General features: G+C 41.9%; 1 protein-coding gene across 1 annotated transcript; it reads left to right on the top strand.

The window, feature by feature from the left end:
* Positions 1-8485: 8485 nt before the first annotated feature.
* On the top strand, positions 8486-100969 carry arhgef10la (Rho guanine nucleotide exchange factor (GEF) 10-like a). The gene is made up of 26 exons (XM_084542579.1): positions 8486-9072; positions 11320-11347; positions 17454-17665; positions 19622-19717; positions 19808-19935; positions 21036-21131; positions 21865-21973; positions 23023-23123; positions 23564-23641; positions 24775-24954; positions 26077-26193; positions 30479-30571; positions 31412-31582; positions 33474-33619; positions 34476-34648; positions 37367-37482; positions 38735-38862; positions 49748-49848; positions 61166-61287; positions 77119-77205; positions 82007-82221; positions 83079-83236; positions 85234-85376; positions 91404-91575; positions 96794-96916; positions 97492-100969. Exons 1-26 carry the CDS (start codon positions 8790-8792, stop codon positions 98043-98045), a joined length of 3930 nt encoding a protein of 1309 aa, XP_084398705.1. The 5' UTR covers positions 8486-8789; the 3' UTR covers positions 98046-100969.
* The last annotated feature ends 28699 nt before the right edge of the window (positions 100970-129668 follow it).

Below are 129668 nucleotides of genomic sequence, written 5' to 3'. Positions count from 1 at the left end.
TTATGCAAGGGAAAATCAGTGCAAATGACATATATAGTTTCAAATTGATTTGAAGTTTTACTTCAAATGTCTTAAAAAGAAAATCTCAGCTGTCACTGAAAAATCTCAACAACTGACTCAAGCACTGACACCTTCCTTCCATACGGAAGTGCTGTGACATATTTTCCCCCCTAATTCCCTTTGTCCAGCCCACTTGATCCGAATGTGTCCTCTGATTGGTTAAAATGCCAACCCCCTAGGCTTCGCATTGGCTGCAAGCTTGGGTTTGTCCCTCTGCCATTGGCCGGTTGTGTCTGAGAGCCCTCAGCCTGCTTTGTGCTGCTGTCTGGGCAGCAGCAGGGGTCTGCAGAGTGGGTGGAGGGAGAAAACCAAAGAAAGGATAGCAAGAGGCTGGATGGGCCGAGGGGTTGGGGGGGCATCTAAAAAAGAGAGGGACAGCTAGGGGAGATAGAGGGAGGAACAGAACCAGACGGGAGGGAGGCATAGAGAAAGGGGCGGGAGTAAAGAGGGTTACCTCATAGAGCTGCTAGTGTGCGGTGCAGGGAAGAAGTTGTGGGAAAGTAAACAGCACAGGAGAATTCCAGTCTGTGTTCAGCCCTCGCAGGACACTATAAAGATGAGTGTGCTGGAACCGGTAGTCTCATAAAAGAGTTTATGGGAGGTTACCAGGATTAAAGGGTCACCGGGGAGTGCCTGAAGCTTCACGGAGGACATACTACTGAGGACAAGGAGGTGAGAGGCATATATATTTGTTGTCATCCAAACAGTTTCCCTCTGTGCTCCCTTTATTCTGTCTCTCCTCTTTCTCCCTCCCCACTCTCAGCACGGTTAGCATGTTGCAGAGGCAGCAGCTTTGTCCAAGGGGGCCATTGATGGAGTCAGGGGGGTGGGTGTGCTAGTTTGTGTCTCTGTGTCTCAGTCCGGGCAGCTGTAAGGGCAGCTGAGAAGACAAGGAAAGGTGGAGGAGGTGGAGAGCAGAGGATGGGAATGGCAAATACCAGTGTGGCCCTTTGACAGAGCACACACCATCATGGACGATTAAACCTGAGCCGGCTTCAGAGAGCCGGCAGGGATACAGAGCGTGAGGCCTTGTTATGATAGCAGCAGTTCCTGAGACCCAGGCAGGAAGAATGAGTGAGGGATCGGTGGCTCATCCTCAACCCACACCTATGGCAGGCTGTTTTTCAGCTGCACTGCACAGCTCGTCCAGTGCCTGAGGCTATAAAAAGAGATTCCCTGGCCCGGGACCGGCCTAAACCATTCCAGTTTGACGGTTGCTTCCTCGAGTACAATAGCCCCTCCCAGGATGGATTTCACGCTGCCTATACTCTCAGCAGAATAGAGAGGGGGGCACTGGGAGGAGAGGCGTGAGAGAGGGGGGAGCTAAGGGACCTCTGACCAAGTCATTTGCATTTTGAGCTAGGGCACTCTTTCTGCCTCCCTTGCCGGATGTCCAAGAGTCTTTTTTTTAAGAAACTCCATGGACTGACTGTATGGGATGTTTTTCTCCTTAGTCACAGTCCAGCCCTCCCAACAGACATTAACAAGCAGTGCATGGATGGCTTGAGACCACCACAAAGACTCCACTATCATTGAGAACCCTAGTCCTTTTACCACACATTACTTGCACTCATGCAATCATATGTACACATGTAAGGCCTTGGCTGCTCAGCTACACAATCAATCATTTGATGGTGGTGACACGCCAGCCAAATGTTTGCCGGTGTACCCTATGACACGTTGACTACATTCTTCCTGGAATGTTAGATAATTAACCCGTAGAAGGAATGTTTGCGAGTGGAGGCTTATCTCCAGTATTTTGTCACAGTCACATCACGTCTCCCAAACACGACTTTTCTAATTTCATGGGAGCTCATCTGATAACAGACTCGAGGACTGAGTCAGGCTCAACCTCACCGGTAACCCGTCATCGTCTACTGATATCCGGGGCCTGAGCTCACATTGTAGGAAAGGTTCGATTACACTAATATTAAAAGCGGTGCATGAAATTTCAAACGTCGAACACTTTCATTTAGGAGCATGTGCTCGTATGCGATATCTGATTTGACTAGAACATCAAAGAGGCAGCCGCCCCCCAGTTGTGCTCTGGTATTGAGAGATTGCCTCGTTACCGTAAGCTACACAATGGCAAACCTCAAACACAGTGCCAAAGCTGATGCCAAAGGCAACAGCAGCAGACGGTGGGAGTCAAAGAACTTGTTCAGTACACCTTGCAGAATGTGAATTGTTAGAGTCTGTTTACGTCTGACACTTTATTTAACTACTGTTGTTCTCTACTTTTGGTCCCAGTTCAAGTTCTTGTTGTGATTTTGTGGTCTGGGTGAATTAGTTAGACAAGGCTGACATCTGCTCAAAGGAAAGTTCATCCAAAAGCTATGATTGGGAATAGGGAATAATTTCCACTCTGTTTGGATGCTCTGGTCTTAGTTTTTACTACTTTTTTTTTGTGGACAAAGGTCAAATCAATAAAACACAACATGCGATTTCATAATATAAACTCAAAGATTACTTCACGCAGTGATATTTGATCTTATTGGTGCGCTCACATTTCCTGGGACATGAGCACACACTGAACTTCTCTCAGAGAGAAGAATTTATTAAACAAAAGTAACACATATTTTTTGATAAATAGCTGAAAAACTATATCGGGGAATTTTGCTGATATAATATATGAATTGACGTCATGGGGATTACTCAGCTTGTGAAATCTGTTGTTTAAAGTCTTGGCTGTAGAAAAGCGAACTATGATGACATCCCTGCTTGGGCTTGGAACGTGTTGAACGTCTTGGAAAGTGTTTTGCCTGTAGAAGGCAGCTTTTTTTTTTAAGGTCTAAGACTTTAGGACCCCCTCAGACAAAGTGAAACAATGGCACCCTGTTCCCCAACAACCTCTGTTATTTGTCTATTTTATCGCTTATATTTGATTATACTGTCAAACATTGCCACCAGTGTGTATGGTGAGTTAGTTATTTAAAGTTTCTATGTGTGATGCTCCCATATATCTACAGGTAATTACTCAGGTGCTGTCGAAAACTTGACAATGGAAAGGGGTTTGAATGTGATAATTCTCAGGCAGGTCCTGGTGTTATAAGGAGGATTACTTTTTTGTGTGTGTGTTTTCAAAGTTGCGAGTCATTTCTGGAGGTTTGTTTGTGATGGACAGTGGAGGTGAAAATCACACCAAATCTAAAAATATATGTAACATCACAAACAAACCTCCAGTGACTGTTGAGTGGATTCTGAGGGACCTTAATGACCTCTGTGAGCTGTGTGTCACAGTCGCTGCTGTAGCTACAGCTGCTCAGTGCATTGACAAGCCAGTCACCATAACTAACTTCCGGTTGTTTTTAGAAGAATAACATGAACCTGTCCCCTTCACCCCACACAGTACCTTCACCCCTGGGTGGCCTCCCTTCAGCTCTCCCATGTCATCCCTTGGGAGGTGCTCCCTGGAGTTTAAAAGTCTCTGAATTATGGCAATGCTTGGAGTGTGGCCAAGACAGAGAACTAAAAGTCGTCTCAGGTTATTGCCTCGACTTTGACCATAAGTTTTAGTCTCTTTCTTGTGAGTTTGCCAGCGCTTTGGGAGTGTTATTCTAAACTGGAAGAACCTCTGACAGCATGTAGACAGGACAGAGATATCTAGCAGGGATACAAAAGATGACTTTGCTGGCCATACTTTTCAAGAGCAAGGTGACTAATAGGCATTGATTAAAAAGTCCCCGTTGTCCTTTGACTAACTAATTACTTCCATTCATTTCCACTGGCTTTCCTCCTGCAGCACTTATTGTACTTCTCCTTGCCTACATATGTTTCTGTCAAGGACTCCACCTTGTGATGTATTATTAAGCTCTAGCTGATAAAGCCGAGAAAACTGAGATTAGGATTTGAAACCCAGAAACTCTTGAAACTAGCCTCTGCAGATACAGAGGTCACATTGTGTCACATATTTTTGTAATCATTTGCTTAAAAACTGTGAGCCTGAATTATTAAAAAAGTTTTTCTTGGATAAACAAAAACACATTCAGGACATTTGTTTGTCTGTTCCCAGAACAATACAACACACACATGTGTTTATCACAGTATTGTGTTCTGAGCACAGATGGGAAGTAGAGGTTACACCCACTGTGTCCTTGATTAATTTGACATCACCAACGTATCACTGCTGGTGTGGACTTGCATTAGTGGAGCAACTCTCTATTCTCCAGAGGGCATATGAAGGCCAAACTGGTTCCTGAATGAATAATTCATCCCTGCATGTCTTAACAGCGGCGGCATGACAGCGGAGCTGGGGAAAAGTAGGAATAAACTGTTTCCAAAGTGCATAGACAAACCTGTTATCATGTTGTGATTACAGACGTGATTTTCCAAGTGGCTGATGGTGTACACATACTGAAATTCCTTTAAAATAAAATTTAATATAAATGCAATATTCATCGCATTCACAATATATAATTCAGTAGGCTTATCATATTCTGTGTTCAAACATCTTGGGTAGGGAAGCGTTGTGTATAAGCCAATCCGTGAAATGACTGTGAACTGCCTCCTTCTCAGATTGCTATGCCTTTTGTCATCCAAACAAAGTAAGACATATTCTGTCTGTTCCCAAGGAGCAGTTTGCAGTTACTAAATTGGCCAACTCCCACTCGGAGCTCTTGATAGGAAGTCAACAGAAAAGCTGTAGAAAGAAGGAGTGCAAGAGGCAGAATCATCTGTGCCTGGCACTGTTTGTTGTCATCAATGGTCTGCTAGTCTTTCATTGTCTGCCGAGTGTTTGTGCACCACTTTCTGAAAAGAAAAACCTTAAAGTCGCGGTGCTCTCAGTGACTTTCTGTTAGATTTTCCAATGCTGTCTATTCAGCCATCACCAGCTGCTGTTCTCCTCCATTGTATATTGAGATGCCCGACTGCCACTGACCAGTGGCTGCGAGGTTTGTTTACACTTGGTCAAACATAGCTCTCTGTGAATCACTGGCTACAACTAAATATGCCTTTCGCAAAATGCCAAATGAAAGCTTTGAATCCAGTTTGGAAACTCTTTTTTTTCTTCCTTCTGTTTTCTGTTAAACCCTGTCATTTAGTTTAATTTTTTACATCCTAACTGCTTTGTGACATAAAGTACTGTACAACAAGGACCAGAGAGGGAATCGTGCTTAATCAATGCCAAGATGTGAAATAGAACAAAACATAACTAAATATGGTAATCCAAGAAGTGCTATATTTAAAACAAGACAATACACCATTTGAAGTTGTCAGGCACACACTGCAAATTTGTGAATGTGTGACACGCCTTAGATCCACGGAAGTGTGCACATTCAACATCCCTCCACTTATTACCACATTTGGTACACAGTGAGGGATTTTTTCAGAGCTTTATGTAGGTCAGGGACAGGGTGTGTAGGAGTTGGTTTCATCTCTATTCTATGATGTATCTTATTTTTCCCTCAAGAATAGCTTTCACACAGCACCACCCCTGGGACTCTTTACTTGCCTAAGCTGGATTCTGTTTAATGGCTTGTCCAAATGCTTCCTCTCAAAGGATGTCACTCAAGATACCCAATTTAAACTGGACGTGGGTATTTTAAGTGTGACAGCTAGTTCCACTTTAGGTGTAGAATTAGCAAGCAGAACTTTGATTCAAAGCTATTCTGTTAAATGTGAAAATATCAGATGCATCTCTGTCATTCTGATGCAATGCAGCTTTTCAGAGCATTCGTTCAAAAAAAGCGCCACTTGCGTCCTACGAAATCCTCCTTTTCCAGTTTTATAAAAGCCATACCATGGACTGCACGGCCATGGCCCAAATGACCTGTGAGCTAATCAGTTCTGCAATGACGAATGCAGAAACAATGCTCTCTGAGGACAGAAGTTTACCCTCCACAAAAGAGTCATTGTTGGTTTGACCAATGAGTGGGCCGAGTGGAGAAACTGTATTTGTGGTACAGAGGAGGAGAACGGGTCCAAAGGCTAGAGTGGCAATCTGGAGTTGTAAACAGGCAGAGAAGTCTGGAGACACGACTTTGTTAAGAAATCAGTCTTTTATACATATAGCATATATAGTGTATATATATATATATATATATTCATAGTGCATATGTAACCATTTCTCCTGTTTATACTGTTCAGTTAAACTTCAGGGGCAGTTCTCAGACTGTAAAAATACATTCAGACTTCAATCCAAAACTGTCATGAGGATTCAGTTAGACAAATCAAGAAGATACCTTCAAAGTTAATACCTTTTTAGTAAGGAATTCCCTCCGCATTTCCTTGTTAAGTAGTGCGCAGAACGTCCCTACGTGATTTGTCTGACTCACTCTGTCATATGCAGTAAAACTTGAATGCATTTTTGCACAGAACAAAGACTGTACCATATGTCCCTATCCAGAGCGAGAAGGATAGAACAAACAAAGCTTGATTCAGTGTTTGTGTCGGTGTCTTATGGTTATTGTTGTTGAAGAAATCGTAAAGCTAAACCCTTTAAACACATCTGGTGACACTTCGAGATTCAAAGCCATAAGTGTTTCTGAACATGAGGGCAATCAAATAACATGTCCAGACTGAGGTGTCAGCAAGTAGTAAAAGGTAATGAGCGCTGTAACAGACGTTATGACAGCTCTTGCTCGTGCAGGTTAGACAAAAAGTGCCAGGAATCTTTTTTACAGTCCACAAATAACCTGTTCAAGGGCTGTTTTCCTGAGCAGCCATCACGTGTTCAGCTGCCTCTGCTTCATCCTGTCATTTTCCCAAAGAAGCCTGACAAACTGCCCCATCCGGCCATGCAGGGCTCCAGCACTGGAAACAATCAGGAGTGGTAAACTAACGTGTAGCAACAGAATGTGCATGTCATAGAAAATCCTCGCTCAGTGAAATAATTGTGGGCAGCGTTTAACGACCTTGAGGTAATGTGTGTCATGAAATTTCCATTTTATTTTGAAAACAAATCTGATTTCCATGACTACAAATGACAATTTAAATACCAAGCTGTTTGCTGAGGAAGCAGCATGGGTGCAAAGTCACAGTACATCACATTATATGTGCATGTTTGCCTTTACTGATAAATTATAATTTCTTTTATAAAAATCTAAAATATCAGTGTGCCTAACGAGGTCTGTGATTTAGGGAACATGTTTTCAATCTGGGGATATCTCAATTAATCCTGCACTAAGCCTCCTCAGACTTAATGTAACTTACAGTCTTGGCCATATGTTATGTAGAGGGTGCTGGGATTACACTGTGTTTATGTTACTGTTGGTGCACCTAAAGATAGCGCTAATGTGTCTGTTCATTTAATGTCAGTTTGGTCAATATATAAACTTTTTATACACTGCATAACATCAACAAGTTTGTTTCCATAGACTGAGGGATCTTTTCTGAGGTTCATTTCAGTTCAGTTCAGTGTTGTTTTGTACAACATTGATTTATATCTCAGCTGTATTTTATGTGTTGCTGTTTTGTTAAGCTGGCTTGGTATGTTTACAAGGGTAAGGGAAGATTTCAGTCTCCCAGTCCATTTATCTTTTTGCCTTTTTCTAAAGAATTTCTCTAAAAGGGTAGGGAGTTAAAACAACATGGCTAATGTCTGCACAAAAGTCGTTCAGCTGCAGAAACGTGGTAACAGCAAAAGCTGTTCAATATCACAGGTCACAGAAATCTGGGCAATGATAAAAAGAAAACCTGTCATTTTAATAAGGAAGTCAGGCAATAATTGGCCTGTGACCTGATTTTATGCTGCACATAGCATGAGTCAGCCAAACAGCTTGGCACAGTGGAAGGAGTTACCTTTCTGAGGTGTGCAGCTTGTTGCCTGCAGCTCTTTATCTAACAGTTCTCTGTGGCTGCCCCTCCTTGATCTCTTACTGTTACTGCAACATTTCAAACTGATCTGATGTTAGAAATTGTCAAAAATGACCATTGCCTTCATCTGATGATCAATAGTGAGATACACTGATCAGGCATAACATTATGACCACCTTCCTAATATTGTGTAGGTCTCCCTTGTGCCTCCAAAACAGTTGTGACTCAGCAGAGACTGGACAAGGGCCTTCTGAGGGTGTCCTGTGGTGTCTGGCAACAGAATGTTGTTAGTGGGGGCCTTAGGGTCCTATTGGTCAAGGGGAAGGGCCTCTGTGGATCAGGCTTGTTCCAGTACATCCCAGAGATACTTGATCATTTTGGGATCTAGTGAATTTGGAGGCCAGGTCAACACCTTGTGTTGCTTTTCATGTTTTTTTAGTTGTTCCTAAACTGTTTTTTTGTGTGTGTGTCTGTGTCAGGCTGCATCCTGCTGGGGATGGCTGCTGCTATCAAGGAGTGTCATAGCTATGAGGTGGGGGTGGTCTGGTCTAGGTGGGTGGTACATGTCTAAGTAACATCCACACGAATGCCAGTTCCAAAAGTTTCCCAGCAGAACATTGAATTGTCACAAGATGGTCAATGTTATTTATTTCATCTGTCAGTGGTTTTAATGTTGTGGCTGATCGGTGTAAACTCACTAACAAAACACATTGCGTTTGCCACAGATATTCATAATAAAGGTCAGCTTGGGTTTTGCCAGTTAAATGCATTTAATGTGAAGCAGCAGCAGTAGGAAATGTTTATCTCAGAGCCCACTCAGTATGAACTCCAGATATATATTCATTCCTAGACATTACATTAGCAGTAACTGAATACAGCATACATCCAGTTTAATAATGCAAATATATTATTACTGCAACACTTAATCAGTGAGCCATTACTTAACCTTGAATTTGTAATCTTTTCCAGCAATTATGTCCACCATGATGTCTCAGCCACCACCAAAAGAGGATGAAGAGGACGATGATGAGGAGCAAGGGGAAGAGTTTCAGTTTGAGGACAGCACAGATGACGAGAAACTTAAAGAGGATGGTAAAGGGATCAGCTCAGACTGTGCCCAGGTATCAAAAAAAGAGGACATTGAGACATCAGGCGGTGGATCACAGACAGTCACAGACATTCCACAACTTTCCAAAACTTCACCTCCTGCTGGTCCGGAGGAGATTGCCAAGGATGTAGCTCCAACTTCTTCCACAGGTAACAACCTTTTCAGGAATTATATATTTTTTAAACTAATGCTGTATCTGTCTTGGTGGTTCAATGGTAGGAGCTCTGAGTCTGTTGTAAGGCACAAAGGTTTGAACTTATATAACTTATATATACCACTATGTGTGATGTAATTCAGAAGTTCCTTTGAGCAACTGTCCATAGTTTTTATGCTAGTTTTTAGATTACTTTTGATCACAAAAATGTGACTATAACTACTTTTCCAGATCGATAAACCTTTTGCCAATAACCTTGAAGCTAGACCAACTTCCCTGCCCACACATTTTTTGTGACGGATAGTTGGTGTGTAGTCTCTGCATTAGGAACTGGTAACTCTCCAGCAAAGATCTGTTGTGTGGTCAGACCATTATGCTCTATAATGCTAAATTAATATATTTACTTGTCATACACCTATGTCATGTCTAAAAATGTCAGCAAAACACATTTCGTGAAATCAGACCTTGTCAAAAATGTCCAATTATTAACCCCTTAAGACCCCTTTTGAAGGCAGTAGCTATCACTCAGTTAGCTAACGTTAGCTACTTCTGTGGCTAGCTTATCTCAATGCTGGATGTGTTCCGAAGAGAAGCTAACTTAGTGGTACTAACTTAACTGCTGCCTTTATATGGGGTAGTGTTTTCCTTATTCACAAGAAAAGTCCATATTCATTACCGCCTAACACTGCTAAATCACTATTAATTCATTCAATGCCATATATTATTATTATTTTTTGTCAATATTGGACCACAATTACTTCTGTATTCCCATCTTTTTATCGCATATTAACATTAGAGATGGAAATATAGGTACAGTTTGGGTGACATTAGCAATATAATTTTTTTAGTTGTTAATGATATGCTTTGGATTCAAAGCCTTAGTTGAAAAGTAACTGTTACTGCCAAATAACTGTTACTTAAGCAAATAAATGCAGTTTAAATTTAGTGAAGTATAAAGTTGTATGAAACCCAAACCCTAAGACCTCATCAGTGCAGTAAGTGAAAACATCTGTGTGGACAGTGGGTGGCGGTGCAGGGGTTTCACGTAATCAGAAATTCCCTCCACTCTTCTTGGCTAAAATAGACTATTAAAAACACATGTAAAGTAACATGAAATGGAAAATAACAAGATGAAATTTTTTAAACACAAAGTTGGAAAGTAGATTACTGTGTTATTTTCCATTCCTGCAATTGGGTGTGAATTTACACAGTTGATTGGGCACTGTCTGGATTATATTAGATAATTTTATTATGAGGTAGTTGAAGTCGCTGTACTGTACTGTACCGTGTAGAACCCACATAATCCATCCTGTAAACATATATCCTGTCATGAAACTGCTTAACTGGGGTTAACAATGAACTACTACCTACTTCGCCACCATACAATAACTTTGATAAGCTGGCTATAAGTAAAACTGATCTGTCTCAAGGCAGTCTGATCAGTTTTCTGTAACCACGCACTGTTAGTAACTTCAGCCAGTTGTGTGTTGTTTTAATCTCTATTTAATTTTCAGCTCAGGCAAACAGGCGTAAGAGAGCAAAGTTAACTGGATGAAATTATTTAGATATAAGTATGATATATTTACTACCTGGCTAATGTTGCCAGACGTTGATAATTACACGCCCAGATAAAGAGGAAGATTTAGGTCTTGGAGAAGTTCTGTTGGACAAAGTGAAGCGATTAGCACTTAATTAAAAAGGCTTTTTACCAAGTGTATGTGTGGTAATCCGTTAAGTGGGCTGTGAAGATGCGTAGGGGAATTCATGGGGTTGATAATAGTGTGTAGTGGAGGTCTATTATGTAACTGAGGGCCGAGAGCAACAGAGATTCAGAACCCTCCCTCACCAGATGACATGAGTTAAAGTGATGGGATTTAAAGGAAATCGATTATACCATTTGTTTAATAGCACCTTCAGTTTACATACCTCTGCTGTGAAAATACTAGCATGCAAAATCTATTTTAGTTGTACAATCTGCATGTTTGTCTCAGACGTAAATCCTTGCTCACCGGTTGTGTGTATTGTCTGAACACATAGGTGTCCTTCATGTGTACTTCAGTTTTTGATTGTTTTTAGTTTTTAAAATGACCCGCTGAATACAAGAAGTAAGACAGAATAAGTGATTACAACACAGACTCCATGATGACTTATTAAAATTCTGAAAAGTTGTCATTTTTTAAACATGTGCTTCCTTTGCTTTGGAATATTTTGTCTCATGTGTTGCTGTTCCTCATTTTGACAGATGTCCCAGTTACTGAGTCACCCAGCTGGTAAGTGTTGCCTCTGATTTCTATCACAGTATGGGGAAAATTACTAAAGGGGTGGTGGAGAAAGTATAAAGTCAACATCACATCACATCAGCGTTGTGTCATTATGCCATTAGATCATGTCATGTTTACACTCCATCCAAACACCACACAACCACAGCAGGTATATGATGCTGTGATGTTATGCTACATCTATTTGCACAACATTTAGATGCCAGATGGCGTGTCTCACCCACAGTGACAAGTTGTAATGTCAATTATAAAGTGATGCTGCTCATACCGTTCTGCAGGGAAATCACAGGATTTCCTGTCACGATGCTGCAGCATTACAACATTGTACCATTACAACATAATACAGTATGCCTTGTTCATATTCTGTAATTCAGTAAGGTGAATTTAATAGCTTCTACGTCAATACCATGGAGGTAAACTTGTGGTGAAAGTATTAAATTCCAACTAAATTAAATTCAGTTTTATTTACATAGTATTAAATCATAACCTCATCAAATATGTCATGTTATGGCACCTAATTTATATATAATTCAATTTACAATTTAGCTGTCAAGTTCCGCGACGACGCGTCGACGTCATCGATTACGCAAAGACGTTGTTTTACATGGAGTACGTCAAGTCGCAATGTTTACGTTCTGCTCCGATTATGGCGGCTCACGCTGCCGGCAGTGACGAAAATGACCGAAGACGCCCGAACCCGACCGTCAAAAGTGTGGGAATTTTCTGAACGGAGACGCGACAAGTTGCGGGCTTTGTAAAAATGAAACAACCAACCACAGCAACACAAACCCAGTCTGCGAGCAACTCTCCAGAGGAGTTCCGCCGACTTTACGACCTCAAAACAACGAGACAGCAGCGTCGGTATTTGGACTTTTACAGGGGGTTTTGTCTGATTCTGGATTAGTGGTCAGTGCCTGGGAGTCGCCCTTGCTTCCTCATCTCTCCATCTGCTGTGTTTCAAAAAACAACTCAAACAAAGACCCCACAGAGCAGAGGATACTGGTTAGTATGGCAACGCTGCTTTGGAGTGCATTCGCAAGTTGTTGCGCATGTTGACCGATACAACGAAACGACACAGATTTCCATTTAACGTTACTACTCTTTTAAGTGGATGCAAGCAGCCATCGCAGATAAATAATGCATGTTTATTCTATTAAAAATCAGCAAAAGTCAATGGAAGTTAAATCTTACTCAGCAATCTCTTTGCTATTCAATAAAATGATATAATACACAACACATTTCCTAATTAAGTTAACACTTAATAAACATTAATTTATGCTAAATATTGTCATCGGGTCAAAGTTCAAGTTTGAATTTGATTCTTCATTCATAGATCCCATCTTACAATTTGTTAGTATTAGAAAATGTTTAAAATTTTAATAGTGAAAGCTTTGTTTAGGTGTGATAAGAAAATAATTATAATGATAGATAAATCATTTAAAAAACAATAGCTTGCAGCAACCCTAGTTATTAACATTGACACTGCTAACTTTTTAACTTTTCATAGCAAGAAAATAAGAAGTGTCCGAACAAACCATCCCTCTGAGCCAGCCTTCACAATACCAGCGATTGTTCAAGTTCAACTTCATTCAGTTGTCATGCTAAGAATATTCATCTGACATAACGAGCTGTTGTTCCTTGTGGGGCTGGTTGTAAGAAACATGAATCAAATGCTGAATTAATGTTGTTTAATGCATTTCCCCTGCTGCGATGTCTCTGCCTCTGAAAACGCAGATGGAACTGTTTTCTGCAGGCGACGTCGTGCAAATGTAAAGTGTTGACAGTGTTGTGCTTGCGGATTATAAACAGGGACTTGTTTCTGTGAAGACCTCTTTCCCTTGAGGTTTTAAATTTCATTTGTCAGTGTTTTGAGCAGAGCACATTAAATTCCACTCAGCCTATCTGTGTTCGGGTGGCTTCACATGCTAAAGCTCTGCAATCCTATGGAACACCCACAGGTTCAGTACAGATATTTTGCTTCTTTGGACTCTGTGGGTGTGTAGGACTGTTCCCTAGCTCTCCTTTCAGCGTTGCGTCTTCCTATTACTGTCCTGACATAATTCCAATCACAGGTCTGCCTCCCTCCAACCTGAGCATTGGTCCTAATCAGCCAGAATGGCTGAAAACACCTGTGTGGGTGTACAAGACTGTTTTCTCAAAGCCATGACACATTAAGCAGAAACTAGCTGCATGTTCTGTGCGCTCAGTGGCAAATCGTATTTGGTTTTGTTGTGATTTAAGTGGCATGCAATACTTGTGCAGTTCAGGGATGAGAGCTCCTACGTCCATGTACTTTATTATTGGAATTGTAAAATAGTCACAGTATACATTTCTGGCTGAATAGGTGGAAAATGACCCAAATACTGATGCAGTGAGACGTCATCTTTCATACGACCAAAGAGACAGTTTGCTCCAAGGCTAATAGGATAATGTGATAGTTTATTGATTTCTATGAGGCGACTGTCTTTTTGCGGGGAGGTCAGCAGTCAAAGTCACCTACAGACCGCCAGCCCAGGAGCTGAGCGAGCAAATTAGAAAAAGGATATTTTAACTGGCTGAGCTTAAACTGAGGCTCTGCATTTGAAGGGCAGCTCTCCTATTTAATGCCCAAAGCAATCTGACTCACACAAGTCAATATCGAACTATACCTGTATATCATTCTTTTATTAATTATATAATTCTCCTTTGTTTGTTCTCACTTGCAGTGACAACATTGCCTGGTTCAGACCTTAAATAAATGACTTAGTTATCAGTTATCCCTAAGCTGCATGATGAAGCCATGTAAAGGCCCTGATTGTGTGGAGGCTGCCCATCTGTGATTCTAGGAAGTGTGCTCAGAAACCTCTACTGACAGCTGACTTTGGGGTTTCAATTCCTGTGGGCTTTCCTGTGCTGAAATGAGAGTCTCTCTATTTATATGCATTTCTGATCGTGTCTGTCTGTCTGTGTGTGTGTGTGTGTGTGTGCGCGCGCGCGGGTGCGTGCGTGTGTGTGTGTGTATGTTTCTGCTGTGTGCATAGTGCAGGAATGACTGCGTGTGGCACAGCGAGGTCCTGACAATTTCTCATGCAGAGAGATTTTTGCTGAGTGCCCGTTTCCTCTTTAGTCAATAGTCTGCCTTTTAAAGAAGAGCTATCAATAGCACTTTCCACAATAAAGGTGCTAGGACTGTCAGCACATCCACCAGATCTGTCAGCAGTTTTAGAATAATATTGCCAAAATTGCTTCGCGATTGTTGTCGCAGAAATATGGGTTTCTCTTAGCAGTGCCATGACAGCACATCGGCTCGTTATAGCTATTAGGCTCAAGGCAGCTCTCCTGTGGCTTATATGTGCACACCAGTGTTAGATACCAGCCTTTACTTCTGCCTTCACTTTCTTACCCCTTGACAGATAGTTTTCATTACACGCGAAGAACCTCAGTCAGCAATGAAAAGATTAGCACAAAAGATACCATGACAACGGGCCGTGTATGCTTCTCTTTTATGCACCAAGACTTCTGACCTTGGCGTATGACTTTACTTCTTTCCTTTCTACTTTTTTCTGTGAGTTTTTTTTATTTGCCTTCACCTTTTTACTCTTTCACAGCCTTGCAGAACTTTACTCTTTTGCCCTTGTGAAGAAGCTGATCTAATGCGCCTTACTGAGACCATTTATTTTTCACAGCCTCTTTGTTTGAAGACCCCTCACCTTGTTGTGCTTGCCTCAGTTGGGTGCGCTGTGAAAGCCAAAGAAAAATGGGATACTGTGAAAGCCTTAAAACAAACCTGTATACAAATATAATGAGAAGCCATGAACCAAATACCTTGGACGTTGTCTAATTGGATTCAGTCATGTGCAGAACAACTGAGGCAGTAACACTGTGTACATTGAGGGAATGGCTCAATTTAGGGCAGCTGTTTATGGAGGAGATTTATGACCTGAGGTACAAACACAGCTCCAACAGTTTGGTCAGCACAATGCATGTGAAAGTTATAAAGAACAGCCATGCCCAGGAGAGATCGGAGGGCAAAACAGGTAGAGATCTGGCACGCAGTACTACCATGGCACAGTTGCTGAAGGGAATAGAAACAGATGGAAGTGTGAGATTTGCATTCAGGCAGCTTCGACTTTAGGCCGTGCTCTGCCTCAGGCTGTGTCATTTGCATTGAAAAATGATTCCCGTTCCTCTCCTTGAGCTATATGACTCACTAGGGCTTATAGGAACAGATAAGTTGTGAAGGCGTGCACAAAGATACGCTTGGATCGATAGCTGCACTGCTCAAATCACTCATACCTGACACGAATGCATCCAGTCAGGCAGGCACAGGGCTGCATATCGCTATTGTTCTGGCTCCGCGCTTTTTCCTCGCAAGCAGTTTTAATGACAAGAGATCGGTTTATCTCAAGAAACGTGTTGACAAATAGCTCTGTTTTTTTTTTTTTTTTTGTTTTCATGTGGGTGGAGATCATTTTTGTCCTTTAGATTGAGATGAACGATTCCGAACAATAGAGAATGCATCAGAGAAATACTGTGCAATCTTTTGCAGCTTGACAACGCTGCAGAACCAAATGGCTCCTATCAGTAGCGCTGATATGACATGTTGGCAGGGCATTATGCTTCCAGATATGTGGGGGGCATTTACAGTGCAACAGGGAGAATGTGACACTAACAGAAATGGAACTGGGACTATATTTATGTGTAGCTGTTTGGTGTTTTTAACGTGCTATTTTTGCTACATTATTTAAATCAAGTCAGAGTATCATTGTTTTTTTTTTTTGGGGGGGGGGGTGCTGAAATAGCAACATTTTAAAGGCAGCGTTTGTGAAAGTCACCCCCTTATTTATTCTCATATAGTGAATCTTACATGTCAATATTCTTTGTAATGTACAGTAGATGCAACACATTGTTATTTTTGATCCTTGGATTGATTGTTGAGTTCAGATAGTTTACTTCTACATTCAAGTTGTAAGTTAACCAAAAAAAATGCGCACATTATTTTCTTGGCATGTCTTGTTTTCCTACAAGCTGCCCGTCACTCTGAGGGGCTGCTGCTGGCATTGCGTGTGCGCTGAGGTGTTTAGCAAAGGAACAGATTTAATTAGTGTAGATGGGACTCTCCTACATGCCGCATCCTGTCATATTATCAGTCATATGGGGGAGGACAGTCCCACTCTGGCAGCATCAGCACAGACTTTGTGATAGCTGTGTCAACAAGATTTTCCCCTGTGAAGTGAGAGTCTGGTTTTAATAGCTGGTTCAGGGTATGTTTTCGTTCAGAAAGCCAGCAGTGATTATAGTAAGCCGCAGGCATGACAGATAATGATTTGACAGCGCTCGGGGACAAGTTAAGTAACTCAAATAACAAGTGCTCGGGATGATGATTTTTTATTTCCTCGTATGTGGCTTTGCAAAAGTTCTTTGGAATATTTTAACTAGCGTATCCCACACACTGCCGACGTTATTAACTTAATTGGAAAAAAATGGCAAAACTTGTCACAGGTAATTGCTTTAAAGAATTAAGTGTGTAATTCGGAAGCTTTTATTATTCTGAGTTTTTAAAGGTTCTGCATGACTGGACACATTTTACAAAGGGCCTGAACGTAGAATTACGATTAAATGAAAAATAAAGAAAGCAGTCAGGGCTGAACAATCCTGCAAAATTTCTTTTAAATGGATATCCTCAAAATAAACACAGAGATAGAGAATTTGCGATACTGCACATGGCCGGGTAATTTTTGTTAATTAAAGTGAAGTTTGTAATATGGAAAATAATAAACCCTATATCACAGTGATGATCTTTGATCCGCACTGTGAATTAACATAGAAAACACAAGCTCCTTGGATGTAAAAATGCACGGTTGCACATATGAAGGAAAAAAATAAATAGTATTCCTGCTTGTGCTGCTTGAGAAACATCCTGACAATTTGACAGTGGCAATATGTGTTCTGTCAGACTTTAGGGAGTGTGCATGTGTATGCTTCGATAGCAAAGAACTATTTTCGACCCCCACCTCCAGCCACTCTGCCTCCCCTTCCTCTCACTGAAATTAACTTGTAATGAGGCGCACAGCACTCAGTGTTAGTTTAACTGTGCTAATGTTTGGGTACCTTCCAGGGCCGCATCACCAGAAGCAGCAGCAGCAGCAGCAACAGCAACAGCAGCAGCAGCAGCAGCAGCAGCCGAGCCCAGTGCTCCAGCTCCTTGTGAGGGAGAGGAGCTCCAGGGGCTTCCTGTGGCGCCGTCAGCTGTGGAAACATTGGCAGATTCAGGAGACCACAGCAAAGAAACTATCAAGGAAAGCTCCGGCTCGAGGGACATCTCTGAAGGTACAAAACTAAATTATATTGACAGTGAACTGATGTACCTTATATTGCAGATCAAGGGTTCAATTTCAGACCAAAAAGATTAAACCGAAGCTTGCCTTGGGATTCAAGCTCATTCCAACTATGTATTATAGTGTTCACATTGCAGACAGATCTGATGGAAAACCAATTGGGCCTCCAGAGTTGCGTAAACACTACTTTGGACCACACATAATGACACCAGCAGTGTAAGTTGTGCACCAGTGTGTTTGTTAGCACTACACATTACGTCTTTTGACCTTGATCGAAGGTGGCCAGAGCACCGTATTACAAATCTGTGGCCATCCTGTGTCTCATTGCCTCACACACGCACACACACACACACACACACACACACATTCTCCTCCGTGATTTGATTTCTACACAGACATGACATGAATCCAATTAATTCAGGATGAGGATCAATAGAGAACCATTTCCATGAGGGAAAATTGCTTTTGGATTTCGACTCAGTCAGCAGTGCTGCTGTTATTTGAAGGTGGCTCAGAAATGAGAGATGTAAAGGAGGAATACTGCTTAACATTTTTATTTTTTTTGTAATGTCCCGCTTCCCTGATGCATTTTCACACACAGGCCGTGTGTAGTTTAACTGATGAAGGAATAAAAATATATGAAACCTCTCTTCCTAAAATAATACTGAGGGACTAAAATGACTAATGTGCTACTGAGACTTTGAATCTGTCAAAGTCTCCAGGATATGTTTTGCACATGTATTTACCTGCTATGGAGGGCACAATAGTTCATTATATTGGCACACTGTATTTTGAATAATTAAGTTTCCTGTTTGAAAAAAATACTATGTTCCTTCAGTCCCTGATTGTGGTCGTGACACTTGCTGTTGAGATTATCTGACATTGATCTGCCAGTGCTTTACCGTGCTTTTTCTTCCCATGTTCCATAAAAGGGCACGTGTTTAATATGACTCCATTTTTTTTCCAAGACCGCCTGTTGTCACTGCGACCCATAAACATGTTCCGCGGGACTGTCACTGTGTTGCTGTAGAAAGTTAAAAGCAAGAAAACACAATGAAGAACTTTTGGTTTTCTGTGTTTTGAATTAACAAGCCATGTTCCCAAAGAGAAGCAGCCTCCTTGAGGATATGCTCATAGTTAGACTGATCAAAAATCAGTCTTTCTTCTGCTGCGAAATCCCTTCTGAGTGCACCAATACAGGAATGTAAGTGAAACAGAAACGACATGTGTGAGGCTAATCCTCTTTTGTTGTAGAAAAAAAAAAAAGCGGATCTTTGTGCATCTACTGGCTTGTGTCCGAGGTTATTTCGAATTTTTGACTGAATAATCCATGACACAATACACATCTTCAGCCAGATTAATTGAAAACAGTGATTGTTGCTGTTCAAGGCTTAGGAGAAGGTGTTGCAGACAAATCACAGTTTAAAACCAAATCAATAAAGCTCACCGAGCTAAATTAGGCTGAAACACTCTCAAAGCAGTTAATGACAAACCCTGCCAAGCGTGGCGATAGAATGGGTCAATAGCTCAAACAAGCTGGATACAGTCGTGTTACGTCACATGGACAAAGCCATTATGGCAACATGCTCTGCAGACGTGCCGGATCTCCCTGGGGAAGAAGACCTTAAAATGCAAATGATACGATAAGTATGTAAATACAGAATATAAAGGCTGTGTAAATTCCTAACCAGAGGCTGAAAGATCCTGAATCTTTTATCTATTCCGCTTGCCCAAAAAGATTCAGGCAATTTAAAGCTGTGTGTGCGTGTGTGTGTGTGATTACGCGTGCTGTGTTTGGAGAATGTAAAAGAATTATCTAACAACAGGAAGTGCAACTATCAAACTGAAAGGGAGATAACGGATAGAACACAAACACTGTGCTTTTTTTTCTCCATTTAAAAACGGTGTTTGTTTGCTGCTGTTTAATGCTCCTGGTTTTCTTTGCCAGCTTTTTACGTGGGTGAGGCTGAATCACAGGCGGCAGATGCTTCAGAGGTGATCTATGATGATGTTCCAAGCGAGGAGCCCTTTTCTCCCAACGAAGGTTAGCAGCCGCAGAATTACACTTGTTTGCGGTGTTTGTCCACTTGCGTATGCTGGTGTGCGCGGCCTCTGATGTTTAATATTTTTACAGACATGATCTATGAGGATGTTCAAAGAGACAGTGGTCCTCGGGGGGCAGACAACGGATGGAGCTCCAGTGAGTTTGAGAGCTATGATGAGCAGTCAGATAACGAGGCCAAACAACCAACAAAGAGCAAGGTAGAGCTTGTGTGAATACCTCTTTATCTCTCAAAAAGGTCTTTCTCCGTGTGTTTTAAATGGCATCATGACCGAGCAGGTTGTTTTTGCTTGGTTTCCAGCATTTAAAAATAATCAAGGGGAATAATTCAGCTGCCGCTCCTCTGTGCGCAGTCGTCTTTATTAATATACAGAAGTGGAAGGAAACTATAAAGTACATGAAGAATGTATAACTGGCTGTCTCGACTTTATACTTTCATTGTGGGATGAAAGTAAACACAAGGCATTTCGGGTTGAAAAGCTTTAGATCTCCTTGCCTCGTTTCTGCCAAGGGTGCTGTTAATCAGTGCTCCGCTCCAGAGTGTCTTTCTTCCACATGATGGCACTGTGTGCACATTCACATTGTGCTGCATTTCCTTCATGCTTCACCATCTTTGTATGTGCATGCACCATTGCAGGCATAAGGAAAATTTGTACATACACTAATAACAAGTATTTGAGTCCTTATTGATTTATAGATTTATTCCTGCCTTTGCATATTTTTACATATTGGAGATGTTTATGTATGGACATAACTCCACTGTAAACCAAGAATATTCAGTTAAATGAATGCTTTAAGGAACCACCACCACCACCACAGTTTTCTTGACGTGCTTGTTCCAGGCCACTGAACAAAAGGATGGATTCTGCTGCACTAATTTCACAATTAATGAAAAAAACGTGACTATTAGGGCCCGGCCACACTTCTCAGCCTTTATCAAAAAACACATTGTTTTTAATTAGTTTCGCCTAATTAATTTTTCGCCAAGAGCCCCTGAAGTTCTTGTCTTGTTCGAGGAACCTGGGAGAGCTACAGTGGACTTTACTTATTTAATATTTGCCTGCAGCTCCCTTCCCCATCCTTCTCTGAATCAGCTGCCACGCAGCGTAACCCTTTGACCGAAGCAGTGCTCCCAGCTTTCGCTCTCTGTGCTTGTGATTAATTCCCACTGTGCGTTGCTTGTTTTGCCTTGATCACTTTGCCTCCATTTCCCTTTTCTACTATTTCCTCCTGCGTTTGCCTCTCATGGCTAAACACAACCTGCATCCATGCTCCGCCCACCCCCGCCCAACCACTGTAGCTCTCTCCTGAAGTACATCGGCTGAGGGAGCGGTGTGCCAGGACCAAACGTGAACTGGTCGTGAGGCTGTCTGGAAGGCACAACTATGACGTCAAGGTATATTTCCAGCAGCGAGTGAACGCCGCTTCGTACTGTTTGTCATACTGCAGAATTCAGATCACTCTGGTAGATTTTTTGCCAATAGGACTGATGATCACCCAGAGCTGAAATATTCTGTCTTGTATGCTCAGTTGAAACAAAGGCTTAACTGACGCTCTCTGTCATCCCTTCCAACTTTCCTTTGGACTGTGACTTTGCTTTGAGACTCTCGGTCAGTCTGCTGGTCTCTCTCTTTCCTTGCCTGTTTTAATATCAAGACACACTTGTGGGACACATGAATTATTAAATAATCTTCTGCGTATTTACTTCCACAAACACCCGTGCAACTTGCTCTCAATTAATGACCTACTTTCCAGAAGTAGCATCGTTTAAAAATACTACCACTCTGGGTATATTCTAGGTCTGTGGAGTCTGGTTGCTTGGCCTCTGTGATGCTCAGGGTGGAGTTTGTGGTCAGCTGAATTCTCCCACAGTGAGCAATGCAGTGCGCTTACTCAGATGTGGAGCTGATTCTGTCACCATAATCTTCCCATGATATGCTCATGGACTCTCTGATTAGAGGCTGTACTGCGACCCACAGGGAGTCGCAGATGGTGAGATTCATGATGAGCGCCACTTCTCTCCATCTCTCTCGGGAGAGGCACCCTAGGTTATCAAGTTGCCACACAGCACGGCACTTTCCTCCCGCTCTAACGCTCCTTTGTTGTTTCTGTCTGCTCCAACCCACCAGGTTCAGCAGCTCATGAAGGCGGCAAGAAGCGGAACGAAGGATGGGCTTGAAAGGACCAAAATAGCCGTCATGCGTAAAGTTTCCTTCCTGCAGAGAAAAGATCAATTGGGTAATGCAGGAGAGCCTGAAAACTTTCTAAATCTTGGTCAGCTGGGTTTTGTGGATGAAAGTTATCCTTTTTTTGATATCGAGTACTGGTTATGAAGTTTGGGTTTTGTAGCATATTACGTTTGACACTTTGAATTATAGGCAGTTGCTTGTGTTTAAAGCTAGCCAAGCCAAAGTAGTGGAGATAGAGTAGAAAGTCTTACTTTTTCTTGATACAGTTCTCTTCAGGGAGAAATGAAAGCACTGTGGAAAATAGATCTGACTGATTATGATAAATAAAACAGACGAGCTTTTCTCTCAGTTTTTGATGTATGAGTAAGAGAAGGATGAAGCACCTCACGTGGTATCATATAGGTTGTGTAGGAACCCTCGCCTAACAATAGAGAGAGATTAGCATCCATTAATGGAGAATGGAGCAGCCCCATAAACCACAGATAGAAAAGCCTCGTCTCAAACAAATCTCCAAGCCATCACAAGGAGGTAAAGAGACCAGTGCTGCTATTTTTAGGTATTGATTGAGGGAAATCTGCATGGCATTATATCTCTTTTCCTCCAATCCTCTGTTATCATTCCAAAGTCTTTAATTGGAACGGTGGAAGCTTCTGGTATCTGTGTCTTATGGTTATGGGGATATTTATTTATTTTTTCCTGAAACTGTCGAACGTCTTAGTGCCAATGCAGAGACGAGAGTGTGTTGGATCGTGTCTTTGCAGACACACTTCTTCGCGCCTTCCTACAGAGATACAGTATTGTTTTGATATTTTTTTTCTCCAAAGGTGTCTTTTTCTCTGTCTTATTTCTCCTCCCGTTGTGTTTTTTTTCCCTGTTATTCCGAGAGTACAGAAGCGCCTTCATATTTTAGAGGTAATAAACTTAGTGTGTCGCAGTGTGTCTCCAGCTGCAGTGAGATCTGAAGGCTGCCTTTCTGTTGTTCTCTCTCCTTGTCTTATTCTGTGCCTCACACACACACACACACATTCACACACACACACACAAACAGTTTTTAACCATTCTGCATCCTTTCTCCTTTCTCATTCTGAACGTGCACAGAAGAGGAGGATGACGCAGGATACCTGGATGTGGCTGTGTCAGAATTGAAGCATCCTCCCCCGGAGCTGAGCCCAATGCCAGAGGGACTGACCAGCCACCAGGTGCAACTGACAGATTTTATTTGATGCAACAGTGTAGGCTGTATACATACTGCACACAAGACCTTAATGTGGACATAATCTCTACTCACTGGCATTAAGGCAATAAAGCTTTTAAAGAAGGCTATTAAAAATATTCATTGTTATTTCGATATTTTTATGTGCCTATACAGCCTAAACTCCTTTTCTTGTGTGGTAAAGCAAGACTGTACACGCTAAAAGAGCTGCTTTCATGTCACAGGAAATCCAATATCCTGCACTCCAATAGAGGCCTTGTTCAAGCACACCCTACTTGTCTTTGAGGCTTTTCCTCCTGTGACAAACACACGATTATAGTGCAATCCATCAACCTGTAGCGTGTTTAACTGCCAGCCTACCACATACCACAGCCCAATCATGTCCTTTTAGCGCTTGATTACTTGACTGGTCTGTTCCCTGCGCAGGTTGTCAGGCGCCATATCCTCAGCTCCATCATTCAGAGCGAACGGAGCTACCTGGAGTCTCTCCGGAGAATCTTGCAGGTGAGCTGTTTAGTCCACTTGTCCTCTTCTGCCACATGCAATATCGTCACAATTTAGCCATTAGGAATTACACCGAAAAGAGAAGCGGTGATATCCATCAAATTACCGAGGTGTCTCGGCATAAATAATCCTGATAAAACAGCCGTCCTCATTCTGGCGGCGTCGTGCTGGCGCTGAGAGGGTGACTGTGAGGCTTGCGCGGGATGTGGTGCAGCCTCTCCTCTTTAATCTCTCTGTTTAGAGGGGAAAAGGAGACTTGTTATCTCATCATCGCAGAAAAATAAGAGGAGCACCTACTGAAACCTAATCATCGGCGATCAGTGTCTGCCTTATGCGCAGCAAAATATTTCACTGTCAGGACACAATGTGCTACCTTTGTTGTCAAGTGACATTATATCATGTGATACTCAGTGAGGTTTCCTTATTCAAAGAGTCCAGCTGAGTAGTAAATGCAGTGTCTCCAGGCATCCAGACATAGATTAGAGGCACAATTAGACACTGACGGTTGTGATTTTGATTATTACCATAGAACGCAGTTGTTTATGTTTTTGCTGAATACCTATTCTCTTTCTGTTAATAATTATTTGCAGAGTAAAGCCTTGCTAACAAATACACTGTTGCTCACATAGATTAACCTTCGGTGTTGAACACTCTTTTTATCTTTCATCTTTGGCTCGTATTATCTTCACTTCAGGAAGTCATGTTTACTGGATTGCCATCCACAAAGAGCCTGTCAACTCATTTCTTTAGGCTCCTTGAGCGCTAACCGGAGAATCAATCAATGCCCCTTTTACCATTTTTCTTGTGCATCTGTAACTCTGCTGGGAGGTGTTTTTTTTTGTCACTATTATTCTGGCTTTTATGATTTCTGAACATGTTTGCCCGTGGCAAATGCTATTTTACTGGTGGCTCCTTTGGATTGCAATGTCTTTCAGACTACATTTCTTCACTTTCCTCGATTCACAGAATATTTGTCGGTTACCCCTCAGTTGTTTATTACCCCTGCTGCAAAGGAAGAGATGCTAAAGGAATGTGGATTGCTGATTCATCTTAAGCACTCTCCCACCCACACACATACATGTCAACATCTCAACAACAATAAAATTCCAAATTTTCTTTCACAATCTCACCAGGAGTACCACAGACCGTTGATGGAAGCTGATCCACGCATCCTGAGTCCCCGAAAGATCCGGCCCATATTTTACCGAATCAGGGAGATCACACAGTGCCACTCCATGTTTCAGATTGCACTGGCTTCACGTGTGGCTGAGTGGGACAGCAGTGAGAAGATTGGAGACTTGTTTGTCGCCTCGGTTAGTTTTTGTGGCATGTGCATGTGTTTATAGTATATATCTTGTGTGTGGAATAGAAATGCAACTGGAGGCTGATTAGCTCTCCTGTATACAGTGTGTGTATGTGTGTGTGTGTGTGTTATATGCATTGTTTGTTTCCCTCTAAAATGCAATCAAAGACTTTCATTCTGGGTAGAAGCACTCATATTTTTCTTGCCATTTCTGTCAAACTTTATAACTCCATCTCTGCGAGCAGATTTATAATGAGCCACAGGTTTTAGATTGAGCAAACAGGGATAGTTTACCCCAAACATCGAATCAATTACATTTGTGATGAATGTCTCCACTGCATCCAGTGCCCTCTGGAATATATGTTTACAATTTTTGGGGCTGGAATAGTAGTGTTCAGTGTAAGTTTTCTTTTGTGAGCCTTGATGGTATGCTCATCCATAAGCTCTGCTCATTATTTCCCTATTAGAGGGGCTGATCTGACTCTCCACTGTGGGCCATTATAGTGCTGTTCTATCGATATTCTAAGACCTACCACCAAATGAGGCCACATCGGAAAAGCAAAGGACTAGGACTGTGTACTCGTCATAGCGCAGGCTGTTTTTCATGTGGTAATGTATCTGTACCTGCAGGGCTTGTGGTAATATCTGAGAGGCAGTGTCCTGAGGGAGGGTTAATTCCTTCATGCGATTTGCCAATTCCCCACAACTCCTCAAACTGCCATTATCAGCTGCCTGGTGTGGGTTTAATTGAGGAGAAAGAATAAATGTCTACCACACACCAGACACACCCCCACACACACACACAAACTCTCACACTCTGCCACCTAATTTCTCTTTGCACAACTTCTTAAATGGTTCGTGAAGGGTGTTTTGCAGTAACTGGAATGGTAAACAAACCATTTTTAAGCACTATACTTAAACGTCCATTTTCTAGCCTCTCTTTACATCGAAATTACCTAAGGTTGCCCTGCTATCACAATGTGGCTAGAAATTCAAGATGCCAGATGAAATTACTTGACTGCGCTCTGTATGCTGTTGTAACATCAAAACATGGCAAAGGACTAGAGCCTTTTAACGTGATTCTGTTATCACAGATTCAGATAATTATGCCTCCTGCTTTCTGTTTCTACAGTTTTCCAAGTCCATGGTGCTGGATGTGTACAGCGATTACGTGAACAACTTTACCAATGCCATGGCTCTCATTAAAAAGGCGTGCATGTCCAAACCAGCTTTCCTGGAATTCTTGAAGGTAAGCTTCAGCCTATGAGCAAAATATAGGATTATTAATTGTAATAATAATTCTTTTAAGTTTGTTATTATTAAGTGTTTTTCTCAGTTGTTTTCTTTCTAGTGTCAGGCAGATTTTGTATCCAACAAAGCCACATAGTAAAGGATTAATATGATACTAGAATCTCAGACTTGCAGGTCGACAGACAAATAGTTCAGTGTGTGTATGTACACATTTACGGATGGTATTAAAATATGTCGAGATTTTTGTGAAGAAAAACACATCCAAACCCGGTAAATATATCATCATATGGCACAGGAAATCCCAAAACCATGTGAAATATTAAAGCAAAAGCTCAAGCACCATACCCACAATGATACGTTGCGGCCACAGCATCATGCTTTGTAACATTATATTTTACTATCCCCAAGGTAATATTTGTGACAAGCTGCATCTTATCCAAAAAGACTGCTGTAATAAAGTTTAGTTGTGGTTTTGATATAAAGGTATAAAAGTTTATCCTGGTTTAATTTTTTTTTGACAGAAACCTACTGTTTGAGAAAATGTGATCATTTTGTACTATTACAATCAAATACAATTTTGTACTTAGTTTTACCATTTTCAATCAAGCATTAATTAGCATTAATTAACAGTCCTCTGTGCGCCCAGCGTTTATGCATGAGTGTGACCCAGATCACTGAGCTGCACTGCTGATTTACAGAACTAGATGACACAACTGACAGCCTTGCATGTTACTCCAGATGACATGCATCACGTCCTTTCTGTTGAAAGGATCCTCTGTCTCTCTCTCTCACTGCATGTTGCAGCTCTCACTGGCAATGTGAACACAAACCAAATAATAAATTGGATAGGCACGGACTGGAAAAACCACTGAATCAATAACAGACTTTATTATGTTCTTTTTAATATACTGTGCAGGCGCTGAATGCATGAACATGTGCAAAACGTGTGAGGAAAATTTACAGGCCTTATTCGTTTCAGAGTTTGCCAACATTACACTATAATAAAAGCATTGCATTCGTTGGAAAGTGTCTAGGTGAGCTGAGTACAGGCCAGGTTGAAGAATATAATTTTACAGTATTATCAGTAGGTAGCTTTTTCTTGGAAGGCAGGACTTATTATTGAACCTGGTGGAGATGTTATGGACCTAATCTAGTTCACTTCAGCTATGGAGCAGAGTGTCTACTTGACAAGCCCCAACGACATATCCACTCTTGCCTATTGGCTCTTTTCCCCTCCCACCTCCCTCTTCCCCTTTTTCTTGACATCAGAAGTAGTTGTCAAGTGTTTTTTTACCTAAAATTAACATAAGGGACAGTTCCATCGGCTCCGGTAAATGTCGAAGCTTCTTACTATGAGGTTGCCAGGCAACAAATGGAATTCTGCTCAGGAATATTGGTGATACTGGCCTGATATATATCTTACAGAATAAAGGAAAATGTTCCTGAGTGGGTTACGAGCTCAAAAGTAGCAGCTCCCAAATCTACTGTGTTCTATGTTATGAGGGGCAAATATACAAGAAGACTGTTTTGCCCATTAGTACGATCTAAAACCTGACCACTTTTGTCAGCTTCACTGAAATTTGCAGCCATTAGTTTGTCTGTGGTGGGAGAATCCACTGGACTGTTTGGTTTCTTCAAGACATTTGACCAAGAGGCTCATTTAACCTCTAATTCTTCTTAGGAGGCAACAGCTGCCTTTGTTTAGGCTTTGTTTTAGATATTCTTTTTACCTGTATTACTGACAACCTGTACAGAGATATGAATCCACAAATCTAATCCAGTTTGTAATTTGGATGAAATCAAATACCTGTTTGAGGGAGTGAGACTTCATTGCTTCTTCCACGGACAGACTGTGTTCAAAAATTTGGACATGACTTGAAATGTGGAAAACCTCCCCTGCATTAAATTAATTTTAAGCAAAAATGATGCCCAGTCCAAAAACATATCATAATAAATCCAAAAACCATCAGCATGAACAGACCCACACTGAGAGAGAACACCCATACTGGCAGCAAAGTAATTTGCTGACAATTAACAAGCAGCTGCACTTCATTTTTCCCTGCGCAGTTGCATCTTTCCTCCGTGTCTCGTCTTGAGATATGCAATACTCTTCTTCTTCTAGCAATCTATATTAGCAAGCTTGATTGTTAGTCTGCTTCAATCTTTTCGGGCAACAAACACATTGTAATATAAATCCAAGATCTGTGGCAATACAAGAGAGTCCTACATAATCCAATTAGATTCAATATGATTTGGACACAGCCCAACTCAAGTGGACCCCTGAAGTCATTGATTTTGAAATTTTTCAGTTTTCCCTCAGTTTTTATCTGGTTACATAACCCACTATCGCTAGATTCCTTCATGGAGAAATGTTGACAGCCTGTAGTTCCTAGTACATTAAGTAAAGACACCTGACTTCACTCCCTGGTTACTCTGGCCTGCTGTGCCACATTGGTGATTATTACAGGCAACACCTCTGTTCAGAGAGCAGTCTGATCGCATCTTATACGAGAGGTCAGGTGAACTGCAGCTACATCCATATCATCTGAGACAGTGTTACGGATTCAGACGCTGTCTGTGTTAGACAAGTTAGACGGTACATGGCTGCCCTCCAAAAGGAGGCAGAGAGGTTCTCCTTACCTCTCACTCACAACTGTGTCTACCTGACACTGCTCAAGTATTTTTTACTGCATGGAGCAGTAAAGAGCCCATCTCCAGTGACATCTTAACCCTGTCAGGTGTGGTGGAAAAGATTTCACTCTGTGCTCTTCAAACATTTTAAGGAACCCACTCAGGGGTCACCTTCGGTTTACAAGGTTACTTGCGAAAAGCTACCCAGTCACTGAACGTCTGGTCAGGCAGATAAAGCCTTTGAGATCACTGAGCACTGACATCTTTGTCAAGTGATTGTGTAAAACATGTTAGTGATTGTTTTACAGTTAAAAAGGGACTTCCTCTTAAGGCCCATTTGCACCGTTAAATCTTTGGCTGCCATAGACTGAAGATAAACGCAGTAAAGTGTTTGATCTTTGTCATTAAAGAAACAGTGGTCTTTGATCGTACTGTGAGATAAATCCCCAAATTGCTGATTAGAGCTTTGGTGACCAAAGAGGCTGTATTAGAATTGCAATATAACATGAAATGATGTAGAATATGCTGATTACATTTGAATACATATCGGACCAGTACAATGGGAGAAATCATACAAATTGCTGGTTAAATAACTGTACATTTCAATTCATAGAACTAGGGTTACAACCACAAACCTTCCTTTATGAATCTCTTGAGTTACCCTATTTACATACACCTTCAGCCTATCCCATGTGTATTTGTAAACTGGGGACTCCGATACTGAAATGCTACTTCCTTCCTACATACTATGACCTTTAATTGGTGTGATGTTTATTAGGATATGAAATATGTTATGACTGCACAGAACATAGACTGTACAAAGATGGCCAGTGGAACTGCTCCTCAAAAGCGAAAGCTATACTTTCTATAAAAGAAAGTATAGCTCCCCCTGGTGTCTGGCTGCAGTATAGGTCATAAGCTCCACCTCCTCCATGTTAGTGGGTGGGAGTTGTGGCAAACTAAAACACTCAAATACACTTTATTAAATGGTTTCTGTCATTTTAGGTAGTTAATATAATGTTGATGCATGTTCAAGCGGCACTTCAAGTGTCACTCACCCTGAAACATAAAATAAACTAAATTTAATCGACTGCAATATTAAGGGCAAGGAAAACACAGATTAAGGAGAATAATAATACAATTACCCGCTTATCTATTCTCATTTCAGAATATACTGTAAATATCTGTCCGGTGTATGTTACATTATAAAATCGATATCAACCAGTTCTAACCTTTTCTGCTTCATCAGCCAGTATTCTTATGGATATATTATCTTCCCTCTCATAATTGATCTTATTCAGCCTTTTCTACCCTACCATCTATTAAATGTGCCCAGCAATTTTTCTTATAATACTGATGGTGTTATCATGGCACAGACTTAACACTGCACGGAATCAATACCTTTCCTTGACCTGCGCCTACAGTAATGTATTAGACATAACACATTCAGAAACTCTGCTCTTTTATTCTCTGATATGACTAACTGATTCTGATTTTCATACCTTATTCACCCACTCACACGCCTACAAGTGGTCTGTAGAGAATTCTGTCAAGCTCCTCTTAAAGTAGTAATCATAGTTTTCCTTTTAATGGCCTTTCAGTGAGAGACCGTTTCTCTAACCACATCATCTGATTGTCGTTTTTGGTTTCAGAAGAAGCAGGCCTCCAGTGTTGACCGGATCACTCTGTATGGCCTGATGGTCAAGCCGATTCAACGATTTCCTCAGTTCATATTGCTCCTGCAGGTATAACATGTTTTTACATCTCTAGTCATGTACTTTCCTTTAATTTAATTCAATCCCTTTTAGTCTAAAAGACTAAAGTATTTTCAAAGTGAGAATTAGGATTCTGCAGCGCATACACTTAAAAAGACGCAAAGCTGCAAGGCCGCAGAATTAATTATGGATTTTAACTTATCCGAACTACATGAAGTCACATTTTTCCACCAGAGTTAACTATGGTACAGCATGAAAACTAGCATGCCACATCAGTTCTTCATGTTGCTGGCTTTATATCCTGACTTCCACTGCTTATTTTGCGCGAAGATTTGGATTTGAGCTTGACTTGCTGGATCTGCAGCTCATTTCATCCCTCAGTAGGCATTGATTATCCATGAATTCAAAAGATAAGTTATGAATGTGAATCAGGCATTTTCTCCTACCCTAAACTCAGTGCTCCAAAGAGGAAGTGTATGTATTAAATCATATATTACAGGGAAGTGGAGCTGAAGGCACAGACGTATATCTGAGATGCATATCAAGACAACAGCAAGCTTTTTACTAGGTTGTAGATGCAGGATATGCAAGCCACACAAAATGATAGACGCTACTCATTTGGAAGTTTTAAATTAGTTTTTCTTTTTATTGTTTTTGAATTTGCTGCAAAATGTGGTGTACACAGTTACCCAAATCCTGTGACACTCATACACCCACATTCTGAACATTGGACCAGGATTTAAACACGTTAAGGTGAAGACAATGCTTCCAACCTGAACAGATTGCTTTGTTAAATTCAGCATCAGCATAAACAGAAAGAGTTTTATATATTTTTCAGCTTCTTCTTTACTTTCTTTATGACCTTTTTAGGACATGCTTAAGAATACGCCAAAGGGCCATGTGGATCGTTTGCCCCTGCAGCTCGCTCTGACAGAGCTGGAGATGCTGGCTGAGAAGCTGAATGAACAGAAACGAGTTGCTGACCAGATTGCAGAGACTCAACAACTAGCCCGCAGCGTCAGTGATCGCTTGCTCAGTAAGGTGACTGGATACACATGCACACGTACGAGCACACGCACATTCAAATCCGCTGTGAGTCAGCCTCTGAGCACTGCCGCACCTCTGGGTTGTTATCACGGGGAGCCAAACACCTAGAAATTAAACTAGTATATAGCAATCACTTATATCACTTTCCAAAACATTAATCTAGGGAGGCATTTTTATTTAGAAAAATTATCCCATAGAAATGATGCCCATTATCATCCCTAAACAGTACCAAAAGCAATGGCAGAGGCATGCTACTCCATTACCACACTGAAATTACAGTCCTGCCACTGCAAATCTGAACAAATGCTGCTCTGAATAAGAAGAATTAGGGGGTAAATGAGACATTAATTGGAAACTGTAAGAGAGCTATCTCTTTCACCCTGTCGGTCTCCCTCTTCCTCTCTCTCTCTCTTTCTCTCTCTCTCTCTCTCTCTCTCTCTCTCTCTCTCTCTCTCTATCCAGTTTACCTCGCCTCTATTCCCCCCCCCCCTGCTTACCTCCTTACTCCACTTACTCCACACACTCTTCTTCTATTTTCCTAGTGCGACTGCATCTTCCTCGCTCATGCATCCTCCCCCTTTTTATTTCTCTCTATCAGCCCCTGCTTTCCAGGACTCTGAGATGAGCTGATTCGGCCAATCTCCTCCACTCACACAGAATTCCATTTGCGGCGGTGACACTGCAGAATTCCAATAGGAAACGGGCTCCTCTATTGGCCCCATAACCATCCAATGAAATATTCATTCTTTGTCTCAAAGTATCTAAGTCACCAGAATAGGACAGATAACAACGTGAGTGAGAATGGGTTTCTTACACTCTCACTCCCACTTGCAGAAGTACGCATGCATGGTGCAAAGCCCTCTGTGCCTATTGATGCTTGAAGACTTTAAGGGTGTATTCTCATAGCAGCTCGCCGTTCGACGGAGCTTTGTGATATTGCAGCCATCAAACAGCAGTCCAAGTCGGACTAATGACGTATTTTGTGAGCTATCAAGCCAAAATCAGCTTACAGATAGGACATCCTGTTTAGTGTAAAGTGTTCAGCTGTATTACTGCACTGCAGGCTACAGAATGAACACAGCAGAGTGATTCATATTTGTGAAAGATTTGTGCCTATGGAACAAACATAAACATCAAAATACCAGAATGTAGAATTCCTTTTTTGGGCTTAACCTGCTGCTTGCAGTGCGGTGTCGTCACTCATGTTGCGATGAGCCTGGCTTAGTTCGGTGCTGTATGCATAAAATAAAAGTATTGATTTAGACAGACATAAAAGAATCTGGACCAATGTGATAAAAAGCTTTCTGTGCCTATTTCCCTTTGCCAAACATATGGATGACTAGAAAGCACAGCATGTGCCAACGTACTGTAGCATAAATTGCATCTGTTATTGGATTCTTTTCCTGTGTGTGAGCATGTGTGTGTATAAAGGTGTACCACAACCAACTGTTTATGTATATTTGTATCCCTGTGTAGTTCACCCCGTTGTGGTAGAAAGGACTGTGTGTCCCAGTTCTCATAAAACGGCTTGGACTCTGTTATTGGTAAGGTGGGTAGCATGTTATGGGCAAATAGACAAAGAATGATCTGATACATGTTCTTCTTTACAAATATTAATATGTATTGCAGCCCTATTGAAATGAAGGTTACCCTTCAGTTCCCCTCTCATCGCTGTAAACAAGGCAAGGCAAAGCTAGGAACAGGGCGTATATAAAAATGTGTATACGTACGCACACATTAAATGACCTTCAGCAGAATGAATGTGTTGCTAATCCCCGATGAGACACATTTTCCTCCCGTGTCCTCCAGGCAGTGAACTCCAGAGGACCGTCCCTTTGTGATACTGTCCCCTCTGCCTCTGATCTGATTGCTGTGTCCCTTTTAGCAACTGAACTCGGAGCAGGGGTCACTGGTCCTTTGTGAGACGCTCATTGAGACGGTGTACGGCGAGCGGGGACAAATCCTGAAGTCGAAGGAGAGAAAGGTCTTCCTCTTTGATGATGTACTCATCTGTGCCAACATAAATGTCAAGTAAGTCCCTCTCGTAGAGCAAGTTGAGCTAGATGCCCTTACATTCAGGAATACTTTGCTAATGCGTTCATAATGTGTAGCTCTAGCGTGAAGTTGTGCTTAAGTTTTGAAAGGAGAGGATGGCAGACTGCGCTGTTTGGAGAAATCGCTATTAGGTGGCACCAGGCTCTAATGTGTTGCCCTGGGTTTTGCAAGAATATTTTGGAAAACTGCATAGAAAAGAGAAATAGCTCCTAGGGGTTTGGAGCACTATCTGGCATTGCAGGAGCTTTATCAGCGTTAAACAAATGGTAGAATACCTAACTACAGCTTCAGGAGTTTTAGATTACTGACATAAAACATTTTTTGGTTACTTTCCAATTTATCTTCTGTGACAGCGCCAATGATCACATCTCGCTCTCTCTTGCGTTCCGCCACTCCCTCTCTCAAGAGAGAAGTAAACAGGAAAGGGATTTTGTATATTTTGCAAAGCCCCTGTTAAAGATGTCGCTTAAAGCCCTCTCGCTCAGCCTTCAGAGTAATTATCACTCCACGTCTCATTCAACTCAAGTGTCCTGAAGTTGACTTTGTCTGCCCTCCAGGATCTTGACAAACCGATCACAATGTTGATTGTCTGTGTGATTACAGGAATACATGAATAGCAATGAACTCCTCCTCCCAGCCAGGGGTACAATTTTGGTGGGGAACATACAAATTCTAATTCCCTCTCCCAACTCATCTTTGTGACAGGTCCACGAGCATGTCCTATGAAGTGCTAGGTGTAGGGCTCAAGCAGGGTCATGGTAGGGAAGGAATGTCTCAGGCTGTTTTCTTTTAAAATCATTCATCTGTATTCTTCTCTTCTTGTCTCCACCAGGGGGCCTCCGGATATCAGCAGCCTCGTCCCTGTTGGCCCCAAGTACACCATGAAGTGGAGTGCCCCCTTACAGCAGGTGCAAGTAGTAGAGGTTGGGCAGGAGGGCTCTCAAAGCAAAGACACCTTGTTCCATCAGAGTGGGACTAAGAGGCCAGGTGTTGCCTGCATTTCAGGTAAAAACAACAAAACACACGAACCTGTCCTGCCATGACTTTCACACATGTGATCCTCCGGTTAATCTCATCGCTTGGACTGTCTGTTAGTCTCAGCCCCTTCCTCTGACTCAGCAAGGCTAATCTCTTTCTCAAGTGTCGCAAAGAGGGGAGGAAATGCATCCGTGCTGCTTGTCACTCTGATTGAGGATGTGTTTGTGAGGAGGATAGTGATGATGGTCACTTGTTCCCATCTGCCTGGGGTGTTTTATCTTGGAGAGCGATGTGGGGGAAGTGAGCCCCCTGCCGCATCATCCTCACAGTCTCATTTCACTCTCTGATAGACCACAAACACATCTAGAGTGGAGTCATCAATCTGCAGAGATTATTCCCTCCCTTTCCAGGCCCAATTAGAGAGCCAGTAGCAGTAGATAGGAATCTGTGGTTGAAACATTAGTTCTTCCACAACCCCCTTACAAAACTCTGGTGTATACAGAGCTTGACGAGATCCCTGATAAATGTGCCATGGGAAAAGGGAGATACAAAGCCTTATCAGGATGTAGTGCTACACACGTTTTAAAGTTGCAGCTCCATGACTTAAATATTAATGGCGCCTTCTTCAGAGCTCCCGGTGTCATGCTCAAGCAAGCAACTACTGGTTTGTTTTGAGAGCTGGTTTAGATTCTCTCTGGATTTAGTTTTTGCTGTTGCTCAGGTAGGGTGTACGCTCACAACTTTGCAGCAAGGTTTGGGTTCATTTAAGGTTAGCTCCCCATGCAGCTGTCTTCCTTCCGTTGCCTGTGTATAACACTGCAAATATTTTGCCTCACGGAGGTGCTGGAGACAAATTCTGACATCCTCTCTTCTTTTTTTTCTTTTTTTTTTTCTTTCACCATTTTGACATGGTGTGGTCACCTTAATCATGCCTATCCAGGAACCTCCCTGAACACATGTGGGGTCGTTCTCCGAAATTTTCATTCACAATGGCAGTCTCATCTATTTATAGTCCCCTGTGATGTCATTCAGCGGGGTATCTAGTCTAAATCCTGCGCTCCCTCAGCATGGCTCAAAATGGAGTCATTTTTCATCTTCTGCAGGATGTGGTACCCTTCTTTATTGAAGAAATCTGGCCTTTAGGGAAATGCACTTCTGTCTTTTTTGCTCTAGCCTTTATCTCTGCCTGTGTCTCTATCATGCTGTCGCTCTCTTTGTCTGTTCCTACCAACGCACAGAAGACCCAACAATGGTTATACTCTTTCCTGAAAGCCAGTTGAGCCATTTATTTACTCTCATGCTGTCTTACCTTATTTCGCTCCAATTTTCCCTCCTTTATTGCTGGTTCCCTTTTGACCAGTTGTCAGAAATGCTTTTTTGTCAGTAGTGCTCCAGTGGGCTTTGGCTGGGACTCAGACAAAGGTTTTTCGTGCAGGTGTGGACTCTGCATTGTCTTTAAAGCCACTAGCTAGCATCACTGGCACAGCAGCTGAGTGGAAGGATGGAGCCCTCTGGGCCTTCCACAACAGTGAGTTATGTGACTGGCGGCCAGTGTGGATAGCCATGTCCGAGTGTGTAAACCATGTCCTGCCTCACCAACGGGATTACGCTGGATTACAACTCAGCACATTCACCTCTCGGGCCGTAGCCAACAGCAGGCTCGAGAAGACTCAGCGAACCTGTACGGGGGTCCATGCAATCCCTTTCGGAGAGGTCTGGAAAACAATGTTCCTGCAGCTTTCAGCGCACCCATTCATATTCAGATGTCTCACCTATTGATTTCCTTGCACAGATGACAGATGTCACTGTCTGTCTGTGTCAAAGATCCCATTAAACCGCAAAAGCCACAATGGAGCTCTTTAGACGAACAATGCCAGCCCACCCTTCTCTTTTTCTCTTGCCCTTTTCCTCTTGTGGCTTTACTCACTCTGTTTATGCACGTGAATAGACAAAATGCAGAAGGTCCCCGTGGAGGAGTGTACCTCACTAAGCCTGCCCACTGGTTCACCTCTTCTGCTACTTTATTATGTTCTAGCGGTGACAGTGCAGGACAGCTCTGGAGTAAAATCTACCTGCAGAATTTAATTAGGTACTTCTCATAGAGCCTGCTGCTGGGGAGATGTGGGCCGGGGGAGCTAGGACGGAGGATGGCAGACAGGAGGAGACACAGCTATCGATTCTCGGCAGTAGGAGAGAGAGACTTTGAAGGCAGCGCACCTCAAATCGATGCTGAATTTTGCGTCTAATGAGACACCTGCATTCCTTTTGGCCAGCAAAAGGGCATCATAGCTCCAAATAACAGTTTCTCCATCTAGTTTTTTTTGCTCATAAATTCACTCTCTCTAGTGCAACAAATAATGAAGATCGATCCGTCCGCACATCAGATCGCTTTTATTAGCGCCACTGGAGTTTCAGCAAAAGCAACTTTCCTTTCTGAATTTCCACTAGTTCTCAGACACAGTGACATTGTTTGCTCTCAGACTGTGCAACACTTTCTTATGCTGTAGATCACATCAATTGGTTAAAGCACTGAATGACTAAAAAGTGTTTTGTCAAGTGTCGAACACTTGCTAGCTTCAGCTTCTCAAAACTTAAAAGTCTCGTATACCTGTGCTGTTTCTTATAAAGAAGAATAATTATTGCCTCAGTAAAAGTTATGATCTGTTTTTTTTTTTTTTTAGCTGTGCATATTGTTCAGCCATGGTTATTAGTACATCAAATAAACTGACTACTTCCACCTCTTAGGCAAAGCGATCCTTGGCCCACCGCGGCTCTACCAGGAGCTGCAGGAACTACAACATGACCTTTCTGTCGTCGAAGAGGTCACTCTGCTTGTGGGCACACTGCAGGGAACGTACCAGGTACGTGTCATATTATGTTATACTTTTGCTGTTGCTGGAGCGTCTCACAGGGAAAGCGTGTATCACAGGACACATGTAGTGCAGCGAAATCAGCCGAAAGGCAAGGCTTAGTCGTTCCGGCTGTGTCTAAAGGCCCGAACACAGAAATCGGTTTGCTACGTTTATCATATCACGACACAGGCTGCTGCTCTTAGGATTTTGTTTAAAATCTTCACTGAAAAACCACTGAAAAAATGCACACATACTGACTGACCTCCCGGTGTGTGGCTCTGTCCTACACAACTGCCTTCAGCATCACAAATGAATATATCTCAAGATATTGATTGAATTGTTTGAAATATGGAAGGTATTCTGTAAACCAAAGCGTACCTTACAACACATTCAAACCCCTGAAAGCACAGCAAAGAATCACTGAGGTAGCAAGGACAACTCTGGAGTATGCACAGCTAAATTAAATCTCAGAGCAAACTGAGCGATCAAGTTGGAATAGTACAACCATTTGATGAAGTCTGTTTTTGTTGTTCTGTCTCTTCTTCTTGAATCATCGCTTCCTAAAAGCACAGAGTCTTCCCTGTATCTCCTCATCAATAGTGCCACAATGGCAGGAATGAGATGTTCCCTCTGATGTGCTACAGAAGTGTCAGATTTGTTATGGTGTAAGGGAAACCGTCGGCGTCCCTCCTGTAGTGTTCAAATCAGGACACTTCCCTGTAGCCTGCCACTATCACATTAACTCTACCATACGGTGCATAGAGTAACTCATCCAGGGAGGTAAACTCCAGCAATTACAAAGGAGCCTCTCAGGCTAATAGTGGCACCTTTGTCTCCCTGCACTTAATAAGCACAGTGTCCTCAGCAGGAGTGGTATTGGCCTGGCACTAAATAACTGATATTCACTTTCCACCCGGCTATAATGTACGCTGAACAAATAGACAAAATACTTCTGCACAGCTCATTGACTTCAGAAAATTGATTTGATTCGGTTTGACTGGAGGATCTAGGTTTTACTGTAAAATGGGTGCCAGCACTGAGGCAAATCCAGTGTCACATTCGAGAGGATACAAATCCCTGTGTAGTGCATTATTTGAAGAATAAAGCGAGTGGATGGGTGGCAATTTCTCAGTTTGGGCGTGAGAATATGAAGCAAATCTACTGGATACACCTGTGTGCACGTAATGTTCCTGGGTGTGATGACCTAGCGCATGCCACAGCTGAGGAACAAGTCTTAACTGTGTGTGTTTTTCCATCAAAGAACCTGAACACCACTGTGGCCCAGGACTGGTGTCTCGCTCTGCAGAGGCTTATTCGCATCAAAGAAGAACAGATCCAGAGTGCTAACAAGTGTCGCTTACGCCTGCAGGTGCCTGGCAGGCCAGACAAGTGAGTAGCATTTCACATACAGATGTGGCTCTAAGTGAAGGCTATTCTGTGTTTGGGAATAAAAGCACGGTGGCTGCGAGAGCAAAGACAACAAATAAGGCTATAACAATAACAACACCTAAGGGATCTCCTATGCAGGTACACAAACTTATTAAAAGTTTCAAAAGATGAAGTGCAGATTGTGCAGCAGAAAAGTACTTTCCTGAACCGTATTATATTCGTAATATTTTTTATATATAATGTTACACCACTCTGGCATAACATTAAAACCACCTTCCTAATATTGTGTAGGTCTCTCTTGTTCCTCCAAAACAGTTGTGACTCATCAGAGAATGGACATGGGCCTTCTGAGGGTGTCCTATTGGGTCCTATGGGTTGAGGGGAGGGGCCTCTGTGGATCATCCCACAGATACTTGATCAGTTTTGGGATCTAGTGAATTTGGAGGCCAGGTCAACACCTTGTGCTGTTTCTCATGTTTTTTGAGTTGTTCCTAAACCGTTTTTGTGTGTGTGCCTGTATCAGGCTGCATTATGCCGGGGATGGCTGCTGCCATCAAGGAGTGTCATTGCTATGGGGTGGGGGTGCCTGATCTGGTCTAGGTGGGTGCTACATGTCTAAGCAACATCCACATGAATGAATGCCAGGTCCAAACATTTCCCAGCAGAACACTGAATTGTCACAAGATGGTCAATGCTATTTACTTCTCCTCTCAGTGGTCATAATGTTATGCCTGACTGGTGTATATTGCCTCTTTTAGGTAGCCGACAAAATGATAATGGCACATGTATAGAATAAAAACACAGTACATTGTGGTAATATATACTATGCACTTAGATCACTGGGCTAAGAGGACACGCTGACTTTATGAAAATTAGAACAGTTTGTTCTGGATAATTACGTGACTCAAACAAGTCAGTTCCTTCAGTGCAAAATATTCCTTTTGGAGATTTTTTATATTTCTTTTGCTTTAGCCTTCACCTAACATTGAAACTGCACGACTCTTAGCCCATACTATTATTTTCTGTTTATAATTGCCATAATTGATCTCCGGGCTGTGGAGTGCCCGAGTCTAAATTAATATTTTTGTTAAATATTTTTTATATTGCATGTTATTAATCCACCCGAGTAAATTGTAAGTTAATAACTTTTGCAGTTTAGAGGAAGGAATTATTTTTTAATATATATTTATGGCCTCCAAATTGATTGCTTAACCAAAAATGAGCTCTAGTAATTTTGCTTATTTCGTCAGTCCTCTCACAAAATATTAGCGCTTGCTTTTTTTTCTTTGGCTTAAAGTATACAGCTACATTCAACTTTTAGGAGGTTATCTTATTTTAATTGACATGTCATGGTGGACCTTAGTGTGTGGAGTGAATGCTGAATGAGTGAACACCTACTTAGAGAATAATAAAGATGGCAAAGGAGAGAGAGCATATGAGTATCTTAGAGGACTGCACATGAACTGGGAATAGCAAATAATGGCAGATTATAATGGATCCCATTTCATGGCTTCTGGTGGGGATAGGATAAGAAAAAAGCTGTTGCAGCACATAAAGAGAAAGATTGCGATAGAGAAGCCCGAGAAGCCCTGCTGAGACACACTAAGCAGGAGAAGGAGAGGAAGAAAGAAAGAGGGAGAGTGATGAGCGACCTCCCCCATGAAAGACTTGGCTTGGTGCCGGCAGGGCAGCGGCAGTCAGAAGAGTGGGCCTAATGCTTCAGAGCCAGGGAGAATCTGACTGTGCCAAGCCAAGCTAAAGTGACAGCTTGAGCAGCAGAGCTGTGCAGATCGCTTCTCCCACATCTCTCAGCTTCCTCGTCGGCTGTCACTCCGGGCCTGCAGGGCCAATCTGCTTACTCAGATGTTTGGTGCAGCCAGATGTCATGCTTACAAGAGAGTCCTCGAATTCCCCTTAAAGGGGTACCCTATTTGCTGAGTTCCTGTGATAATTTCATTAGTAACTACACTGACATGGAGATTTCCCACCTTTACACATGTCCAAGCTGTAGATTTAAATTTTAAATAATGCAGAACAAAACCTGTTCTGAAATCATACTCGGAAAAGGCCACAGAGTTCTTGTTGTGACATAACAATGTCAGCTAAAAGACAGAAATCCCCTGTAGGGAAAATAGCTAATTCTGGTTGTGTGATAGCAGTCTAATTGAGGCATGGCCTCAGTGTTGGGTGGCTGGACTTGCACAGAGCCTCGGGCTGGGGGTGACAGGTGGCACAGTGGGTGCCCAAACCATTCTGACACTACCCAGGGTGCTGTAGTGGCAGATTGCAGGGGAGAGCAGTGGGCAGACTGACTCTCTCACAAACACACACAGACTCGCACAGTACACACTCTCACATACGTTGGTCCTCCCTTCCTGTCCTTCTGTGTTTTGTTACTAATCTGACTTACAATCTACAGGGCACAATAGTGCTTCCAGAATCTCCAGGCACATATTACATATTATACACACGTGCTTCTTGATGACAAATGCAACTGTACACAAGCAAGCATGCATCTCAGACAAATAGGCACAGACATAAAGGGGCAGTAACATAACTACATACAGTACACTAGCATGCAGAGTTGAGCCTTTGCTCTGCTGGCGAGAGAGTCGGACCGCAGCAGGGACCCCCTGTACTGAGTTGGTCCCCTCCTGTCTGGCCGCAAGCGACTCTCTGCAGTCAGGCAGCACATCACAGCCTCCACACTGCAAACAGATGAGTACGTGGAGAGAATCCTGACTGCTGCCTCAAAGACACCAGCCTACGTGTGACAGCAGTTCATTAACATCCTCTTTTACTGCATCTGCAGGAGCAACCACAGGCACATGGCCCACAGAGGCAAGCGATAGATACAGAGTTCAAATTTCATAGTTAAACCAGATGTGTTTGTTGCTTTTTCCACTTTCAACCCCAGCGAAAGAATACACGAAGGGACAGGATTGTAAGCCTGAAGACAGTTTTTTTTTTTTTTTACCTCATGGAAGCCTTTGTGTGTAAACGACCAGCCAAGATTTCACACACAGCCAGGCGGCCGATTCGGGCTCCATTTTTTTGTCATTCTGACTGACAGTCTTATCCAAATAGACATACACCCAGAGAGATTCTTTAGAGCCCTTAGGACCTTATCTCAACATCTGGACAGCAGAGGCGTTTCTCTGATTATTCCACGGGTCTAAAGAGAGATGTGCTGTGGATAGGTGCATGGCTGGATCACACTTGAAGAACTGGAACAACCAAATTACTTTCGTAGAGGCATATAGTCTTGTAAATATGTTTTTATGTAGGTTTACTTACCAGATTTTTGCTTCCTGCCCAACACAATGAGAGTGAATAGAATTTTGTTGAGGCGCGGGAAAATGACAAACAGACAAAGAACCAACAATGTCTTTTTAGAATTGATGTCCTTGTATTCCCGGCTGTTAAAAGGGAATAATCCTGTTATGGTTCTTATTAGGGCCCCAGTGTAGAGAACACAACATAAATGTAATTATGGTTTAATGTACTTTAGATTTTTGTAATTGACAATTACTGACAAGCAAATCTACTGCCTGAACGAGCAGTGATCTAACTAAATTGGCCACAGACAAGGGCAGTGAACTAACTAAATAAGTGATGACTCTTTTAATTAAGAGCAGGACTGAGGAGAAGCTTGTGTTGGTGCTTTGTGATTCAGTAACCATGATCTGCAACAACAAGATGCTTTTATTGAGGTTGGCAGATGAGACAGATTATCGGGCTGATGAATAAAATCACACTATCGGTCCGTCAGACCGTGCCAGCTGGGAATCCTGACTGCTTTTGTGAATGCAGTGCTAGTTTCAGCACCGTGGACAGCAGGAAACGCTAGTCTCACGTCTCAGGAAGGCAGGGCGTCCTATAACATCTGTAACTTCCATATGAAATGGCGTTGAACCTCTGCATCCATCCCACCCCTGCTCTGCTATTTTCCGCCTTATTTGTCTGGGGACAGCTGGATGTCTTTTTTTTTTTTTTTTTTTTTTCTCCTTTTCTTTACATTCACACCTGGAGTCAAGCAAAAACAACACCAGACTGCCATATCTGCTTCTAGCCAGATATCTGGTGTGGTGCGGTTAAAGCTGTGGGCCACCTAGGATACATTTTCTTTGCTCAGCTCGAGGAGAAAAAATTGTGTCACTACTGGAGCAGTCAAAACTAACTGTTCATTTACACACTATCTTCACATATTGTCATGTTTTGTTTGATAATGATTTATTCATTGTTATATAGTATAAAGGCGTATATCTTCTATAATCTTTTCCTAATACAGTATTTCAAGCCACACAATTTCTCTTTTTTCACATAGCTGCGCAAATGAATTAAAAACGCTCCTCTGTGTATCTTCAGTTCCCGACTCGGCCGTCTCAGCTATCAGTTCTACTCGTCTCACTTCCAAAGATTATTGTGACTTTACGAGTTAACTTTTCCAACTGTGAGCATATTAAGAAATTCAATCCCAGTCATGACAATGACATTAAGCTCACAGAGAGTTTGTTATTTATTGCCATAATGCGTGACATTATAGTGGAAATAGAAGAGAATCAGCTAGCTGGACTGCAAATCGCTCAAATGAATCATTCTGTACAAATGTAGACATAAACAGCTACAACTGTAGTTGTTTGAGAAATGAGAGTAAAGCCGCTTTACAAAATATTCCACCGGATCACTCGATGTGTAACTATTATTTTACAGTGTATCACACCCCAATATTAGCTCCCACCAATAACTCTCAACAGTCACTGTCTTCTTAATGTTTATTTTAATTTAATGTAAATTATACTAACACCTGGTAAAGCTGTAGCCACATCCTGATAACAGTCCAAATTAACACTTATTAACACTGCAGCAGTCGCCTACATTGGTTTAATTTTCGCCTTGTGGTGTACATATAATACATATAATTCTCTGGCTTAGCAGACAGCAGGCAGTTACTCTACAAAATGTGTAGATCTGCCTCCTGTGTGAACATCCCATCCGGTTATTTGATCTTGATCAACAGTATGAACGCTCAAATCAGATTTGTCCATTGTCTTGCGTTATGTGCAGGAATAGTTTGTTAAAGTGACATTAGTGACTCAGTCAGTTGCAGCCCAAGGGAAAGCTGACTGGATACAAGTGTTTAGTGGTGCAATTTGAGTCAAGTGCCTTTAAGTCCCCAGACGACTACTCAGGAAGTGGTATTTTTAACATTCAGATTTTTGCCTCACTTTATTCATGTGATTTTTTTTCAGACATGCCTCCAACACCCAAACACAATTTTATATATAATCATGCCACCTACAAATCATATTCATTGGGAAACCTTCTTTTTTATTTATTTTTTTTCTATCAAGTTCTCCAGAGGTAAATCACAAACTCTGGTGCAGAAATTGAACAATCTTCTTAAGTTCATTTCACTATTTGAAGAGCGAACTTTTCTATCTGACTGGTTGATTCTCTGGAGGATGAAGGTGAACTGAAGGATGGGTGCATGACAGGCTGCCACTCAGCACTCACACCTACATCTGTCCTGTCCTTGTGCATTAGTGTCACACGTGTGCTCTGGCCCTGACCCGCTCCCATAAATCCGCCGGGCCCTCTCCTGGCTTTGCTCTCTCGCCCTGCCCTGCCCTCGCTACCTCCCCTCCCCTCCCTTTCTGACTCTCTTTGCCTCTCGGCTCTCCTCGTCTCCCCTCTGCCAGCGTGCCTGAGTCTAGTTCTCCATTCTAGCAGTGCACCACACCTGCACTGCGGCTGTCAATCATCGGGCAGGAGGGAGGAGTGGAGACCGCGCTCAGTTTAGCATGTTTGATGCCGTGTGGGCATGAAGTGTTACCTAAGGAATCCAGCCAAGTGAGTAGTTGTATTCTCGTCACACCCTGTCTCCCCTTATGTCTTCGGCAAATTGCCTCTGCTATATTTAAGCAGCGAATAGTATGAATTACACCTCTTTGTGAAAGTTCCACTTTTTCAACATGTCAAGGAAGTTTGAGATCTTACTTACTTCATACTGTTCCTGTCTGCAATTTTACCCTTTCTCGCCATATATGTGTGTGTGTGTGTGTCTGCCGTCTACATCCTTCCTGTATAAAATGAAAATGAATTTGCAGCGGGCAGTGGCAGGTATGACAGAAGCAGAATTTCCGACTGTGCACTGTTCTCCACTCAATTACCTTCTAATGATATCTGAGTGTGAAATTGCCTTCCTTATGTGTGCCTGAGACTGGTCCCCCTCTCCCCCACCTCGCCCCGCAGCCTCCACACCCTTTCATGCACTCTCTTGCACTTTTCTCTCTTTCACTGCCTCGGAAACACTGTGGAATAGTTGTAAGGGTGACTGAGGCAGGGCCATTATTTTGGAAAGCTGCTTAGCGCTTTGGAAAGACGTCTCATCCTTGGCCAGACAGCTTGCTTGTAGTTCCAATAAAGCTTGATCAATCCAGACAACACAGGGCCCCTGTCAGTGGTTAGATGCTGGCTGACTCATCGCTAACTCAGGGCCCATGCTGCCAGTCTCACTTCAGAGTGCACAGCACTAGGAAGTTATTTTATTTTAGCTGACAGAAAAGAGAGTCAAATATTTAAACACAGGCATTGCCAGTTGACAAAACAAAAAAGCTTACAAAAATATGACTAAATAGATACTTGTGTAGGTGGACGTCTATAAATAGAGATAAGTTATCGTGTTTCCAGCTCTTACATAGCCTTTGCAGGTACATGCATAAGGGCCGTACTAGTTTTATTATAAGTCATTAGTTGGTTTTAAGCAATGGCTGTCAGTTGAGCCCACAAAGATAAAATCCACTTTAAAGCTCTTTGCTCTGGGAGAGACCTTGCATTCAGGATCCATCGTTATTGACTTTGATATTGACTTTAGGTGAGTTCTTTATTAGCTGGTGAAACTCACTTACTGTAAGTCCTTCACATAAGACATACCCTTGGTTCAGTTCCACTTTGGGGAGTTTTAAAGAGTGACCTTGATTTTGGATTGACAAATGTCCTGAAAGTTGGTTTCTCACTGGGGTAACGGTTTGCTTTCACTGGGACCTAATCAACAGTGTTGGACCCCCTGTGTTTTGGGGTTTCAAGTGTAGCCAGCAGTTGTCCAGCGGCAACCTTAACCCTAATCCTGACCCTAAAGGCTCATTTAGGGTACTGTGGAACATAGATGCCGTAACCTACGCACGTAGCCTACGCTTGTGCGAGCCATTTATACTTGTGCGTTTGTCAGTCTGCAAAAACTGCAATTCCATGATCACTTGATGCTCCCCATATTCAGTCCCCATTAACGTTCATGTAAAAAAAAAAACTAACTTTGTAACGTGTTTACATTCTGCTACAAAAACAGTTTTGTTTTCTTTTGCTTATCCTTTAGCATTTCCCCATTCACGATAAATACATGGGGGTGAATTATGTAGCTCATCTGCTATATGTAATTGCATCAAGGTGTAAAGTTATGCAGAATTAATGGTGCCGCTCATCCTTCACCTCTTTGACTGTTTTTGAATTAGTCAGGAGACACTCGGCCGTGCATTTCCCATCTTGGCCTTCAATGACCTCCATCCTTGTTCAAAACACCTCTTAATAGATCGTTATGACGCCACTGCTATAGAAACCATCAACAACATACGGATATGCAATAAAACAGGACGTTTTGTCTCATAGCGAGATTAATGCCTTTACTAAAGCAAGAAACTCAAACAAACAACTCAAAGTCTCCTCTCACTCACTGCAGCTGCGCACCAGCGAACACATACGTCAAATCCAGCAGAAACATCAATGTCGACCCAATAAAATGGCAAAAATATACATTAAAGATGTAAATATAATTCATTTTACTCACCAGAACTTAAGAAACAATTTAGAGATCTCCTCAGAACCTGCGAGGGTAGTGCTCACTGTCCTGAAAGTTTCCCCGGCCTCTCCTCCTTCTGCCATTGTGAGTTCAAAATTAGCTATCAAAACATTAACGGGCATGATTTGCTTGTGCAGCTCTCTGACCGTCCAATCAGAGAACGCGAAAACGCTGACAGTACCGTAGGCCACTGAGAAGGCCTAAGAATACGAACTTGAAATGTGATTGGTTAAAGGACCAATGTCATTACATTACGTCATGACGACTGCAGATTTCTTTGACTCCGGCAACACATGACGGCTGAAATAAAAGCTCTAATGCATAGTTACACTGCCAGAAGCACCGCAGCTGAGAGACAGACAAGCCATAACATGAAAAGAATAGGCTATTGGGAATCATTTAATAACATTAATGGGAAAATATTAAAATGTAAGTCAGTGATTTTGATAAAGTTTCAGCCAGCAGAGAAGGCTTTGCTGGCCCTGACGGCCCGCCACTGCTGCCAAGAAAGCAACAGCTGGAACCACCACACTAAGCTTGAAGACTACAAACAGAAACCAGAAAGCTTCTGGTATCAAAATGTTGAATATTTATATGCAGAGAGATTACATTGAAATCCACCCAGCCTTGTAATCTTTTATATTCCTTTGTATGATTATTCCAGCCTTCTTGACCATAACATAAAAAAATAATTGCTAGCTCGTACTAGAGATCTTGGCTCGCAGCACGCTGTGTTTCAGCTCTCTGCCATTTTAAGTTGGGACAGACATCAAGGAAGAGACACCTTCAGTGCTAATGATCAGGCAGCCATGAAGGATAAGGCTGTAAAACCATGAGTTGACTGACATTTATTTGTTCACCTCCTATCGTCTTGTGCTTTGCAGGCCTGGCCTTGTACACTAGGTAGATAGATTTTTTTCGCTCTTTCTTCTCATGACGAGAAACTGACCCGAGCGGATAAAGAACGCCTTGCGGCTGGTGCAAGACAAGTAATCAACTGTTGGCAAATTTACGGTAGCTGTCTGTTAGTGTCTTCACATGTGTCTCAAAAATATAAATCTGAAAGCAACAGCTGATTTTAAATTGAGGATTTGATTTTAATTTGCATGAATTTTAGTCACAAAAACACGTCTGAATACGTGTTATATGTTGCAGCAAAGTATGAGGGAAAACATTCGCTCATATTTTTTTCAGTTGTTTACTGCCTTACTTAAACTGCCTTTTCAAGTTCTACATAGAAACCTCAGAGACATTTTCTCTTCTTCGCACCTGTAAGGAAATGTAGACGATGACAACATGTCACAACACTGTATTTACCTCTATGCAAGGATGGAGGCAAAATGCAAATTCCATTATAAATACGTGATTTTCATGTGTCAAAAGGCCTTAAGCAAAGCACATTAGTATGAATTAGAAAGGTGAGACATCTTTCAGATCTGTTTATGTTATGTGCTTGTAATGGAAACACATGAATAGATTAGTCCGCGTAATGCATGAGGCACGTCATCTGTCTCTCTTGGTAAATGATTCTGTTTTCACTTATTCAACTTTTGAGCACCTTCATTAATTCACTGCCAGTTTGTTTTTTTGTTTTTCCAGGATATTGTGTATTCGGAGGTTAAAAGAATGTTCCATCAAAAAGTTATAGTTTGAATATCAAACGCTCGCTCCCTGCAGGCTACAGAGAAGGCATCTGCTGAAAAAGTTTGTGGCTTGCTCCTTTGCAGGGGATGGCAGGTGCGGCTGGCTTGGATTCATGACTTCCACAATGGATTCTAATGGTGACCCAGTTTTTTGGCAAAAAAATATTCATAGAAACTTCATACCACTCTTGCAGCCGTTTATCCCTTTCCACTTATATGTTTGGTGTTAATGTGTTTTCTCCCCATTAAACCAGGTAAAAGGCCTACTGAGGTTCAAAATCTTCCTTTTAAAGAAAAACTGACAAAGTGTTGTATACCGAACAAAACTGCACCCCAAACATCCAGTTAAAATGGACATAAGGGTTTTTAAATTTACATAAACATGCTGAAGAATAAAGTTTAATACAAATCATTCATTTATTGTTATCTGCCATTAGTCTTTCATTCTTTTGTTTGTGCTTCCTTGCTTTCACACATCTACAGTCTCCTCTCCGGAGCTTAAATTGGCTCTAAAAGGATCCAACTGGACTAGTTTCTCAAGAAAATCCCACGCATTAGTTGCATTTTAAGTGTCGGAGCCCACCTATAAGCGTCTTACTGTGACAAGGGAGTGTGATTACCACAACCTGTCCTGAATGTTGACGTGCAGCCTCAAATCATAAAGCCTCAGCTTACTGGACTGAACTGCTGTAAAGCTACAAGCAACCGAGCAGCTGTTCTGACACAGAAAAAAAAGCTTGCCGTATTAAACCTAAAGTCCCATGAAATGAAAGATTCTTTTTCTTGTTGGTGCTGTGTTCCTCTCACTGTTCTTTTTTAGTTTTATATAGCACATCTTGAGTATATTCCCCAAATGCCCTTTCTCCCACTTTCCTGCTCCTTTGTGATTTCAAACACTGAAGTAAATGCAACCTGATGGAAAAGACACATGACCGTCTAGTTTGCCGTCTTCAGATGTGGAGGAGTGGTTAGAGAAGCAGCTTTGGGGCTGTGAGCTTTGATCGCTTTGTTTATGTATATTTTGTTCACATATAGACCAATTCTATGGAAATGTGTGGCCGCTTTTTGTCATTGCTGCATGTGATAGCGTGGAGAGTAGGGTTGCCGGCTCTCAAAGCTCCTCCTGTTGAATTCTGCTCTGTGGATTTTTGTCAGGTTGAAAGTGCACATGTTTGTTAAACAGCCGTGCATTTATATTTGTCTGAAACGCTTTCATTGATGCAATTTGGTGAAGGAGGCTCTTTTTCAACAAAGTGACACCTGTTCACATTGCTGATTCCCTGCAGTTATTTTTCCCTTTTTGTTTGTGGCGGCAAATCTTGGTAAACGCCAGGATAACAATTAATACATCTGATGTTTTTGTGTATGCATGTGTGTCCTCCTCTAGGTCAGGGCGTCCTGTCAGTTTCATGGTGGTCTTCAACACTCCCAGCCCCCTCAGTAAGATCTCTTGGGTCAACCGTCTGCACTTGGCCAAGATTGCACAGCGTGAGCATGCACAAACACACACTCGCACCCATCGTACACACACGTTACACACGCTAAGAAAGGATTACTATGACATTTCATTTTAAACAGGATGATGTAATCCAGTGAAATGCAATAACAATGTTTTAAGTCAGAGGCTGAGATGCATCATCGTTGTTTGCTTCACACCCTATTGGCTTAATGTAAAATAACTGGTGTTATGACTTATAAAATCACAGAAGAATTGAGACGCTCAACTGGGTCATCTGAAGTTTATACGCTGAGGAAACCGACAGACTGTTTAAACAGTGTTAAATTAATCAACTCTGCCATCTGTCTATTGTGAAAACAAGTATTACTCAACATTCAGGAAGGATTCCAGTCTTAGAGGGCATTGTGTGGCTGTATAAGAATGAATGTTAAATTATTTTTTATTATTTATTTTTGCATTTTGCTAATATAAATACTAACCCTAACCCTGCACTCATGCAAGGCTAAGTCTTCCTTTTTTTAAATTCTGGACATCTCATCATGAAGACTTGGCAGTGGTCAGCATGCAGCAAGAAAGAAATGGTCAGACCCTGCCCAGCAGGGAGCAGCACAGTTCTTTTTTTTAATCTCCCTAACCTCTTTCCTCTAACCCCTGCCTTGCTCTACCCAGACTTCTGCCTATTATCTGGTCTAGCCATGCTGTAGGACAGGAGGTCTTCCTCTCTTTGGTTCATCAGCTTGTGCTGTCATCCAGTCGCAAAAGCAGAGACGAGACTATTGAGGACATTAATCTGCTTATTTGGCCATGTTGGCACGAATATACAACCCACTCACCACCTCTGTTCCATTTTCTCCATCTTTCCCCACTCCGTGTGTCGCCTTGAGCACTTATCCTTGACACACACACTTTACTTTGCTCTGGGTTTTGTGTGCGTGCAGTATGTCTCTCAATGTTGCTCTTGTGCAGCTTCAATTTTATTGTACATGCATTATGTCTCTCAACAGGCCTGTTGTACGACTTTAGTTATGTTGATGTAGCTTCTTTCATCCAAGAGACCGTTCCGGCGAGCACTGACGCAGAAACATTCAAGGTTTCAGAAGAAGTCAGTGGAGCTAGATTAAAAAACACTCTATATAATGTTTTGCATAGATGAATAACCACGGACAGGGTGTATTTATATATGATTTAATACCCATGCAAATCTGGAGATGATCTGTGGTTTGGTTTGGGCGAAGGACAAGAGGAAGCCCTGAAATATTTGGAACTTTGCAGATACTTTCCTAAGACTGCTTGTCTTGCATCTAGAGATTCTCCATCCTTGCACACTGCAATAAAAAAAATATATCATACAGCACTGGATTGTTCCCCTGTACTGCTGGCCTGACTGTCACTGTAGGGCCATAGAGGTGCATGAAGCATGCAGTGCATCTGTAGGACCCTCCAGTAGAGCTTGCTGTATATGGTTTGTGTCAGAATGACATCAAAGACATCAGGCAGAGCGCAGAGGATGCTGTGGCTGCAGTGAAGCGCAGCTTCCCCAGCCTTTCCTTGTTGCTCACACCTTTATCAGCAACACAGCAGGCGTACTGATGAGGACAGCAGCAGAGTTATAGCATGCAGCTCTCCTCCCTTATGTCTGCTGTGTGGACATGGGTGATATTCAAAGCCAAATCATGCCCAGCTGTCATACTTATCACGAACGCCCATGTAGCAGTTTATGTAGACCACCAGTATCAAGTGGAAATTACGGCGGATTAAAATTGACAAAAGAGGACTGCGAGTGTATCTTTCTCTCTGTACATTTGATCAGTGCAGTAAACAAATGGTATGTGGCATTCGAGTTTTCTTTCTTTATTGAATTTTTCATCTGCAGAAAGCACTTTATTTGCCCTAAAGACAATGAAGAAAATGCTGTCCAAATCTAGATATTGCAAATTTTTTCACTCGTATTTATTCACTATAATGGCGCTGTCAACAGCCACCTGTCTAGCCTCAAGTGCTTGTCACAGACATTATACTTCAGGGTGTTAAGATAAAACTAAAATCATTATCTTTCTTAGACTTTCAAAAGTTTATTGACTCTGTTTAGGCCTTTAGCCAACACTTTTATCAGGGGCAAATTATCATGTGTACAACAGTCAAATAAGCCTTAATGCTTCATCACTAACTTCACAAGTGCTCAAAAGTAAGGAGAACAAGCTCTGAAGTGCCAGGAAACGTAATAAAGCAGCAGGCTAAGGGCATGGATTAAAACAAGGACTAGAGAGATGTAGAGAAAGTAAGTTTTATGACGAGTTGGGTCAAAAGAAGGAAGGGATAGAGAAACCCCCACCGCTGTCAAGACATCAAGCAATTAGATGATTTCTCTTTGTGTCATTTACAAGACATGGATTTGAACAAAGGCACTGCAGAGAGAGGGAAGGCTGGTGTCTGGTATAAGTGAATGTTATAAATGTAGTTCCCACTTTATTTTGGCACTGTTATCTTGACGTTCAGGAATTATCTACCAAGTTCCAGATTTTGTCTTAAGGCGTGGCACGCCAAGCAGACAGTCGGCCATTGCTGGTGTCTGGCTGTTGCTGAGTGTCTACGACCCAAGTTTTTGCAGTGTGTCCTTTACTGTTGCCACTAGGCTGATCTAGCAGTGTTTCCAGTGTGTTCAAGTGCAACTTTTGCATTAAGACACAGATGACATGAGATGACGTTATTCTCTTTGATGACACATTGGTATGTATGTACCTTTAGAATAACGCAATTTACGCCCAAAGAACTGAATTTGTAATGTTATGGTTTACACTTTAATATAAACATGAGACTTGGTTCTTGCACTCTGCAGTATTTTACAGTCTTTTGTCTTTTTTCAGATATATCAGCGCTGTTTTAAGATCCCGGTAGTCCAGACTAACCACTGCCATACATAAAGAGAGATAGTACAGATGCTACCAGGAACCCAAGCCAATTGGATAACTTTAAACAGCAAGGAAAAATAAATTTGGTTTATTTATTTTCTTTCCCTCAAGGCAACCATTTGAGGCCCTTTTACATTTATCTTCCTCTTGAAGGGATTGTGGGAAGTTATATATACGTATTCATTGTCAGCAGTCCACATAATAACTCCCCACTCCATCTGCAATCTCATGTAGCCTTGCAAACATAACTTAATGGAACTGTTTACCGTGTCTAGCTAATAAGAGTCGGGAGGTCAAAGACAGAATAAATTGCAGCTTGTTTACTTGAGTTTCTTTCTAAATGCATCTAAATGTCAAAGTTTATTGTTTGGTCATTTTTATAGCTATAGCTATAGCTATAGGGTAACATAAGTGGAGAAATCTGTCCTAAGATGTAAAGGAGGGATTATACCACAAGCTATTGTATTGACATTTAGTCTAACTGAAAATATAATCAACAGTTTGAATCACCTTCAACCTTGTGTAGTCATACAATAGTTTTAGAATGATTGTAGAGTTTATAAAGTATGTAAAATCATGACGGACAGTAGAAAATATTGGATTGTTTTATAGAGATTACTTTGTGGAATCTAATATTTTTCCATTTATGACATATACACCGATCAGGCATAACATTATGACCATCTGCCTAATATTGTGTAGGTCTCCCTTGTGCCTTCAAAACAGTTGTGGGCCTTCTGAGGGTGTCCTGTGGTGTCTGGCAACAGAATGTTCTTAGTGGGGGTCTTTGGGTCCTGTGGGTTGAGGGGAGGGGCCTCTGTGGATCATCCCACAGATACTTGATCAGTTTGGGATCTAGTGAATCTGGAGGCCAGGTCAACACCTTGTGCTGTTCTTCATGATTTTTGAGTTGTTCCTAAACTGTTTTTATGTGTGCCTGTGTCAGGCTGCATCCTGCTGGGGATGGCTGCTGCCATCAAGGAGTGTCATTGCTATGGAGTGGGGGTGGTCTGGTCTGGTCTGGTCTAGGTGGGTGGTACATGTCTAAGTAACATTCACATGAATGACAGGTCCATGAATCTGCAGTCAAAAAGGAGATGAGAAGAGAGATTCAGTTTTCTGTCTGTCCAGCAAGCATCAACAACGCTTGAAATTAATAACAAAAGCAGTGCATAGGACCATCTGTATTGCTCATTCAGTATTTTATGTTAGAGTTAGAGTCTGGGTTGGGACACTTAAAGAGAAAGGCACTGATCCTTACAAAAGCATCTATTACAGGTACTACAGTATATATATCACTTCGTTGATGAACACACATACACACTGGCCCTGTGACTAACGGGTACTTACCAGATCATTCGTTTAAAAACAAATGGCGGATATGAGGGCGCTGAGATGGATTTCATTGAATCCCTTGAGGAAATAGATCAACACCAACCTGGTCAGGATGACAATTACATGTTAATTGTATTACACCCACACTTTGCCTTCCCATTTAGCTAAATGTAATTACAATAAGGGAGTTGTTGATTTAATTTCACGGATGGTGTGCTGTCACTGAGGTTTCCTCGTCGCTGCAATCATAGGCAGTCCTGGCCTGTGCTCAGGGGAGACCTACAGTTGAATCAGCATTTCAAATGCATTGAACCATGCTCTTGTCTAGTTTGAAATGGGTGCCATGCTCCGAAATGTCCCTGAATGGTGGACAACACAAGTAGCTAATGTTCACATGCATGATTTAGTGAGTGATTAGATATCACAAAACTCATTTTCCCAGGCCCATCTTCACACCAGTGTTTATCCTGTTACCTCCATTTAGAGGAAACACAGCTACACTGCCCTGCTCTGCTTGGTTGGATTCCCTGTGCCGCATGTGAATATCGTTGGCTTTTGGTGACATTTCTGCACGCTGTATTGCTAGTGTATTGCCCATTAACAATGCCTTATAAAAACTGTGATGTTTTCATGAATCCTTTACAACTAGATCATTTCCATAAAATGTTTGCAGCCCATGTTTGGTGGTGGTTTTTAGAAAGTTTAGCCGGATCTCAGTGCTCTGGTAGTCAAGCTTTTCATGATACAATATGGCAGCTGGGTAAAACATGTTTCCAGTAAACAGCATTTGTCACTTTGTGGGTGCATGTGGTGAAGATACGAGGTCTTGAAATAGAAAGTAAAAATTACCCTACACTAGTTCTTCACCACGAGCTCCAGTGTCCATTAATAGCCTGGTGTGCTACTGCATCTTTTATGCCACTCCAAGTGGCCCTACTGTTTCTGAAGGGTCTTCGTGAAACAGCCAGAAGCATTGCCTAATTAATAGGCATTCTCGCTGCAGAATTAATTGCTTCCTACCATACAGTCCCAACCCTTTCAGACAGGGTTAAGGCGGCAGACTTTGATGGCCCTCACAAGAAGAACAAGAGGCCGTCAAATCATGAGAGATTGTTGGCGAGACGCTGGAGACCAGGCGAACGAATAAGGGAAAAGTGAGGGAGATGTTGAGTGAGTATGTGCGTGTGGGTGAGGAAGGGGTGGTTGGTGGGGGTGAAGGGATGATTGAGACAAGCAATCAGACCCGCTGCAGGCACCAGAGGGCAGGCAGGGGGCTGTTGCCTACGGTTACACCGCTAAGTGTGCCGGTCTCTCACTTTTTCCCCCTCGCACGTGGATCAATAGATGAGTGGAGTGTGGCTTGGAGGTTCTGGCACACACTCTGACACGCCTTCTTAATCCACTGTGTGATAACGTATGCCATTCTGATGTGTACCGCACAGGAAACGAGCAAGGGGGGAGAATACAAAAGCCCTGCCCTGCTGCATGGGAGGCTGCTAGGGGTTTTATTTTCAGGGATTCAGGTAGCTTGGTTGCTATGGTGACTGATGTCTTTGCGTCTACAAGAAACCAGACAAAAAAAAACAAAAACAAAACAAAAATAAGCACTCATTGGAAATAATTCCTGTTAGCCCTTAAATTAATCTGTCAGACAGCAAAGATTATCTCCGTATCTCGCTGCGTTCAAACATGGGAGATATTTATGATGAGTAAACATTATCACAGATTTAATTAACAGATCCCACACTCGCATTGATCCATGGGAAATATCAATTGCGCTGGTGTATTTAATTAGTCTATATCTTTGCCCTTAGTGTCACCAGGGTTGATAGAGCGCCATGCTCTGCAAATTAATCTTCATTAGCCAAAGACTTGAAACAAAAGCATGATTGGAATAAAGAAACTGAGACACTAAATCTCCCTTCTTAGTATTCCAAGCCAGCACCTTTTCAAAAGATGTTGTTACACATACTTATTGTACAGTAGCAGCACAAAGTAGATAGAACTGACCTTAACCTTTAGCTTGTGGATTCTCATCATTTATATAGATTGTCTTTAATGAAAACGATCATGGAATATACAAACTTTATTGCACAGTGGGCGAACGTTTCATGGTTACTTTTTGTAACTGTTGTTCTGTGACTACTGCTCCATTAGGCTAACCGTTAGCTGTCCTCATTGCAGTCCATCAGTGGTGCAACTGTAGATCCAGATGAAGGAGAAAGCAAGCACTTCAGTCTTATTAGGTACTAGAACTACGGTCAAATATGGATATGTAACTCCCTTTCAGTGATAACCCACAATGGCAACGAAGCCCGTGGCCCACCGATGTGTATATTTTAGCGTCTTTAGCAAAATTCCATGAAAAAGTACTTGTAATGTTTACTTCTGGTGTGTGATCATCAACTATAGCTATATATCTTGACATCTGAATCTTCTTGTCAATCACATTTACTCGCTCCCTGTTCTCCTGTTGATATTTCCAGGTGTTTCCCAGGTTGTGCTGCTTTAAGCTTGTCTGCTAGGGAGAAATTTCATTTCTGGTTTTCGGCGAGCTCAGGTGATGCACTCAAAGCTTTAGCCAATTCAATCAATGCAAATATTAAATATTAAATAACATGGGGCTAAGACGGTCCAGACCTTTATTCTGATCTGTCTAAAGAACCATGTTTGTTTTCCTGTTTTAACACATTTAATGTAGTTTACCCCTGACACTAGTGTGATAAAATAAAATAGCCAAATGGAGTTACATGTTGACCTGTGAGTGTTTTCCTAACATGTTTCTTGTTCAGGACTGAGGCTGAGGTGGAAAATATATTTTCCGCTACATATATATAACAAGCTCACAACAAGCTCACAACTTTTAGGTCAGAGTTAAAAACGCATTTATTCAGGCTGGCATTTCACACATAGCCACTAACTGGGACTGTTGCCCCCTTTATGTTATAGTCGCGTTCTAATTCTGTTTTAGTAGTATTGCTTTTATTCTTGTTTTTACGCTTGAATGCACTTTGTGCACCTTTTTGCGCTGCAGCTGTGTCTTAATTATGTTTTAGTAATATTGCTTTTGCTCTTGTTTTTACCCTGGAAAGCACCTTGTGCACCATTGGGTGCTGGAAGGTGCTATACAAATAAATATTGATTGATTGATTGATATATTCGTGTAGTCTGTGCTATTTATGGGGAAATCTGATTAACTTTAGCGGTCTTTCTACATTTCACAGCACAAGTCTACTTTTTACTACAGGAAATTAATAATTACAAACGATGATGCGTTGACAAAGGTGTCGAATGTACATATGTGTGTATCCAGTATCACTGTTTCATAGTGCTCTGTATATGTGAACTCCATATTAACTGCATTCAACTAATTGACCACCCACATGCAAAATAACAATTTTACTGAATGAAAGCAATATAACTACACTTGGATCTATATTGTATATACACTGTTGCACATAAAGCTGGAATAAAATATTTTAAGCCTCTTCTCCTGAAATGATTTGTGACAGTGTGATTTGATTCTGCTTGGTATGCACCGGAAGAAGCAGTAAGTCGCATGTCCAAGTCACTGCTTGTAATTGCAAATAGAAGGCTTTCATGACTGCTTCTGTCCCAGTTTGGTCTATTTATGGTAAATTCAACATGATGTGAATCGAACATGAGGCACTGTACCGAGGAAAATACAATGAACATATGAGATACATTTTTCTTACTGACATATTGATTTGCTTCCAGTCCACTATCAGAGTTAAAGAATGGTGTATTCATGTAGTATTGATATGTAGTGACCTCAAGGAAAAGATGGGGCTGGCTAAAAATAATGAATATCAGGTTATTTGTACGATGCTGCCCTGACGTTTACCTCCAGCGTAACTTCTTTTAAAAGTCTGGACTGCTTGGTTTGACAGATAACTGTGAAAATGATGTTCCCACAAATAAAATAACTCCTCTACCACGGAGGACGGATGTGATTGTTATGTTTCCCGGTGTTTAAAGGTCCAACTAGTGCAAATAAAGTCACAAATTCGAGAGTGTTACTGCGTGTGTGTGTGTGTGTGTGTGTGTGAGGTTAGTGGCCGGTGTGTCCCTATTTGATGCCGTTTTCAATTTGGGTCTGTGCTTATCATTTGTTCACCGTTATTCATCTTCATTACTGCATGGCAAAGACTGAAGGTTAAGGCTAATTTGTGTTCTTTCGCAACCACTTTTATTCTCTGTCCTTTTGTGTGTTTCCCAGACTAACGAATTCAGTTAAAGAAGTCGGGATACTCAAATGGATCATTATTTATGCTAATCTAATAATTAGCTGAGGGAAGTTGATAATTACTCCGGGGTAAAGGAAACCACTGGACTCGCTGCCCCACCTGCAACAACCAGCCCTCAATTAAAGTCTTTTAATAAGTGACCTCACATCTCCCTATATCCTGGTAGTAGCTAGCTAAGGGACAACCTGCACACGTGCACCATTCATCCCCGAAAAATTAATTAGACTCCTCAACTAAAGAAGACTGCAAATAAAGATTACTTTTAGCTTTCTTCACAGCTGCCTTGTTGATACCATGACTGTTTCCGTCATTGTGTTCCACAAGACATGAAGTGGTGCACGCATAGATTCTAATTAAATTGCGCTGGTTGTGTGTCCCATGCTCTTATAAGATAAACAGCTTAATAAAACTGTATTGAGAAAGTATAAGTTGACTTTTTATTACAGCATTAAAAAGATTTGAAGCTAATGATATATACACACGTTGCAAGCTTTATTCATTTAGTTTTCCATCCTTGTTGACCTTAGAGTAGAATAGCCATGTGGTTAGTTCACTTTTTTTTTTTTTTTTTTTTTACATTTTTTCAAATTTATGAAATGGTAATTAACTGGTACAATAGTCTCTCATGATTTGATGTCATATAAATGTTCTATTTGCTTTAATGATTTTTAAAATGTGTCCTAAACTAGGCAAAGGAACATAAGGACATAATTTAGAAAGGCACACCTGTCAGGACAAAAAGTCAAGAAGTTCAGCATTCTGTCTGTAGTCCTACGCCTTGAATCTGGGCAAGGGTTTAAAACCATTTCTAAGGTGTTGTGTGTTTTTATGTTTTTAGTAATTTGTAATGGAATAAACCACTAGGACTAGAGTTGCATGTCTGGCCAAAGTGGGTAGCTTTGCCACTGGGTTCTTGGTCATGCTGGTGAACAGGGACCCAACAGCCAGTCTTAAGGGAGCTTGAGAGGTCCTCTGCAAAAATGGGAGAACCAGCACGAAATCTCAGGCGTATTCCATCAGTCAGGCCATTATGGTAGAGCAGGAAGCCACTTGGAGTAAAAGCAAACACCAGGCCCTGCTCACAAGGTGATGGCAGCATCATCTGCTTTTCCAGTGGCAGGGACCAGCAGACTCATCAAAGACGAGGGCCAAGTACAAAAATATCCTCAAAGAAAACCTTCTCCAGAGTTCAGCAACCTGAGGTTGGGGCAGCAGTTCGCTCATTATCATGGCAGTAAACCGAATCATGCAGCCACAATAAGACTGGAGTGGATTCAGGTCAAGTCGCTGACCATCCTTGAGTAGCCCGGCAAAAGCTCAGACTTCAAAGAATATCTGCGGAGAGACCTGAAGATGGCAGTTTGCTGAGGCTTCTCATCTAGTCTGACCAAGTTTGATAGGATCTGTTCCCAAAGAATGGGATAAGCTGTGTAATCCAGGTATGCAAAGCCTGTTGAGACTTAGCCAAGCCTCAAAGCTGTAATGGCTGCCAAATGAGCTTCCACAAAGTAAGGGTGTAAAGTTTTATAAGTGCAAAAATTTCAAAACCATTTTTCCACTTAGTCATTGTGGGTGATTGAGGGGGAATGGCAGTTTTAACAATTTAAAATGAGGACAGGGTGAGAAAATGAAGGGGTCTGAAATGACTGCGTTAAGTGTTAATATTACCACAGTTATATATATATATATAAAAAAAATACTCTGTGAAGCTCAAAAGATTGAAAAGGGCAACATGAAAAATCCATCATCAACCAAACACACACAGAGCAGAGATGTGAAAAAGGACATGAAAGATATGAAAAGACACAACTCAGTTATTCAGTGCTGCTCATCCCTGTCCTTGATCACTCTTGTGCTTTCTTTCTTTGTGTACACATGTTTTGACTTTTATTCAGATCTAGGCTTTGACTACGACTAGGATTTCAGTCATTGATATTCAGCATTTGCTGTCAGTCAGCGCCAGAGAGTATGGTCACATTAATGTCAATAATTTCCATACCAAAGTAAACACGGCAATTTGCAAAGTAATAGATTGCATACATGTTCATCTTTTCTTAAAGGATGAGAACATTACCTTCAGTTCTTTGTCAGTGAAAGCTTCCTAATTTATCTGTTTGCCATTGAAAGTGTGAACAGTCAGAACTTTTATCAAACAATGTGTTCTTCGATCAACTTTTAAAACTACTGCAAATAGGTGTAATGCGTCTGTGATCGTGCCCAAGAGACCAAAAACATGTAGCTTATTTCAAGGTGCTGCATGCAAACAAACCAGGAAGGAAAGTTTAACAAGCTGTTAAATATCATGCACAATTTATTTTCTATGAAGTGAAACTGACAATTACACGTAACGCGAGTGCTTCGGCACACTTGCCCTGTGACTTGTCAGGGTTGCACCTGTTTTAAGGCTCAGATCTGTGAGCGTAGAGACGGCGCATGTACTGGGCAAATCCATTTTTGTAACTCAAATCCAGCAGTTGCATTTTTTCCCGCTGGGACACACGCTCACTGTTGATTAAGTGCAGGTTTAATCACTGTTGAGGCCCCGTGTTGGCGGTACCTGGCCTTGCCTCCTACAACAGGGAATAAGCGTCTGGCTGATTATAACGTTCACATGCTAATAACACCATTCATATTACATACCTGAGATTGGGAAGTGTCTTTCTGATTATTTTGCGTGGTTTGACATAGCTTGAAAGAGGTTTCCAGCATGGCTCAACTGTGAGGGCGAGATGCATGCTGACAATAAATTAAACAAAACACGTTAACTAAACCCTCAAGTTGGTATGAAATCAGTGAGAACGAATTGAAAACAATCTCCTTTTTCTTCGTTTCAGGAGAGGAGAATTCACCGGGCTGGTTGTATGGAGAGGATGAAGGGAAGACGATAGCCCCATTTTGGTATCCGCTACTTGCCTGTCACATGCCTGTCTTTGCAACAAAGTCACCGGAGAGAAAGGTACGTTTACTAAATATTCCTTTATGTTGTAATGTGTTCAAAGTTTTAATTCATATTGATTAAGAAATAAAAATGATTGAAATATATTTAAATGCCATTCATGTTAATCAAGCAGTCATAGGTTTTTTTATTCTCTGTATTTATAATTTTTTGGTAATGCCCAACTAGGCATTAGCATCTGCCCTAGTTTCCTCTAGTCTTCATTGAGTTCTTGACTGAAAAACAACAGACGAGGACCCAGTGATGACTCCTAGGCTGACCAAAACCACCATAGTAGTCCAAATACTGATGCTGCTGTCTCATTTTTTTTATACAAAGGGTCTGTTTAAATGATTCCCACAGTCTTGACATTTCTGGATCAGGCTTTTTGGTAATTTTCAACATGCTGGCTAGTGACACACACCATATTTTGCGGTGAACATAAACATTGTGACGCATCGACGTATTCCACTTAAATTGGCACATGTACGTAATTATCATTGATTGCATCACTGCAGCCCTAGGCCTAGCTATTCACGCTGCTCAAATTACAATATTTGTTTCAGACTAGTCATTGATGGTAAGTGCAGCAAGATGCTGACCATCAATAATAATATCAACAATGAACTGAACATGGGTATTGGTGTCACAATACAGTCACAATCACAGTATATGGCATTTTATATTGCACTACTGATACTATACACCGATCAGGCATAACTACTGACACGAGAAGTAAATAACATTGATCATCTTGTCACAATACAATGTTCTGCTCTGAAACGTTTGGACCTGGCATTCATTTGGATGTTACTTAGACATGTACCACGCACCTTGGCCAGACCAGCCACCCCAGCCCCATAGCAATGACACTCCTTGATGGCAGCAGCCATCCCCAGCAGGATGCAGCACAAGGTGTACACCAATGAATCGATGCCTAAATCAATATAGCAGATTGCTACTGTGTGCATTCATTTGTCAGAAATTGTTAGAAATTTAATGAGGAAGCAAAATAGAATAGCAAATCCCTTGACACGTATCTTTCGTGGTACATACTGTCACTCAATTTTACTGTCCGGTCACAGCACGGGTGACAGCTTTACTGTAATCTCCAATTAATGGATGAGCTGAACCACATGAAACTTTTGAAATAAAGTTCAAGACAAACAAAGGTTAAGAAAATTAGCTAAAAAAAAAAAAGACATCAAAGCATACTGATGGATGAAAGATAATTATAAAAGTATCCTTTAATTGGGAGTGCAAGTGGAACAAATTACCTTTACAGCTGGATCCACTGCTGAACTGTTTCTAAATCACCCCCTCATTCTGCCAATTACTTAAGCTGGAAATATTTTGATGTGTTCCGTGTTTCTGAAGTGGCGGTGTTTATATTCAAGAAGCAAAGTGCCTCCGTTTGGATCAATCTGTCAAAACAATTTGACTTTCGCTGAAGTTACCGTCTCCTCTGAAGCAGCCATTAGTCCGCAGTGGCGGCGCAATCTTTATTTTAATAAAGATTTTGTCAGAAGAGATCATAGTGCCACTTTAAACAGTTATTTCCCATTGAATGCAATCAAAGAGCGGTTGCCTTGACCTAACAGATAAAAATACACCGTTTCAGTGATGATCTCACAAAAAAATACATGGACTATTGGAATTACAAGGTGACACAAGAGCATCCCTTCAGTTTGCTGGCTGAAGAATTTCGATCAATACAAGCTGTTAAGGCCTAGAAGCCTCCGATAGATCAAATGGTCTGCACAGGTGAGAGATAGACTTAAGGGGTTTTAGAAGTCAGTGGAAATTGTATGAAATCAATTTGCAAGGGCTGAAAGATGATATTTCCGACCACATTTCCTATAACCATAATGTGGTTATGGGTCCTACTGAGCAAGTTGGTGAAGAAGGGGGCGGGGGGGCAGGGAGGATGTTATAAAGTGATCATGCAATTATCTTAATGGCTGTGGGACACCCAAGCATAAATCAATGTTCCATCATTAGATTAAGACCTATGCAGCAGCTCATTGTCGGCGAGCCGCGCGGACGAGAGGGAAAGGTGAGGTGGAACAGCAGCTGGAAGTGCAGACAGTGTAGCTTTTTACGCGGCGAGAGGGGATTTCCCAAAAGATCTTGATGGCGTTCCGTAGCGCTCAGCAAAAGTGTGACAGGAAGCCGAGCCAAGTCAATTAATATATTTTGAGCCGGAGGGACCCCCCAGTCTCTGAGGATCTGCTCATATTCCTCTCGCCTCGCACAAACAAATGAAGCACCTGAGCACGCCAGACAAGGGCAAGGCCCCGTGTCACTCACGAATGTGGTTTATCACGAAATTGTTTCATGTGGCTTTATTTCCTCAGAATGATGAAAACGAGTGTGGCTGTTTTTCAGAAAAGCATCACAAGTTGCATTACCGGGTACACGTATTATGTTCCCGTTTGCCTGTATGCCTGTATGTGCATGACTGGTATGTTTGCCGTATTTGTTTGGCTGTATACTGTAGCTTTTGCACTTTTGAAAGCATGGTTATGTATTAGGAATGGGTGCCTAGGTATCAGAAAGCTGGAGAAGTAGGCAGTGGTATCCTTTTTCTCTTTCCTTTTTTTTTTTTTGACTAAAGAGAAGGTAGCATTAAATGGAGTGACTTTAAGTCCTTCATGCAGAGCAGACTGTGATTAGGGGCTTAACTCAGCAGCAGCCCCCCTCTCCCTCTCTGTGTCTCCATCTTTGCCTCAGCCACTGCCTCTGGGACACGCACGCCTCTCTGTGCCAAAGCTTCGCGGCTCTTTTTCCAGCTCTTGCAGCTTCTCTTGGCAGTCTGAGTTACAGTGAGCAGAAAGGATGAAGAAAAGGAGGCAAGAAAGAAATCCCAGATTAAAAGAGATGTGGCCAAAGGGGCCGAAGCCATTTCCTACAAAAATAAAGTTCTAAAGCAGCATAGCATGAACAACACGCACAGGTCACCAAAAGGGAGCTCAATTCACTGCTGGCTAGGCGCAGCTCTGTGCGCCACGGTCCACTCAGTGGGAGCTGGAGAGGACTACTGTGCGAACTCGTTAGGCACCGGAGATAAACCTTATCACAAGTCTGCTGAGTGAGAACAGCGGGGGCGAACTGACTCCTCTCAATTTATCTCTTTCATTCCCTTCCTCTCTCTCTCCCCCTCTCTCTCCGCCGCTCACACACTCACAAACGCGCAGAGAATCAAGTGCTATCTCCGAGTAATAGACAAACTGCATTCTGATGGTCCTTGTTGTTTAAAGAGTCCGTGCACGCTCCGTTTCAATGCCCTCTCTGCCATTTTGAAAGATGAAACGGCGCGGGTTCGGCAGTCGGCCCAAAGGGAGAATGTGAGGTGCTTGGGTTAAGGGATTTATGGGAGATACTATAGCAGAAAAGGTAACGGCTGAACCAGACTTCTGTACGGATGGATTGGCTGATAAATGGAACAATTAATACCGTTGTCTAGAGCAGTAGCATGGGGCATTATGTATGATGCATTTAAGTATTACTGGAAAACAGAATATATAGCTGCCATGAATTTTTATACAGTCGTTTGACATTAATATGTTGTGACCTTATTCCTAAATGCACTGGGTACCTGATCTGAAAAACTAACATTTATTAATGATGATTACACATTTTTATACGGTGGTTGATCTAATTACTTGCCGACTACTTGTCCTCATTTAACTAGTTCCAGCTTTTTTGATATGCAAATGTCATACCTTAGTTTTGTTTTAACGTCCTGAAGTCTTGGGGATCTTCTTTTCTAAAGTGCTCACACATAACAGCTGTCCAACAATGATGGGCCGTTTCCTTTTGACGTTTGGATTGGATCTTTGGTAATTTTACAGATTGCAAGTAGCAGGAGCCGGTATTATTGTAGTTGCACTTAAACATGGCAATATTTTCCACACAAATCAGCATACTCATGTACTTCAACTCATCATCTTGTGATTTTTCATTAGTTTTATACACTAACTCAGTGTTTATTTGACAATGGAAAAACTGCTGGCCACGGTACTAAAATCAGGCAGTAGCTAAATCTTGGAATAATGTGACACTAAAAATCTTAAGACCATTTTTGGTAAGAACTGTAATAATATTTGTTTGCAGTTAATATCTAACAAGCTATATTTGACTGTGTCTGTTAAAACTGTTTCATCAACTGAGTCTTTCAGTTCTGTCAGGCAGGCTATTAGTTTGATGCTCCGAGACCAATAATGGATGTACTGATGGAACCCGGTAATCTGACAGATGAGCAGGCTGTTTAACAGCTGCCATTCGATGGCGTCACATTCATGACTAAATGCCTCAAATTACATACCTGTCTCTATCTACAGCACATGTATTTTCTCGTGCGCACTCTGTGTGTGTAACAGCTAATTCAGCAATGCCCTGCAAAAAGATCCGTGCCTGGTTCCTGTCCTGATCTAACATTCTCTGAGAGGTACATGTGCATTCTGCATTTGCAGTATTTTACAGTGAGGGGACAGGAATCCCTTGGCCGCATAATGATTTAGAAACGCCTCATATCTCCTGCAGTAGGAAAGCACCACCTCCTCTGCAACTGTAAAAAGGTTCTTAAAGATCCAAGGCTACAAAGACTTGCGAAATAGTAAAAGGACATGTTTCCAGGCTCCGTTTATGAGGCATTAGGCTAGGACAGGGCTGAGGATGACTGCTATGCCAGAGCTCTTATAATACCTTTGGGGATTTCATCATGTATGCTTTGAAGTGCGGAATGACAAACTGGAAAGGGGTTTGGGCTGCATCAGGGTTAGCTTTATTTCTTTTTCTGAGAGGATTAGCTTCTGTGTCTCAGCTCAGAAAACAGCTAAGCCTGCTCGCGTCTCACCCCTAATACACTCCACTAGTTTACATAGATCATGCAGATCGTCAGTATTATTTAGTTATTTACTTGTGTTTGTCTCATTATTGTAATTTATCCTTGAAATCCATTAATCGTCTTACAGGCCGCTCCTGTCTTTGCCATCTGTTGAAGCCACACTGTACTGGGTCATTGGGGTCTGTGCTTGTTTACTCGGATAGCTGGTGCACAACATGCCCCTCTTGCGTGCTGTGTCATCCATCTTCCCTGCTGATGGAGTGATAAGAGAGCAGCACTGTGCATTCAGCAAGCAACATGAAAGCGACTGCATTTACAGAAAATGAGCGCACTGAGTGGCATTCTTCGCAGTAGCAAATGCACTGGCTACATTTAGGGAATGACTGATTTCCGAACATAATGACTCAAGCTCTTATGGCCAAGATGAACGAAACTTGTCAGTGTGTGTGTGTGTGTGTGTGTGTGTAGTGCTCTACACATGAGCTGCTATGTTATGAAATATGGATTAAAACGGAGAAGGACAGTGTGAAAAGGTGGCCTTTCCCTGAAGCAACGCCTTTCTGATGATTTATTTCCTCTTCCCCCGTCTGCACTGTTTTTATTATAATTTTTGTAAGGTAAAGTCATCAAGTTGACACCTTGCACAGTGCCTCTCCCTCTGTTTTCTTGAAGGTCGTTTGCTACCTTTCAGAGTTGCAGATGAGCCACCTCTCTGATTTGGTGAGAATAGATGCCCCAGCATGGATTAAAAGGTTGTTCTTGCCACCTATCTGTCCAGGCGTAGCAGCTGCCTTTCTAACTACAGGAATATCTGTCTGGCAAACAGAAAAACACAGGATGCGCAAGTGCTTGAGACAGTTTCAAGAGAGCACCCGTCTGTCTCAGACCTGATCCTCATCAAGATCAGTCTTCTGTTTTCTCGCACGTTGCTGTTTCGATAATTTAGGATAATCGTTGTGCGGGCTTTTCTGTGACTATCAGGATCAAATGAATGGTGATGATGACCTAAAATGCCGAGTGTGCCGTGCTCTGGTGCTGTGTATGAGTGTTTTTGCTACATTATTGCTTCCACAAATGATGCTCAAATATACCGATGTTTTTTTTAATCAAGGTGACTCCAATATGATATGCATTTCCTTGATTTAGAGACACAAAATAATGATTGTTCCGGGGAATGAAGTGTATTTCTGCGTAATATTTTTAGGTTTTGCAGACTTGCAGCGGATCTTATCTTACATTAAGAATCCTGCTGATGTTTTCGGGGCATAAAGCAAAAGCTAATGTGGCATCATCAAATTCAGTTGCTGCTGCCTTCAGTGTTTAATGCAGATACTAGTGTATTCTAATGTTCCGTAAAACTGCTGCTTTTTATTAAGCTTTGATTTGCAGAGGTGTGCTTTCCACGGGTTTCACTTGATTGAGTAAAGTAACTTAATCCTATCTTGTTCTGAAATATTTTGGCTCTTTTAGAAACTTTGTAAATATGTACCCCCGTTTCTTCTAAGAGACGGCCCACTGCTGCTCATCCTTTGAGTTCAAAAGCGACAGACAAGCTTTTGGTGTGAAGCAGGTGGAAGTGTCATTCTAATTTCTCTATGTGAGACTGGAACACAGCAGACCTGTCGCTGGAGCTGATGCCCTTCCGGTCACCGTGCCTCGACTCGGCAAAACCCAACTCCAGACACATCAAACCCGTCACTGTCACAAATACAAGGGACGATGGCAGCGCACGGTCTCAGACTGTTTAACATTCGCTGTCACAGAGCCCCTCTCTCTGAGGTCAGGGCAGAAGTCAGACTTTGGTATTCACAAAGAACAACTCTTGTGTTGTGGCAGTTTCCGGCATTTTGGCTAAGAATTAGCTGGGAGTGCACAGAGATTAGTCTTTCTTTGTAGACCTGGATTCCTACTTGACCATTACTAACAAGTTAATTAAACTCCAGTAACGGCTCTTTCAAGACTAGAGCAGCAACTTCCAGTTGTGCAGCTCCCTTTGCAGTAAATTTAAAACCTGCAACGACAAAGCAGGATGGAAGAACCATCAAGCAGAAATGGAGATATGGTGGGTGGGCAGTCCTGGTGTAAATCATGACTGACGTGTGGAAAGTTGCAGGAGGTGGCTATGGAGGTGTGCTTTTCATAGATTCCATAAGCTCCTGCAGGAAGAAAAATCAAGGCTAGACAGGAAAATTAAGACGAGGTGTTTCAAGCCCATTGGACATTTGTCCGGATTTTTATTCTTATACTGCAGTATACTGAACTTCTAATTGTTGGATGGAAGTAGAGTTGTATTTTTGTCACAAATTCATCTACTGCCAAGGTGCACGTAGGTGGTGAAGAAATCTCCAACTGTTTTGTATTTCCACTCATAGCCTCCATCATCAAGAAACATGATACAAACAACATTTTTACAAATTTATTTACAAGCCCATGGGGCATCTGCAAAGGGGCCTTGGGTAAATGTTCACATGGCCTGGTCCAATCATATAAATTATTATTATTATTTTTTTTTTGGATGTCATATTGAATATGACTCCAGAATTTAATTATGAATGGCTGGCAGGCTCACCAACAGTATCACCTTCTCTCTCTGCCACTTTTCTCTGGCCAGCACAGCGGTACCAGTGGTGCTGCCAGAGTAGGCAGCAAAGTTGCTGATGTGTGCGTGCTAAAATGAATTGACTTGTATTGAAATAAATAGTGCAAATACCCAAGAGGCAGTGTTAGCACCAGCATGTTAATATAATCATGTCATCATTACACCCTGCGTACCTAAGCTTTTAATTAATTTACTAAACAGCTGGAACAGGGATGGTGAACAGGATTTGGAATTTTTAATTTGTGTTGTGATGACAGGATCAAGGTGTTTTGTGACTGCCGAGTCTCGTTGTCACAGTTAGGGCATGCTAAAGATTTTCCGGATGGAAGTTCAGTTTTCTTGCCATATTTTACACAATGTTTACTCAGTAGTTACAGACTTTGTGCTGTTCACACTGTGAGACACTTGATGCGTACTCCTAGTTTCATACTGTGCTTTTCACTGTCCCCTTATTAATCTCCTTGCCAATAGAGGGCAGTGCAGTGCCTGTATATATAAGAGAAAGGTCGTTACCCCCACGGCTTGACAGCGAGGTCATTTGCAAAGGGCCTGATCTGTTGCTGTGACAGTTAACATACTAATTACAGGGAATCATAGACACTCATAGCAATGCCCCGGACTTGCGTTCTCCTTCTCTGGCCCTGGGTTTCTGCTCATTCTGTACTTGTCAAGATAGCGTGCAGGAACAAATTATGAACCCAGAAGGGAAATCCTGCAGATTTGCTAAACGTGCTAATTTGGTCACATTCTTCCTCTGTGATTATACATCTGTGTGGAGAGGGCGATGGGCAAAAACTGCATCAGTTCAAAAGGAAAGGGAAGAGAGCCTTCTTTCCGTTTTCGGTTCCTATTGTTTCAAACCGGTCCTGTCTGTTGCAGTGATGTCTTCTCTCCTTATTCTCTCCTCTGCTAATTAGTCTTCCCAATACTTGCTTTCAAGTCATGCACAACTACCACTCTGAGCGCTGCTTAATTTATTGTTGTTGGCCAGTGCTAGGAGATTTAAGGACATGTAGTATTTACCTTGTTACCTTTTGCTATTTTTTAAAGTAGGTGCAAACCTGAGCTTTCCATTTAGCTTTCATGTTGTTTAGAATGTGTGTTTGCAAAATTGAATTGCTGTATCTTCTAACTTTCCATTTCCATCGGTTTTGTCACGTTTAACTGACTCTCGGTTTGATCCATCCAAGAGTATTAGGTCCTGGTTAGATATTTTCTTTTAATTTCAGTATCAAAGACTAACAGACAACTGATCTAAACTGTGTGATGCTTGAAAAACCAGATTAGTATTTGTGAAGCAATCGTGATTTGTGTTTGTCTCATGTTGTGCCAAACAGGCTGCCACAGAACTAGGATCCAAGGATTGTAAGGGGCAGATTCAAATTTGGGAGGTGCTCCTTGATGTGCAGAGCCTCCTTGGCAAAGGAAGCTGCAACCACCGCATGGATAAGACGAAGCTGGCATCAGGGCTCCCTTTGTTCTGTGCATCCTGCCATCTGATATTAAGGATTATAGAAAGCCTTGTCCATTCTTATGCCCAGGGTTTAATCTAAGACCGCATGTTGACAAACAGTTGTGTCATTCCCTGTCTTTGAGTTCGGTAAAGATCGCCCTTGCAAAGCTACTCTGGGCCCAGTGCAGATGTCTTCTGTCTCTGGAAAAAAAAGGAGGAAAGATGGAGGAAGTGATTGACTACACAGAGAAGTTTTGGCCCGTAGTCCTCTTTTGAACCCATTAATGCAGGGCAGTACACTGCTTTCATCCAGAGTTGGAACTGCCATGGCCGCAGGAGCCAGCAGTGTGGGTATGTGTGTGTGTGTGTATGTGTGTGTGTGTGAGTGTGTGAACAGGGGGCATAGCGACACAGCAAATTTGCATCACATTGGTTGGGCGTGTTGCAATCGTTCAGCTAGAAGCGGTGAAGGACACGAGGAAGAAAATCTCAGTCCAGTCATGAATATGAGTTCGTAATGTCCTACCAATGTCAGGCTGTGGCTCTGAGCAGATATGCAAAACCACTCTCCAACTTCATTCCACTTATTGCTGATACGATCTGCGGCATAGCCAGAGGAGACAGGGAATCGTTACTGTACAGACAGTGGTTATTAAATTGAGGGAAGTGTCCTGGGCCGGTTTTAATAATAAAGCTGACGGCCATATGGTTTTGCGGCAAGTCCTAACCGCCTGTAAAGGACCCGATGCAGACCTATCATGAGTTAAAAATCAGGTTGTCTACTGAGCCGTCTCGTGCAGATGGTTTAATCTTATTGTCTTCAAATGACATTGAATATTCTGAGTGTAACACAGGCCTGCAAGCACAGCAGGTGGTTGCCCCTTTGATCTCTGCTCAAAGATGCTGGTAGAATTTAAATCACAGGGTGACATCTAGCTCATGAAATCATAACATGAACATCAAGTTTCAGCTTTGATCCCGATGCCCTTTTGCATTAGGCTCATTAGAGAGTCAGATATCGTATTGGATAATAGATAATGAGCAAACAACATTTTGCAGTCCCCATATGATAGCGTCACGAGAGTGTGCATGTCCCCAAGTGATCCGTGTGTGAAGTAAGGGCGTACGTAGCACACCACTCCGTATTCCTTTGGAATGCGCCACGTTACTTAGACTTAATGACGTTCCATGAAGCACTCCTAAGAATGTATTTCTCTTTTCTTTTATCAAAAAAAGCCAGTTATGACAATGTTGAAAAGCTAATTTGAGTCTTGCTAGTTGCCAGTAAAATTCAAAATGTTTCTTAATATGTATGACGTATACATCAGTGCCCCAGTTAAAGTACAGTCCTTATGATTCACATTTCTTTAGAGTTATGTTCTAGGCTGGAGGCCGTTACTCAGTGTTTGTTCTGTAGGAAACAATCATCCTGTGAGCGAGGAATTTCAGACACAGCCATAATTGTCATTTACTTTGCAACCTCAGAGGATTATCACAAAGGATGCAGGTATTTTGACCATCATGCCAACTTCAGACCAGCAAAATTGAATTCTTGGTAAATAAAAGCAAAGGCCTACGTGTGTCATTGAAGCATAGTTTAATCTGCGGTAAAGGTTATTTTCAGAGCCAGGTGTATTTGCCCTGTAATCCTGGTAATTTGCCTGAGAAAATTGCTGGATGCTTTCACCCTGTGCAGATGAAATTTGTCTCGGTGGTCCTCCTCCCCTGCCTCAGGAACACTGGTTAATCATCCTCACTGAACAGTTGCTGAACGTCCTCTTGTTTTTTTTTGATACTTTCAGCTCTCACCATCTGTTTCCTGGTGTTTTCACAGACCCTTTGGGGGGATTGTTATGTCTCACACAAAACTTTCCTGATTTTTCATTACTTTTAGTGACAGATTTACCGTTGGTGTTCTTCTTTATTTTATTAAGTTGCTTGTTTACCTCCTTTGGAAAGTAAAATGGGCTGTACGTTGTTCTTTTGTGCACAGCTCAAATTCCCTTCAAGTTTCAGTTTGAAGGGAATTTCAGTTTAAGGGCTGCACATACAGGAAGTGGCTAATGCAGGGATGTGACAACAAGAGACCAGTGAATGTGGATCAAATACAGTGAGATGTAGAGATGACAAAGCGCGAAAACCTTTCGCAGCGCAAAGCTGGTGGACACCAAATCGAATTAAACTTTGAGGGATGGGGCCGTGGCGCAAATGTTCCCCCTATGTTTACCGTCCAAGACTTTGTTTGGAGCGTCAGGTGAACCCAGAAAGAGCAGTGGTGGCGCTGAATGTATTATCTATTGAGGTAGAGTGTGCTGACTGCAAAAACTGCGAGTTCTGTCCATACACCGGCAATATTTTTATGTTCTGCTCATTGACATAAGTGTAAACCAAGCAACCAGAGCCTGGGATGTCCGCTAGCGACCAACTGCCGGCTACAAAGCGATGGGCGATGAGCAAATCGCTTTATAAGTGGACAGGGTTTTACAAGCCTCAGAGCATTGTACTGCAAGGTGGATGCAGAGACCTCGCTCTAAAGCGGGCATACCCATCGGAGCTTCACAACCTATGCTGATAAAAAAGGTCAAATTAAGAGAAAACGTAGCTAACAAACCGAGAGCCCTTGTATATTTCAGCAATGAAGAGATGCCACTCTCCATCAAGGCTTGCCTCCTTGATAACCTGAGCAGAAACTTTGCAGAATCTCCCATGTTATTAGCTTGTTTAGTGTGCATTACCTGTAGCAGAGCTGTGGATGTAAGTAATTTCAGGTTGACTGGCGATTCACTCTGCGGCCGTCCCGCCTGTAGCCTTAGGCGATGGGGTTGCAGCGGGGAGGGAGCGCCAGCACCAGTCAATTACCAGTTAATAAACAGTGGAAGTTTTCTATTAGTGCTTGTTAGTGCGTGTAAAAGATTGTTGGTATGTGGAATTGGGGGAAGGCACTGTGACTATGGAATTAGAAAAAAAAATAAAAAAGTACAGGCATATTTTCTTTCCCTGGGTGTAATATATAACACCTAGTTCTCTGTATGCATGACTTTTACAGAGATAATATTAGTTATTTGGTTTTCAGAAGTCTATACTGTGCAGTATATAGTATCTGCAAACACACTCTTTTGAGCAGCCCAGAAATGTGTGGTCAGGATTTTCACGTAAGGCAGTATTTCATAAGTGGCTACAGAGCATTCTCTCCAATAAAGCGAGTATATTACAAGCATAGTGGAGGCCAAACAATGCAGTGCCGGCTGCGGCGTGTCTCGTCATTGATAACATTATAGCGCCCTGGTGAATATGATGCATAGACCCTTTCTGGACAGCAGTTGTCACAAATCTCATGTGTGGTAAATCCCCCCACATATCTGAAAGCACATTTCACAGTGCTTACATAGGAAAATTGCTGTAAGGAAAAACAGTGCACCTGAGTAGCCTTGGGAAGTAAAACAACACTAATTGGATTTGGGGAAGTCATCCTTACCGAGGGGACGCGGCTCTGACAGTCTGACAGCCGAAAGCATGAATCATTAAAACCCTACCCTGTCATATTAGACCACTACCAAACCCAGTGTTTGACATTCTGAGCCCAGAGCTGTTGCAGTGTGCAAGCAAAAATGTTCACGCCAGATAAAAGAAAGTTACAGAAAATGTTCCCATCCTCCCCGTTCTGCGGGAATACAGTGTAATTACACGCTTTTTAAATTTATCTTTCAGAATAAACAATTGATGCTTTCGTGTTAACCATTGCCACCTGGCCCCAGCATATGGGCTGGCCGCTCTCTTGGGGTAATGGCTGGGGCGGACTCTCTGTCGACCACTGGGTCACTGGTAACCAGCAGCTGGGAGGCCGCCCTCTCATCACATCAACAAATCTCGCTTTAATTAGCTCACCTGCCCGTTTCCTCCCCTTTCCTCCCCGCGTTCCCCGATGTCCTCCATCAAACCTCCCTCAGCTGGCTTACGGGCTCACCTTCCTCTCTCATCCTGCCTCCGCACAGGGGAATAGCTCCGGCTTTTCAACTTCACACCTACAGCTCTGCAGACACGCACACGGGCTATGCTGTAAATGAGACTGACAATAGACTTAGAGAGAGCTTGGATCTCATTGATTTTTAAATGGGCACCACCGATACCGTATTAGCATTGGTATTGCCAGTGATATGGTCATTGCTGAAGGCACACGTTTCCTTTGTGTCTGTCGATATAATTTGCACACAGGTGGAAATGATCTCACAGGCTTTGTTGTTATGCTCGCCCATGCTCTTTCCATTGGCTGTTTAAAGGAGTTCAATAAGTGGACCAGTGGTTTACTGTATTGATCATAGTCACTGCCTGCACTCTAATGGGAACAGAATCCATCCTCGCCTTGGTATCCTGGTGTATTTCAAGGCCAGTGAGCCGCTATCATACAAAATGTTGCTTCATGTAACAGTCGAAGGCTTTTATTCTGAATTGATAACATAAAAAAAAAATAAAAAATCTCATGCTAATTATTGCATGATTATGTGGATTTAAATAATTGTCCTATATAGAAAGAAGTGCTGTTTAACATTTTTAAGCATAATAGGGTGCCATTAGCAAATAGCTAATTACTTGTACAATATTCTAAAATGAGATTTCCTCTTTACAACCGCAATCATTTTACTGAGTAGGCGTCAAATTTTTCAAATTGTGAATATCTCATTAAGAAACAAGCCTCTTCATTTACACATCAGCTCTTTATCTGATTGATCCCAGCGCTCATTCTTGCCTTTGAATACCTTACGAAGTCATGATGGGGACTGCTGTGATACCGTTTATAGATCCCACTTGTATTGCCAGACTGCAGTGCCCTAATATACAAAGTAATCTAGGTCTGGGACGATTGTCTCATGTGACTGATAAAATCCAGCCACCGCTCAACCGCCAGAAGCGTCCGCTATAGTGTTCCACTCCCTCCGGTCCACCGCCGCGCTCTTTCTCTTATCCACGGGGCTTCCATATGGACAGCTATTATGGCTGCTGCTTAATTACCTATCAAAAACCATTTCACAGCACTTGGCGGAGGGCTAGCAGAAGGGGAGAGGGAGGAAAAAAAAGACCAGGCATACAAAAAAAAAAAAAGCGTGAATGATGAGAACGAGAAATGGGAAACTGGGACTGGGAGATTGATAGAGAGGACAGGCCGAGCGTCTGTGGAGTGAATTTGAATAGATGAAGGAGACAGATACAGGGGCAGTGGAGGAATAGCCTTGCAGGGCACACGAGGAGAGCAGTGATCTGGCCGCTGTTCTTTTTGGTTTAGTGTTTACAAACCCATCCAACAACAGAGGAAAAAGGGGCAGGGTCTTGGCCAGGAGTAGCTATAAATTACCTGTGATTGATGCTCGCCGCCGCCGAGGACGACAGTTAAAGACGCACGGCTCTCATCACAGACACTCTTTTCACTTTAACTCTTCCCAGACTCCCCAACTCACCCGCTCCCACCCCCCGTTTTCCCGGCAACAGACAATTAGCTGCTCCTTCTGTCACATGGCCCACCCTACGCAGTCATTCACCAAAATGATAATCATTCCCTACAAGGCGGGCTGCTGGTTTGATGCGTCAGCCGCGGGCTCCATACTGTAAATGTCAACCCCAATCACTCAGTTGCAGGCAAAGAAGGCTGCTATATGTTGAAGGAATATAGATTTATTTTCCCCTTAAGTCATATGTTGGCTATTTTTATAGACTGATATTAAATGGTCGGACAGCTGCCTCGGTTCAGCAACTGCGGTCTTTCTTGACCCATGTTTGACCTGTTTCCGCTCAGTTCAAGGTAAATGCCAGGACCAGCTGTATGAATCCCTCGTGTCTATTTAATGATTAGTCTGTGCATGTTAGAGTTTGAAAATCACTGTGGTTCAGAAACTGTCTCTGTGCAACCATATAATCACAACTTCAATCTTTATGTATTTTGATGAAAATGATATTTCTGCACCTATGCGTCCTATCCTACGATCAGTGTGTTGTTTTTGCAAGTGTTATTTTTTTTTGTGTGTGTTTTAAAGTTTCCTGGATGAAATGTTTAAAAGTTTGTGGAACAAAAGGATCCATATATACAGTGTATAAATAAATGGACAACACCGGAATAAAAAAGTAATATAAAAAGGAGGCACAGAAACAAACCAGGTAAGAGAAGAATTGTGTGAAGAAAGTTAAAACGAGACCAGAACCCTCAAATTTGCCTCTGACAATAAGTGAAGCAGCAGGCAGCGTTTTTTTAGACACCTATGGGTTACAGACTAATAGCCAGCCACTGCTTTTCTACCGCTTATATACTTATAGTGGAAACCTCCATGTGAAATGAGAATTTCCCTCTATTAGATGGCTAGAGTTGCCAATTTAGATTTTGCATACATCCTCATAAACACTGGCCAGCCAGTCCCAGTCTTGTTGTCATTTAGAAGGGGATTTTTAGACTTAATTATGTTTTAGGATTAGCCGCAACATTAAAACCACTGAAGTAAATAAGCAAATAACATTGACCATCTTGTGACAATACGATGTTCTGGTGGGAAACTTTTGGACCTGGCATTAATGTGGATGTCATGACATGTACCACCCACCTAGACCAGACCAGGCACCCTCACCCCATAGCAATGACACTCCTTGATGGCAGCAGCCATCCCCAGCAGGATGCAGCCTGACACAGGCACACACACAAGAACGGTTTAGGAACAACTCAAAAAACAACAAAACAGCACAAGGTGTTGACCTGGCCTCCAAATTTCCAAACTGATCAAGTATCTGTGGGATGCTCCACAGAGGCCCCTCCCCTCAACCCACAGGACCCAAAGCCCCCACTAACAACATCCTTTTGCCAGACACCACAGCACACCCTCAGAAGGCCCATGCCCATTCTCTGATGAGTCACAACTGCCATAATGTTATGTCTGATAGGTTTATATAATGTAACCTAATTTTTTTGTCTTAAAGCTTGAAGCTGCCCTCCACCATCCTGTCCCCTGTGCACTGTTGGGCTTCTCTGCAGCAAGTACCTCCTTGCCTCAAGGCTACCTCTGGGTAAGTAATGTATTGCTTACATACATGTACGTACTGTACACACTCACACACACAATTCAGTGTCAGCTAAAGCAAGGAGGAGGACTTTTAAAACAATTTCCATGGCGGTTTAAACGCACCTTCAGCAATATTGTCATTCATTAAAAAAACAGCAAAATGCCTCGCAAGGCTAAAAATGACACATGCAACATTTTTCTGAGTAATATGTTGCATGTGAAACTGTGACTTAATTCAGCATAAAGGCAAGTGATAGCTAGGTAACTATGGTAGAGGGTTATATGATGAGTGGGGCGAATTGTTGAACTATCACATCTCCGTCACTGGACTTGTGGGAATTTAGCTAGATCTAGAGAGAAAGGGGAAATCAGGTAAAAAAAAAAAATAAATAAATAAAATAAAATAATGATGAATGAATCTGCTATTAATCCTGAAGTTCCATTCTTTTGTTCCCCTCTCTTTTTGGAGAAGGTGGGTAATTTATCAGGTAATCCTCTTTTGACTTTAAGGGTGGCTAAATCCAGTGTCGGCCCTCTAAGACACACAGTACAGCTCAGTTTCTCAGACTTCAGACTTAATTGCTTTTTTTTTTTTTTTTTGGTGCTATTCTAACTGAGGATGCTCACTCAGATGAGGAAAAGGAGATATGGTTGTGTTGGAGTTTAGATCCCTGTGATATCAGCGTTTAAGGGTCTCTAACCTTCAACTTCTTTTACTGCACATGATATCCCTGATGACTTAGACCTTGTTCTCTCATACTAGTTGGTTGAGCATGGGTAGTTTATCTACAGTACATGCCGAGTGTTACACTTTTAGAGAATATGTCCAGTACCATATTACTGGACATATTATATGTTCTTTCATTTTTCAAGCATAACATCAGTGAATACTGAAAAGAGCTCAGTGTTTACTCAGGTTTAGCATTACACTGTAAATGCACGTATCGTCTGCATAAACTGCACGTTCGCTCATGCATTCAGTGGTGTTTTACTTAAAGAGTGGACACAGAGAACATAGGGGCACCTTCTTAAAAGAAAAAAATGTTTATACTTAGTCATATTTTAAAATAACCTGATATGGAGCATCGTGTTCCAGTAGAAATGCGCAGGTCAACCCATCACCTGCAGGTTGGGCAGGCTTGAGTAAGCTTACCTAAAATATCACAAGATTGTTGGTCAGGTCAAACAGTGACAAAGCAGTATTCTTAAAAATGACTTACTGAAACATGGCATCCATTATCGAGATCCATTAAAGTAACACTCTCAAATACAGTCGATACGTGGTGTAACCTTCGAGCGGAGGAGGTAAAGTGACTGTGGATTGTAACCTGCACACTGCTCTAAGCGTCTACTACAATTTTACATAAGTCCATGTTTAAGGCATAATTGTGCGGGTTGGCAAGTGCATACAGTTTGACTGTCATAAAGGGTAGGCTGGGTGTGCGTGTTAAAAACCCTGTGGTGTGCAAATCAATAGCCTATTGGCTGATCAGAAGGAAGAGCAGCAGACAAGCAAGTTACAACATAACTCTTCACTGATATTTGTAGTGCAGCGGAAAACTGATGCATGAGTTGCATGGGTTAAACCGTAGGAACACTACCCATGTGGATTGGTGATTAAAATAGAAATATAAGTTGCATCCAACCTGCATCAGACACACATCTGCAGAACGCCTTCATCTAGACATAGCGTGATGTGACCATCCTCGTCCTTCACATCAGTGCAGTATTGTATTTTACCAGGTCAAAAGATGATAGTTTCACCTATGAAAGCCAAAGATATGAATCCAACCTCAGAGTTGGTTTGCCTCAAAAGAAGACAGTTTGGACAAGCTTCACAAATGAAAATGAGAGATTTACAATGGCAATGTATCTCTTTAATGAATTGTAACTGTGTTGCAATACAATTGTGACCATCTTGTGACAATTCAGTGTTCTGCTGGGAAACATTTGGACCTGGCATTCGTGTGGATGTTACTTAGACATGTACCACCCACCTAGACCAGACCAGGCACCCCCACCCCATAGCAATGACACTTCTTGAGGTCATCCCCAGCAGGATGCAGCCTGACACAGGCACACACACACAAAAACGGTTTAGGCATAAGGTGTTGACCTGGCCTCCAAGTTCACTAGATCCCAAGCTGATCAAGTATCTGTGGGATGAGCCCCAGAGGCCCCTCCCCTCAACCCATAGGACCCAAAGGCCCCCACTAACAACATTTTGTTGCCAGATACCAAAGGACACCATCAAAAGGCCCGTGTCCATTCTCTGATGAGTCACAACTGTTTTGGAGGCACAAGGGAGACCTACACAATATTAGGAAGGTGGTCATAATGTTATGCCTGATTGGTGTATATTGTTATACTTATTGCTACATAACCTGGAGGTTTCATGTGGGTCTTTTATGTTGAATGTTTTCTACGGGGAAGTCTTAACATAGAAATCTGTCTAGGAGGTCTTTGCTGTTTGTTATGAACTAGCATATCCATTACTACTTGCTCACAGGTACTACATAGAATAAAACCTTGTAAAAAAGACAAGCTGCTCCTTCAGTATAAAGTACATCAGACTTTTTTCCTGCACAGTGGTTGTTACATATTGTACAGTACAACATGTAACCAAAGCATAAATAAAGTGGTACCCACTAAAAAAATAATAGTGAAGGCCCGCGGATCAAGGACGAATAATTAGTGGCTGAATGTTCCCGCCCCCAGTTGGTTCTACCTCCCTGGCAGGCTTGTCAAATAAGGGATGACACTAATCATGTTAAAGTGAGATGGGCTATGGGGATTTCTGAGTGCTTTGATCAGAGTAATGACATTGTGTCTAATCAGCCTGATACCCCAGTGTTTCCCTGTTTGCCTTCACCTTCCTTGTCCCACTTTTCCCAGCTGCCTACTTCTCATTTTAGATAAAGTCTCCATTAACTTTTCTGCTTCTAGTTTTAGTCACCTATTCTGTAATTTAGCATTCATAGCTAGTGTCAGCGATGGGAAACTTACAATGCGTTAATTTTGGAGTAAGCCAACAGTCTGGCAACCTGTGCTTTGGAATTCTTAATGTGGTGAATACAGTGGAGCACACATCCTCACTCCATCCTGGGCAATATAATTAATGCAGGCAGAGTATTTACTGTTGGGGTTTTTGCTTCTCTCAGTAGAAGAATCTGTCCAGAGTCCAGATATCTCTTCATTTAAATAAGTTGTAATGACTGTGTCAGGAAACTGTATTTTCACTGGATATTAACCAGAAAAGAGGACGACAGTATTTTTTATTGACAGGGATGGAGACCATGGTGTGAGAAGGGTTTTGGGAGAGTGCAAATGGGCATGTGACTGTATAAATTGTGGAGCAGCCTTGGTGAGGGGGAACATGCCTTTGGCTCAGATTCACTTGAAGCCATGTCCTTTGTTTGTTTTTTTTTGGGATCCTTGCTGCAAGATAAGTCCTCCCTATCTTCTTTTCACCCCGTGCAACAGACCATTATTTGTTCTGGCTCATTGTCAAGAGCCCGAAGGATTGCTCCTGTCCAGATTCTGTACGCTGATACAAATCAGACAAATGATTGCATGCAAATAAGGGTGAGGGTGGAGGAGCTAAAGACTATATTTAGCTCATGTCACATTCGCACGATGTGATTCATACAGAGAATAAATCTTTGCTGTCTCGCAGCAAGCATCTGTGCTTCTTTTCCAAGAACAATATGGTATTTTGTCTGAACATCCACCTTGGCCTTACACAGGGGTAATAAATACAATCATATTGAAACTCCGCAGTGACACTTTAATTGTTTGTGAACAAGGGAAATGCCACATTATTTGGAACGGCATCTGAGATAGGTTGGAGGGCTACTGCTTTCTTAGTTTTGTCAGTATTGGCCTTGGCAGACTTGCACAAAGGCCAATATAAATGCGGTACATAGGAAAACAAGTCTTTACTGAGGCAGACACAGGGAAGCTTGTTGATGATTGTTAGACCTTTTTCAAGAACATCTAAGGTTTTCTTTCTTAGTAGGAAGGTTTTTATTGACACCCTGTTCTCTTCAAAATGGAAGAGACATCGTCGGACGTTGATTGGTTGACGCATTCTCCAAACTGTGCCGCTGAATCCTCCCAGCTTTCTGCGGCTCTGTTTTTCCATTTGTGTTTACGTGTTTATTTCTGAGAACAGTGTCTTCCAGTGCTTAGTGTGACCTTGGACATGTTAACATCAGATACCAGTTTAATCCATTGAAAATTATATTATTTTCATTTTATCATGAGCTGATTCCAGCAATAGATGAGTCACTTGATCTTGTGATCTCTTTAAAAAAAAAAAAACTCATTGTTAAGACAACTCAAAGCCCATCAAAAACTTATAAGAGCCTCTCTGTTCTTCACTGATGAAAAGATCGCACAAGTTTTAAAGAATTGTTTGATGTTCTGGAGATGACATTATGAATCCATTACATAATGTGTTCAAAATTCTGAGTTATTCAAAAAAGATGAGCGTGGACTACAAATGACAAGATCTGAAAGGATAATTGATACCAACTTTTTATTATTTTTTTTCTTTAATCGAAAATGTTCAACCAAAAACATAATCTCCTCCGGCCTTCACAATTTGATTAACATGCATTCCAAGATTGGTCTTAGGGTGACTGGCCTGGTTCTGCTCTCACCTTTCCTTTGTTTTTTGTTTGACTTGTTTTGGCAAAATAGTTCAATACCTGTGGCATTATAATTCACGGCATAGGTACAAACATAGCATGGTCCGCCAAACTCTTTTAATCAAGTCTGTTTTTTGTTTTTTCTCTTTACAGGTGGCTGGTGGTGGAGACGGCTCTCAAGGCCAGATAGAGATATTTTCCCTCAACAGGCCAATGCCGAGGGCTGTGAAGAGCCTGCAGATAGGCTCGGCTGTCCGATGTCTGGAATATGTGCCAGTACCTTCTCCGACTGAGGAAGCGGAGGCCGGCGTTCACAAGTACCCCACAGGGATCGGCACCAACATCTGTGTTGGATTAGATGATGGCCGGTGAGACACCTCTATTAAAAGAAGGCGACACAAATAGGAAACCTCTAAGATGAGGTTAAATTATAGAATTACATTTTTTGGAATTATTGACAAAAAAGAAGGACAACGTTGTGCGCAGATGTTTTTCAGTAAACCCCACACATTCTGTTGTAAAATATTATCCTATATTACCCTTTGCTACGGTTGCCTGAGATTTGTAGCTGTATAGATTTACTTGTCAATATTTCATCAAAGCAAGAAATCAGTGTTGATACCCCGACACAGCATCAATATTGCTACTTCTGCTAAGATCACTGTTTCATTTTCAAATCCAATAACCCCTCTGATCCCCACTGTGTGTAATAGAGGATAGGTTTAATCTCAGTCTCCGTCACAGTTACAGTGAATCAATTGCTGTTTTTGCAGACAGAGCGCTCTCTGGAGCATCAGATATACCTGTTTTTATGTAATTTTTATTAACATTATTTGTATAGGTAGCTCAATCATGTGTCAGCAGTTTGTTTATGCTGACTCATTCTCTTCCGGCATAAGAAAAAGAAAAGTAAACAGTAGAATAGATAAAAAGAAAAAAACGGTTTCAGCATTTTAACACACTCGAAAGCCTGTCAGCTCCAATGCTATTTAACATTTACTTCTCAGACGGAGAGAAACAAACAGCGATGTGCATTTGTCATTCTGAAGAAGACAATAAGATGCAGCAAAGTTCAGATGGCAATTCAAACATGAGAAAGACAGAGTGGTTCCACATACGCAATGCTTTGTGCTCTGTTAAATCAAACCGCATGAAAACGAGGCACTCTGTCATTTCAAATGACGCTCATTTATCATGTCGGCTTGTGCCGCCGTTGTTCTTCCAGCATACTGGTCTATGGCAGTGTGGACACTGCAGCGCAATGCCTGGTGACCCTCCACAACCCAGAGGGCTGCCCTGTGCTGTGCCTGAAGCACTCTCCTCGCTTCCTGTTTGCGGGCCTGCGGAATGGGACCCTGATGGTTTATGGGAGAAATAACAGTGGTAAGGTGCTCCAGAGGTTGCTTTGTTTCAAGACTGATGGCTATAGTTTAGAGTCTGTCAGGGGTGGGTGTTCCTACTCTGAATGTGGTCTTTTTTGGAGAAATAAGAATGTGTCATTGTTATTGGGTATGTTTCTTCAATTTTGTCGGAGTGCCATGGTGAATGACAAAAGACAAAATAAATTGATTACATTTTCTAAACAGGGATTTTCTAACTTGAAACCTCATTAACTATATTTACAAGATATACTTGTAAATATAGAAATAACATTACATCAGATGACATTTATAACACTTCGTAGGTTATTTTCTAATACTAGGTCCTCCAATAATTCAAGCCCTTTTTTTTCCTCTTCTGTACCAGTGGCTGTTTTCTGTTAATGAAATGTGAAACCAGAATGGACTGAAAAGAAGATTGTGGTTAATTTTGTAACGGGGGTTGTTAATCAAAAATAAATAAAAAATAAAAATGTTTTTACAGCAGCAAAAATAATTAATACAGATGAGTTTCACTGTTTCCTTAAAATAAATTATATATTAATATTTGCGCCGTGCATTATATATATATTCAGAAAACTATTTTTCATTATTTTTGGACTGCTTTTCAAATAATTGCTTTAGAATCACTTTTCTCATTACGCTGTGCTTCCTATTTTCATTGATTTTCTCGCCTGCTGTAAGTTTTAAAATAACACCATGTGGTTGATGGCACGCCGTGTTTAGTCAGGCATTGCACAAGGCCAAGGGGGCTTAACACCATCTCAGCAGTGGTTTGCAGTCTTCATAGCCAGCGGGAGCACAATAGCTCTATCACTGGATTCCTTTTTACCTGACCATGGTATGTCAATGTGCCTGCCTTCCTCCTGTGCTCCTCTCTCCTCCCAAGCAGAAAGGATGATTAATTACACCAAGCTGCTGCATGCCGATTAAATATTACTATTCATGCTTTGTATATAAGAAAGGACAGGAGAAAAGCTCTGGAGGGCGCCGGAGAATGTTTGTGGATTCGGCACATCTGTTAAAGATTTATGCCCTGACTAGGACGCTACTGTCTGAAACAAGTCTGCAGCAGCCAAGAAATACTGGGGCTTTAGTTGAGACTTGTATCAAAAGGCATATTAATACATGCAACACATTGTTTCTTAGTGAATAATGCGCTCCGGCTTCCCTCACCAAATTATGCACATCACACATTATGTCAGCTTGCGATGAAAATATTTTACAAGATGAGGTAGGAAAGTTTGGTTCGGTGCGACAAGCCTGATTCGTCTGTGAAAGAGGGACAATCGCTGGCATGGCCGTGCTTAGCGCGAGCAGGCCAGAGGGACATTTACAAGGAGTGAATTTTGAAAAAGGGTGGAAAAATGACCTTTATAACATGCCAAACAATTAACCTGTGGAAGTCAGAAGGCATTGTGAAGCCATTCTCCTATAAAAGGCAGAAATGAACAACTCAAAATGTTAATTAAATGGCTGGATGCACTCCCTTCTCTCATTTTGCTTCATTAACACATAGAAAAGGAAATGCTTATGTAGTTCGCTTTATAATGTGCTCATGTTTGGTAGCTGCAACGTGTGGCCCATAGCAAAAGCTCTTTTTCTTTTTGTTCTTTTTTTATTTTTTCAAAGACTGGTGATGAAGAAATCACATTGACGTATACACCAGACTTACAAGCTGTTGGATGGCAAGGGTTTGAAAGGGCCTACTGTCAGCGGGATGTCAACAGTCTTAAGTCATACTTTGTATTTGTTCACATTACGGTGAAAGAAAACAACCCTCTTATGTAATTGCTCAATAATGTAATTAATCAAGGTCCTTTTTAATGAACACCAAACTTGATGTCTGTGATCCAAGTGAGAACTGAATTTAATTGCCTCACTCAGTGTGACAATGTTGCAGCAGGAGTGGCGGCTGTTTACAGAACTGAGTATAACTGAAGTATAGCTGTGGTGGCAGCTTGTGTTTTTAAGGGTTTCCATCTCCCCCCTCCTCCCCAGATGATCTGTGGGACCCTACCTCCTCCAGATGTGTCAGCCTGGGTTCAGAACCAGTTCGGACACTGCTTGTGCTAGATGACTCGGTGTGGGCAAGCTGTGGGAATTCTGTAACAGTCATGGAAACCTCCAACCTCACCACTCAGGTACGTCAGTTAACTGTTGCACATGATGTTGCATTTTGACTAAAAAAACTAGCTGAAGACTAGCTGAAGAACACTGTCTAGCATTTAGCAGCTCAAGAGCTGGTGGGGACCAAATATGGAGTTGAAAGAAAACTAAATATTTTCATAGCTCCATGTCTGTATGATGCATACATTATTTGATTTGTTAGCACTGAATGTGACTAGCCCCCCTTTTGTTCAAACAGATTACCGACTGTTATTGTGGATGGTTTGTAATGATGAAGGTACAGAGGAGCACAATCGGGCACTTTTGCGATCAACCAAAATGGCTACCTGACACACTTTGTTGCCCTGATTGGTGTTAGGTCTATCCGATTGCATCCAGAGGAATTTTACTTCCATTGATAATGCCACTTGGAAACTAAAAAGGAAGGGTTGTGTAAAAGATCACTAGAAATATACTGGCTTACTAATAACCATGTAAAGCTTTGATACCATCAGACCATGTTTGACGTAAACATAGGGTGAAGTGACAAGTTTCCGGGAGGGTCAGAGTTGCTCGAAGAAAGAATGAACGAAGCCCTGAATAATGTTGAAAAGTGGGTCCGTCGCGGTCCGTCTTGTTCATCTTTGTGTTTGAAACGAACTCAGTCTTCCTTTGTTAAACTTTCACCAGAACCACTTTTAACATGTCTCAACCATTGCATGGCGTTCAAACACATAAACCTAATCCAATCGTTTTATTTAGCGTCCATGTAAACGGTATTTCAGTCAGGTAGATTAAATATTGCATGTCAACATAGCCAGGGTGAAATGTTCATGGCCTGTTCACACTTACGCTAAGTGGCCTACACAGAAAATTTGCTATTGGTATCAGTGTGTGTGTGTGTGTGTGTGTGTGTGTGTGGGTGTGTTTTCAAGCCAAAAATGCTAAAGAAAGCATCTTATATTTATGTTTCAAGATGTGTCATGAAATTACATCATGAAATTCTTGGAAGCCGCCAATCACAATGGCAATTTTTAGAAGTTTTCGTTTGAAAGGCGGATAAGGAATGAGCTTATCTCTTTTGTCAAGATCAACTGGAGACGCTGTTGTCATGGTTTGAAGACTTAAAGGAATAAGTGAAACAAAAGCGCTATTACTTATTTATTTCTTCTGTGTTTTTTTTATAACATTCAAGGAAATGTTTTGTCTGGAAAGTTTCATGTAGCAGCCTCAGAGAGTCAGCTTTTCTAATCTGTGAAGTCGTCAAGATTTACTTGCTCAGAGTTGCTGCATGGACAAATTAGACCCCATGCAGATTCGCACAATGTATGTTGGAGCTCTCCCTCTAAGACAAGCTTTATTTTACCACACCACACTGGACTCTGAGTTATTTTACCACACCACACAGGGAGGCTCTCCATTATCTCCAGAAAGTCATCCTGGGTGTTGTTTCTGTCATGCTTTCCATTTTTGTGTAGCGTCCTCCAGGTGTTCTTCTGTACTGTGTGTCATTAGAGGTGTGTCGCTGGGTGACTTTCCTGGCTGTGGTAGGTAATAATGAATGACATAAAACAAACTCCTCTGGGTCATGCTAATATGATATTCAGATCCCGAACTGCAAACCATTACCATTTAATTATTGCTCCCAGATGCGAGTGCGTGTAGCTGTATAAATGGGTCGGGTTTTAGCTGAGGCATTAGTGAACCTTCCTTGCATAAATAAAAGTTTCAACAAATGTGACGCAGAGTTTGATCAAACAAACAAATTGAAAGACTCCCAGTCGAGGAGATGCATATCACAGTTTTTCATTTCTAATGAAACAGTCGCACCTTTAACACCTTTATTTCACCACTTATTTCATCTGCCATTATAGATGTGTTTGTTGTCCTCATTACCAAATATAAAAGCTGCAGATGTACAACATGCAGCGATGCACAAGCGACATTTATTTACTATATAGAATACAAAGTTGATATGTATTTACATTTCTCCTCTTAAAAACCACAAGAAATTAGGATTAGCAGTTGACAAATGGGTAATCACTAAAAGGACGGCTGCTTATTGAGTCTGCTTCAAGAGCCACATAATCAGGAGTGAGCCGAGCTTGGAACGTCTCCTTTTATTCCTCCACCTCCTTTCCGTGTCCTCCTGAGACGCTAGCTTAATCAGCCGACTGGCCACGCAGCAGAGGCACAGTTCTGGTTCACTGTCTCTCCCACAGAGCTTAACAGGTCAGCTCTGGTTACTTCTTTGCTAACCTTGTCTTCCTCACTAATATGGACTCAAGAGGGAAGACTTCACAGGGGTTGCGGTGTATATCCGGGATCTGGACAAGCTGTATTTGGCACCTGTAGGAAGAGATATGACTTGGGTGCAAGGCTGTAGGGTCACAGACTCATATTCACCGCACTTCTTTCCATTGTTTTCCCACATGGCTGTTCACCGCTTTGTGAGATCTGCTGTACTTTTGAATCATTTATCTAAGACTTTCCCGGACACTCTTCCCTTTCTCGCTTGACGGCGTTGATCTCGTACCCCGCTGCTCGTCATGAGTCTCTTTTTAAACCGTCACAGTCGGCGCTTTTATGACACAGGGTTATTTAAATATAACCTTTTCAGTCTGTTTTTAGTAAACACGACTACACTTCCTACGGTGTTGAAATTGCCTGCAACAGAATCCCAAAGGATCATCATAACACTTACAAATTTGTGTGGACTCCCAGCTTTGTATTGTATCACTTGATTGTATTCACTCTACCGCAGTGGGGTACATGGAAATTATAGCGCTGACAAAGTCTCAACAATAAAATGAATGTGTGGAAAGAGGGCAACAAAAGGTGGGTGAAGGAACTGATTTAGAAACAGTTTAGAAGCTTTCACAAGATGTCATCTGTCTTATAATGCAGATTCTCATGATTTAAGCCCACAAAGCCTCAAAGTGACACATCTGGCAGTTTTGACTAATATTACCACAGAGCTTTAAACAGTTAATGAATGGAAAGGGAGATAATGTTAATGTTAAAGGAGTGGCCACTTTAAGTGACAGGTGGGTCCACCTCTTGGGCCATTTTTTTATTAGCTGAGAGTTAGACGGTGTCAGGCCCTGCCAGGGAGCCCCCTCATATTTACCTTCAAAAGCGCTCTTCAAAAATTGTCGCCTCAGTGGATTAGTCCATCTTTATTACATGGGTCTATGGGTGAAGTGAGTCATTCAGTCTCAGGGCCCAGCCCAGGTACTGCTGCAACAAAAAAATCCCCTTTGTCCTAAAATGTGTGACCACTAGCTTTTTCTCCCTATTGTTTTGGGTTGTTTTGTTTGTTCTTTTTGATTTGAGGTGTCCTCATCACCAGAGGACCCAGTTTACAACCAAAACGTACCGCTTTTTCCCTGCGTTTTAATCACTCCCAACAAAAACCTGAGCCTGTCAGTAAAATTACAAAAATTATAAACCCATCACACCAACTAAAAGAGCAGCAGGAATCAAGGAATACAAAGGGAATTTGAAACAACTTAATTGGAGGGGAAAATGAAGAAAATCTCAACCAATCAAGAGACATTTTGTTTTCAATATAGTCACACAGTAGGGGCTGATTTGAATTTGACAATAATGCAGTTCTTTGTTCTTTGTGATTTTTACACAATTGTTATTTTGTTAAAACATGCCAACATTTGTGTCGGGACTTCAGTTGCTTTCTGTATCTCTGCGTTATCAGAGAGCCCCCACATACATCAACGCTCTGCAGAGGGCTGCGTCGCTCGCATATAAACAGACCTTAACAAAGTGGGACGTGCATGGACATACAGGCTTTGATCAGTACTGACTGGCAGGCCTTGTTCTTTCCTCTTCCCATTACCATTTCTTACTCTTCCTGCTTTCACCTATCACTCACATGTCCACTCGACTCCTTCGCCCTCAGAGCGGAGATGTGGACTTAGCACTCGGCAAAGGACAAAGACACCTTGTCACCTGGCGTAATGAAGGACTAATGAGCTGTTCAGACCAGCTGTAGTGTTTGTGGCTTCAGCTCTGCTGTTATTTCCCACCGCTGGCGAAAGGACTATAGGAGGGATGTTGCTGTTAGTGTGACACTGCTGAGTTGAGTGGAGAGGGCACATTACTACTGTCAGGCTTCACTGACTACCTCATCTCTGTAAGCAATGCTGGATTCAGCAGACTAATACCAGGTGGATGGTTGAGGGCAAAACTTGTGGCTTCTATTTATCCTGTATTTGACACTGCACAACATCTGTTTGCTCTATACCTGTGGTGAAATATGGAATGCTATTTGGCAAAATTGACTGAAGACTACAAATGTTAAATCAGTCATTTCAAAACACTTTCAGGTACATTTTGAGACTCGTTTATATCTCAGTAAAACAAGCATATTGTGTTCTATTGCACTTGGTTTCCCAGAATGCCTTCCAGGTGGTTTCAAACATATGGTAAGCAAGATGGCGTTTACCCACTACAGCATGTCCGCCATTGATTAGCTGGAAGTCCCTTTTAGAGCCACCATGCTTAATAATGATTAATGCGATAATTATGCAACATATACAGTACAATCGCCCTGCGATTTCCCTGCGCAAACTTGTCGACTGACTGAATTGCAGTGGGTTATTGAAGGTGAAATTTGCCTTTTCATTATAATTATCAAATGTTTTGATGGCTGCACTTGAAAAGGGAAGAGATGCATTGCGTGGCGTTTCCCAGGCAGAACAGGCACACACTGCTGAGGAGTCAATTAAAAGAGAAAACACATCAAAGGCTTTTTCTCCCCTTTTCCCTAATTTCAAACAAAGAAGGACCCACTAGCAAGGGCGCACAAACAGGTGGTAATCCCTGTCTGCCGGTGCACTCGGGCTGGGGTGGGCGGCGCATTCTCATCCTCACTCAGCCGCTCTCACTGACTAATTGCCCAGCTTCATGCAACTTGTGCAATGACAGTGATATAAGTTCCAAGATGATGCCCAAACCAACCCCTTGTCACGCCTTAGACCGCAGGGGCTGCATGTGCTGCCATGATAAGGCTCGTTGCATTTATTTCCAGCTACTCATTAAGAGTGTGCGCCTGAAACACTTTTTGCATTGTGCTCCTAAAAAGATAGACGCCAGGGGAATGATGCAAAAACATGCCCCGTGTGTCAGGGACTCTGTAAATTACAGAATTAGGAGGGACAGTTAGACTATATTTCACAAAAGCAAATGTATAGCAATAACCGAGCGGAAGATACCAGGGACTTCTACTACCTAACACGGCATAGTCTTGACAAATTTTGAGAAAAATAACCACATTTACATTTACACTTACATTAGATTTTAGTTGAATGTCTCACTTGTTGCAAAACCAACTAAAAAAGGAGGGAGGCAACTTCCAGGGATGAAACTCAGGATAATGTTAAAATGCTAAAAACGGCAGTTCCTCTAAAGGCCACTTGAGGTTACTCCAAAAGTGAGTCAATCCCAGTAGACCTCTGTGTTAAAAAGCACAGCCAAAACAAAGACGGCTGGACTTGTTTGAGGTTTCTTGAATCCCTTTCACCACACATCCAAGTTCCAGCCATGATAAACTATAGATGACTGAGAATCTTCACAGACAAAGACCCCTATGTTAAAATGGCCATTTTCGCAAGAGAAATAAATGCGTTGACAAAAAATGTTTTGATCTCTATTGCTAATTTCTCCTTTCGGACAACCTTTAAATTGTATTAAGGGCATCACCACTGACCGTTGGTTGTTGGAGTCAGGCACTGCCAAGATGGGACAGCTGGTACCAAATCCTATGAATGAATTCATGAGGGTTTGCCCATCTTTATATACGGTCAGAGCTGAAAAAAAAAAGTGTTCTCACTTGGTCATTAACTCCTTACATGGCGACTGAACTGGAAACAGCCAGAACACTGAGTACACTGATCATATTTTGAAAATCCGCGAAGAATAACATCCCAGAAATGGCAGCTGCTGCTTGGTTTTCTGTTGTGGAAATAATGTCATGTCACTTGCCAATGATTGATTTTTTTGTATGTATTGCACCTGATTTACATATATTCTTACTATTACAGAAGTTTGAAGTCCACCCAGACCCACTGGTCAGCGTTGCACACATGGCATGCGCCGGTGGAGGAGTGTGGATGGCCTTCTCAGAGGGCTCCTCCATTCGTCTCTTTCACACTGAAACACTGGAGCTCCTGCAGGAAATCAACATCTCAACGCGCTCAACGCTTCTGAACACAGGTGCGCACAATTCACACATCCCCGCTTGGTCTTGACCTCCGTATACCGAGGAGTGACCTCCGTCCGGCAGCACAGTGCACCAGCTGAAACACATTTATGCGCATATAATAGGTTTTGTTTTTTCATGACAAATGTATTGTCTGACGTTTCCAATTTGTACAACAGCAATTCATTTTCTCCGCACAGGATACATTTTTGTTCTTTAATAACAGAGCAATAAGAGGGCACCAACTGTGCAAAAGACTCTGCTCTCCTCTTCAGGATGGTATTCTGGTCTTGTCCAAGTTGCTCCTTGGGTCGTGCACTCCCGGGACTGACCCGAATAAGTACCCAACTCAGGCCTTCGCAGAGCCATAATAGAGCTACGAGGTGAAAGACAGGGATTAATAAAAGAGAAGTAAAGTCACTGAACAGCAGTAAAATGGCAGCCTTAAAGATTTTCATACATAGAGAAGAGTTACCGTGGAAATATTGTAGCCTTCCTTTAAACGCCAACGCCTCTGTGGTATCTTGCCATTTTTCGTTTTCTTCTCTGCGTATACCTCCCTGTTATCCTCGTTTTGAGTTAATATGTTGCTTTCTTGTTGTCCTACTTCTCTCTATCTCGCTCTCGCTCTCTCTCTGTCTCTCTCGTTCCCTGTTTCATCTCATCCGCTGTGCTTTAAAATCCTCTCACCCCCGTTTCACTGCAGTCCGTTTAGGATGCCACACATAGCCTATTACTTCCTGTGTGCCTTCCTTCATGATGGATGAAATATTTATCAGCAAGTGTGGGTGTTTTCCCCTTTTCTGAGGCAGGAACTATGGTAAACAAATTTAGATAGCAGTGGTGCATGCCTACAACTGTCCACTGGCGATAACTACAGTAGATGCGACGCGGTGTCAGCTTTCCTCAGGCTACGGCACGTGCGCCATCCGCTCATTCAGTACACGAGTGCTTAATATGTGAGGATCATTTTGAGCTTAAAGGAGTGGTATAAATGCATCTGGATTTAGAAAATGTTGTCCTTTTTTTACTGAGTCACACCAGACTGTGATTGATGTATTTAGAGCAATACTCAAAGCCGCGGTAGCACTCCATCTCATCAGAAGGAAAAAAAAAAAAAAAAGGTTTTCTCTTGCGAGCTGAATAAAGAAAGAATAACAGGCGCGCGTTCCAGACACAAAACTTGCAGACTCTTTTAGATAAAAGTTTTTAAAAATTTCTGCTCGACTTTAACAGACTCCCATGGCCGCGGTGTCTGGAGAAATTCCATGACCCAGAGGTCATTTTCACCCAGCAGCAGTGCTCCCCCTTGCAATATGCAGCAGATTTTAGGGAGGGTGGCAGCCTCAAGGCTTGGCCCCAAAGGAGGTTTCAGGGTGAAAAGAAAAAGAGTTGCCTGGCTCATGTCTTCGGGGTCCACAAAAGGAAGAGGATCTTTGACTTGAGTTGTGATTTGCTGAACTCATAAGAGAAAAGCGTATCCCCCGACTCTCTACAACCACAGATATTGCGCATGAAATACTGGTGTTTAAACAGAATACCGGTTTTCTCCACCACTGAGTCTCTGCTCTCTGGGTTTCTCCTTGACTTATGCTAGGACACAGTAATGATATACCCCCTAATCCTCTCCCCTTAATGTGATTTGTACTCAACAGGGAATTCCAGTTGCAGTAAACAACAGAGAAGTTTCTAATGCAGAGGAAACTGCTGATCTCTTCTCCACTAATGCCTTTAATAGTTCCTTCCTTGGGGTGGAAAAATAATATTCCAGAATAAAGTCCTCTATGACATATCATAGGGAAATACATATCTTTGGAAAATACCAGCTCCCCCGATAAACCCACTACGCACTGCAGAGTGTGTACATTGCTGCAAAAATCAGAGGTGCAAGATTGCTTGAGGTTAAGCTATACCTTCCTTAATCTGAAGTACCTTTGTCATTATACCCCTTTATTACTGTTCTAAAGGCAATGCCCGATGCCCACATCTTTCCGACTTAACTTAAGATTTCACGGTAAACCCTAAAGTGGGTGTTACTAAGCATCACTTTCTCATTTAAGCTCCCTAACCAAAGTACAAATAGACTCTCAGGCGATGTAAGCAGGTGGCAGACAGTTTTAAGATAAAGGGCATTTTTGTCAGCGCCTAACTTGCTGCTGTGACCCTCTGAGGACTCCGCCTGAAGGCTTCTGCTCTCTGCTGAATGTGCTCCAATGCTCTGCCTCTCCTTCCTCTTGTGCACACAGCCGTCAGCTTCCTGGATGATTCATTTCCGCACAGTGAAATGAATTAATTAATGACACCGTTGAGCCACTCATGCAAATCATCGTAATCTGAGCATGACACAGAACAAACATGTAAATACAGCTACACATGTAAATGAGCATTCTCGTAGTGGTGTTCAAATGAGTGTTGGTGTAATTCAATTATGGTTGCCATGGATATTATGGTAAATGGTTCTATAGATAACTAGGCCACAGTGGGAGCCAAAAGCTGTGGGACCACAGAAGGAATGCAAAAATAAATCCGCAGCAAACAATGCTTTTTTACTCCTTTGTTGGCTGAAAACAAAGGCTGTGCATGTATAATAGGAGAGTGCAATTATCCTTTACCGTCACTAATGCGGCGCTACAGAACAGCTCTGCAGTGGAAGTCTTCACTGCAGAGAAAATATGTGGGCTCTTGTATCGAAACAGAATTTAAAAAGTTATCCAAAGAAATTCCTTGATTAATCTCATCCCGAGGATTATCGACACAAAGGAAAAGAAAATCCACCTCGATTAGTTGTCAAATTATCGCAGAACCTCTACATCAGTAACTGAAACAACATTAGCTACAGATGAGAATAAACAAACTGACAAAGAAGTATATGCAAAACTATCAAGACATTACTGAAACACAAAACTCTAAAGCTGTTTGTGTGTCAGGCATAAGACTTTGTCCTTTACCTTTTACCCTACTGCTACTGTTATCTCCTTGGAATTGCTACCAAACACTAATAGAGAACGACAAAGTACATAAAATAACAAAATAATGTTTGTCTCTGCCAGTTTGCCCACTTTTAGTCTCCTTTACACTTTAGTTTCAAATCTGTTTTAGAGTAATGTAACAGCCAGATCTTGCAAAAAATATCTGTACACCGAGCCAAGATATTCACAAAATATAATAAAAATAGCTCTGTGTGTGTGTTTGTTTGTGGGTTAAGGCTTGGTTTTAGGGTTAAGGTTTTTTCACTGAAGGTTGAAGCTCTGAGTTGTGTTGTCAAGGATGAGGTTAAGGCTTAAGGAATGCACGGAGATTACAAAGCCTTACAAGTCTGTATGTGTGTGTATGTGTGGTATCAGATTCAGCTCTCTTGAGAACAAAAAACACAAAATGACCTGTGAGAAGTAGCCAAGGTTGATGCTAGGTATGAGAGAAGAGAGAATTATTGGCTGTTCTACTACACAGAATGAAAAGCTCATAGTATGGAAATGAATACTTTGATAGCTTTCATATCATAATAAACAACTTTAGACACTGATCAGGCATAGCATTATGACCACCTTCCTAATATTATGCGGGTCTCCCTTGTGCCTCCAAAACAGTTGTGACTCATCAGAGGATGGACATGGGTCTTCTGAGGGTGTCTTGTGGTGTCTGGCAACAGAATGTTGTTAGTGGGGGCCTTTGGGTCCCATGGGTTGAGGAGAGGGGCCTCTGTGGATCAGGCTTGTTCCAGTGCATCCCACAGATACTTGATCAGTTTGGGATCTAGTGAATTTGGAGGCCAGGTCAACACCTTGTGCTGTTCTTCATGTTTTTTAAGTTGTTCCTAAAGCGTTTTTGTGTGTGCCTGTGTCAGGCTGCATCCTGCTGGGGATGTTTCATCAAGCTGTTACATAGGGTTCAGCCTAAACCAAATAAAGGTGCGTACACACACACAAAGATCCTAGCAGCGATGTGGCGACAAGTGACCATGGAGTTGTAGCAATGGTAGTCAAAAAAAATAAAAAATAAAAGATATATATATATATATATATATATATCTTTGGTGGCCTGAAGTGTGGGGGCACCAAGTTGAACCAGTTTAAACATGGAGGTGACAACCAATGGGGGTGAGTAATACGACAGGTTGATATAGTTCTGCAGCACGTCAACAAAATAGTAGAGTCTCCTGAAGTCTCCTGTACTCCCAGCGATTTTTATGCGTTTATTAGTAGTAGCTGCACATAAGCTGCTTCTTCTACTTTCACAAATTTGGGACAGGAAATGTACAGGAGGGTTACCTTGGCAACCACAGCCTGGGATGTCGGCTTGTGGCCAACTGTCAGCTACAAAGCCATGGGCAGTGAGGAAGTTGCTTTATATGTGTACAGGGATTAAATACATCCTTCATAGTTTTTACTTGTTCTGCAGGATTAGGCCTGTTTTCATGATGATGTCTGATTTGTTGAATGTTTGTTGACACTAAACTCTGATGAATCATATGGTCTTGTGCTGTTTTTCTATAAAAAAATCAATAAAAGCAACAGAAAGATCAGGAAGATGCCAGTCAAGCACTGACTGTACATGCCCACACAGGACTGAGAAGAGGTCTGATCAAATCAACCGAACAGACTGAACCATGGCCACATGGGGCCATGATTTCTGTATTTATGCTGTCTTATGTCCGTCAGTTTACCAATAAAAGTGCATTTCCCTGCATTTCAGCTGTGTTATGTGCAGTAACAGGTGAAAACTCAGTACTTCACAAGCACTCAGATCACTGAAAAAAAGGTGTAATGGTTCACAGAGTCTTGTTTCCCATGTTGTAATTCTGCAAGAGTTTTCTTTCAACTGGGTCAAGTGCAAACAGACAGATCCAACTTTTCATAATCTTATGTAACCTAGAGCCCAATGTGGCTGTGCTGTGCACGTGTTAAGCTTGTCAAATACAGACTGAGAACAGAACTTAAACCTCACCTAAAGCTACACTGATAACCCACAATAAAAGTGTTTGCTTTTTTACTTTTCATCTAGGACTCAGTGTTTCTGGTATTAATAAAATAAGTGAACGTTTATAATTCACTCTTTTAAATAGAGACCATTCAGGCTGTAGAAGTTGGATTAATTTGTCGCCAGGGGAGTTTTGTAACCATTTTATTTTTTTCCAAAATGCCCCATAAACTGCTGTAGGTTTGAGCTGTGTTATTCTGTAACAAAAGGTGGAAAAGAAAACTCAATTTTCTGTCTATGTTGTCTATATTGCAGGTCAAAGGAGCATGCGAGTCACAAGTCTTCTAATTTGCCAGGGGCTGCTGTGGGTGGGCACAGCCCAAGGCTTGATTATCACCCTTCCAGTTCCCAAACTGGAGGGCATCCCCAAAATAACAGGTATGGATCAGAGGGGAGCGGATGACGGTGATTGTCCAGCCTCTTGAGAGGTTAAAAACGAGGAGGAGATTTTCTTTTCTTTTTAAATAGAAAATGGCTCTGCACTGCCCATTAATGAGGTCACACTGCACATTTTTCTTGTTGCTCAGTGCAAATATTACCAGGCAGGCAAGACACAAATCATATTGTATATATATTCATGCCGGATAATTTAAAAACCGCCGGGAAGTGTTTTGTTTATTGAAGCCAAGCGAATGAGGTCGTTAGTTTACCACTTGTGCAGCCCTTACTTCACGGTGATGTTATTCCAGGATAGGTTGTTAAATAATATGTAAACACCCCACAAACTATAGCTGGTGTTATTATTGTTACAGTTTTAGGATAAATAATTGTAGTTTAGTGTTAATGACCTATGATACGCTGCTGGGTTCAAGTCATATCACTTCACACTATTCAAATTGTGTTTTGCATAATAATTCTTATTTAAGGCTTGTGACTGGCAGTGACTTGACCTTAGCTCTGTATATGAGCCTTATCTTTTGTCTCACAATAGTCTGTCTTCCTGCTGGTTACAGGAAAGGGAATGGTCTCTCTAAATGCCCACTGTGGGCCCGTGGACTTCCTGGTCGCCACCACCAGCACTCTGTCACCTGAGCTTCTGAAGAGGGATTCTTTCGGGGATGGCCCGGACTCTGCCTGCGGTGGCGAGGACCGCAGCGACACCTCCTCTCAGGAATCCCTGCAACAGTCCAGCTCCTACCAGGGAGAGGGCAGAGGCAAAGGACGTGGAGTTCTCCTGCAGTACAGGCTGCGGTCCACATCCGGACTACCTGGACGCCCGTTAACGGCACTGGGCGACGAGGCGTCAGACTCCTCCCTGGAGTCTTTGGAGCACAGCGTGGAAGACGGATCCATCTATGAGCTCAGTGATGACCCAGAAATGTGGGTCCGGGGCCGGCCTTGTGAGAGGGACGGGGGACGCAGGGACAGGGTGATCTCTGCTGCAGTTATCTCTGGAGGGAAGGGCTTCCGCAGACTGAAGGAAAGAGGAACAGCAGCTGGTACTAGGACAAGTGGGGATGGTTCAGAGAATACTCTTATGGTATGGCAGCTCCCACTGACAGTGTGATATGGAAAATGTACTCATGTATTCATAGATGTCTACCCAGCTTAGCCTTGAGTCACCTGCTCCATAAACTCTACGGATTTGAATGTTTGATGAGAAGGTGTTGCCACTTTACGGAGCTTGACGTCCTATGATTTAGCCTGTGGAATAAGTTAGCTAAGACATACTGATAGAGGCGCTGTCAGCACATAGGATGCTTTAAATTTTCAGGACTGCACGTCATCATCGTCATCCCAGGAGAGGCAGAGGCCACCACAGATTAGTTCCATCTGATAGTTTGGATCCTCTTCCCCTTCCTGCCTTAGTTAGGATTGATATGGCTCGATTTAACCTCATCATTGCTGCTCGTGCTCCGACACATTTATTTTGTGCGAAGGACTCCTGCGCGAGCGCCCATGGATGAGAACACCTTTGAGAGGCAGCCTTTGTTGAATCTGCCATGCTCCGCAGAGTTACAAATAGACGTCTTTTATCTGATCCTGTGGGAGAGATCCCATCTGTTTAGAGCTGAAAGCTGAGGGACTACCGTCACATCATGAAGCACATTAGCATCACTTTATTAGCTTTGCCTGTCTTTCCCTCATCCCATACAATGTGAATGTACGATACCTTCTATCGTGTCTCAAAAATTGAATCTGCGTCCTCTTAAAAAAAAAAAAAAAAAAAAAAAAGGAAAGAAATGAATTTTATCCTGTGTTGTTGCAGCTGTTGATTTATGGTTACGGAAAATGAGTTGCTTCCAGTAGCTTACCATGCCTTTGTGAGGCAGGGTCATGTTAGAATAGACTGGCTGCAAAAAAAAAAAAAAAAAAAAAAAAGATGTTATTACTCAGAATTACATTTGCACTCTAATATTACTGTAATAATTATAGATTTATTTGCTGAAAATGTAACCTCTTGTCGCCAAACGTCCGAGTATTATCTCCCAAGTACTGTAAATGCCAGATATCTGTTTCATTATTCATTGGCATCTATCAGCCAGATACAACAAATGTGCTCACCAGCTTATTAGTACCGGACTCACTTTAGCTGGAAACCCCAGTCACACATCAAAAGCTCGACTCAAATGAATGACGACACAGAAGTGCTGCAGCCATCTAAACCGCTGTCGGCTACAGAGGCAGCGTACCTGAGAGACACCGGTGAGCGTGTTTACAGGGCCGTTAATTTTCAATTAGAAGGTGATTCATATTTAAGGTGTTGTTTTACAATACGTAGCAAAAGTCTGTATTACAATTAACACATGGTGGTGATGTGTGTGTAATGTCTGCCAGGACTTTGATCATGGAAATCTAATCCTGCCAGAACGGGTTTTCCTTCTGCTTCAGTGCTAGTATTTGATAAGTATGTTGGAGTTTAAGGCCAGCACTGATATGTCTTGACCAGGTTATGAGGACGCCCGTAAACCACTTGTCATCCCTGTTGGGTAGAAGCCTCACTTCTCTATTTTTCTGCTGTTATCATGTCTCGAGTTCAGCTGAAAGGCCTGTCCATAACCTGATAGTCTTATAAAACCCTTGTATAAAATTCATTGCCTTTCAGCTACGTACAATATGTTGACTGTGACTCAAATGTGGTATAAGAAGCACTCTGTGGTACTCTGTGTAATATTCTAAATGTTTTCCATCTGAAGGTCTTAATTCCAAGTTGTAGCGCCTTGCTATCAAACTAAATTATGAAGTACATGCTTTATGTTTCCCACTTTTTACAGCCACAGCGTGTGTGCACAGTAGGTCGAGGCCAGGGGCTGAATAAAGCTTAGCGGATTTTCAGCACAGCTAATTAATGTACATATAATTGTCCCCATCAACGGAAGCATAAAGTTCTTGTTTAACGTTTCCGGAAATTCAAACAGCACTATAACCTGTCAGCCGGCATCCTTCAGAAAAATCTAATAAAAATAAGATGTTGTAAACTGTCCTTGGACGCTGTCATCTAAACAGAAATCTCAGTATCATATCAGAAATGTACAGTTCACAGAGATTCAGCGCCGCTGGCGAACACCACTCGGCGGTCGCCACGGATGCTGTCCATTCATCCCTTTTAAGACTATTTTTGGCTTTTGTTGGACAGTTGCTGGTGGAGAGGCGGGTGGAAAATATGACTGCAGTCAAACGTGGAGACGCCGCAGTTATGTGGCGTGAGCCGTTATGATTTGCCTGCCGGGGTTTTTTTTAAATATATTTGTCCCAGAGGATGTGTGTATTCCTCGCGTACTGCCATGCGGTTGTCGAACTGTTTCACTGGCTCATCCGCTTCAGGCTCAGATGTTGCCCTTGACAGACAGCATCTCGTGCATTTCATTTGCTTACAGTAAATGCCTACAGGTATTATCCATGCACTGAATATTAATACTCAATAATGAACGTACTGTACTACTAACCAGAACTCTTACTGTACTAATTAAACCTATATTCCATTTCGTAAAGAGGACTGCAACTCTGTTCATGTTTTAGACTGTGTACGGCACAGTTAATGAAGCTGTGGCGTTTCATCGTTTCTATCAGTTATAATAACATTTGCTCCAGTAGTTTAATGCTGAGATCTGGTGACATCACTTGAAAGAGGCATGGTGACGGTAAGAGTTTGTAGTAAGCATCCGTCACAGTCCACAGACATGAAGAATTATTACCAACATAACGGATGGATTCACCTTCTACCCCTTAGAGTTTTTGGGTTTGTTGCAATGTTACGTTGTTCCCAGGTCTTCGTTAGTTTAGTGAGTAAATTACTTCTATGGCTGATAGAAATGATGGCCGAAGTGGCAAAACGTAGGTTGGAAGTAAACCAGGATTACACGTGCAGCAAAAGTATTACAGCTCAACCTGTCAAAGGAAAATCTGTGCTTGTTTCTTTTTGGTACTTTAATGTTAAATGTCTGTACACCATCTAACAAGCATTTACTAAATTAAAAACTTGAAACATGAGTTAGATTTGTGTGATTTGTTTGTACATGACGTCTGATCAGTAACAACGAGGGTGCAGTAGCTTGAGTTTGAGAGCCATGTCGTTATGGTAATGACGCTACTCATTTTTTGCTTCTCTGGGACTCAGCTGCAGATAATCCTGTCTCTGATCATATCGGTTTGGGTTTTTTGGTGTCATTTAAATTGCAACAAGCTTACCTCGCAACATGTGCGGGACGCCAGAGCGTCAAATAAAATAAAATAAATCTTTCTGTTGAGTAAAAATCAAAGTTCGGGAACAAAATCTGATGTAATGTCCCGTTAATTTAGCGCTCTGTGGCTTCCCTTCAATACATAACCCTCCAGAGGCCACGACACAGGACGCATTGTCAAATTTATTTGTTTCTTATTGCTTCCTGAGAGCACTACTGGCTTAAAGCACAGACAAAAAAGACAGAATCGATTTCAATAGAGGCTTTAATGCACCAAATACAGAAACACATTGATTAGAAACTCGCTCACTTGTTAAAAAAATAGCCAGCTAGAGAAAAAAATATTGAAGCTTAAATTTTCTCAGATTCACAGTTTTTGTCAGTTGGAGGCAAATTGCAGTTTCTACAAGTGCAGTAAAAGTTCTTTGTTAAATGATCACCACTGAGGCTTGTTTTGTCACATCCTTTGTGCCTCTTCACCTCCATCCGAGGTGGAGTGCCAGCGGCTTATGTCGTCGCTGGCACACTGCACTTCAGGGAGACAGGCAGGATTGTTACGAGTGTGCTCAAACTGCAGGTGAAGACACGCTGGGGGAAACCCTACCATTTCCCATCGCCTGCCCCGCCTCCCCGTACTGTCTCCACCCGTCTTCATCTCTGTCTCAGCTCCCTTGCTGTGTTTCCTTATCCCTCTCTCATTCAACATGTTGCCCGAGCAGTCTGCGCGGAATACAAATCCACGGGCCTTCAGCGTAGGAAATGAAGCGGCGTGCCGTTTCCTCGTGACCGATCATCAGGTCGACGTACGCTGTTGGCCTTTGAACTCTTAGTAATATTAATAGGCGCTTCCTCCTGACTACACTTGGAGCAGTCAGGCCACGCGAAGCCCCCCTTTGGTGCTGACTAATGTCTTATAAAGGGGCAGAAGGTCGGGGGCAATGGGGCTGTACATCCTCTGAAGTGATCCTCGACACTAGCCTACAGGAAATTAACATGAAAGGTCAATGCTTAAATAAACCCTAAACGACGGGCTAAACGAGTGGAGGTTCAGGTGCATATAGGAACATTTAGATAATTACGGTACATGGATAACCTGATCGCAGCCAGCTGAGGCTTTCAAAAAAACTGTAACTTCATGCAAATGAGCCAAGGTTGCATCTGATATAATGTTATATAAATACATACAAGTTTTTTTTTTTTAATTAAGATGACGTCTTCCCCCATTGTGCAATGATTTAATTAGATAAACTAACAGTAAAAACAGGAATCAGAAAAGAATGCGTGCTCTGCCATTAGCATGCCTCCTCATTCTCTGTGGATGTGTGCAATCTAGGCCTTGTTTACTTGTACTCTTTTCAGTTTTGCCGCGAGCTCTCATTTACCCGAACTTTTTGGCTCATAGACGTTGTCGTGGGAGCGCCCAGTGCACAAACAAGCATCCGGCAACACAATGAGGATCGCACCACCACAGGAAGCTCCCGAAAGGGTCCACGAGGCTCCAGCAAGAACGGAGAAGGTAATGCTGATCTGATGAAGCAGTGCTCCATCGCTCCCTGTACGTGGGTCAGCAATAGAGCAACATCCATGCCCGGAAGCAGAATGACAAAATGAGGGGCCCCGAAACGCTGCGCAAGCGTTCCGCTGTCAGGGCTCAAACAGTGTAGGGCATAAATATGTGTGCTTTTTTCTGGTGGGACTTCACAACCCCCCTTTTTTAAACCTTTCTATAGATATTTTCTGCCAATTAACCCTGCTCCAGGAGAGATTTGCCTATCTCTAGCCCCAGCTTTGCGCCTGTGCAGCTCGCGGCGTCACTCTCCCAACGTCTCAGGTATAATTTGCATGCCTCGGTCAAGGCTAAACTGAAGCGGATGAAGCGTTGCAGTTTGAAGGTCTCCCTGCTTTATCTGCCGACTCCTAAAAGCCAGGCATATTTGCATTGCTTTTCATTTCCGCGGGCTTGGCGGTAGGATTGATAAAGGAAGAGGAGCACACTGTACAAACCTCGCTTAACAAAGGAAGCAGTAGCTGCTCATTTGCATAGAGAGAATGCGTGGATAAGGCCCACACAGGGCTGCCTCGGGACTTATCGCCCTCCATCAGTGCTCGTGGCTGATGCCTGTCAACATCCAATGTAGAGGCGCACAGAGACGTCGGGCTGGGTCTCACCTTGGCGTGCCTGTCTGGCCCGGGCAAGATCAGTCTCAGATGAACCCCAAAAAAAGAAGTGATATCTCAATAATGGATATTGTTTTCCAGTTCAGAAATTTGGATCCGAATTAAACTCCCCCCATGCCCTCTCATTGCTTTAAGCAGACCTGTCTATTACAATGCTCTCGCTGCTGCTCATGCTTATATTTTATTTACAACCATTTAATCATGCAAAAGATGAATAAAACTTTGATCAATTTACATTATTCAACTTGTCCCCATGGAGATGGGGGGTTCTTAATGCTCCTGTGTTGAATAGTTATCATCTTGCACAATATTTATATCTTTTTCCACCTTTTTCTAAAAAAGAATGTTGTGCCACTGTTGTGCTTTGCTATACATTCCTTTGACAATGACTTTTTTTATGCAGTCTGTAAAATAAAATCATAATGGGTGAAGTGCAGCTGAGGTGTTTTATAGCCAATTTTCTCAAAACGCATTTATATAACGTCTCAGAGCCCATACTCCCATCTCCACTTCTTGTTTACTGTCTTCTGTGTAAACATGCCAGTTTTACATGTTCAGCGCATCCCTCGGTCCTGCAGTGTTTTATTTTCTAAGACTGTTTGGGCCTTTGAAGGGCGACCTTCAATTCATATATCTGTTGCTATAACTCTGCGCTACTATCTCAGTGGGACCGCTGCGGAGAAGATAAAATTTCTTTTTATGTCTCGCAGTGAATCAAGTCACTTTTATGCCAACATTTCTCTGACTATTCACACCAAATGAGAATGTTAGCATTCAGGCCCAGCTCTTACCATTTTTCCGCATTTGTGTTGAATCTGGACGCCAGCCAGAGAACGTTTCAGACGGCAAATAAACGTGCCGAACGCGACGGCAACCTGGCCGCATTTCACAAGAGGAGCAGAATGCGGCATCAAATCCAGCTCGCCTTCGCTTTCTCCGTCTACCTGAGTGACACGCTGATGCAAATCTTGCATTGACAGAATCTGAGAATCTGCAGGATTGCTAAACAACTTTTATTTTTCTTCCTGTTGTTTTTAACGATAGCCACGATGGCTGCGCCCAAGTTTCTGGAGTTTTGACTCACAGCACATTGGTCCAATTTGGCCTTGCGCTCCCTCCTGTTCAAACTTGCTCTCACTCTTCCACCTTCTTCATCATCCCCTTCTCCATTGCTCTTTCTGTCCTCACTCCTGCCTCACTACCTCCCTGGGGGGAGAGATGTGCTGTACCTTTTAGTGCAGTAGTCCTCAGCATGACAGATGGAGGCTATTAAAACACATTTTCATTGTTTTATAGTAAATAAGGCCGCCATGTTTTGTATATTACTGTCCCCAAGACAGTACTAGGATGCGAGAGGAAGTCATATAACCATCTTGTTCTGGGTTTACTATCCTTGTACAGTGTTCTGTCCCTATGTAGTGATAGAGGGTTTTCATTAAGCTGCAGTTTATCAACTGTCGTTTTGATGGCACTAGCCACTTAAGACACCAACTCATCAAGCCTGATTTCCTGTCTCGGAAGAAGGGAGTGTAACATTACTGAACTTTTGCATAAGGCATTGGGATTGACAGCCATGTATTCAGTGCAAAATTCTTAGTTTTAGGTATAGGAAATCAATATATGTGGTGGCAGGTATGATATTTGTTCAAACTGCACCCTGTCTTTTGATAAAAAGAGGAGAGGAGGTTTGGCTTGGCAGGAAGCTTGGCAGCTTCTAAGCTGTCTGTTTTATCAGGTGGACATTCACAGTAACCAGCGATGACAGTTTTCTATTTTTATACCTTCACTCCACGGAGAGGGATCCTGCAATCCGGCACTGTCACAGCGGTTGGCTGGCGCAGGGAGAATTCCAGCTTAAAATCACGGGATGGGAAAAATATTGATTTGGACACCGGCAATACATCATAATCATAATCTGTAACTGAGCTAATGTTTAGACGGGACAGGACGGGAGTTGAGGAAACTATCAGGTGGCAAAATGAGAGGTGGATAATGCACATTCAACTGAATTTGTATTCAACATATCTCTTTGGTTTACTCCCAGGTCAGTCGGGGCTGCTGACCACTTGCTTCTGGGTGTCCCAAGATCAAGACTGAAGTACAAGGGGACACTGTGCTTTTGCAGTTGAGGCCCCAAAACTCTGGAACAGTCAACCTTTGAATGTTAGTCTGGCTCAGACACTGCCTGATGTTTTAAATTTGTATTTCTAATTCCATCTTCTTATTTGTCTTTGTGTCATTACAAGTATATTTTTATAGTTTTTGCTATACTGACTGCACAGCACTATGGTCAGCTTTAATTCTTTTTACACGTGATTCACGAATAAAACTGTCTTGACTCAAAATCATCTGTAACTCAAAATACTCTATTTGTCCCTTCATGGGATATTAAAGGCGAGCATGTTACAAACAAGCGCACAAAACCGAGTTGTTAACTCTTAAGGAAAAGAGAAGAGAAATTTAAAAATATAGTGTGCCTTCTGAACATGATCAATGAACCATGCTCATTCAAATGTTAGCCAGCACTGGAGTTACACTGCCCTTACTGTGACATAGATGTTTTTTCAATGTATTTGTATGTAGTTCGTTGCATTTAAAGTTGCAGCTGTTGGTAAAAAACACAGATAAAGGTGTAAATAAAGATGGACCAGAAAAGCTCCTCAAAACTTCAGATACAACACCGACAGCTGTGTACTGCAGAAGTTCTCTGATGACTCTGCAATTGGCTGCCTCATTGGAGACAATGACGACGCAGAGTACAGAGGACTGACGGAGAACTTTGTGGACTGGTGTCAGCGAAACCACCTCCTGATCAACACAGGGAAAACCAAGGAAATGGTGGTGAATTTTCGCAGACGCCGTTCTGCCCTCCCCTCACCAGTGAACATCCAGGGAATGGACATTGAGCAAGTGGACTCTTATAAGTACCAGGGTCTTCACCTGAAGACCACGCTAGACTGGACTCACTCGGACTCAACACTGACGCTGACGCACTCTACCTTCTGAGGTGACTGAGGTCTCTTGGAGTGAGAGGGGCACTCCTGAAGACCTTCTATGACTCTGTAGTGGCATCAGTCATTCTATACGGAGTGGTCTGCTCTAACAGTAGTGTCACAGAGAGGGAGAGGAAGAAGCTGGACAAGGTCATCAGGAAGTCCAGCTCTGTCCTGGGCTGCTCTTTGGACTCAGTGAGGGAGGCGGGTGACAGGAGAGTCCTGGCTAAAGTGTCATCCATGCTGGACAATGAGTCCCACCCCCTGCATGGTGACCTGACAGAGCTGAGTAGCAGCTTCAGTGACAGACTGTGCAATATTATCACACCTCAAGGTGTAAAAACTTCATAACCTAGTTACACCTGGTCTGTGTAATATCTGACAATTCATCTGTGCACTTTTTTTTTTTATCCTATTTCATTTAATTATTTATCTATTTATCCTACACTTTTTACTCTCAATAGTTTTTCTTCCCTTTCTGTATGCTCTTGTGAACTGCAATTTCCCCATTTCAGGACAAATAAAGATTTTCTTATTTCTTAAAGTGAAGCCAAAGCAAGTATAGCTCCCCCTGGTGACTGGCTGCAGTATAGGCCATAAGCTCCACCACACCCCCGGATAGCGGATAGGACTTGGGCCAAACTAAAACACACGTGCAAGGAATAGTTTCTCTCATTTTTAGGTAGTTAATATAATGCATCAGTGTTCAAATGTCAACTATTCTGATAATTTTTTTAAAAATTCTTTTTTGTTATTTGACGCCATAGAAACAGGATGTGACATCATGATAACTATGAGTTGTCATGTCAACCGATGTCAACTGCTCCGTAAAGCGGTCCTGTAGAGTCATAATAGTAAGAATAAATAAATAAATAAATAAACACAGTATATAATCCAACCTTTCTTTGTAACAAAGGAAGGTCGAGCTGAGCGCAGTATTAATCAGGCGAAAAGCCCAGTGAGTCTGGCAGAAGTGTGGGCGGGTCATAGATCCACTCTCGGACCGTACTGCGCAGACTCAGGCTACAAACTCGCAAGATGGCGCCACCCGTACTCCCGGGAGTATAGCTTCAATTTGGCCGACGCCAGGAAGTGGGGACACGTTGTCCACATACCGTCTATGGTAAAAACGTCACATACAAAATCAATGAGAATGGAATACCACAATTAAATGAACAGAGAGAGCAAAATGAGCAGAGCTCCATGTCAGCGGTGCGACATTCAGCTGGGAAACGATGAATTCTCTCCATGTTCGCCGACCGACCCTCCAGGGAAGCTGTAGAAGTCTGTGATCAGTACAAAACACGGAGCGCAATAAAATGAATGATGTCGTCCACTGGGAGGCTGTATTACAGATCAGCAATGCATTTGCACTGGGAAAAAAAAAAGGTCACATCGACAACTTAATGAATTAATAGCGTTTTAATGCACCGCACCACTGGCGCTGCGTGACACCCAGATGTTGCGTGAGTAACATGCTGGGTTTGAATGGACGTCTTCTCCGGTCACTCGGGATCTTCTCAGCACAGCAACTTTTTCGTGTTTGTTCTAACTGCAGAGCTTCATTCAGCTCACTGTGTGAAATATTTAAACGGAGAAGTTGAAGGTGGAGCAAAGCGGAGGATGTCACGGGGGCTCAGGAAGACGTTCAGACAGGTGAGTGCAACAAAACTTAGTTGTTATTCCAAACTGCTGCAACCGCCGCGTTGCCTGGAAACGTTTTCCATGCCTTTACATCTTGTCTGCCTGCTTTCCTCTATTGTGCCTGCTTGTTGCACGGTTTAGTTGTTAGTTGTGTAACCTGATTTAGGTTGTGTAATATGTTTAAAAGCACAGAAAGAAGTGAGGGCATGTGATTGTGCATAGCATCCTGTATGTGAGGACAAAAGCAAACGTTCTGGATCTGGAATAAGGAAAACACTTCAGGCTCGTAGGCCTACATGTTTCTATGGTGTGTTTTGAGGCCATGGACAACAAAGTGGCAAACAACCAGAAACTATGGGGTCCTAATAATACATATTTGTGGATATAAACGGATCTGATAAATGATAAACGCTGTCTGCATATAAAGCAATTGACTCAGTCTCATTGAACCAGACAGTTGGTCACTAGGATATTTCAGGCTTTGGCTGCCTAACTCTCTTAAAACAATTTTCAGAATAAAGCACAACATAAAGTGTTTGGAGGGGGCTAGGTCTTCTCGCCGTCACTTCTTGGGTTCACCTGACACTCCAAGCCCGCCGTCAACATGTCGTACTTGGTGGTAGGAGCAAAAGTCATGGATGGTGTTTCCTTGCAGTAAACGTTTGGGGAACTGCTGGAGAAGGTTCAAAATAAACAGTGCAAGTAAGAAAAGTATGGAGTGGAAACGAGAACAAGATTGGACTGGACCATCTGATTCAGTTGATGCAAGAATTGCATCAGTGTCTCTGCGTCATATGTCAATCAGCTGCAGTCCTGCTGCAAAACTGAGATCATTTCAGTTTCAGTCCGCCCACTTTACGTTGCAGGTTATTTCCTCCTATCATCTCTACAACTCACTGAACATTCCATGGTCTCTTGATCCCACATCGCCGCTAGTCTCTTTTTGTGTCTGTATGCCCCTTTAAGATACAAAGTTTTACAGTTAGACTATACGCGCTGAAACTAAATTTAAGAAATCATTGTAAGACTGTATCTCAGGACTATGCAGCTTTCAGTGTTAGCTTGTTGTTTTGTTTTGGTTAAGTCACTTCGGCTTACACTAACGCTTCCTGTAAGTCTGTGTGAAGCCAATCATAGCTCTCAAGCTTACATAAGCCATATGGACACTACCTGCCCTGCATGAGGAGGCAGAAAGGCAGCTTAAGTAAACAACTGGCAAATCTAATAAGCACATACAGATATTTTTTGGTGACACACAAGGTCAAATATAGGATTTCTTAAATTTGAAGAATCATGAACACATATCGCTGAGGAAAGCTGCTATTGGTGAACACCTGATGTAGACTTTATTTTTTCCCCCCTACAATGAAATTCACCCGCATCTTCGCGGGTAATTCTTGTTTTTCACACTTTACACACATCTTGGCAAGAAACCACCTGGACTGTTGCGGGGAACTTTTACATCACGTCAGAGCCCATCTTTAGCATTTTATTTAATGGGCATTAAACGGTAGAAAAGAGGGCCTCACGTAAGCTTTACATCAGGCTGTGATGAACTGTGCATCAGGTGCGAGCGTGCAGAAGTATCGACCATTAGCAACAATTAAGGATCCAGTTGATGTTCAAAGCCACAGCTCATTAACAAAGAAAACAGTCGACACTGACGTTTGTTCTCTCTGTGCTAATTAGTATTAACGTAACATTTTCCTAAGTGCAGAAGTCACAGCCGCACAGACCATGATGTTTACTGCCGGCTGATTTGCCCCCTGAATATGTACGTATTTAAAATGGGAATAGGTATGCACAGGTAGTGCTGATAGAGCTATGTGTTGTTTTGTCTAGATTTAATTACCCATAAACCTTTATGTTGTATAAACTACTGACAGGCTGTAGCACATGTTGAATGCAATGATTGACACTACCTACCTGAAAGGATACAGGCCTTAGCTGTAACCTTGGGAAGTTTAACCACCTCTGCAGTCAATAGTTGTGCACTTATCTAGGCATTAGTTTCAGATGATGAGTTTCGGTCCAGTTTTATCCCTCCCGACAACTGCCGGAAAAAATCTGGCCAGGGACCTCGCTCTGAACTGAGGTTCGAACAGCATTTCTTTGCCAAGATTATCTGGTAATGTAACAGTTTTAAACTGCTCACAGACTTGTTGTGGGCGTTCTGATTAATATCAAACATGTTTGATACTTTGGATTTAAATCTGGATGATGTTAGGGTGGATCAGTAGATTTACGGATCATTGTTGCAACGCAGTCTCTGGCCTTTTTATTTTTTTATCCATTTTTCTGTGAGATCACGTGAGGTGGTGCTGGCAAGATAATCTATCTGTAAATCGTCCTATAGTGGATGTTGCACGTTTGAGATTAGAGAGAAGAATATCTGAGGTTCCCCCTTAAAATTTGTGATGCAACCTGGATTCATATTTGGGTAGCATTTCAAACCTCCTGTTGTCTGAGCCCAGCATTTTGTCTTTGAGTCTCTGCTCTTTTCCTGCTCTTTTGACACTTGCCGTCGGATATACTGAATTTTAATAACACCCTCTTGAGTTTGGCAGTCAATCAAAATGATAGCCTGTAATGGTGGCGTTAAAAGCGTGAAATGCGTGTTAGTTTTAGCATGGAAGCCGAGCCAGAGTTCTCCCTTCCACAACGCTGTTGTGCAGGTATGTCGGTCTGGGGCTGCGCGGTGAAGAGGCGGGCTTTATGCGCCGATGGACACAGGAGTCACGGCGACGTAGTCACGCACGTTATCTGAGTGCTGTTGAGTTGATTCTGTTTAAAACAAAACGTCTCAGACTGGGTTTAGGGCTATCCAGTTGCGTGCAAAGCTGTATTCTTTAAAACACGTCCCATCATGAAATCCAAATGGCGTGTGACTCATGTTCTGATAAGAATTGAGTCTGGCTATGTCACGCTATGTCAGTATAGGAGCTCTCACCGCAATAAGACAAGGAAGCATATAAATGGAGGAGCTGAAAAAAAATCCTACTTATTTATAGCAGGACACATTTTTGGAAACAAACTGCAAATGATTGTGCTAGATATATAAGCATTTTTAATAATTGTATTCAAATTGGTTTGGTTTTCCCATCTCTGTGAACAATACAGTTATATTTTGTACTATTTTAATTCGTAATTTAATTTAATACATTTATTAAAGCAGACTCTTTTCGTGAGGAGCAGCATGTCAGGTCATGAAGCTTGGCCAGCGGAGGCATTATACAAATACATAGTGCACTCTCATTTTGCCTCAGAGGTTAAACAAAGCGGGAGTGCACTGTGAAGGCCGTTGTGCACTGTGAAGGTCGCAGTACAAACAGGAGTCAGTGCTCTGACTTGATGAACCGTAAACTGTACTGTAGTTTGTTGCCGGACTTACAAACAGATTCCCACAATGCCAGTTTACAGAGATGCCTTTCTTTTGGCTCTCTATATAATGGAATAGGTACTAAAAAAAGTAGTCGTGTCAGACCAGCTGTCAACAAAACGCATTTTGACCATTGCTTTTTGTTTTTGCTTTGAAGACATTAACACAATGGATGCGACAAGAGAACGTATCTGAGGGACATTCTTTAAAACTCTTGTCGTGAAACAGATGGGACTGGCTGGTTCTTTCTCATCGCTTGAGGTAGTTGTCACAGACTACATCAAAATGGGCCATGCAGACAAATAAACCAATGAAGCGATTATGTTCCTGTCACAGTCTGAAGTGTTTTTGTATTTGCCAGAGTCTGGGATTTTTTTATTTTTTTTTTTCTTGTCTAATATAGGATTAGCCCTTTGGCATGTGGCGCAAGTTTAACTAAACATTGTACCGTGTAAATGCCTGAGAATTGCTACACAGCCACAGGGATCCTGGCTCAGACTGAAGAAATTAGGTGGCAAAATGGAATAAACTCCGTATCCCGAGGAGCTTTTATTGTGATATCAACAATCCAGGTGGCGGAAAGTGGAAGGTAATCTTGCAGAGTATAAAAGCCGGAGACAAAATGTGTGTACACTTCAAATTGGTTGGTGTGTCTTAGGTTTAATACTCATGCAATATGAAAATCCCAGAGAGAGGGTGTCAAGGACAGTTAAAGCCTTTCAAAAATATTATTCAAGGCTCGTCATGGACAGGAAGCCAATACCCTAGGTGGGAATTCTGCTCAACAGGATCGTATATTTTTCCACCAGTTAAAACAAAGTCTTTGAAGATTTGATGGATGACAATGATTTATTTACGGTTTATTTTTTTGCAGACATGGTCATCAGAGGCTGAGTCTTTGACGCTTGATGAAAACTTGGGAGATCGCAAATGGTTCAGACTCACCCAGTAAAATATTTCGACACTTTTCTGCGCATATTGGCGTAAAACCCACAAATAACCTAGGTGAGGTTCATCATGAGGTTTTTTGTTTCGACCAAAATGTCCCGACACCAACTGTCGGTACGGACATTGAGTCCAATTCCAGATGATTCATTGTGACTTTGTTGATGACCTAGCTTAACATTGGCAGTATTGTAATTCTCAAATGCTAAGAAGGTGAACTTACTTGTTAAATATGAGCATGTAAACAGCGGCTTGTGTACATAAAATTGTAAAATTCTTCTAATGAAAAATTCCAAATTCCAAAGAAGTTCCAAATTCCTTTCATCTTGGCTTGTTGTCACCTCTACGACTCTCTGGGGAAGAGGCTGTTTGCAAACAGAAAATTTTCATTTGGAAGTCTGACCATCAATAAAATGGACGGTTCAGTTGTGCCACTGGACCACATGTCAGTTGTAGCTGCATATTAGTCATGACTTCTGCTGCTTTTTGAGCCTCGCTTTTTCCTGTACAACTCCGCAATGGAAACTTGGGTGACAGTGTTAATTGGCACCAGATCTTTAGTGAGGTGAATTGCATTGGTTGATTTTTTTTGGTGATCCCTTCTAATAAGGTGTCACTGAAACAGCGGCACTTGTCATAAAAGTCTTTGTGGTGCTGACTTAAACAAATTAGTCGCGCTGTGGCAGTAACTTTAAGACAGTCCCCCCAAAATACCTGTTCTTATTCAGCATTCTACTTTTTGTAGCCAAAATAATTCCACACAACTGACTTTGCCTTTCTTTTTGCCGACAAATGTTCCTTCTCTCCCGTTCCTCGCTTCTCTTGAGGTTGAGGTCGGTGCAAACGGTGACGGAAGCTGCTTCGGTTGTTTCAGCTGCTCGGGAATGATTGGGGTTGCTCACTGGTTCGCGGTGCATGTATAGACATGGAGATGATAAAGAGTTGTTTGAGCTAATTTATATCACAAGTCCGACAGTGTGACTATCGTGCTTGCGGCCTAATGGACGCTAAAAAAATGATCCGATAAGACATATGTGTTTGCGTGTCCCAAAACACTGAATGCATCCAACAGGAAAGATGCATCTACTGCCAGCTGGGTACTATTTTGCTTTTGTCCCTCATGGAAACCCGTCTCCTCAAAGCATGATTATTACACCAGTCCTCTCCATCCGGTTGAGGATTCCTACCGATTGGGCCAGTCTGTTCAGAATGAGATGCTTTATGAGGTATTTCTGTTCTGAGTGGGGCAATTGTTCCAGTTGTTAGTGGCATACTAATGTCCCTGTGCTGTATATATAGCCACTGTCATCATGAGCTCAGGCAGAGAGTAGACGTGTCCATCCACTGATCGATATTGTTACTGACTGTTTTTTTGCTTCAAACATACATTTATACTCCATTTTGAATACAGATTCAAAAGCCTTTTCACCATATCTACTGTTTAATCCAACTACTACCACCAGGGTAATTTAGCTCTGTGTCCTCAGTGATCCACAAATGATTAACTTCAGATAAGGTTACCCTGTCCCCAGGAAAAAGGTAATAGGCTATTACCCCCGTAGGCGGTTCGGGCCCAAAGACCTGTGATTTAGTGGAAGCAGTGTTTTATGTTGGGTATCTTATCACTTACTCATTGTATGGTACTGTACTGTGGTACAACTGCATGCTAGACCTTTAACATTAACAGCCCTGAAGTGTGAATTCACCATTAAAGCAAGGCCTTTCCTTTTTGTTCTCTTGCCTTGTAATTGAAATAACCCAGAGTTGTCATCACTCTCTTTGTGCGTTTTCAGTAATTATTCTTGATAATTGTTGCCTGAGACAACCAGTACTGTGTCAGGGGACATATTATATCAGGTCAAAGTGCATATCACCCATCACCTCAGTGGCTGTTACCACAATGATATGCTTGACCTTTAATCATTCCTTGCAAAAAGGAATCAAACATTTTTGTATTAGTCACAGTGGAGGCAAACTGAACTTTAAGCTTGGTGTCACAGGAAAACAATTCTAAGTGATCAGTTTTGTGCTGCTGAGTTTGCTGCTCTTTGCTACCACTATTTCACTGATAAGGCATTTCTTACTTTTTGTTTTTCTCGCGTCTCATATAGGACCATAGAACCTACCTGGGATGCATCGCTTCATAACTCAAACAATTTCTCCCTACTGATACTGTTTTCAAGACAAACTGTAGCATTTTCTATCTTTTGCACACTAATAATAAGCTATTTTTCAGTCTAGGAATGGATTAACTTGCTGTTTTCACATACATAGAAATGCAGTAAAATGTGCCATCGGAATCTGCATTGGCAGTTCATTACAAAAAAATAAGTAAAGAATATACAGTTTCCCCATTTTCCTAATATAACCAGGTGGTCATTCGTGCAGTAACTTAGTAGTACTGCTCACCACCCATGGAGCTGCCTGTGGATCTGTATTCCTGCTCTGCTCCATTTAACCATAATATGCATTATTGCAGAAACATCATTGCAGGGCGTTGCACTTATCTTAGACGGTGTCTGTCGACATAGCATTTTCTTTCTTTCTTTTTTTTTTTTTTTTTGCACCCTATCATACTTTCCAGCCCCAGGAATTATATCCATGTTCTACAATCTTCCCAATCGGTTCCTCATTTTGCTCAGTGCAACCCCATCATGCTAAACTGTCTGTCTGATTACACGCTAACCGTACCTTACTCTATAGCTGTGTGCGCTCTATATTTGAAGCTGTCTTAAAGTAGCGCATACAGTGACAGGATGTTCAGAGGATTATCTATATAGTTCTGCCGGCTGTACGTGCCTCGCATTGTTCCTTTCACAGTGAAAGAAGACAAGTTGTGTGTGCACTTTGATGGCATGTCGGTTTCGCTGCAGCCCTGATGCCAAGGCAATTGCACAGGACAAATAAAGAAATTCTGGTGTGGCATCTAAACGGGGTGGCAGGGCCTGACTTTGCACTGTTTAAGTGCGAGATACACTCATCTCCTTATTCTTGGCAGTTTTTGAAACTTAGAAGTTGAAATTGGTTGAGGTTGCTAGACGTCTATTATCTTCATTCCCCTTCATCTCAAGGTTCATTCTTAGTGCACACTAATACAGTTACTCTTCAGTGACCTTACCTTGCACTACATTAACTGATTTTTATTTTTATTTCTCGATGATTGTTAGCTAACTCAACACTGCCTGTTTGATGTTAACCAGCTTCACACAAGATATTCCACGCTGTCTCAGGGTGCGTGACTAAATATTCAAAGGATAATGCATATAATTTACCATACTTTGCTTTGTTATGAGATGTGTTGTTCATAAAAGGTGCAAGCTACTGTATTTCCTTGTAATGCCTAGGAAGCAACATGTATATTTATCACATCTATATAACTTGATGTAACTGAGCTGAGTCAGACAGCACTGAAACTGCCTAGTACTGTAGTACTGTAGTTAAGCAAACTATTGACTGTGATGACACTGAGTGATGATGGATGTCTGTTTCTGTGCTGTTTACTGTAAGACCAGAAACAGAACATGCCGTATACTGTATGCTGGTCACTCAATGACTACAGGCTCACTGGAGTTGACACTATAAAAAAATTACCAATTATTATTAGTAGTAGTAGCAGTGTTGCCAGCTGAATGGCAGAGAGAATCAGTAACTAAATTATTAATGTGGCATGTGTATCCGCATATCAGTAAGTCACAAAATGTTCCTGGCACAGTGTTCACACATTTGCAAAGGGATGCTGGTGCTTGGACTCGTCATTTCTCTTGATATGAAATGCACAAACAGTTCAGACCAACCTTTAAATTCATGCTTGTGCTGTATTGTGTTGTATTTGCTGTAGTAATTCCATTCAGTTGATATAACTAAGATTTACGTTCATGTAACTTCAAAGCGGATTGAATTTCTCAGTGGAATCCTCTCGGTTGCCGTGGTTCTTTGAGAACTCTGTTCTGAACGTTTCTGTTGAGCCTGAGGTTTTGCTCAGACTGCAGGCAAACCCCATCAGATCTTTGAGATGGCTTGTCCGTGTCCGTTATTTGAAGGTTCTGCGGTTACAACAAGGTGTCTCTATGATCTTGAGCCAGCTTTAGAGCGTCTTGTTGGATTTCTTCCAGCTTTTGGAGAGGTTTGATCCCAAACTGTTGTTCTCCGGGTTGTCCTCCATAGCACTCTGCTAGTATTAATATGTATACATAATGGATAATCTCTGGATTGCACGATCTTTCAAGTGGCACAGATTAAAATTTGCATTTCAGACCACTTCCAAATCTGGTTTAAACTGGCAAAATTACAGAGCTACCAGCCATCTACGTATCTAGAGAGGACTTAAGAGTAGCCACCCCTTCTCTGCCACCTATAAGGTTTTATTTACAATATTATTTACCATACATATCCTGTTACTACTAAGAGATAAAGTAATTTTGCTTCGGAAAAGTTATCGCACATCAGGGCAGGGCGATAGGTCTTTCAGTATAAACGGACCACCTTGTAATAATAGAACACCCCACTGTGGCATCTTCAGTCCGTACTGTAACCTTGTTTTCAGTTGTTTTTTTCCGGCATCAAAGTGCCACATGATGTCTTTGTTCTTTGCAATTTCTGAAGCTTCCAAGGTGAACTCCGTGAAGGTTGCAGGATTCTTATGTTATCTTAATTTCCCTTCATCTCAAGGTTCAAACCCAGTATGCGCTAATATTTCTTCACTGACCTTGCCTTGCACTACGTTTGTTGATCTTACAATTTTGATTTTAAATGACTGCTCATGAAGTAAACACGCAGATAGTTTCTTTCTTGTTTGATGTTCAGCAATTCCATGAAAGATATCTGCATACATGGAGAATTGATTTCCATGCCTTCTCACATGACCACATAAAATTATATTTATTTGCTTCTAGTCAGGTCCTCTGTGTCATTCATTCATTCTTCTTCTGTAACCACTCATCCTAACCCAGCTGTCATCGGGCGAGAGACGGGGTACACCCTGGACAGGTCGCCAGTCTATCAAAAGGTTGACACAGAGAGACAGACAAGCATTCACAATCACATGCACCTCAGTGTCATCATCATTTAGAAAAAAATATCTGTTCTATATTCAGAAACAAGGTATAATATACATAGAAATTAAGGGTCACATCTCTGATGCCAAACGATAAGAATGAAGCACAGCCTATGCAACATAAATATGTAAATATATGTCTTATATGTGAATGTTTTCCACATTTCAACACAGAGGTGTAGAAATGTACAGTATATCTTAGCGGTTGCTGCTAAAGAGGACCCCGTCTCCATTCCAACAAATACGAATATACTGAGCATGTGTGCCTCATATCCTACAGCTAATATATTTGCCAAAAAACAAGACAGGAATGTGAATGATGGGAAGAATTAGGCTGGGAACCATGGGATTGAACAAGAGGCAGAATGAGGAAGATTGTAGGAAGCAGAAACAGGCCTTGCTTTTGGCAAGGCTGGGGCAACAGAATCTGGATGCAGTCCTGGATTTAATTTGGGCACTTATTTCGGATATAAACTATATATACATCTAAGCAGCTGACAATTAGGATCCTAATGTGCCATTAGGTACTAAAGTGATTGTCATTTTCGTGGAAGAACGTGAGCTTTTTTGCCTGCACCTGTTCTGAAACTGTGCAAGCAATCAAAGCGCATTCAAACATCCTTTTGATATACAGGGTTGCTCATAGGACTTGGGATCGTATTCCCACGGGCAGAGTGAAGCACCTTTTGAGCCCTAATGATGTAAACTAGTGGAAAAAAGTGCAGCCTGCAATGGCATTAAGGCTTAATTGCTCTCTCGGTGAGACTACATGTAAAGCCGTGCTCCTTCTCTAGGACTTAATGAGAGGACTACCAACGTGCTGCAGTCAACTCACCTCTTCATGTGCTACGGTGACGATAATTAGAAATCGCTTTAGTGTGTGTGTGTGCTGGTTTGGAGTAGGCTCGAATCAAAGCAGATCAATGTCTGCGCAGGCTATGTTTGTGGTTATACTGGTTTCAGAGATGAAGCGTGAAGAGAGAAGAACCTGTGGTGATGTAGGCAAAACATTAGTTGCACTCACTCACATATGTATGTGCTTGGGTGCACCTGTGCATCACTGACATTTCCTCTTTTCCTTCTTTTTTTTCAGAACCTCACACTTTCTTTTGTGCTCACAGATGCATGTGGGCTGCATTTGTGTGCACATAGTTGATAGGATGGCAACCATACTTTTGTCTTCACCAAGGACAAGTCCCAATACTAGTTCTAGCACTTATCTACTTTCTATAAAGCATAATACATCAGACTTCACTTTCAAATAAATACATCTCAAAGAACTAAATAGAATCATTCAAAGCACACATGGTTGTCAAAGTGAAAGAGGGTAGAGATATTTCTGCAGGATATAACTCTCTATACTGTAACATTTGCTCCGGGCTATGAATTGTATTCGACAGCTTAAGGTAGGTGGAAAATGGAAACAATGAACAGTAGGAGCTTGTTGGGTTTTCTGTGCAGTGGAACTCAGCTAATTGCAACGTAAAATATGATAGAAATTAGGTAGTTTCCACCTATTTGTCTACAGTAATTCAGAAAGTTCCAGATATTGTTAGTTATCCTTCATAAAAGCAATACTAATTACCCTAAGGTAAAATAACAACAAGAATGATGACCTGGAAAAATAATTAATGATGATCTCTTTTGTCAGATTCAATGAAAACCATGAAACCGAATAAGGGGAAAAAGCACTGCAAAATCAATGATAGAAGCACGTATGTTTTTCAGCAAACAACAAACTTTCTGAAGACTACATGTAAGCAAAACATAAATCATCATTTTCCATATTACACAGTTATATGAATTTATGTTTGAAGGAGTTGAGAGAATCTGTCATAAAGCCTTTTGAGACAAATAAGTGCTATGGGCTAAATACCGTACAGTCCAGACCACAAGTTTTTAGACCGTCCCGTTTTTGTTTTTCAGGCTTTTTGTTTCAGGATATTCAATAGAGATGGGATTTACGGCTCTTTGAAGGGAGCCAGATCTTGTTGATCTGTTCCTTTCAAAGAGCCATTCAAAAGACTGGCTCATTTTTAGATTTATTTATTTTTCAGATGCCAACCTGGTGTTAACTGATTTTATCTGTGAAATTAACATGGGAAGGACTGACAAGGTAAGATTTGGATCAGAATCACTCCAACTTAGACATCCCACCAATATATATTCTACTGGTGGGATGAAATATTGATTCTTGATGGATAGATACTTTATTTCCTCTGGGAAATTCAGTAGAAACATTTGCATTGACCGGGAATTAAACTCAGGCTTGGGAGGCAGCTATGCCCACCGCTGTACCACCAACACTACAACATACACGTACACTCATTTTGTCTTTTTGAGTCGCCAGCCACTCACTTTTAATGAAGCATGTCCTCCCCCTTCTAAAGACCGATGTGTACTGAGGCACTCGCATGTGAAACACAGCACAAAATAAATTAAAACAAAAAAAAAGTGGCACGCAACTGGGACTCCGTTCTCACTGTTCGTTTTAAAGAGTTGGTCAAAACATTCGGTTCATTCACGAACGTCACAACTCTTACACTCTAATATTCAGTGTAAATGATGGACGTTTTTAATTTGAATATGTTTGTGCCAGTACTGAAGAAAGAAGTGTGTGTGGGAGATAAAAAGAAGCCCTTTCAACAGATGTCAAACTGGTCTTTGTATCTTCACTTGTGATGCTCTCCTCTGCCTTCCCTGCAGCCACATTCAGCTTTAGCCCTGAGGTCTCTCTGCCTTCGGTCTGGGTTTCAGCAAGTAGAATGCGGCTCAGATCAGATGCTTTACAATCCCAGTCAAGGATGTTTCACCTCATCATACACTACGCTTACTTGCACTATGTATTTACAATTCTTTTCCTGCTGAATTATTGACATCATCTCACCAGTTCTGATGCATTTGACTGAGTCTGAGCAGACAGTCGCTCCTGAACACCTCCGCATTCGCCCTGCTGCTTCTGTAAGCTATGAAGTCATGTAAAGGACAGTTGTATTGGCAGCCACATATGGCAAGCGTAACAAAAGGACCACTATGTTTTGCACATGAACTGGTCAGGAGTGCTTTTTGTATTTCCTCCACACCCTCCTCTTTTCGTTACCTTGACAGATGTTTATTTTTGTGTCTTCATTCTACTTTATTGCAAATCTCTGTCTGTGAATTGCAACCAGGCCTTTCTGTTTGTGAGGTTGATTCTTATGGTGAGTCCTCTGAGGGTACGGTCATGAAATAACTTGATTCTTGACAAGGAAACGTGTTGAGTCATCTTGGAGAGCATTCTTAGGTATTTAGTTTTTAATAGCCTCATTGTTATCTCCTTTACTTGCGTGATTGCCTCTTTACTCCTCATATTATCCTTTATTTTTCTTCCATGCAGAGGTTGCGCTAGACTTTTTTATTGTCTGTCATTGACTTTTTCATTGACTGACAGGGTCATAAAAATCCCGTCATAATCTATTTTCACTTAAAAATTTTAAAATGATAATAAAGACATATTCAATAGCATTTAATATTCATTAAAGTTTCATTAACTTTAAGTAGGCTACTTTTTTCAGAACAGTACTGACATAAAATGGTAACAAAAAAAAAGAAAAAAGTTTCGGCTGCCGACAGTCAATGCTGCCGACACGTCTTGTCCGTACTCGGAACGGGACTGCTAGCGTTAACAGCTCTTAGATGGTACTGTAGGGTTGAAGTGCTTCGGTGGTATGCAAATTCCATTTTGGTATAGACATAGACACATATATATTGTATATATGTCTATGGTCTATGGTTAGCCGAGCTCTGACGTGTGCATCAGTGTAATCGGTGTTCCAGGAAATCGTGCACCGACAAAAGTTCTGCGATGTTTGGAACGCAAACTGCGATGAGAGGCAAGAGCCAATTAATAAGGTCACTCGCCACCAGGTGGTCAGGGGTGTGAATTGCAATCTGTCAAAATGACGGATGGCCTTCACATTTTTCCGTCACATTTAAAAAAAAACGGTCAATGACGGAAAATATTCGGTTAACGTGACCCCTGCTTCCATGTCTCCTTTTTAAGGATCGTGTGGCTTGTGAACCCATAACGTCTAATATTGTTGTAATAGAACAGTTTTGAACAGTATTTTATTAGTAACTTGAGTTAAGAAAGAACACTTTTTTGACTGTTATTCTTTTATTCTGTCAACCTTTGACATCCGTCATCACTTGAACTTCTGCCAGGCTCTCATGTTGAAGGCCAGCAGTGGAAATAATTGGCTATTGCTGCAACTGATGATAATTCATGATCTGAAGACACTGGTGCAGTTTTCCCTTTTAGTCACTCATCACTCATTATGTTTTGATCAGATCACTCAGAGAAGTACTAAATTGGAAACAAAGCATCTCTGATATTTTTTTCTTCACAATGCCATGCTGCTACAGTGGAGCTGTTCACTGAAGTGTTTTCCTGTCTCTGCTCTCTGCAGATTGGTATGAACCCTCTCCATCTGACGATGTACTGTCAAAATACAGTCACTTCACTGATGTGCTTTGTGGATTTACACTCGAGAATTTATCACCTGACTAGCTGGCTCTGCATTATTCATTGTGCAGCGAGGGTGAGGCCGCAATCTGAATGCAGACAGCATTGTATTCACACTCGCAGCAGTATGACAGCGCTGCCTCGCACGCCCTTGTTAAAACTCTGCTTTGGGTAACAGGAGGCAAAGACAACCCGTAGCCTCATTACAGTCGCTGCGTATGTTGAACACTAACAGTGGAGAAAATGTGAACTGTCATTTTAATGCCCTTTGCAAGAAGTTCTTATTTGTTTACAGCAAGTGGAATCAGCCGTGTGAAACTTCAACCTAACACGGCTTGGCTCAACAACAACACTGCGACAAGTACACGAATGGCAAACTCTAAAGTGCACTTGCGTCATGTGAAACATTAATTACCTCAACAAATTTCATATGCGCTCTAAAGGAAAGTCACAGGAATTTGAATAAAAGGGCTAAATGCAGGTAATCTCGCTCAGGGCACTTTTTACGCCACAAAGAAACGCACAATGCACATCGTATCTCCTTATCTCTCGGCCGGAGTGTTTGTGTTCCTGCCAACAGTCATCCACCCACATTTGTCACACATCACTGCACCTACGCCACCAAAATAGCTGCTTCCTACATTACATCTTATACCTTTATTGAAGTTTCAATTACAGGTTTAAATAAGTCGCATCTCAAGCTAGTCATGATACATTCATCTGAAATGCTTGATTGAAAGCTTTTTCTCTCTATAGATTTGTAACATAGATTTTCAGTGGGGAGTTAATTGTGCCTTTTAAAGGTTTTCAGAAACGTGTGCCTTCCTAACGTGTTTAAATAGATATATTTGTTGAGCCGCTGTCACTTTGAATCTATGACTACTTATAACTACTTACAATTTATTTTACTTGTATATTGCTCACAGTATAATTTTGTGATTATAGCTTCCTAAAAAAAATGTTCAGCTGGCTAAAGATTTCATTGTAGACTGCAAGTTGATGCCAGTTTTATTTGCTTCTTTCAGGGCTCTCAGCCACCCTATATTTAAGCTGTATGATTGCAATAAAAGCCTGGGGTTACCTTTGGGTTTCACAAACAAGACTTCTAGTGTCATCATGGAGAGTACACAATCATTCATCAAATAATAGATTTAGAAATGCAAACAATGTTTGTCCCGATCTTCATCAAGTGCACACTGTCGAATAGATAATAATCATAACACATATAGATTAAAGCTATTAGACGAGGCGCGTCCTCGAGTTTTATCAGCGGTGGCAGTCTGTGTAGCGACTGGCGGGCCGAACTGATCTTTTCTGAATAACTTGCTCGTTATACCTGTCCAATCTTCCCAGGGGATTCAAGGCTTTAGACCTGTACACATCAATGAAGTATCAGCAGTCTAGAACAGTCTTGTTAAAATATAATTGGCTATTCTTGTGAGCGCTATTCATACATTCTCTTTTACCACTACAGTACCAACCGGCCTCCCAGAAAGCCTGACACACTAACCTTTTCGTGGTCTCTAAATGGCAAAAGATCAAAAAATAGAAGGAGTCACTGAGCAACCCACCTCTGGGCCTGATTTTATATATTGCACCATATATTAACCAGTAGATCCCGCTGTGGCTATGATATGCTCAGGAGAGCCAAGACGTTGGGTGTATTATTTCTCTCTAAAATAGCACCCATATACCAAGGGCTTTATTTAATAACAAGGAAATTACTACGAACCCATTCAACTGTTGCTGAAAATAATCTTGAAGCAGCCATAAACATTACACTGGAGTTCAGTGGTTGCAGAAGTGCCCTCAGTTTATTATAGCTAATGGTTTTTAATGTTTCGTTCCTTATTTATTTGACAGCACCTTGTAAATGTTGACAAATGTGCTATTAAATGGCTGTCAGGAGTAAGATTGTGTCTGAGTAAATTACGAAATGAGGCTGAAATAGATCTAGGATGGTGATGTAAAGGTACGGACACACCAAACTGAAACCGAAGAACTACTGGCTGTGACGGCTGACTGTGACATCGCCTCACGTTGCCTTTGTCTGGACTTTAAAGTTGTATTTGAACGCACCTCAAAGACTACAGCCGATAGCCACCTGGCAAATGGGTTCCTCACTTGCATGAAAGGAAGCAGCTGTTCCTACCAGCAGGTGGCAGTAGTCTGTATATGACATTCAAAAGGGGAAACCATTACTATTAGCCACGTAGCTAAGAAGAGCTTCAGACTATAATACAGCGCTGGCCTCTCCCGAATCATGCTGATCAGTTAGTTTGTGAAAATCTTTGTGTTAGTTAGATGTTCAGATTAGATAAAGATGAAAAGCAAGGACAGCCTTCTGCGGTTCAGCCAATCAGAGTATCAAAGATTGGACACGCTGCCAATACAGGCACAAACCCTCACCCACGGCCCAACAGCGGTGGGGCTGGTGTGTCACAACCTTGGGACCAGAGCACGAAGAGCAAGAACGTTGCTAAGACTGAGCAAAACATGCATTGAAAAGTTGGTGTTTTGCGTTTGAATTCAAACAAAAGAAATGTATTAAATATTGTGGAAAATTAATATCTGCTAGATCTGCAAATGTGCTGTTTCATACCATTACACATCCATTTATTGATGAAATGGAAGGAACCAGTCGGTGGAGAGTCATTGAGTTGTCTAAATTAAATCCCTTAAAGTGTTTGCTACAAAGCACTAATCATCCACATTATTATTATGATAAGTGGTGATAGGGAAGAATGCATTAACAGTAAATACATACAGGGTAGAAAGCCACATTCTGATTCTTGAGCGTATTGAAAAACAGCACTGACTACTGTTTCAAGAACACCCACGCTTTCAGGCAGGCTAAGAGAAGATCAGCAGATTGTTCTTTTCTATTGTTGGATCATTATGACAGCTGTGGTCCCAGGCTAGTCTGACTGACAGGCTGAGTGCCGTCGAGCTGACAGGCTTAGCACGTACCATTGTCAGATACAGATGTCACATGCACCACAGGTCCATCTTGCAGCTGGGAATGGAGAACAGGGCGGTCATCACCAGAGGGGAGGGCAGACACAGGGCATTTTCACAAAAAAATAAAATCTACTTGAAAGGTTGAACTCCCATATTTTTTGAGTCAGTTAGGTGGTCATGATCGAAAACATTCAAAGCTTTCACTTTGCCCTTGGCTTGCTGCTAAAAAGCATGTCTCATATGTTGCATCCTAAACAAGCCCATGTCTTTTATTTACTGTACGTGTTGTTTGTGCCCGCACTAGAAACATATAGAGACCGTGAAATCCAGGAATGGGCCACCAGCTATCTAGCGTTTAATAAAGAAGCTGTAAAAGCTGCCTCAGTGTAGCTGACTTGTGTGACCTAATTAGATGTGACAAAGTTCAACATCTCTTAGGGATCGGATTAAGAACACATTGTGGAATGCAGACTGTTCGGACACAATCAATTATGACACTAATCTTAGAAGAACAATGAATATGGTCATTTACCAAGAACGCTGCATTGTATGGAGATGAAATGATTCTTGGAGAGGAAAGTTGAAATGGGCCATTTACTAAAAAAGTAGTGGTGATGACAGAGACCTTCTCTATTATGATAATGTGCAGTGCCCTGAGGCACTAGCCTTGGACCTTTTCAGCCCAAGGGTGAACAGGCCAGTGGAGAAAACGTATTTAAGTAATACAGTTGAATCGTTGTGAAATACCTGATGCAAAATAGTCAGTGACACAGGTAAGTTGTCTGGTCCTCTGGGAGGATATAAACTCACTTCCCTCAAGCTGCGGCGCTTAAATAATTGAACACATAAAAGACTACGTGAGGGATGTGTTGACTGAAAATCAATTGGATGTCCACAGCTTCATATGTCTCTTTCGCAGCGTTGGCACCAGCACTTCTTTAAAAGGTACAATAGGTTTTCCCTGCAGGGGCTTTGCTCTGAAAGTACTTCAGCAATCCAGCACTTAGAAACCCTGTGTTTCCTTAGAAAGATTTAAAAACATTTCAGAGACACGGGATCATGGAGGCTCGATTTCAGTTATGCCGGTCATTAAAACGTGACCGGCATGTGAAAAAATTTGAGAAAGACTCAAATATGGATCGCAAAACACCTTAATAATGTGCTAGCATTTTAGCTGAGACCAGCAGGTTTGAAACCATGTGTCCACTTATTACACCATATATATATCAGACTTGCTTTTTTCCATATCTGGGAAACTGACATAGAATAATAACATGGAGAACAGTAGGCTGCTTTGTTTGTGGTTCCCTCCATCTTGCCCTAGACTCCACGCGGAAGATTCATGAATACCGCAGCATTTGCTAGATCACTCAATTTGTAATAGCAGCAGAGCTGAACTCCTGATTTATGAACAGTCAAGCATCTACAAGAGGCTATTAACTGCAGGGAACATGGAGGAGTGAGATGTATATAGATTAAATTAAAATCCAAGATTATAACTCTCTGAAATATAAAGATAGTCTGTTTGGATGGTTTTGCTGATATGAGAAATATTCAAGGCTTTAAAGAATCTAAATTGCAGAGTAATGTTTATTGCACATGGATGATTACATAGTCATTTTTATTGTATGGCACTTATAGTAACCTACATGCAGTGCAGTCATTGTGCATTGATGGAAACATATGTTAAGACTGACAATCATTCATGTACCACATAGTATGTTAATGTTCTGTCTGTGCTTCAAAGGGAGTGCAAGGCAGGCTTACGCTTGTGTATTTGTTTGGTGTGGTCTCTATGTTTATGAAATACAGCCAAATTCAGCTAAAGTGTGTTGATTTTGATTCTGTTCCATGAGTTTAGACAGAGGCATTTCACAGAGCATAATTCTGCTTTGCAGAGACACCAAAACTCAGTGAGGCATACTTTCAGTGCCTTGGAAGTTCCACAACGTCAAAGCGCTGATCCAAGCATTTCCATCTGAACAATGGTTGTAGTAATTTAAATGATTTGACAGGTACATCCTCTGTCTTGACAGAGGCAAGCTATTACAAAGAGTCTGTGATTCACATATGGGCTGAGTAAAGACAGCTTTACCAGGTACAGAAGTGCACAATGCTTTTCACTCAGGCTTATTCCCCTGAATCTGCAATTGAAGCTGCAATGTAAATTTGGTGTGTGCGAGGGGACACAAATGCAGCCCAACAGATGCTCAATAGGCTGCTTCCTGGTATAGCCAGCTGCTCAGTGAAAATACCATGATGGCCCATGGATTCACATACCATGTTGCATTTGTCAGTTGAAAATTGATTGCACTGTCTCTTCTTTGTTACCCTTGTAGCAACAATGACTGTATTGGATAGTAATGTCTGTGAAGGTTCTCAGTAGGGCTGAATGATTTGGGAAAATAATCAAATTGCGATTTTTTTCCCCAATATTGCGATTGCGATTTAATATGCGATTTTTTATTTATTTTTTATTTTATCCTCTTTTTTCCCCAACAAAACATAATGAATGACTTAAATATGAACAACACAATATTAGATACATTTAGTGTAAAATGTTCTTTCCCATAAGCTGGGCCTATTTGTTAGAATTAAATGAAAAGATGTATGACTTGAAATAAATGATACTTTTGTTTAACTGCTCATTACAGAAACATCTGTGGCTTTGCCACTGTGCATTTAAAGGGACCCTACTGTTTTTTACAACCTGGACCTTATTTCTAGCATATAATATCATCTTTTACTCACCAATATCACTTTTGTTTCATTTGCACTTGTTCAGGAGATAATTAGATCAGCGTATATTCATACAGCGGGAGTGGAGATGATGTCTTCTGAGCGGCGCGCGCACCCGCTACGGTCGGCTTGTTTACCTGTAATTTGCTACTGCTATGGTTCGTCCACAACCTCAGAGTCGGACAAATATTCAGCCATGTTGCAAAAAACTAGCAGACATCGTCCAGGTCAGAAGCTTATCATCCGCGTCGCTCGCGTCACGTGACCACCTTGTAATCGCGCAAGTTGCGGTAAGAAAATCGCGTTTTATCATATCGCGATATTATCGCAAATGCAATTAATCGTTCAGCCCTAGTTCTCAGTCATCTAGGTCATGCCATATCCAGAAACGGTACAGAAAGGCAACTGGTCTTGTAGAGATTCTTGAAGACGTTTCGCCACTCATCCGGGTAGCTTCTTGAAGACACTCTACAAGTCCAGTTGCCCTTTTTTAACATTTTTGGATTGGATGCTAATGAAAAGTGGGGTGGTTCTAGGGGTGTTTATGATCAAATTCCAAATGGTGCCTAGTCTAGCCAGGTCTCATTGATCATCTTTAGTAAGAGTGGATAACCTCTAAGACAGCTTTTAACCACACTGGCAGCACGACTGGAGGCTGGAATCCAAGTTTCCATCAGGATCTCTTCTGCTTTTAAATAAATAGTCACATAGATGCAACAACATGCTACCGATTAAGCCTGCAAAAGGATGAGAAGTAGACCTATGCGTTTCCATTATTTTAAATATACATATCTTAGTTTTTACCCTGGAAAGCACCTTGTGCACCATTGGGAGCTGGAAGGTGCTATACAAATAAATATTGATTGATTGATTGATTGATAGTAAAGGATCAAGCCAGGATAAGTAACAAGCATATGTTCTGATGTAATCAAAATGCACATGTTTCCTAGCCAGACAAGTGTTAAGCACATCTCTACTGACCATGCAGATGTGAGCTGGAGCTTTGAAGTTCTTTTAACATAGTACTGCAGCAGATGAGCAGGTTGGGTTAGCTCTTACTCGTTATGTACATCCATTAGGTTTCAAGAATGAGACAGAATTTATAGTGGAGGTTGAACTATGAGGTGGGTAACAATGACTCCATCACTCAGTGTCATAAAAGAGCACAAGTGCACATGTCAAGGGCGTACTTGTGAAGCTGCCAGTAGCCAAGCTTAATGTTGGCTGCTGAGAGCTGAGGTAGTGTTCCATAGACACAAGAAGACAGGACAGAAGGTCAAGTTGGAGAAATGGCACTTTTGTTCCTTTGTTCCTTTGTCCTGATTGTCAAAGAAGGCAGCACAGACCCAGGCTGTAGCAGGGAACCGGTGGCCTTTATTGACCACTTTTAGAGACTTAATATGAGTTAGAGTGTAGGCTTTATTGGGACTGTGCAGACACTAGGAGGTTTTTCCCTCCTGGCAGATCTTTTTTGTGAAGCAATGAAAGCTTCCAGCAGGGAACAGCTGCTAAATCCAAAGACCTGTTGTGTAACATATGGATATATGAAAATTGTCACTAAATGAAAAAGAAAATGCTCTGCAACAGTTAAGTAGAAGTATAAGTGAGCTGTCTTGATTTGGTTGCTGTTCTGTACCAACTAAAAAGAAGCAAGAAAGAAAACAGCAGTAGCCTGAGAAGTCTAAGAGAAAATGACAATTTCAGCAGCCAGGAATTGGAGCTGTTTGCTCCCATATGGGTTGTCTCAGAAACATTCCAGGGGACTTGAACTGGAATAACAGACGGCATTCTCTTCTGTCACCTTGACGAGGTGCATTTGAACATCACTAAGTTGCCCATATGGCAGCATTTGATTTTGATGTGTAGTAATGCCCTGGGCAAAGTAACACGAGGGCTGACAGTGTCTCTAAGCAGCTGTTAGTAGGGGAGCCCCAGCCAGACAGGAATCACCAGGAGTTTGATGGGTGTATGTTCATCCGTATGTCTTCAGGAAGGGTCCAACTTTAAGGAATGAAAGTATTAAGTGCTCTAGGGTGAGACAAGTTCTTTCTGACTGACCAGAGTGCCGTTGTCATTGAGTCGCATATGAACTGACAACTGAATTGATAGTTT

This window comes from Chelon labrosus (assembly GCF_963514085.1).
Source record: "Chelon labrosus genome assembly, chromosome: 4".
Lineage (NCBI taxonomy): Eukaryota > Metazoa > Chordata > Actinopteri > Mugiliformes > Mugilidae > Chelon > Chelon labrosus.
The sequence above is the reverse complement of the archived record's forward strand: the minus strand, read 5'-3'. Positions and strand labels throughout refer to the sequence as shown.

What these genes read in the sequence shown, in the direction of transcription:
- arhgef10la (XM_084542579.1), top strand. Translation starts at nt 8,790, where the DNA reads ATGTCCACCATGATGTCTCAGCCACCACCAAAAGAGGATGAAGAGGAC. An exon ending in GTGCCTGGCAGGCCAGACAA is followed by an intron (nt 38,863 to 49,747) that starts GTGAGTAGCATT and finishes GTCCTCCTCTAG; the next exon opens with GTCAGGGCGTCCTGTCAGTT. An exon ending in CTCAACGCTTCTGAACACAG is followed by an intron (nt 91,576 to 96,793) that starts GTGCGCACAATT and finishes TCTATATTGCAG; the next exon opens with GTCAAAGGAGCATGCGAGTC.